The sequence below is a fragment of the Leptosomus discolor genome, chromosome 22 (genome assembly GCF_034619465.1).
Source record: "Leptosomus discolor isolate bLepDis1 chromosome 22, bLepDis1.hap2, whole genome shotgun sequence".
NCBI classification, from domain to species: Eukaryota; Metazoa; Chordata; class Aves; order Leptosomiformes; family Leptosomidae; genus Leptosomus; species Leptosomus discolor.
Window position 1 is genome coordinate 2,810,807 of NC_141412.1, and position 142,703 is coordinate 2,953,509.

The 142,703-nt window shown below is 50.1% G+C and overlaps 1 protein-coding gene across 3 annotated transcripts; it reads right to left on the reverse strand.

The window, feature by feature from the left end:
* Positions 1-9,104: 9,104 nt before the first annotated feature.
* Positions 9,105-110,591, reverse strand: NECTIN1 (nectin cell adhesion molecule 1). 3 transcript variants are annotated; one of them, XM_086476909.1, is made up of 10 exons: positions 110,510-110,591; positions 63,623-63,973; positions 62,615-62,917; positions 62,062-62,179; positions 57,757-57,908; positions 24,650-24,797; positions 23,103-23,190; positions 22,503-22,613; positions 14,889-14,933; positions 9,105-9,323 (listed from the first exon to the last, which is right to left on the reverse strand). In XM_086476909.1, the coding sequence occupies exons 1-10, from the start codon at positions 110,589-110,591 to the stop codon at positions 9,105-9,107; spliced, it is 1,617 nt and encodes a 538-aa protein (XP_086333035.1). The 3 variants fall into 3 exon arrangements, with proteins under 3 accessions (XP_086333035.1, XP_086333037.1, XP_086333038.1); XM_086476911.1 differs by lacking the exon at positions 14,889-14,933; XM_086476912.1 differs by lacking the exons at positions 9,105-9,323; positions 14,889-14,933; positions 22,503-22,613; positions 23,103-23,190; positions 24,650-24,797 and adding an exon at positions 47,213-47,754.
* Positions 110,592-142,703: the final 32,112 nt, after the last annotated feature.

Genomic DNA, 142,703 nt, shown 5'->3' on the forward strand with positions numbered 1-142,703 from the left:
CAGACCAAACTTGGCTTTTATTGTTATGCCCACAAAATCTGCAAGCACAAGTAGAGCTGAAATCATTTAACATCTACTGAAAAAATACATGTTCTTGCATGTGTAAGAAGATGCTTTGACCTTAATTAGAGCAAACCCAAGCACCAGAATTTGACTAGCCAGGCAAAATTCCAAGGAAAGCCAGTCCATCCCATGAAGTTGATTACCAAAACCCACTTTCCTTCTGCTGGGGCAGGGGGCGAAGCCTAGAGAGTTCTCAGGGTTCATTAGAGAAATGGGGATCATTATTTTCCCTCTTCAGCTCGTAGAATCGCCTCCTGAAAGGACCTTTTTGGCAGCTAGAAATGAACTTAACAAGGACACTGACCGATTGAAGAGCCTTTGTGGATTCTATAAACAGTATTGATTTTCACATTCACAAAGAAATGAATTAGATGCCCATTGTATATGAACTGAGTTGTTGCTTCTTGTACACAGTGTGTCTCACTACTCGTGTGGATGGAAGTAGGTCTGCAAAATGCGGGGTGCCCTCAAGGGGAATAAAGTTTGAGGAGGGAGGGAGTGCAGCTGTGGGATTAAAAATGTTGTCTCCAGTTTAGTCCTCTGCTATTGTCAGCAAGTGCCTTAGGGAAGGCCATTTCTCAACTAATCAGGCTGCTGTATAAAACCATAGGGAAACAGATTGAAACTCCATGATCACCATGGTGTTGATGTGCATGGTTACTAACCTCAGACCTCCTAGCTACAGGGGACCAGAAGAGGGAGAAAATGGTGGATACAAAGTGAATTGTGTGAAACCAGACTCCCCTCTGCTCCACAGGACTTTTCACTTGCACAAGTCCAACTGCATATTTATTCTCATGCTTGACAAATGACAAAATAGACATGTAGGCATCGAGCATCGCTATCATCTCTGTGCCAGTCACAATGGTCTTTCCCTTCCAGAGCTTCAAAACTACTGTTCAGGGCAGTCACCCACCTCTGGGAGACAGAGGGATGCAAAGGGACAGCTGCTGTGTCTCCTCCTGTGCTGGCCATATTTGACAAGGGCAGAACTGAGAGCCATGACGAATGACATGACCCTGTGCCATAAAACTCTGTCTCCTACTCTAATCTTCATCATCACCATCACGAAGAAGAGCTCAGACACTGAAGCTGGGGCTGGTTTAGTCTTCTGCAGGTCTGTAATGATTCTGAACCCTCTGTCTAACATCACTCAGCATGACTGCTTAATTACAGTAATTGGGGAGCGCAGTAGAAACCTGCACAGTGTGAAGGAAGCACTGCACTCAGGAAACGGATTCTTTGTCAGACGTGTCCATTAGGAGGTCAGCCCGCCTGTCACTTCCATCTCCTGTGACAGCCTGTGCTCTCCTGTCTGGGAGCTTGGGAGGCCTGCGTGAAACATGCTGGGCTGGACCCCGTGTCCTACGCAGGGGATGTGCAGCTTCTCTTCTTTGTTCCTTCCCTCCCCTTCAGAGGACTGCTTTTACACTCCAAGATCAGGCCCAGTGAAAGACCATTCCTGGCTACTCTGTAGAAGAAAAGGACAGTGTTTGTTAGTTGGAGAGGTGTCCGTGGGACAGAAGGTGACAGTGAGGGCTCCTCTCTTGCCGTCACCCCCATCAAGAGTGGAAGTGCTCATCATAGCTTTACCACTGAGTCACAGGGAGTCTAGGTGGGACTCTGCAGCTGGCTTAGCCCTCTGCCCAAAGAAAAGGCATATGGAGAACTGACACAGAGGAGAGAATGCTGGCATACCGTTATTCTCACGCCAAATGCATAAGCCAGGACGGCCTTTCCAGTGTATGGCGTGTTAAGGGAGTGGTTAGAGCTTGCCTTCCAAGTAGACTTCTGGAGAAGCATCTCACTACTGACTCCGTCCAGCCACCTAGCCAGGTTGCCTTAGGTCAGGCAGTGTAAATCCTCTGTCCTATGCTATGAGTCGCTTCCCAGGCTCACAGCAACTCTGTACCAGACTTGGAGCCAGATCTCTCGAGCACAAGTACAAACCTCTTCCCACACCACCAAGCATGTCCTTTTCAGTCCTGATCCACTCTGGCACGTAGCCTGCCTGGAAGTGTTCCCTTGGCTGCTTTCACTCTGCTAGTCACACCTGATCTTCCCTGAACTGGTAAAAAACGCATTTCACACTGGGCCTGAACCAGGGGTGTTGACCTTTCCAGTCCTCCTGTGGTTCAGAAACACCTTCCCTGCCTGGTGTGATACCCCTGTACGAGCACACGCGACTTTGTTTACACTTCAGTAGGCAATACTGAGCATGGCCAAGGGACGCGGATTAGAACCTGCCCCCAGCCAGGACAGAGATCATCGTGGCCCCACACCACTGCGCTGAGGAAGAACTCTGGCTCTGAGTTAATGAACCATAAATTCCAGCTTAATGAGTTTTATACTGAGGAGAATAATTAATGTAATTAGTACTGATATGAAAATGATGGTACTTGAGCCTGGATTACAAGCGGGAAGGGAGGATCTGGGGGTGGGAGGAAGCTTGGAGAAAGTTCATTCCATCTATGGTGCTGTTCACCCAGAGGAACAGGGCTGGATGCATTCTTGGCAGGCTTTAAAACCTCACCTCCCGTCCGCCATAAAGGGAAAGAAAATAGAGCATGACAGTATAGCAAAAAAGAGATCAGCCATCCCTGTTTGCAGCAGGGCCATGGAATCTTTAATGCAGCTCTTCCCTGTGCTGTCCTTTAATTTGCAGCTCCCCCACTCCACTCTGTAACTTGCGGGTATATGGTCCGCCCTCCACGGTGCCTATTTTTTGCTTCTATATGAAAAGCCCTTTATAAAGGTGACTAGCTCCAAGGATAAAACAACAGCTCTTTAGCTCTATAAGTATTCTGACACGTTTTATATATTTAGCACAGTCCAAGAGGCAGTAGTACCCATATTTTAGTTTTATACATATAGATTGATACATAAATTTTCTATGTACACATAAAGTGATCCAGCAGGAGGTACTCTGTTCTGAGTGAGACATTGATCAGTACATTCAGAACTAGAGAAAGAGACCTCAAAACTCATCTTAAGTGCTGACCCTGCTTGCACGTCTGATAGCAGTGGGGAAATTAAAAAAAGTAGGAATGGATGTGTTTCACAGCACCTCTGTTTTAGTGGGCGTCTTTTCCACCTTATCTGTGCAAAGTGACTCTGATACTAGCCTGGGTGTTTGTGTGCCTTTTCAACTCAGATCAGCAAAGTTCTAGCTAGGCGTTGGTGGGAGTCTCCATGCAAATGGCACTTGTGTTATAAACTGCCACGCAGGAGGTAAATCCAGATTATTTTCCTCTGTTCAGAAAGCATATACAGTCCTGGGGGAAGATGCCAGGTTCCAGAAATACAGGATGAACTTGTCTATCTCTGTGCAAAGCAAGGATAGCATTGCCAGCAGTCTGCTTTCACCGTCCTGCGCTAGTGCTTGGATCTGCATGCTGTCCTGGGCCACATTGTCCCTGAGGATAAGTTGTGGCTCTCCTTGAACCGTTCTGAGAAACAACCAAGAGAAACAGTGGAGTTCTCAGTAAAAAGTGCCATGGTCATGACATCTTATCTCATGCAATCCAATAAATGCCTACCCAGTAATGACCAGTTTGTGCCGCTAACGCAGGCTGTATTCAGTCCACTGGCTGCAAGACAGAGACCCTTTTACGCTCCCTTCATGACCCCCCACCCAGCCCTCTTCCATTTGCTAGCCCAGATCTGTGGCTAAATTGTTCCAAAAGGTCTTTATCCAGATGCAGAGGCTCTATCCTTGTGCAGTACAGCTTTTTTATTAAAAAATATCCTGGGGATTTTTCATTCTCGGAGTTAGTGGCTTGTGCTAAAAATTCTCTAATGGGGTATTGATCAAATCTGTCTGATAGGGCACCTCGTAAGTGAGTGTGAGCTTCGTGTTCAGCTAGACTGGACTGACACCCTGTTCCTCCATGAGTGCTTGCGCGCTCGCACACGTACACGTGCACACCAATGTGTCTGTCTGTATATAGCTCCTCTGCGCCTTGTGAGATGGTGGCAGGCTCGCCGGGGCTGGCAGGCACCACGGCAAGAGTCTGCCGGTTCAGCAAGGCAAACCCTCGCCATCGAAGCAGGATTGCCGGGCTGGCATGTAACACCTTGCACAGCCTGTGCGGCCTCTTCAAGCGAGCAGTGGGTGGAAGGTGGAAAGGCAGGAGTCTGGCCGGGAAGCTCTGATCCTGCTGCCTCCCACGCTGCTGGGGCTGTGGAGGTGTGCAGCCAGGCTGGAGCTGTGCCACCAGTATAGTGGTCACCTGTCCCCAGGGCACTGCCCACGGTCATGCGGCCGCAGAGGGAATTCCCCCAGACAGGAACACTTTCCTCTGCTCACCCCCTGCCCTCTCACAGGCCACTTGCTTCACTCTTTTTTTACCCAGAGGACACCCTTTAAAGACAGGTTTTTATTCTGTTGCCTGTTTCTCGTATGAATCCAGCAATTGCTAATCCCAGATTAACCGGGGAGCGCTTCCCACCGGCTGGTGCAGGGCCCAGTTTTGCCCCTGACAGAGGTACATTTGATTGCCATGTCCTGCTGGTGAGGAAATATCCGGGGCACCAGTGCTTGCCAGCTCGCTGCAGCATGATTCATGGGTGCTAGCAGAGCGTGTAATTAAGCAGGAGCAGAGATGGAGTAGTCTCCTTCTGCCTGTGTTATGGATGAGGCGGAGGGGTCTCTGGGCTCCCCATCCCTCTCTGACCATTCCCTCGCAGCACGCCAGAGCACGGCAGGGGCTGTCAAGCAGTCCCTTGCAGCAAAAGCGGGCACAATGCATTTGTTGTCGTAGAACATTCAGTGTATACCTGCGTGTGGAACCAGAAGTGCTGCTTACCTGCAGAAGGCCATCAAGGCACTTGCAAGAGAAGTGGGCTAGAGAGGAGGGGGGCCCGGGGATGACTTCACCTGTACCTTCCCTAAACAGCGGCTGGCCCTGTTTGTGGCTCTGAATCTACTCCACCCACTTGCACAGGGAAGCTGGGAGGAGGCTTCCCCAAAAGGTAACAGGTAAAATGACCTGTTAGACTGAAAGAGGCATCTTTCACAGAGCACTTGGGCATCATAATTACATCTGTATTGTCCTGAGGGCAGAGCTATAGTAGTAATGTGTACCAGGCATTGCCTTGCAGGTCACCTGAACACTGCTTACCTTTAAGTCCCATGTCCCCACCAGTGCTGCAGACAGTGAAGGATGCAACACAAAAGTCGGGTTAATCTAGTCCTGAGGACAGCCTTTGTGAACAGGCAGAACTGAGCCAGTAGCTCCTGGGGCAGGAGTGTGTGTGCACGTGTGTCCATTTTGGGGTGTGAGCATGCAAGGGATGATGGATGTAGTGAACAACTCAGGAGAAAGTCAGCACTGGGAGAAAGAAAGAGACCGAGCACTTCACACAAGTTTCACAGCTATGAGAGAAGTTGTTATAACTCTTCAGTTCACTTTTATTTAAGTTCCGTGATCAGTCTTTTCCATCTGCAAGAGCTCTTGTGTCAGTGCCACCAACATATGCAACAGAAATTACAACGTTTCACCCCAGTAACAGGAAGAATGGCTTCATGTCTCACACCTGTAAGACACAGAAATGAAACACCAGTTCCTCCCATATACTACTAGCCCCTGGATGCATGATCACACTCCACGAGTTTCCATGATCACTCTCCACCAGTTTCCTGTTCAACTTGTTCAGCAATCTAGCCCCAACGATGTTACTTGTCTCTGTTCCCAGAGAAGGGATCTTTTAAAATCATTTTGCACCATATAGGAGGGGAACATCTCTCATTAGCATTACTTCATCAGAATTTCTGCGCCTGCAAGGTCACCACAGTCATGGGTAGCCTTATCATGGAGCAAAGCTAGTCCTAAGCCTGTGGCAAACAGGTGCAGCAAAGTTTGGAAGTAGCCATTAGGCAAACATTGTGCAACTGTACGGAAAGGGAGGGAAGAATAAGGGCCCTGAATCAGAACCATTTCTAAATGCAGCTTTGTAAAACTGAAACAGTGGACTTGAACCTCACTCCCTCTCTCTTCACGGCTTTTCTTCAGGGATTTTCACCCTTTTCCTGTGGTACAAAGTAATTTGGTCGCCTGTGGAGACTCTCTTTTGCCATTTTTTTGAGACCAATGTAGTTCTTAAGGAGGACAGAGAATGTTAAGCGGCAAAGAGAACCAAGACATACCTAAGCTTAATGTATGTGCTGGCATAAGTCAAACTACTGCTTTGAATTTAGGCTTTTCTTGCCTTTTCCCTTTCTAAGGAGGATTGAAATCCTTTTGCTTTGCTGAAAAGCACAGTAAAACCCTTTGTGGCAGTCTTCTGGGGGCAGCTCAAATGCAAAGCTGTACAAGGCAACTAGTTTCTCTGTAATGCTGCAGTCTGTGTTTCTGCCTTCCCCTTCCTCATCAAAGCATCATCCCTCCAGCCACGGACAGCAGAGAAAACCACTATCAACATGTTCTCTGCCTCCTCTGGCAAACCACCATTTTGTCTAGCTTGTTTCCTTGTGTATCTGAAGACCTGACCGTATTCCACTTCTCATTTAAATTCTTAGATCTGTCTGAAACTGCATCAGGTGAAGGCTCCCAATCAAATCTACTTTAATTGCCACTGTGCAGGCAGCATCCTGCTTTACAGGCATGTAAATAAGGAAGTGCGTAATGGATTTTTGCTTGCTCTTTGTCCATGGTCAGTGGTGCTAGTTTGATTCCAGGATGTCGGAGACCCCTGGGTTTTCCAGCACCTGATCACCTTTCCAAACAGAGTGACCAAAGGCAGTTTCAGCAGACTCCAAAGCGTGGTTCCCTTGCTGGGGTGAATGTTCAGAGCACACCCAATTTTCCAGCTCTGTGGTAACCTTAAGGTACCCCAAGGTATGTTGAGAAGAAAACAAGAGAGAGAAATACATTATGTGAATCAAGACACATAGCACTTAAGTCCATTGGTGTAAGGAAATGACTGGCTGAATTCTCTGGAGACTGGCAGAGGAAATGTGAATCCAAATGACTCCAAAAAGGGTTCCATCAGTTCCCACCACAGATGAAATCTTGTCCTTGTGACCACTACCACGCTGTCTCCACAAAGCACAAAGTGGCAACGTGCAGCAGGGAAGCAGGGGAACAGGGGTGGGAAGAGTCGTTTCTCCAAGAGTGTGTAGTAAGCCATGTAAGGGCCCGGGGGGAATCCATGTGTGTGTCGTCATCCTCACACAGTGCTATATTGCCTAACTAACTGAAGTATTAGCTTCTCTCTTATATACACATCTATTTATTAGCCTGCAGGGAATCCACGAGGTAGTGTGAACGCAGATGTGCTTCTCTGTGGAGGAAGAGGGACAAGCAGGGTGAGTCTTGAGGCTACTCTAGGTGATGGGAACACAGAAAGTGCATCGAACAAGTATAGCTGTTTAGATTCAGATATACAAAAATAAAGTGGTGCCTCAGTCCGTGGGGCATGGCAGGAGCTGGGCTGGTAGCATCCAACATGGTATTTATACCTCCTCTTACGGGAGGCTTTCATCTTGATGGTAGTTTCACTTCTCATTTGTACAAGTCACACTGACATGTTGTTTGGTATCTGGGCAGGAGGATAATGGTGTGGTCCCCATCTCTCCCTCCCACATGCACTTTGCTCAAACATCCTCATGGTTTCCAGAGTGATGTTAACTGTGCAATGTCTGCAGAATGCCAAATACCCAACCCGAGACAAAGGAACGTAAATGCCCATTCGCCAAGAAAGCATATCCCCTTGTTCAGAACTGTCCCAGCCGTCTTGTCTTCTATGCCATACCTGGGTGAAACAGATGAAAGTTATCCTTGAAACCAAGCTCTTACACAGGATGTTCATTCCTTTTTCTTCTTTTCCTCTTCTTTGCTTTTATATACGTTGAAGTGTATATCTATATTTATTTTTCCTCTAATACGAGTGAACACAAATGTGGTGTGGAGATAAATTCCCTTCTTTAAAATACTTTGTGGTCACAGGAATGTATACGTTTGGATTTACACACCCACACACATTCCAGTATAAAAAAAATTGTAGTCCCAAAACTAAGATGCTTTTAAAAAAGTTAAAAGGCCAGATTCCTCTGTTGGCTTTTATCCTTCATTAAGAGCAAGAAGATTACCTGAAATCATTATTTATTGTTTATATTCTGCCTGAGTTCATTTTAAAATTCCAATCAACAGATGCAAAGAAGAGAGGGGGGAAAAGCTAGTGGGAGGTCACGTTACTCTTTGAAAAGGAAAATTAGCGAGAATTTTTTCCTTTCTAATTTTTTTTCCCCTTTGGGTTTCAGGTTATAAGACAGTTATTTAAAGGAAGATTTCTCCAACTGTGTTGGCTTCAAAATATGTCCTCATGCCAACTGGATTTAAAAGAGTCAATCCAAGAGATTGGGATTGGGAGCAGGAGGGGAAAAAAGACAGAAACAAAATCCCTAAACCAAGCCCTTTTCTCTATTCTTGGGTTGGTTTTGAGCATCTTTCATTATAAGCATCTTATAATTTGGTTCAGCAATCGTGGCTGTTTAGCTCTTTACAACAGGGATTTCCTATCCCCACTGCCAAGGGGGAAACAAATTTCTCCAAAGGAGGAAAAAATAACACGCTACAGCCCCAGATTTGAGCACTGGCTGTGCTGTGAAACTTCACACAAGCTGGAACAAGGGCTGTGAAGAATCCACACCCGGCTACTCTGGTGCAAGCAGTGCAGAGATTGACACAAGGGAACCTACAGACATTTAATCAGGTTGGGCACATCCCATCCAACACAGGGCAGCTGTCACCCACATACACATGCACACATATAGCCAGCTTGATACGGGAAGGCCAGGATGAGAAAAGAAAGATGCAATTACTGAATGTGACATGGGCAAAGGCAGAGTGTTCCCTTGAGCATTAGCAAGCCAGGCAGATACTTAACCTAAACATGTCAATTACAATTGCACCCAAATTTAAAAATCAATAAATAAAATAAGCAATGGCAAAGGGGGGATCTAAAAGGCCTTGGTTGTTGAGCGTGAGGGTCGGGAGAAGTGAAAAACATTAGCTTCTTCATTTTGCTGTGCTGACACTTTAAACATACTGTTCCTTAGGACAGATGTAAGGAGCCCGGGAACCGGGAGGTGGGCAGCAGAAGGAGATGTCAGAATGATGAGGATAAAGATCTTGTGGGAGATCTGACAAGGGGGTATAGACATGAGGGATCTTCTCCAGATATCGATCTTCATGTGAGTAACAGCGGGTCAGGTAATCACTCGCATTCGATATCTCTGAGTGACACTTTCCAAAGTTCTGTAAGTAGAGACAAAAGTCAATGGGTGAAAACTCTGGGATCATTGGCCATAAAACATACAACTCTTCAGTGCCTTGCTGAGATACGCATATAACAAGTAGGCTGGAAAATTAAATAGTTCAGCTTACTGCTTCAGGAAAATAGAAACCCAGGTGATAAATCCTTACATTTCAAGATTTTTGTCTCATTTCCCCAACTATCCATATTGCTGATGAATATGTACAGATTTTGTGTGGTTTTGCCCCTTGTCTGTAAATGCTCTGCCTCTCTGGATAAAGTAAGCAGTCGGCCAAGAAAGGCAAGTTTATTTTCAATCTTTCTGACTCTTCCACACCTGAGTTTTGCAAAAGCAGTGCTTGTATGCATCATTAATCTAACCCAGGCTCATACTCATTTATTTAAAGGGCACATGTGTCCGACCAGGGACCTTGGAGGCAAAATAGGTTATTTTGTTTAATGTTTACCTAGTGGATAGGAGTGCATGTGCTAAGCTTCACTTGTGTGAGCAGTTCCACTGAAAGCCTTGGGGCCAGTTTTGTAAGTCAAATCAACTACAGAGAATATAAAGCACTCGCAAGATTGGGACTGCTCTGTGGTCCCACGATCTTCTCTCTGATGGAGTGTGTTCTTATGGATGCTTTGCAAAATCTGATTCATCCTCTTTAAGTGGCAAATGAAATGAAACCCCCTCAGAGTCCAAAGCGCTTTGATTTCTACTGAGATAATTTTGCAGAGGTGTGGCAAGCAGTACTGCAGGAACACTGCTTGTTCGAGCACAGAAATCGTAGAGACCCTCTTTCTCCCGCCAAGCTCCATGCAAACAGCAGCAACAGGAAGACAGACACCCCATGCTCTCCTGGTGTGCTTGTGGGGGGCATGCCTGTGTAAGCTGAGAGGGGTGCAGAGCTTTCCCGCAGCCCAGGACTCTGGCTCCCCAGAGGGTGGCAGCAGATGGGAAGGATTCCTGCCTGCTCACAGACCCCTTCCTGAGGTTTGAAGCCCTGCAGGATGACCCAAGCGGGAGGGACACCTAGCGAGGACAGTGCTTTTGGTCTTTAAAATCAACCCACATTAATGGCTTGCTCCAAGGGCTAATCTCCTCTCGGAAAGAGAGGAAATGCCCTGGCAATCAACCCTTCATGCCTGTGGTTTGAACTGGGACTGGTTGAAGCGAGTAACTTGCCCTTGAGTCTTTCCTTGTTCTCTTTAAAAATACCAGAAACAGTCGGTTTAGTGGAAAGGACAACAATTTGACCCTCAGGAGAAAACGCCTGAAGGAACAGAACAATCTACTCTGCTCCTCTGCTGCCAGTTCCTGGATGAATATTTCACCAGGACACTTTAAAAAATCATACAGAAAACAAAGCATCAACAATAATTTATTGATGGTTCAGACTGCTAGAAGAGACAACAAGCAAGTTGGAGGGCTGCACAGGCTTAAGGCAATTTCAGGAACAGCTTTGCTAGGAGCAATGAAGGCTGCTAGAGGGTGGAAACTTTGTCTGAACACCAGGAAAACAGCAGCAATGCTAAGGTCAATCTGATTTTCATTTCCCTTTCCTTGGAAAAACTGTATATCCCACCACTTAGGCTTTTAAAAGTCAGTGAACTTGACCTGGCCAGATAGCAAAGAATAATAGGCTTTAGGCTCCTTCTATTTGGAATTGCTGCGTTGGTATCTGAAATGGGCCATTCCCACAGCTACCTCATGAGGGTTTTGTCCACTTCTGGCTTTTAATTGCAAAGTGAAAAGGTGGAGAGGTGCTGTGCAGCATTATAGCTGTTTAACTGAAGGAACCCAAGCCAAGGGACACGAGGAAGCTTCACTAACTCTACCTTAAGCCCTACAATTTCTTCCTAGTTGCTTTAGGCAGCCCTGACTCGCAGCCCTCCCATTCCCAGGTGGGAGCTAGATTTACACAGACAATTTAGGCCTCTACAGAATTCAAGGCTCAGGTTTACACCGTACCACACACAACCCTATGGCTAGACAACTGGGCAGGCTGCAGCAACGCACACTTCAAGCCTGGAGACAGTTATCTGTAGCATCAACAGGGATCCGTACCGTAAGGGAGGCAGAGCGGAAAGAACAGCTGTTTGCTATTCCTCTGATTGCACCAGCTGATAAGAAGGGATACAGAAGGGCTAACAGTTAGGGAGAGTCTTAGTCAGCACGGAGTGTGCAAGGGTGTCCTTTTGGTGTATAATCTACCCCCGAAAACCTCACATACAGCAGAACTCCTTTCCATAACTATACGGGGAAAAAAAGTGTTAGCTGTGCTCTCCTGCTCTAGAGAGGTAAGTCATTAGCTGACAGCTCAACTTTCTGGATAAAGCTAACCTGAAAGGGAAGTTGTCTCAATGACTGAAGCTTAGTAAGACATGGCAGGCAAGGGGGTCTCTTAGCAAGGCTGGCAATCTGTTATCAATGAAGTGGGAGGGTAGGTTTATATGGTTTTTTGGAGCATGCAACCAAAAAGCATAGGAGTACATACTAATGTGCACTCAAAAGGTCTAATAGACAGAAAGGTCTAATAGGAGAGGTATTCACACCTAATGTAAGTAGGCGTCTTGTGTAAATTGAGCTGGAAGTTGGCAACTGAAAGAAGCAAAGGGGTCATGAGATACTGTTTTCTGGGCTGCCTATTGACAATTGACTGGGTCGGCAAAGCATATTTCTTTCTGTTTTATCTATCAGTTAATGTTGGCATGAAACAATCATCCGTGAAGCAGAGCTAGAGAAAATTAGTGCAATTTTGTCAGCACTTCTATCTGGCCTGGTGATTATAAACAAGTTCTTCTCTTCGTTCTGGCCAGAGTTTTGTGCTCACTCTTCACAGGTGGGAGTGGGGCCAGAGCAGGACAGCTGCAGAATGGCAGCATCGGGGTCAAAGGAAGAGACTTCCCTGTCTCCTTTCACCTTTCTTCAGCATGTGAAGCCAGGAGTCGCGTTGCTCGGGCTTTGTTCCCTAGTCTCATTTCTTAGGTAGTGAAAGGGAAGAGAACATAATCAGCCTGATGTTTTTTAACATATTCAGCAGCCGGTGCCCTTTGACTTCCTTCCCCAGTCCCACTGTGACTTTTCCCAAATCTAATTTATCTTTAAGAAAGTTTGAAATTAAATTAGGGATAATGAACTAATTAAATTGAACTGGCACACAATTCTGCCACCTTCCCCCACCTGACTTCTCCCACTTGCCTTTGTTTCCAGCATGACTCCATACAATTCTTCATTATCTGGGTTACATCCTCCCCTCTCAGTTTTATTTTCAAGAGCTTGATTAAAGGGGATGTCAGCAATCTATCGGTTTCAGACAGCCTGGCAGATTACCTTTAAACAGTCTTTATTTGATTGAATTAGAGAGCTTTCATTTCTGTCATGACTTACTCTCAACCCTTCTCCATCCCCTATACCCTTGTCTCCAGCTTTTCTTCTATTTGCGGATCATCTCTTTGGTAAAACTAGGTGTGCTGTGCACAGCCTTCCCTTCAATCTGACCATATCCTATATTTCTAGTCATCCTGAAGTAATGAATTCCTACTGGTCTAAAGGTGAAAAATTCTGTCTTAGGGTCCTAAGGATTTCTCTGCTGTAGTCACTGGAAAATCTGAAGACTATCACATGTGAAAGTTGGACAGATATCGCTACAGATGACTGTGGTTTCTGCTATTGCTCAAAAGCCCCAGAGCCAATTAATAACCTCTTATGCAGTTTAAACTTGTCTTTAGTCTTGCAGCGTGGCTCACAAACAGAAGTAGGCTGGTTTTCTCTGTTTGGCCAAACTCAAGGCAAGTACAGTGCACATTCATGCACTTGTTGGGTGTGTTAGCCTGTTCCCTGGCTGGGAACAGTCCCTGCTGTTCAAACCTTGGGCTGCCACTACCCTGACCCTCTCCATCAATTAGTTTTGAATTTTGGGATGCAGCACAGGCTGATGGACAGAAAGAAGCAATTTTGTTGAGTGACAGCAACAGAAGACTGTTGTCACACTGTTGTCCAGTCAGTGGAGAGGATGTAGGTGTTGAAAGATAAAAAATATAACGGGAATAAAAAATAAGAAGCATTTCATCATGGTGTTGGGAGCCTCATGTCCTTTCCTCCTTATTTCTAAACTCCCTACTCAGTGTTTTCAAGCTGCTTTTCATCTTCCAAGGATAGCCACAAATTTAGGTATCTCCCAGCATGCTCCTGCTATCTGTTTGATACCTTATCTATGAGGGTGCTGCTGGAATAATCACTGTCCTGAGTAAAGAAAAAAATTAACATTGTGGGGATGATCAGGAACCAGTGGCCCTGAGCTTGCTCTTAGGAGTGGTGGTCTTTTGTGCGGACAAAACTGAGGGCAAGTGGGACAGAGGGGCTCACCCCTGGGTTCAGAAAAAGAAAAGGCTGAGCATGAGGAAGGCTGAAATTCCTGAAATATAGGGCAAGGACCTGTGATAAGGGATGCACCTACAGACACATACAAATATTATTTATGCAGAAAACTTGCTCATAAAGTTGCATTCTTCTTACAGCATGCTTTTAACTCTTTCAGTTGCTGTCTATAGTACGTACCTGTTCTGTGTTCCTATAGTATCTTAGACCATCAATAATCTTAAACATTTCCCTCCTTCCTGTTTCTCTCTCAAGCCCTTCTCTCCACCCTTTTGGAGTACGGCAGGGCTGACTCACAAATGGGAAACTAATAAGGAGCCTCCTTAGTTCTTGGCTTTATTTCTCCTGAAAATTGGTAATGTGGCTATTGACTTGGAGGGTTATTCAGGCAACCTTGGTGTTGATAAGAAGGAAATGTTGCAACTGGGAACTGAGCCAAGGCTCAGTTTGATGGTTCTCAAACATCCCCAGCTCAGTCTGCACCAAATTGTAACTGGTGCAGGTTTAATAGTTTTCTAGGGACATTCAGAAAGCAGAGCTGGGAATCTGAATGCTGTTTGCCACTTTGCTGGGATCTTGATGCAAGGCTCATGGTTTTGGGCTGTTCTTGCTGTAGCAGGGACAAGAAATTCCCACACAGAACTGAGAGGAGGAGTGTGGGGAGGTGAAGGGGAGGAAATAATTTAAAAAGCATTTAAAAAATTGCCCTGATCTGTGGTGTGTCTTAGCAGGGAGATTTTGTGGCACTGAGATTACACCTTCAAAGCACCATATGACTGGCTTTATTTTTACTTCAGAGAAACTGGGAGGATTTCCAAATTTGGATTTGGAGGATTACTGTCCTTTTGCTGAAAATAAAATCCTCCACCCCAGGGAGGACAAGGCAAGACCTCCCAAGACGGATTAGGAAGCGCTTGCCTTATTTGTAACAGTGGGAGTGGTCCTCCAGTGCAGCCCAGGAAACTGTTGGGAATTAGAGATGAAGGCATAAGGGAGGGTGGTTGCTTTCAACCACATCTTCCTCTGAGCTGGCATTTTCATCCTCTCTGTGTGCAAGAGGCTGGCAGTGCTGCTGCCTGTTGGTGGCAGGTAGGTGCCTGGGAGCTGATCAGCACCTCTCTCCAGTGACAAACAGACCCCCACAACCAAATGGAGAAAAGAAAAACCAAACCGATCCAAAACTTACTGTCCACTCTCGCTCGTTACGTCTACGAAGACCTTGATCCTCATTCTGGGAGCAGGAGTGGGTGAGACACCGCAAGAGAGAGAGGTTACCGTTCTGGTCCAGGCCAGGCTTACTGCAGACACTTACCTAGGAAGGCTTTTGCTACAGCAAGGGAACTACAGGGCTGCTTTGAACACAGGAAAACCAGGGACCACAGGGATAAAGGCAAACTGAACTAACCCGTTGCACACTTTCCACCCAGGTGTTTCTGTTCCACCTTCACCCGCCTGTTAGCATGGATGTTCCTAGTGTGCAAGGAGGTACTAATCAACAGGACTGTCCAGTGGGACTTTTTAAAAATGCCAGTCTTCTCCTGCTTATCCTCCTGCATGGAGCTATTCCCTTCCTTCCCAAGGATCCAATTCTCTTGCCCTTTATCTACTTCTCCAAGCCACCCCCTTTATCTCCCTCCCCAAGCTACTGCTGCTCTGTGCCCCGCTCTGATCTACCCTGGGTGACCTGGGAGGGATTCAGTGAGCTGCAAAGCACTTCATCTCTCCCTTTATTTGCTTTCTTGCCCTGTTAAACCCACAGCCACTTCCTCCCATTTAAAATGCAGCAAAATAGAGGGGAAGGAGCAAGGCAGTAGCTGCAGTCACCGCAGCATGGGGAATACACAGAGCGAAGGAGAGTCATAGCCAAGGAGGGGGCTGCCGATAGCATTTCCTTGGCCAACAACTCCTGGCATCACTCAGCAAATCTCCCATGGGGTGGGAAAGGAGAGTTGCCTCCCTTTCAGTTAGGGACCCAGTGGCTTTAATACCTGAGAAAAGGGTATGGTCATAGGGTACGGGAGTGTAAGAAGAGCCAAAGACACGTCTTTCCACTGCAAACATCATTCCATTTCAGAGGGTCACTGGTAGCTAGGGATGGTCCAAAACAACCACTTGTAGGTTTAAATGCAAGCTGAGTCCTAAACAGTCCCCGCCACAGGACCTGAGCTTGAAGGAGCTTGGTGGCACTTAAACAAAGTGGTCAGAAAAACACGAGAACAGGGAAACAGTCAGGGCTGGTCTCTAATTTTGAGAAGGAGAGCACCAAAGAAAATAATTCTTCTCCCTCTCTCTCAAACATGCTGTCTGCACCAGCCTCGTGCAATGCAAGCTCTTTTATTTTTGTGTACATGGGCCCTCTCTGACTGTCTCTTATTCCCTGACTTTCAGATGCAGCAGCCTCTATGTGTTCCCATATTCTCTCACATACTCTCCCACCTTGTTCTTTCACACGTGCACATATGCTTCATCTTATCTATAGTTGCTTCCATGCACACAAACTCTTCCTTTCCCCAACCCACCCCCCTGCTTTCAGTCAGTCAGTCCCCTTTTCTTTCCCTCCTTCTTGTAGCTACTAGCTTGGAAAGGCCCTCAACATCTCCATGAGGTCTTCAGCTTCTGCACATCCTAGTATTTCTGCTCTGCTTCATGCTGCTGGGCCTTACAAGAACTCCTCAAACCAAATGCCACGCCAAGAGCTGTACCCTTCAAACCCACCTCATTTCTCCCTGGGTCTCCAGCCACACTGCAGAGGGGGCAGACCCCTGTTCCGAAACAAAGCCATTAACCTTTTCCCTCCTCCCACATGCCTCGCCTCACTGTAGAAAGCAAAGGAAAACACTGCAAAGAGCATGCACAGAAGGCAAGGCAAAGGCATTCCTATCAGCACCCCAGAAATAAGGGTAGCGAAGAGAGCAGCGACTGTGGGCAGCGTGCAGGAGGTGGAGGGAGGGGGGAGGAGGACAGACTGGATGCAGAGGGGCCACTCCACAGGAAGGGGAGGAGATGCAAGGGGGGAGCACTGACTTCAGAGGGGCGCAGTGAGGAAGGCAGAGTGTGATCGTGTACCTTGAGGCCAGAATCTGAGGGGAAAGGGCCTAGAGTGACATGCGCTAGCGTAAGTTGGGCTGGATGGTTGCATACTCGACTAGGTCTCCGCCAGCATGGATGGAGGTCCGAGGACTGGGTGACGAGGCCAGAGCGGAAGTGTCCAGCTCTGCATAGTGGACATCACAGTCCTTGTTGCCAGAGTTCTGGAGAGAAGAGAGCAGCAAGGCGGTGGGGACACAGGAGGGAGGAATTGGGGTTGAAGTGGGGAGGTGGGGGAGTGAGAACACAGGAACCGTGCAGAAGTGGGGAGCAAGTGAATGAGACAGGAGAGGGAGTGTGTGAAGGGTGGAGGGAGAAGGAAGAAAAGGGTGAGAGGGGAGAGGAAAAAAAACAGTTAAAAAGAGGGAGGTAGGGAGGTAACGAACAATCAGTCAGGTAAAATCCCAAATCAAAGCAAAGGTCCCAATGACACTGCTCCCCAAATCCACGACTGAGCTGAGCGACTTAACCCAGGTTGGCAGCACTCCCAGCAACTGCCCCACCTGCCCCTTTTACTGGGGCTGCTCCCAGCAGCATCTCGCTGCTCTGATCTTCCCATCAGCCCCTCTGGAATCAGCATTTTCCTTAGCTAGGGGTGGCTCACTGTATTCAAACCTTATCGGATGCCTCAGCTCTCAGGTTTAACGCAGGAATTTGGAGTTCAGCACAGCACACTGGAGGCAAATGCAGGGTTGGGGGCAGGAGTGAAAGTCATGGGGAAGGCTTGAATTTTGGGTGTCAGGAAGGAGATACCTGGAGGGAGTGGCTTCAGAGCCATAGCTCCAAGGGCAGGTTGGCAGCAGACACATTACTGTAGGGAAATTGCACTGCTCAGCCAATACTGTTGTTTTGCCCTAGCGTGGGGGCTGTAGAGTTCTGCTATGTTTTAGCACAAGGCTTGACTGCACAGTATGCTAATGCAGATTAACTATACAGCATGTTTTTGCCATTGTAATAATGTCTGATAGAAGGTAAAAGCGTCCTTCTTTGGCACGAGAATATGTATGGGTGTTCTCTTACTAAGGGGGCTTATCAGCAAGAACTGCATGAACAGAGTATTACCCAGTTCATCTGATCATTCCTACCCAGACATCTTTCATGCTTTGCAAATAATAATGGTCAGAGAACCCTGCAAGGCAGGATGGCCTGGAAACCTCAGTGCTCAGTGGGGAGAATGAGTCACCAGGAGGAGCCCTGGTGTCAGTAGCCAAGTTGGGGGGGCGGGGTACCATGGCTACTTGCCCTGTGGAGTTTCTTTAATACTCGCTTTTGGGCCTAGTTGCCAGCATTAGCCAAGCATCTGCTAAGCCTCTCTGAGAGGAGAGGGTTGTCTCCTCCAAATGAAATAGCTTTCCAGTTTCTCTATCCCCTTTCCAAAATGGCTGCATCACATGGCAATTATGCAAAAGGTGTTTAATTTGAAAATGTTTCTCTTCTCTTTGTTTGGAAGTGTCCTCAGCCATGTGCCAGCTGTGGCAGAGCCATTTTCAGAACTTTATAGCCCTGTAATGAGCTGGTTTAGTGCATGTTGCTGGAAGCAGTTACTCAGAGAGTGATTGCCTCTGACTGCTGCACTGATCTGTGGCAGGGTTTGGCTCCCTGATGGTACCCTTCAGCCACATGGATGAGGGGAAAGGGGAACACGGCTGCAGCAGCATTTCCAGTGTCTGGTTCCCCTGTGGTGCTCAGTGAGGCTGGATGCTGGAGGACCAGGAGGTTTGAGGTCACCCTCTGCCCTGCCCTTCGGCAGGTGACCAGATGTTGGTGTGAAAACTCTGTACATCTCTGCTCCGTGTCTGGATCCAACGTGAGTGTCTATGGACATTTAAGAAAATTAGTAATGCTAACTCCGGTCTTGAACCTAAACCTACGTCCTGCAGAACTCTTTCCCCCTGAACTTTTTGTCTCAGTACTTCAGTCCCAGAGAAGGGCAGACTGAGTCTTTACATCCTCATTCCTATCCTGTCTACTTTGCCTCACTCCTCTCCAAAATAGTGCTTCCTTCCCACTGGAGCTGTTATCTCCATGGAGTTCCCCTGCTTTCTGCCACTCTTGGGCTTGCTTCTGCTCCCTGCTGCTTGTTTGGAGCAAAATTTATTGCAATATCAATAATGTGACTTGTATACAAGGTCTAGCACTGCCACATGCAAGCGCTCTGTGTAAATCATCAGCATCGGCACCCTGGTAATTGCCCTGTAAACTGAAAGGAATTATTTTGATGTCTACAGCAATGAAACTTTCCCTTCTACCTCTGCAAATGGGTATTGCTGACATGTACACTAATCACGCTTCTGCTCCTACATGCACTCGTACCTCCACCTCTCTTGCTCCATTTCACGCACAAACACACAGCATCTACATGACACACAGGCACTGCCGTGTGCAGACAGAGCACACCTCTGCTTTTACCCACACGCGTTACTCTGCGCACTGACACGCGTGGCTACCAGCACTCTCACACGTGCATAGTCTTTGTAGGTGTTATCTGAACCACACACTCACCTTTCCATCCCATTCACTCCTGCTCAGATATCCTTACATAAACCAAAGCTTTTACCCAACAAGAGTTCAGAGACAAATGCTGAAGGCAACCCCATCACCTCTATGCCCACCTCTGAACCCTTAATTGTCCACTACACTGTCCTGGCATATTTCTGTGCTGTCAGCTTCATGTTATCTTTCCCACAGTTTGTAACACATAAATATACATATTCATTCATACCCTCTGACACAAGGCCCACCCCTGCTCGCTTCTGCAGGTATCCTGTCCCTGCAGACATGCCCCAGCCTCTCCCTTTCACCTGGTCCCCTGCCAGCACCCATCTGCACACATCCACACACACATACCTGCACACCCTCTTTGTGGATTCTTCCTCCACCTGCCTCTTTTATTTTCTCCTGGCACCTCTCCCATTTCCCCCTCCCTTACTTTTTGCAATCTCTAATCACTTTCTGACTCGCATTCTAGTGCTGTGAAATTGTCAACCCCAGGCAGTAGCTTTCATGCTGCCTTGTGATGAATCCAGTTTATCCCAAATTATGAGGTTTTGCACAATTCATTTAAAGCTGAATGCACCTGCCCCATTTTCCTGCAGAATCCATTCCTTCAACTCTCATCTTCTTCACTACCCTCCCAAGACAAATCTCCAGATGAAGTACAAGCAGAACAAGAATATCCTGCCTTTCTTTTGTGCCTTCCCCTCTAAAGGATACCTGAACCACATATACAGCAGAGCAGCTGCCTACATCTGTGTCTGAACACAGTGGGAGCGGGGCTGTATCAAAGTGAGGTTGGCAGAGGCCCAGTGAAGCTGAAGGGAATGCGCTTCCCTCATCCTCCAACTGACCTATCTCTCAGGCAAAGGACTGTGCAGGTCTAGCTTGCCTTGGTCGGTCCGTTAGCATGCTCTTGGAGAGTGGTTACTGGGCCTGAGCTGAGTGTGCTGGTTTTGGTAACCTCCACTATCCCTCCTGCTGTTCCTTGGAGGTTTCCATGCGAGTGCTATCCCAGGCAGGCGCTCCTCAGCATCCCCTCTGCAGGGAAGTGCATGTGTGCAACATGAACAGGAGGCCTCTGCAATGCTTTAGGGGTGAAAAAAGTGATGGCTGAGAGCGGTCCTGCAGGGAGGAGGGCAAGAGCTTCAAAAGCATGGCTGGGCAGTGCGATGCACACCTGGCCCTGGCTGTGGCAGCACATACTGCTTGTGTTATCTGGGAAGAATCCAGCAAAACCAGCACTCCTTGGCAGCAAAGTGACACCCTCCTTCCCCTTGCCAGTCACGAACTTGAATAGCCTGCTGCCTGCCCAAAGGATACAGCAATTTAGCAAGAAATGGGAGCAAGCCTCATCTCGTTTCTGGGGCAAAAAGCCAAAGCATGATGCATGTGCGTGATGGGAGAGCTTTTTACCGTTTCCAGGGACTGCCAGCCCAGCTGACCAGAGGACAGGTCCAATTCACAGCTGTGCAAGACTTGTGCCGAGAGCAGGCAGAGCTGTGGCAGCAATGGTTGAGTCACCCAGGCACTGCACCCCTACTGCAAAGGGAGTTTCCTAATGGGCCAAATGAAATGAGGTCTCCACAGTCAATCACGTCTTGGCTGAAACCACGGGTAAGGAGCAGTGAGTGCCAAGCATGGGACATACAAATGCATCTTCTCAGACCAGGATTGAGAGCAGCAAACTCTGTTCCCATGGTTACAGAGCAGCTACCCATCAGGCCCCATCTCACATCACTAACTCTGCCACTTAATTAACTGACTGCTCGTTATTTCCTGAAATGAGCTCCTCCATCCTCCTGCTTGCCTGAAATTCGGCTCCCAGATGCTCTCCACAGAGCAGCCCGTCTGGCTTTAGCATCCTGTGTTTCATTTAAAACTCACCTACCACTCAGCAAGGATCAGAAAGAGCTGGAGACAAGCCCCAGGATAGAGGGAGGGCTCCAAAGTGAAGTTTTTCTTTAGGGCATCAACCACATTCAGCTAGGATGAAGTAAGTAGGATCACATCAGCACAGCTCAGCATATGACTGTGTCTTTTTATTTCCAATGCCCTCGGCATCTGTCTGTGTAGACTTCTGCTAGCTAAAGGTCACTGGGCCCTGTCCTTCTATTATCTGCACAGGAATACACATTAAAGGGTCATACCAGGATGAACTGGAGGGAGGGTTATAATTAGTTATGTTCCTAAAATATTACTCTAGTGTGGGCTGATATTTATACTGCTTTCTCAAACAAATGGGTTCACGTTGCTGAGATCTAGAAGCACCAGGCTTGGTATGTAGCGGTCTGAACCACCCCTCATGGAGAAAGACTTTGAGAGAGACCTGCAGTGTTTACATGGGGATCCTGTGTCTCGCATGGAGGATGCAGGGGGAGCAGCCCCATGCCACAGGATGAGGAAGGGAAAGGATATTGTCCATGGCCTGGGAGAAGGAAAGTTTTCTGTTTTCTCATCAAGGGAGGACTCTAATCCTACCTGTTCTGTTTCCTATGCCTTTGCCCTTTGAATCTAACATTTCCTCCTTCAGCCTCAGTCCTTGAAAACCAGCCTTTCCTGAATGGCTGTTAACATCTCTCCCTGACCCTTAACCTCTTTGCTACCGCTGCCTCACATTAGCATCTCCCGATCTGATGCTGAACAAATCCACACACAAAAAAGGGGGTTTAAAGAACTTGTTGTCAATTGAGAGTCAAACACTGGCAAGCTCTACCCTGCAGATAATTGCTTTGTGAAGCTCTCACTGCAGCACCCACTGCTCTTCGAGAGCCGCTTCGTTCAGCTGCAAACTCGAACAGGGGCTCAGTTGCAGGAGGTGAAGAGCAACTGGGGTGGAATAGCTGGCTTGTAGGCTTAGCTGTCATATGTAGGTAAAGATGAGACTACCAGAGGTTGTGACAGACCTCTGATGAAGATTTGGAAGAAGCAGGGTGTTTTACTGACGAATGACCCATAAAGGCACAGCTCTAGGACCTATGGAAACCAAGGGCAAAAAAGGGGCAAGTGCTGAATTAGAATCAGTGGTATTTGAGACATGGGCTGAGATCAGAGTGTGGAGGTTGCCTTCCTCTGGGAGAGGATGCTCCTGGACTGTGAAGGGTGCTTGCTCACCCCCCACTGGATGATGAGGGTCTTTTATTTCATAGAGTGAGAGAGAGTCTGTGAAAGGCTGTAAGGATGAGGCCAGGCAGCACTGTTAGCACCCTGATCTCCTTACCAGTTTGTCAGTGTAGGGAGAGGGCTCGGTGGCTGCCATGTCGTAGTATGGAGTCTGCAAAGGGAGTTTCTGGGTTTCCTCCTCATGTTTCATATTGTCTAAGTGAACAACCTGTAATAGAGGAGAGAGAAGAGGGATGAGAAGAGCAAGTACAGCTTCTGTCACAGCTTGGGGCAACATCTGCCTCAGGTGACACCACCACGAGATACCACCGTGAGGGGCAGTGCATCTTGCTCCTACCATATTATTTGCCTCCTGTTCTTTCTTTCATTCCCACACCCCTCACTGCCACTCATGACATTCAAAATGGTGGGGATGCTCAAAAGTCCTCACACCTAAAAGCCCATCTGAACATCATTGCATTTAGAATTCAATCCCCACAAAAGGGAGTAAGCAGGATCCAAATTATAGCTTTCAATTAGTGACAATCTTTGGAAATTCTGGGCAGACAAGTCGTTACTTTCTGCACTTCAAACTTAGGCCGTGGACTACTTCGCTCTTGCAAACCCAGTTTTCCAAAATTTAGGCACTGCGGACACTGCTTAGAATCAGTTTTCCTTGCTGGAGAAAGGAACTTGCAGCTGGGCTGGGGAGGCATACCTGGATGTCTTCTGCAGTCAGGTGGCTTTTCATTTCCTGTTTCTTCTTTGGTGGAGGGGCAGGTTTGTGGGATGGAGGCAAGTCAATTCTGCAGATAAAGAAGTGGTTGCTGATTAGAGAGCAAGAGAAAGGGGTCTGCTTGCCTTGATTTGCTGTAACAAGCCAGATCCTGCGTGTGCCAAAGATTTGATTGTGTTTGTCACTGAACTGCCAATATAATCATATAGATTATTCTCAGTAACCCCCTCGTGCCCTCTTTCTTACCCCTATTAGAATTGTTAATAGAAATAAACTCCCTCCTAGCATTCTGTTCTAATTCCAAGCAAATCCCCATGTCGGATTGCAGATCCCGAGGGTGCAGCTGGGATGCCTTTCTCCCGGCACTGTTTTGGAATGGCTCCAAATCATTCCATGGGAGGTGGCTTATTTTATGGCTGTAGGGTACCAGAAGGTGTCTGGCAGTGGTCACTGCAAACCAACAAGGTAATGTCAGCCGCAATTCAGGAGCTTATCTGGAATGGTAGCCCCTGCCACAGGCTTCCCAGTAGGAGCTTGAATTTTCCTCATAGACGTGCTATGCCACGCAGGGACATTTATCCCTGACCCCCAGTCAGGGGATCAGTTTTTGCCCCAGAGCATAAGCATTGGCAGCCATCATAATCCCAGCCTAGAGACTGTCTCTGCACATTCTGTTCATATGCACAGATGTGTCTAATCCTTTTACAAAACTTATTAAAACTCTGATCCACTAATTAGCTGGCTGCCCCTCCCTTCCCCCTGTACAAACTTCATTGGATCTTCCGATAGAGAGGGGTGACTTTCCTTGGCAACCCAATGGATTCCAGCGTGGGAGCAGTGTATACGGGTGAGGGGGAGAGTAAAATGGGTCCCCAAGGCTTTGCCAAACATTGACTTTATGGCTCTAAAGAAAAGAAATGCTATTAACTTTTGGAGGCTTTGGAGCGGACTCTACAATAGAGGCAGCACCTCTGCAGACATTTCTGTTCTCAGCTAAAGCGGCTTTTCCCTGTGCCTGTATGGAGGCCATTGTGGGAGGTGGATTGTCTGAATGCATCTCTATCATAGGGCCGATGCTGTTGATGCAATTTCACCTTGTGGCGCTATTTTTTTGTTTGTGTGCCTTTCTGTCTCTCCTCCTGCTTTCCCCGGTTCTGTTCCCTCCCTCTCCCGCTATCCTCCAATGCCCTCTCTCAAATGGGATTAAATGGAGCACAAAATATGGCCAAGATGTAACAACAACGAGTGGGGGGTTGTGGAAGAGAAAAGCAACTTCCAGCCTTTGGGCTCTCCGTGCATCCCCCGTGAGGCGGGAAGGAAGCGGCGGGGTGCTCTTGTGAAAAGGCAGTGACAAGATAGAGCTTCCCAGGAGAGGCCATTTCTGGAGAGGGCTCTGGTTCTGTTCATGCTGCCAGGCTTTTCTTGTGTGCAGGTAGCAGAAGGGCCAGCGGTGCTCTCTCTCTGCTGTCCCATCCAATAGCACCTGTACCATCCGTGTGCTGAACTTCCGCGAGTGTGGGGCTACTTACAGGTCATTGTCCGTTTCAGTGCGGTTCTTTTGTTGCCGCCTGTAGACAATAATTACGGTGACAGCCACGCCAATGATGAGAGCTGCTGCGATCACTCCTCCCACGATCCCAATGATGCCTCCTGGGGCACCCTGAGGTAGTGGCTTATCTGCAACACACGGGGAAGCACAGGAGAGAGGGTTGGAGCATCAGACAACACAACTGGTAAGGTGCAAAGACCAGTAGAACCAGGGACTCCAGCAGTAAAGGTGCCCAACGCTTTGAAACTGTATTAAGTAGTCATGTGCGAGTAGCTTCATGGAGGGAGGCGGGTCATGCTGAAATGTAGTAGTCAGAGCTCAAGAGGAACAGAAATCTGTGGCTACAATTGCAGCCCACTGTGTCTCCAAGAGCTAAACACTTCCTTACTCTATTTTGCAATTTCCCCTTAAATCAGGTGGTTATTCCTGGATCTGTTTTTCTGCCATGTCTGTCCTCAAAGAAAGAAGGGTTTAGGGAATAAAGGTGCTTCCAAGCATCCACCCCATGTGGCGCAGAGGGACTCATGCAGACCTGCTACTTGATATTATTTAACTATCTTGAAAGCTTTGCCACAGTGTCTTCACTGAATTACTGGTGCTGTTGAAATGAAGGAGAGCTTTGCTATTAATGCAGACCTTAGAAGAGCTAAGGATCAATGCTCAGTTTATTGAGGTGGGGCGGAGCTATGTGCACCCCTAAACTTCACAAAAAACCATGTCCTGAGTGTAGTATTCAGGGGCAAGGGGGGGATATATCGTATCTTGCATTTCATCTTCTGTTTGCTCAGTGGCTGGAGAGCTCTGTGACCTGGGCCAACTCCTTGGTGACTAACGCAGACCCCATTCAAAGGAAACCTGTCCCATGGGCCTGATGGGAAGGCACTTTGAAACGTATGATAAAAGGATTTAATTTGCTCTACCTTCCAACCTAATTAAACTTGAAAACTAGCTAATTGGTACTTTGTACTTACAGTTCCAGCAGTGATGAAAGAAGGAGATAATTGGAATGGAGGAAGAAGGAGGAGGAGGAGGAGAAGGAAAAGAAATTCAGGGGAGGGGAGTGAGACAGGCATGAGGGAACAAGGTGCTTTGTAGACCTTGTCTGTCACACCTAATTTTTGTACTTTTCGTAATGCAGTGGCTACTGGCTGCTCTTAGAGACTAGATGCTGGACTATATGGACCTCATTCTGCAACAGTTTCAGCTTTCAGTATCATAGTGGCAGCCATTATCTCCACTAAACTACCTGTCCCCAAGACCTCAAAATTATACCCACTTTACATGCGTGCGTGGTTCCAAAACATCTGCGCACATTCCCAAACCACGTAGGACAACTTATACAGGGCTTTTCAGGGTGAAAATCTACCACTTACTCCTGCCTCCCAGCCATGGATTCAGCACTTGCTTAGCTCGAAGGCTGGGCTCCCTGAAATCCCACATACTAGGTGCAATTGCAGAACTGACTGTGCTGAATCGTTGCCAACAGCATATTCCCAGATCTCACCTCACAGCCAGCCTTCTTCACCTTTCAGATTTGCTGCTGTCATCCAGGAGTGAACTGAGGTGTATAAACATTTCCCAGGGAGATCCCCTCTCTGGTCAATAGCAACAAATTGCACAGCAGAGAACTGGCATGTTTGCTTATCAGTACAAAACACTTGAACTCCCAGCACCATGCTAAGACACTACTACCAATGAAGAATTTGCCCTGGGAATTGTCTTGACACCGATCCCCCATCCCTTTCCATGCAAACTTGGTTTTCTCTTGCCTTACAAGGATACCCCAGAGCCTCCATTTGCCAGCATCCCACACCCCGCTTTCCCCTGTTCCTTAATTAAGAGCTCAGAGCTGTGTGTCTTCGAGTGGCAGGATGCTGTAGTCATCAGAATGCGAGGCTCTCCTCCCCACTGTCCTTGGCAGTGGCAGTCACTTTTCTTTCTCTTCCCTTCTCCATAAGCTACATTATCTTGTAAATAATATTTCTGCCTTGAGACAGCTCACTTACAGCCATGCTCAGGCAGGCAGCTGACATGTTGCAATCCAAACCCCCGGACAGCATTTGAGATTGTGGCAGGGATGGCGACTGTAAAGAATCTTCCAGTCACTTTGGTTGGGGCATTTCTGTGATGAATTGGCCCCTAATGGCTCTCTGGATGGCAGGTAGCAAGCAGAGAATATCAGCCTCCTGTTACCACTGTAAATCAATTGGGGGGGGGGGGGGCAGGGCAGTGGAGAAGGGGGCAGAAGAAGAGGGAGAGAAAAGGAAATAAATAAAGCTAAAATGAATCTCCAGGAACTTGAACAGGGATGTGTAAGAGCAGAAAGGGGACAGGAAAATTTAAAGAGGGGAAAATGCAGCCATCAGTTTGCAGAAGAGAGAAGTAAATATAGGGCACTGGATAAAAACAGTCAGGGGATGAGGAGAGGTAAAGAATGGAGGAGCACAAGGAGAAATGCAGATGTTTTGGGGTGTCTATCAAAGTACTTCCTTCTTGCCAAGCTCTCAAGACTATGGTATGAACATCCCCATGTTGGTACCCGTCCCAGCTGCCTAAGATAGACTGTGTGGCAATGCAGTGCTTCCACAGAATGGCAAGTACCAAACAGTGACAAAATCCTATGACAACAAGCCCTGCCTCTATGTGTGCAGGTCTCTTTCCTGAGGACAAGCTGAGCTATCCTGCAAAAGTGTTGGTCATATCTTTGCAGAAGGCCAGCTAGGAAGCTGTGAAAGGCAACAGGGATAATTGCTGACAAAAAGAGGAAACGCCAGGAGACAAGGAAGATAAATGAGAGATGAAGGTCCCGAGAGAGCAAGAAGGTGCAGAGGAGAGGAGAAGAAAACAAGAAGAGGTAGAGAGAGAGACCTTCCTTTCTGCTGGCCTTTCCCTTCCTTTTTTTTTTTTTTTTTTTTTTTCATTTCTCTTCTTCTCTTTTTAAAGCCTTTTTTCATCTGCATCCCTGGCTGTTTATTTCCCCAGTCTCCCCTTCCTGGAGAAGAGCTGTGGCTAGTACAGTTTGGAGGGCTCACCTGCAACCCAGCCTATTTCCTTCCCTCTGAGTTCATTGCCTCTTTAACAGGTAAAGTCAGAGGCACCAACAGGGCTTTTCTGGAGGGCAGGGTGGCTGCAAGAAGGGGTGTTGTAAGTCAAACAGGAGGGCACCAGGAAAGCCTCCGGAGAAGATGATAAGAACTGGCAGATGAGGATTCTGTTACATCGACAGGGCTTTCGGGCAGCCCTGGGAAGATGTTTGCAAGGCTTGTGAATCAGGATCAGAATAAATTGGCAGGACAGCTCAGGGGCCTCCAGACTAGAGTGGGAAAAGGCTTTGCCAATTAAGAATGCAAAACCCCTTGCTCTGTGTCACGCTCGAATAATTTAAAACTCTCCAAAAAGTTTGTGTGAAGCAGTTGGCAGTGAAGCAGGTACCAGAGAACCCAAAGGGGCTGAACGAACAGCTCAGCCTTATCTGGATGTCTAAGGGCTGCTGGGAACTCCTCGTTCCTGCTGGAAATGGAATTAATTCACAGTATTGCAACTAAGGAGAAAAGAAGGACACCCCACCCCCAGTCTCTTTCAGAGCAGTTTTGTTCATTACTTTGTTCTCCCATGGCTCTTTTGGAGATGGAAGCAGACACAGGAAAGGAAGAAAAGCGGTTATCTATCCATAAAGCATCCGTCCCAGTCACCTGATGGGGTGTGTGTGTCTGGGTTTCCCGAAGTAACTGGTCACAGATGAAGATCTTTCTACCAACTAGATCAATTAAAACATTTTGTGAGGTGCTGGTGCTGTAATCCACTCGTCCCAATGCTCAGTTAGATCACATCCAGCAGTCCGATGCTGTCAGTTGTTCACATCTCCCAGACAAGTGAAGAATCTTCGCTGGACAAGAAGGTCCATCCCGAAGAGATGCATCGGGCACAACCACAGTGCACAACTGACGCCTAGTTTCACAGCACTGGCTATGAAAAAACCCTTATCCAAACAGCCGTAGGCTGATGGCTCTGTCTGTACGGACAGAGCCGTGGCTCAGATTTACTGCGAATAGCCATGGTAGCGTTTCAAAGCACAGACAAACGGACGGAGCTGTCCACACGCGCCGAGCCCACAGGGTGAAATAGTGCAGCTGCAGAGCGCAATAGTAAGTAATAATAGAGGAACAATGAAGGCTTTGGAGAACCAGCTTGCAGGAGAGCAAGAGAGATATTCCCAAAGGGAATTTGAAGTGAGGCAAGGACGGATAAACTGGAAAGCTTCCAGAGAAGGATATGCCAGAGCAGAGGAAATTACTCACTTGCTCTTGGTATGGGGGGAATGATGTGGAGGACTGTGCAAAAGGAAAGGAAAGAAGAGACGGTGTCTGTCACACTTTTGGAAGTAAGGTCACTTCCCTTAAAGCCGGGACATTTGCGTCATGAAGCAGCCTGGCTGTTCTTGGGATCAAGGCTTGAGGGTGGGACATGTTCCATCCCCACCAAGGGTCTGTGTCTGTCTGGGACTGAGTTTTTATTTAAACCTGGGATCAGCCAGATACTTCTGTACTTGCTGCAGTGTATGCACAGTGACAACCAGCCTGAGCAGGTGGGGAGGAGCAGATCTGTGGAATCGAGCCCTGCACGGATTGCACAGACAGCTGTGGGGTGGGACAAGTGCTGGCAGGCAGGAAGGCTTCATTTGGGTGAGAGGGCTGGGTCTCACACCTGTACTGTCTTCTTTCTATCCTGACTGTCCTGCCATGTATTCAGCTGCCTCAGGGAGAGCCTGAACCCCATCTAACTGCATCCCCCAGGTAAATCTGGAAGCTGTGTCAATCTCTGGGCCCAGTTTACTGCGTCTCTGAGAGAAGCTACTTTGCTCAATGAGACCTGTACACTCTTCTCCTGTCTTTGTCTCCTCCTAACTTCAACCTGATCCCTTGGTGCTTCGCAGAAAACAAGCGTAACAACAGACACCACCTCTAATAAGTCTTTTGCTCAAAGACCCGCTTGCATCTGTAACCAATTGCAAAGTAGGGTTGCCTTTCCATTTATCACCTCCCCGCACAAAACAAATCCCCATCTATTTCATGGCTGGCTAGCCGAGGCACTCAGAAATGTGCTGCCTTGTTCACAGACACATTGCAAATCAATGGGAAGGAATCGTGATTCTTCTCCTTTCTTTATGCTGGCAGCTTTGAAGCTCTTCTAGCTGCCAGCCTTGCTAGAGTTAATGTTACCTTGGTGCTCAATTGCATCCCTGTTCACAGGCATATACAGCCTGCGTGTCTAAAGTACAGTGCCAGCTGAAAGTAAGCCTGTCTGTGACCTGGATTGTCACCCTGATCCAGTGGAAGGAGTTAGCACTTGCTGGACTCTTTCCGCCTGCTGAACCTTTGAGCAAGACAATGAGATCAGATGATCCACATTTATAATACACCCCACCTGACACATTCCAGGGAGCCTGAGACACGGCAAGTTCACAGAGTTAAATTAAACTGAGTTGAAAAGCTTGGCAGAACAAATACATCTTCGGTTCGGTTTTAAAGACAAGAGCAGGATTGGCTAATTTGAGGCACGCTCCAATAGCATACACACCCCCAGGCACAAGCTGGTTCAGAGCCCCATGACGCCTTGTGTTTGTAAAGGGTTAATGAAATGCTGTTCCCAGGAGAGCCCGAGACTTGAGCTGGCAGAGCTGATGGGCTAAAGGGCAGAATAAACAGCAGGGATTGCAAGTCGCTGGAGATTTTAATGGGATCTTAAGTCTGAGGGAGGAGAGGTGGGGTAGGTTTCTCTGGGGGCAGTTCCCTTCACTATGTATGTTAAGTGAATCCCTTGCAGGGACAGCTAAGCATCCAGAGGATAAATGGGATTAAGAAGGGAAAGACTGCTTGGAAAGCTGAGCCAGTGGCACTGGACCATGAGTGTGTGAGGTTGAAGTGCCATCCTGCCTCCTCAGCAGCAGCATTTCCTTCATCCTTCAGAGCTGGGTCCAAAATCTTCATGCCCTTTCCTTTTGTCCTGGCCTGAAGTGGAGAGAAGGGGAACACAACGTCTCGGTCTCCTTGCTCCAGCTCAGATCCTTGCCTAACTGCAGGTGGAGGTGATGAGGCTGCAAGAAACACTTGTGAAAGCACTTTGCAGTGAGGAGAATCCATCCCTGTGCAAACACAAATCAGTGTTCCATGGTCAATTTGTGGTTTGCAGCACCACTTAACCCCTGCAGTATCCAGAACCAGCTCTGTTAGCAAGTGCTGTTCATCTGGTGACATACAGTGAAAGAAAGAGGGGGAGTTAGACCTTGGCATGGGGAAAAGGACCTATTTGGTTAGCGAAGGCGGCTGGCAGGGCTTCCTGAGCAGGAGGAGTGTTTGGGCCTCACTTAGCGACAAAAGCATAGCAAGAGCAACGCTGATCCAGCAGCCCAGAGGCTCCTCCAGCTCCCAGAGACTCCTCCAGCTACAGAAAGAGCTCAGGACCTCTCTTGCTAGTGAGAGAAGGTGCTTCTGGTTTTGTGTCACCTCAGGAGCTGGAAATGCAGACAGCCAAACAAAGGTTAAACACCAAAATGAAGGCAGAGCTGCTCTTCTGCCTCTATGCCCTGATATAAGTCAGAAGGAATTTTAAAAGCCGTCACAGCCTCGGGTGTTTGTTGATGTAACTCCCATTTACACAATTAGCCACCACACATGCGAGTGCCAAGCCATGGCTGCAATCCTGACACTGCCGCCGCACAGGGCTTCAGCCTCGTTCCCCTGGAAATCCCCCGCTGCGCAGGCTGGGTCCGCAGGGCCCCAGCGAGGCGGGGGGGAGCTCGCCTCCCACACAGGGCTGCTCTGCCTGCTGTCCACCTCCCTCCATCTGGTCCGAGCAAACGGGTGCTGGGAGGGTCTCGGTTACATCGTGTACTTTGAGTGGGGCCAAAAGCCGGTGCCGCCAAGGATGGTTAAACAAACAAACGCTCCTGACCACTGCCTGGGTTGTCCTTCCTGTCCTTCCCACAAGTGGGAATCCCTCACAACTGCCAAGCCCCTCTGTATGTGACCTGATATATCCCCTCCCTAATTCCTCTCTGCTGAGGACCAGACAACTGGCTATCTATCCCCTGGGTCCATTTGCAGCATGGGTAGCCCACTGTCGAGGTACTAATCACAACATCCCTTTAAGATCCCTGCCACTTTGGTTTCCCCTGTAATTTTTACTAGCCCAGCTGGCAGTTAAAGACTTTGTGAACCACTTGCCTGTCTCTGATGAGGTTTTGGGAGAGCTTGGCAGTGTGGTGTGCAGATCGAGCCCTCCCTGGGGTGCCTGCTTTGAAGAGCATGCCCAGCTGCAAGTGGACACATGGATGTGCTTGATATTCGTAGAGATTTCACGCACATTCCAGCAAAGGCAATTGCTTTGCCATTCACCAAGGGTGGAGGCATCTCAGCTCTCTCCGGTAATGACCAGCTTTCTCCCTTTCCTCTCCTGCAGGGGAAGCAGCAGAGTCATCCTTGGTTAAGTAGCATCTGGTTAAGTAGCTGCTGGCTGCAAAAGCATGTCTGGAATGCGGCTTTAACCCCTGGTGACCTTCCCTTGTAATGCTTCCCAGTGGCCACTAACACGGATGGGGTTTAGACAGCAGCAACAGGAGCAGTGTGTTAACCCCATGGGATCCAGCAGAGATGCAGAATGACTTCTGCGGAGTAGCTGTTGTAGTGGGAGCTCCACTGCAGGTAACTCTTACTGGGCTGGTTTTTCTTCCACTCCTGGAGCAAAGTGTAGCAGTTGTTAAACAGCACCTGGAAACATGGTTTGAGAGCTTAGGAAGGAAGCCTTTACTCTGTGTGACAGGACAGAGTTTAGCAAAGTCATTACTGTGCAATGGAAAGAGCTGGTTGTTCGGAGGGTGCAAAAGCAAGCAGTGGATTGCAGCAGTGTCCGCCCATAGAAACTGAGCCCCTCTGTGTGTGCACAGGCATGCCATGTCCCGGCGCTTTCCACTCGGCCAACAAATGTCTGCATTAACTCCAGATTCTGGGATATGCCTGTCTCTCTGTGCCACTCGGTGCCTCCGGCAAAGAGGGGACCCGCATGACCTTGTGGTTTCTAACCCACCTATCCAAACCCAGCACAAACCTCACCCTGCCCTTTCTCCGCCCCACTTGGCCAACTCCAGACACCCCAGCCTTCCTAGAACCAGGGGCTTCACACTCAGTGCAGCAGTGTGGTGAGTGCCCCAGCCTGTTTTGGGAGAGAAGATGGGCCCTGGAGAAGATGGGAAATGTTATCTGACATTTTCTTTGCCTCCCAGCCCTTAATTTTAGTTCTGCTTCATTTCCTTGCAGCTCAGCAGAGTAATGAACAATCAAATCCCTTTAGTAATTTATTTCTTCTGCTGTACAGTTTCGAGGAGGTGATGACACTTGAAATTACCTCTCCTGGAGGGATGAAGGGGCCAGATCCTGAACCCCATTACAGCAGAGTGTGTGTCTGTTCATCTTAACAGCCTGCTATAGCTGCCCAGAGCACAGCGTGGTCCCATGTTTAGCCAGAGATACAGCCTTGCTCCCTTGATGAGTCCATTAAGGTCATGCTATTACAAGCAGCCACCAGATGAATTCTGTCAGATAGAAGGTACAGGGACTGCAGCTCAGACTCTTATCATTTGCGTTAATAGAGTTAATTTGCTCAACAATCTTCAGCAGCACTCCTGGGAATGTCTCACTCTGCTTGGCCATGTGCCCTGGGCCATCTTTGTCTCCTGTTGCCGCCGGGGTGCTTACAGCACAGGCAGCTGTATCTCGGATGTCCCCAAAGGATGAGATCAGCTCCCTGTGTGCATCTACGCAGAGAGACTGGGAGTTAGGTGCAGACACAGGGTACGTGTGGCAGGGAGAGGAGGAACTGCTCTGCTTCTCTGTCATCTGGCCAAATGTGCATGAGCAGTTGTGCAAATGGAAAGGTGAATAGGGCTACAGTTCTCTTATCTCCCCTGGTAGCTGCAGCAGCAAGGAGGGCTGGAGGCTGCTCTGCCTCTTCAGACAGCCCCTTCCCTTCTCTCCTCTCCCACAGCTTCCCAAATGCCCTTGAGACCTGCTGCAGTCCGGACAAAAGAATGATTGCTTCAGCCTCCTGGAGCAGGGAGGGAGCTGCCAGCCGTTCTGGAGTGATGTGCAAGCATGGAGCTGTTGGACGCTCATGTGGCTCCGACTTGGATTCCAGTGCCACTGCCTCCCCTCCTGCTCCTCACAGGCATCTTCCTGACCGCCAGCACCGAGGGTGAGATCTGCTTCTCCCAAGCCAGGGCAGTCACTGCGCCTGCACTGACTCAGTGGAAGCAGCTGCAGCACGTCCCCGGCTGCCCCCATTCAATCCTTCTCCAGGAGGGGGACAATGATTCAGGAGGCAATTCAGACTTTGTGTTCCTGACCCTTTTCCTCATTTCTCTCTCCTGTTAACGGCAATGACTCTTAACACACCGTCCCTCCTCAAACATCTTGCAGGCTCTGCGGGACAGTCTCTGCCTTAGCGTGTCCACCAATATTTAGCCAGGTAACCTTATTCAGCTGGGGAGTTTTTAACTTGCTCACGGGGAGCTTCCTCCATCTCCAGTATAGATCTAATGGAAAATAATTTCCGCATGTTTTAGGATGATAAGACTAAGGAGCTTGCCGGACACCATCTCCTTGGATATTTCACTTACTATAAGCAAACAGATAAGTTGAAAGACTTAGATGAGGAGTTCCTTAACTCACTGCTGTTAGTTTTTACTATTTGTTAAAATAGTTAAATTCTAGAAGGTTAAATTCTATCAGACTGGAAGAGGACACAGAGAATGACTTGAATACTATAGGGTGATTTGCTGGCACCAAAGAAAAAGCTAACAGAGGTTCTGGTTAATAAAGAATTAAAAGGCAGGAGTACAATTGATGCCATCTGTATGGTTTGTGGGAAATGGGTCTTGTCAGTCAAACACAATGTCATTTTTTGCCTACTAAACCAGTCACCTCATCAAAGTAAGTGTAGAGATGGAATAGAAAATAGATGAAGAATGGCTAACTGACAGGTCTCAGAAGGAGTTGTCAAGAGGGAATCACTGTCAGTGGGCACATTTCTACAGAGTCCGCAAGGAGGGGTGGTAGGCCTGATACTATTCAATGCTTTCATAGGGCGTGCGGAAACAATGACCACCTCAGTGCTTTGGCAATCCCTGGATGAGACAGAAGTCAGTGGATTTGTAAAGAAGCCCCTTAATAGACTCAGGACATCGTAACTCAGCCATTGTGATATTCTGCATCCCTGCTGAAGCACCTGTACTTTTAAAAGGAAGAGGACCCAGAAGAGAAGAATGCAGAAGATGCCCGAGTATAGCTTTTCAGTAAGTCTGTTGAAACTGGACCTTAACAAGTGTTCCCTAACACCTCCCTGGTGAGAAAGAAACTGGTGCCAACCTGCAGCAGAGGAACAGGGGAACGAGCAACGGCTGGGAGTTAAACAGAGTCCCAGAGGCTGCCAGAGCTGATCGGTCACAAGGTCATGCTGTAACCCATGGACAAGCCTTCCCCATCTCTAAATCTCTTTCTCTCCACCCTAATCCCTTGCTGCGTGTCAGCCTTTTTGGCTCAGCAGTCAGCTGAATGCCGAGAGAGGGGAGGTGACTCCCTCTCTGACACGGGGAAGGTTGTGGGCCTTAAGGAAGGAGCATCCTAGGCAGGGGAAAGGGATCTCAGCGCCTCTGTGGAGGGTGCGGAGCTGCCTGTGCACATTCCTCTCTGCAGGAGTGGGCTCCACACATCCTTCTCTTCAGCTCCCCCTATTCTGTTGCTCAGGTAACACTTTCAAGGCAGGTCCTCCAAGCAAATTTTTAGGTCAGTTATAATTGGGAAACCTCGCATAGAGCTATAAAACATCAGTTAATATGCTGGAACTATCTAGTTAAATGCCAATTATAAAACCCCATAAGCTCCTCAACTCAAATATATTAATAACATAATTAAACATTTATTGCTTATGCAAATTAAAAGTTACGTTAATCGGACATCAACGAAACCCCAGGAAGTGACCATTTAAGTAACTAATTTCTATTTAATTATGATTCCTTCCTATTACAAAGCCCCCATGCCATTATTTCTGGACTGCTCTGCAGTGTTTACTCGAGACATTCAAACTCAGCATTCCCACTCCGGTATCCATTGATAATACCAGACAGCTGCAGCATTCTTGTCAACAGCCGTGGACCTCGCACAGCTGGCAGCAGCTGGAATGGGTGCCCCTCTTACTTGCTGCTCCTTCTCCTACCTCCTCCTTGGCTAAGCTACTAGCAAGGGCACAGCCAGAATTAAGTCTCCTCCAGACTCTGCAGATTCAGGGTGGGTAGAGGAAGGGGTATGCACTGGGCCAGGGGAAAGGCACGTGCTGGCAGTGGCAACAGCGAGTGTGTGTTTGTATGTGTCCCATGGGCAGAAGTGTGCTCCGATGAGCAAGATAAGGATTTAGATCTCTTGCATCCCCCCCTGAACTTTCTCCCTGGCTCCCTTCATACTTTTCCTGAAGTAATTTCACTTCTCTGTATCACCCCCCCCCCCCAGGGAAGGACACTTTTTTGCACAGCGGGGAAATTACAGACCTCAGGGGATGAGTGTTTGGTGATGTGCTCAGCTCCTTGGGTGGACGAAACTGTGTGCCAGCAGAAAGCTACTGTTCATTATTCTTGTAAAGTGGTAACTGAAAGGGCTGGGAGCTACAACAGGACCATGAGATGAGGCCAGGAGATGGGAAAGGAAGCGTTCTGTTCCTCGAGGGATGGAGACATTTCCCCTGGCGAGCAGAGCCTGTGCAGCCAGGGCCATACGGATGGACTCCCTCCCTCCAAGTGACAGGCAATCGGTTAAACCTGACAGGTGTGAAGCTGGCAATTTTCTTTTCAAAACTGCGAGATAAACAGGCTGGCAGGAGTTTGAGAGGAACAGAGAAAAGGGAGAAATGGAAACACTCAGGTACCCTCTTTCCATGAGGCTAGCTGTGGCTCACAGGCAGATGGATGGAGGGAAGCGTTCGCTTTGCAAAGCTCCAGATATACCAGGGACTCAGGTGTGAGTCTAGAAAAAGGCTTGGCAACCAGGCACTAATGAAAAAGAGAAACCCCTTCCTCTTGCAGCTCCTCAAAGGGTGCTCCCTTTGATGTCTTAAGATTTGATCCGTATTAATCTCCTGGGATTTAGCCAGCACTGAACTGCTCCTCCTGAGCTCACCAGCAAACCACAGGACAGTGTTTTCTGCAAAGAGGCAGAAAGAGCATTTATTGCCTCTTTGCACGCAAGCTATTTTCTTCCCCCAATTCCTCACAGTTCAGAGGAATTTCCTACAACGATCTGGGTTTGGTTCAGCAGTTGTGAAATCTACAGAGGAGGGAGCGTCCCTAATTCACCTTGCGCTGGGCTTAGTCAGGTGAGGCCACTACATTTACCTTAGCTGCTGAGGCTAAGGAAGCAACTCCAATGGCTGGTATCCATAAATTACCGCCTTTCAATTGTAGTTGTTTCAATAGTTTCAATAGTCAACTCAGCCCCTGGGGTTGATACAACATTTTTAACCTGCATTTTAATCATGTACACATTTATCTTGCTGTGCCCCTGCTTTGCCTGCGAGGCCATGCCTGACTCTCTGATTTCTGCTAGCTAGTATGTAAAATTGAAGAGTGCAACACACATCCAGGCTTTTTTTTTTTTTTACAGGCTGGTACTTGTTCTGCAAATTCTATATAAGAGAGAGCCTGCATCTAAACACGTCTGGGAAAAATGTGAAATGCCTTGTTTGGAAGAGGATTGAACCCCCTTGCCTTCTGCCAGGCACCACTGAGGGCATTGGAGGCTCAACAGCACTTCTTGGTGTCACAGGTCCCCTAGCTGCAATACATTTGCATAAAGCAATTTCCTCTAACAAATATGTTCATACAAATCAAACTCAAGATTGCAAATAATCTGAAATCATGAAAAAAACCTAATCAAACGTATTTGTTACCACAAGTAATTCACCCAGTACTGTTCTAAACCAGCAAGTTTCTCTCAGTTCAATTTTTCCAGCACTAGCTCTAGGAGACTTAATGGTATGTGTGACCTTAAGTGCTCCAATTTGAACTCGAGCATGGATTAGCTCATCTGACAATGAATTTTGGATTGAAGGTCATATATTTCTGGACTGATGCTCTGTGACCTGACCTGTCTCCAGCGCCCCTCAAGCTCCCACCCCCTCGTAGCCAGCCTGGTTTAACATCTCCCAATTACACTGCCTTTTTCACTTGTCTGTTGGAGCCCTTTGGCTCTTGCACTTCCATTTCTGAGTCTGCCAGGAATGTGGATTCCTGGGAGATCTATCTGGTTTTGGGTGTTGTGCAAGGCATTAATTCCAGCGTGGGAGGGACATCTTCCCAGGTGCCTGTGCCCAGGGATATCCGGCAGGTTGCCTGATAATTCCCCGATTACACTGGACTATGTATCACTCTCACTCACTACAAATCCTGCTTAGGCCACGTTCGTTCATATGGGTGGAAATAAGCACAAGTTAAAAAGTTGGATGTGCTTGTACCAACAGGGAACCTGACTCTTTATCTTCGTCATGGACATTTCAGCCCTGAACTCTGCATACATCTCCCAGTTCCAGGGAGGTAAATCTCACAGTGTTCGCTCTGGTCTAGACTGGCTCTCTGCTGCTGGACCATGCTCAGCAGTGGGCATACAGCCTAAGAGCAAACATGAGCCTCTCGTTCAACTCCTCCTGCCCTGATCCAGCTCCTCCCCTGACTCTGCCGGCACCTCTGCTGATTGTCAGGGCTCTGAAGTTACTTTTGGGGCCAGCAGTGCTCTCCTGCAGAGATGTGGCTTTGAGAAGAGATCCAAGCCACGCTGCCATTTTTCCATGGGCTACATGCATTGCTGGCATTCCCACCCCCAACGTGTTTCTGTTTTGTTCCAGAGAAACACAATACTTAGGGGCACTGCATGGGAGTCAGTTCCCGCTGTGTTCAGCTCTCTGCAACCTGAGCTGCTGAGAAGAGGCCCCATGCAATGGGTTTTATCCATCATCGCTTAACTGTAAGACATGGTCTGGGAAATCAGCTCAGCATTTCCCAGGGGCTCATCCCAGCAGGAGTGTGGGCAAAGATATCCCCTCCTATGCTTCTTTCCATCTTACACCCCCATCTCAGCTCCCCTGATGCTCCGTTTCTTTCTCCCCTTTCTCCCCACCCCCAAACTTGGCTGATGTGGCTAAGCCAGCTGCTGGGGATCCAGTTCTGTAGGATGCTGCCCCTCTGCATCGCTGTCATGGTTGCTGTTAGGGCTATTGACCTGAATGGCTGCAGCTGAAGCAAAGCTACACTTCCAACATCTGTCATTACTGAGAGTTGCTGGCAGATGAGGAGAAATGAGAGGAGTGAAACATTTGAACATAGAGATACAGCCTGGATAGCAGGCACAACTCCCTTGGCCATGTTGAAGCCTGATAACAAGAGTGCTCCTGGCTTTTCCTCCCTTTGCATCTGAAGAAAGCCTCCTCAAGGCTATCTTAACCCCTTCCAAAGTAAGGTGCCCAGCACACTCCTTTTTCAGCAGAATGACTGAGAACTGGCTCCATTAGTGGCATGGGGTTTGGAGGGAGCCTGTCTGCCAAGCAACACACAATGCATTGATCATCGAGCCTGGTATCAAAGAGCCTCTGGCTGCTCTGGCACATGCTCCACGCCTGCTTTGCTGCTGACAGGGAATGAATTGTCTGCACCAAACTTTCCAGCCTAATCCTGAACACTTCCCTCTCCATCCAACTCATCTCTTCACAATGGAGAGCAGTTCAAGTTCAGGTTTCGGTCAGAATCCCTCTCCCTCTCTCTCTGTGATGGGGAGTGCTAGGGTTTTGTTCAGATCTCCAGCAGATCATGCACGTGCTGAAGTTGGGTGCAAAAATCCCTTCCCAGGGAGTATTCCGCTCTCTAGGCCAGAGGCATGGCAAAGTCCCTGTTGATACCAGTACAAGGAAGAGCATGCACATTTTCTCTGATCTCTCGCTTGCTTTCTCTCTCCCTCCCTTGCAAAAGTCTGAGTCTTGCAAAGTTGACTGCCTTGATCTTTGGTAACAAGGCTTTCTTTGTAGCATATATTCACAGTCAGGAAGCTGGAGGAACGGGGAGAGGCAAATGGTTCTTCCCAATGCAGCGATCAGTAACAGAGATGCAGGGATGCAGTTTGGCTGATCTTGCCTCCCAATGGACCCTTAGCATCCCTATAGCATTCAGATGTTTATGATGCACAGTCGTCATGGCAGCCAAGCGTTGCACTGTAGGAACACCTTACTGTGTTGTATCAAAGTTTGGCCAAGCCCAGTATCCTGGCCCTGACCGCAGCTAATTACACGTGCCTAGAGAAAATGTAAGAAGAGAGCGAGTGTGTATTGACATTTTTCCAATAGCCTGTCCCATCTGCTGTAGCTAACAGCGACGAGAACTTCCTAAGCTAGAGAAAGTGTCATAATTTATAACAGCTTTTGATGGATTTTTCTTCCCTAGGTTTTTCTAGCCACTTTTTTAGCTCAGGTTAACTTTTGGCATCAGCAGCGTCCTTTGACAAGGAATTTCACTGTCACATCAATAAGGGGAAACACTCCCACCTTCTTTTGTCTATCTTGACTCTGCTGTCCAAGAATTTCACACAATACCACCTAGGTCAGTGGCAAAACCAGTCATTCCCTGTTCACCTTCTCCAGGCCACTCGCTTTTTTTGGGATCTCTTAACCCTTAGCCTTCAGCCTTCAAGTGCAAGCAACTCCCATTACAAAATACTACATATCATGGGAACAGACCTAGGTCTTTGGAAAGCAGATGCTATTTCTGCTACTGTGACTCCCCTTACAGCTACCAGTCACAGGCTGCAGAACGACGCAGGCACAGATGCATAAGAAAAAGGAGAATGTATCTTTTTTTTTAAAATTCTTTATTTATAAAAAAGTACATTTTTTTTCCACAGCTGAGCCACTATTCGTTTTTATACAAGTAAAAGGAAGGGTGATGCAACACCCCACCCACACAAATTATAACCATGAAAATGCCCCCCCGGACCCCAAACAAACAAATTACAAAGGATGGAAAACAAGAAACCAAACAAAAATCATAAAAGTCCATTACATTATTATTATTTTTATTTTTTATTTTTTACAAAAGCACTTACAACACAGATTACAAAAAAAAAACCCGTGGGGTTGGGGTTGTTTGTCTGTCTGTAGTCTTTATTCCACAATGATAATTACAGCAAGAGGAAGAAGAAAAAGAGAGATAGAATCACTGCAGTTAAGGAGTCATGTTTAAAAAAAAGAAAGGCAAAAGAAAAGAAAAACCAGATCCTCAACGAGAGTACCTCTACCAATACCAGTTTATGCTAGCAGAGGATCTGACTCCATATGCTTGTTACATTCACCCCCAGGTAAATTACATATGGAAAGTCACACTGGTCCAAACTACAAACTCATTCCCTCTCTAAGGCTTGGTTTTCCTCCCCTAGCTGGTGGACTGAATCCTCCTTCGCCCCGTTGCTGAAGGCAGCACTCCCCGCTCCGGCACCCCAGCCCTGGCTGTGCTCGGCCCCGGCCCCTCTGCCATGTCCAGCCCGTGGCCCTCCCCACCCAGTGCTGCAGACCAGCAGCCCCTGGCGAGAGGCCGACGAGTTTTAGGAGCGATGGTGAGGTGGCGGTTGGACCCAAGACCTTCGCACTCTCCCCTGCCCCAAGGCTCCCCCTTGTCACTCTCAAGGAGTTGCTCCAGTTGACAGCAAATCGCATCAAATACGAAGGGGAGGGAGAGAGGGGTGAAACTGCAAGCTCGGGAAGGGTAAAGTGCGATCGTAAGCCCCGCAGAACGGAACAGGCATCAGTGCACACGATGCTGGCAGCATCTCCTCTCCCCGCTGGGGCCCACTGCCCACAGCCCAGCAGAGCAAACAGACCTGAAAATGTCAGGGCTACAGCAGGAGCGGTTGTGAACGTGGGAGCCTTACGGTGAATTTTAACCTGCTGGCAAAAGGCTACAACGTGCCCCACTGCTTCTCCTCCCACAGCGTCTCCACAGTATGAAAGCTCGGAGCTTTGTGCAGCCTGCAGGCATGACGCGTTTGCCCAGCTCCTGCACTGAGCTGGGCAATGGGGTTTGCCCCTGCACTCTTTGAGCATAATGACCGGTGCCTAAAACTCCGAAAACCTCTGTGTGTGTGTGTGTGCGCGTGCCCATGCTTGTGTGCGCTTGTGTTTGGGAAAGAAAAACAGCAAAGGAGAGCAGCAGCCCCGTTCTAATTGCATTCCCTTCTCTAATTGCTTCAAGATCAATCTTTTGAATCTCTCCCTCTCTAACCCTCAGTGATTTCTGCTGAACAGTTGTTTCATTTCTTTTTTGACTCAGTTGTGTTTCTTTTTTGACTCAACATCAGGAAAATGGCTCCCTTTGTTCCTCACGTCTTTGCAATCAATTTGGTGCTACCATTTCCGTTTGTTTGATTTTTTTTTTACTAAAAAATCTTCAGTTTTAATTTTTTTTTCCCGTGGCTGAATGAAAATGATTTAACAACAGGGAAAAAAAAAATCTGGTAATTAAATAAGGGAAAATAACATCAGTAGGGTGAATTGCAATGAATAATCCTAGAGATAAGCCCCAGCAGGAAAACAGCTGGGGTGTCTTTGTACATAAACTACAGGCTCGTTTTGGGTTGTGACACAGATGTGTCTGCTTCAGTACGGCTCCTGAATGCACACAGGGAAGGAGCTGGGGGCTCAGCCCAAATTCACCTGCGTTTTCTTTGCTGAGGTGGTGGCGAGACCTAGAGCAGTGTACCACAGGGCTCAGATTGACTTCCCTCTCATCTTGCCTGTTCAGCTTTCCCATCTGTCCATCTTAATCTTGAGGTACCACACGTTTTGCCTCCAGTCACCATACAGGATCAGGGCTTGGGAAGGGAAAAGCACCACAATGATGTGTCTCTTCACTGGCAAGAACCCAGCAAAGGGATCTGGACAACAATCCCTTCAAATGGAGGTATAACAACCGGCCTGTGCCTCCGAGGCACTTTGCCAACACCCAGTCCCCAAGCAGTGCGATGGCGCTTCCCAGGCAGACAGCCAGCTCAGGTATAACTCATGTGACACACCAGTTCAGGTCCAGTGTAAAACGGGGCGTTTCCTGGAAAGCAGCCGCTTCCCTAGCACCTAGGCATAGAGGGGACCAACGCCGTGGCCACAGCTGGTGCTGGGAACAGAGAGAGGATGGAGATGTGCTCCACCCTGACCCGAGGGGTAGCCCGGGGGTCCCCAGCCCATCCTCCCTGCTGGCTGTGAAGCAGGGACAACACAACAAACAGCTTCCATCTCACAACTGGAAGCTTCCACTTGCTCTTTGCCGGGCCCCACAGGGATGTTTTACATCGCCTTAGCACCTCTGATGAAAGGGGGGCAGAGAAGCAAGGGATTTTTCACTTGAAGCAGCCTGAGGGTCCCTCGGAGAGGTGGCCCCGCTGGCCCAGCCTGCGAGCTCACTCATGTGCAGCTGTGTCACGACTTAACATCAGCAGCTTGACTCCAGCCTGCCAGAATCTGGCCCACTGTGAGAAATTGAGGCACAAAGGCACAAATGACACTGTCCCCCGAGGAAAGAACAGATTGCCCCTCTGCCTCCCCTAGCAGCCCGGGCACCATGAGGCCCCTGGGGCCAGCAGGCAGATTGTCCCTGCAGGGTGAGTACTGCACAGCCTCCAGCACCTGCTGGACCCCCCTGCAGAACCTCCCAGGAAGCAGGATGCTTCAATTTGGCATCTCTGCTGAGCTCACCCTCACATTCAGGTAGAGACAGGTATCACTTTCTTCCTGATGCTGGTGGAAGACCAGATCTAATTACCTTTAAGGGCCCCCTCAGAGTAATTTGACCCAGAGAAGGGAGTGATGCTATTACTGGAACAAAACGGCTCTCAGATGAAACATCAATCTGAATTTTTTTCCCCCAAACTTCTTTCTTCTACCTTGCTATGGATTAATGGCTAATCACTTGGCTAATTACCACCCCAAGAGTCTCTTGACCAATTAGCTGACCTTGCAAGAAGGAAATCGCTGCACAGAGGTGGCATTTCTCTATGGCTGTGGGGATAATTGCACCAACAGAGTAATGCTGAAAGGCCCAAGGACAAGAGGAATGCACTATTGAACCTTGAACTTGCAGGGTACCTCACTGCTGTGCCAGGCAGTACTGTCTAAGGATCTTCCACTCCAGGCTTGCCCAGGTTCTAGATGAAAAATAATCGTTTGACCCCTCTTCTGAACCACTCTGATGAACTAAGTGGCTGAGCTCTTTCCTAGACTTGCTCAGGTGCAGTATTAGGGAGGAAAAAGTGTGATGAAGCAGAAAGGGAACTGTATATAGGCTCTACCTTGGAAATAGCATATTGCTCTGCTATCTTCTTCTCTTTCTCCGAGTCCAACAGGTTTTTTGAGCCCCCATTCAGCTAACTATGTGGGCAATCAATAAGCCAAGGAGGCCACGTCTGAAAAAAATGACACCTCTAAGTGCAAGGCTAATAACTACCAAAGCATGTTTCTTAGGACTACTCGTTCATATTTCCTGCAAGCCATACCTTAACTCAGGAACAGTCCTACTGTCCCCTTCTCTCCCAGGCTCATCTGTTCCATTGCAAGGCTTTGGTCTTTAGGACACAACTTCACTGTGGGCTAGGGCCCTGCAGTGGTGTGGAGTCAGTGCAATGTGAATTTGCCAGATCAGACCAGCGGCCCCTGCCTGTGACTAATGCAGAACATAAAAAGAATTGCTGCTGGACCCTGCAGATTTTAGAAAAGGTTGTCTTCTTCCAAATCCACCTCCTCGCAGTACTTATCTGTGCTGGGGGAAATTTGCAGAGGAGGGTCTGTGCCACCAATTTCCACTCTGCACTTGGTCATGGACCACCCCGGAGTTTGGTGTTGGAGACATTGTCACAACCTTTTTTAGAGCCTAGTGGTGAAATTCAGATCTAAAGGATTATTCACTTGAGAGATGGAGTTTGTTGAGAATTATCTCTGAGTCACAAACTGTGCAGGCTCTGCAGCATACCCCGTGTTACATTAGAGTAAGCTGCAGCTAAGGTGCAGTGCTCAGACCTGCTGCTCTGTCCTGATCCAGACTACGGGGTTCACGCTTTGGGGAATTAAAGCCCCGTGTACGCTGTTATCCCAAGGCATTGGAGGGAAGTCATTCCCCCTGCAGGTTTACAACCACCCCTAATAATCAGACCCTACTAGTAATCACAGATATGGAAAAATGTTAAGAGATTTCATTTCCTTTATTGGGGGGTTGCTTGGTAGCAGGGTGCGCCAGGTGGCAGTGGATGGACACCAGAAGGTCTAGCCGTATTTTTTAAGGTTCAGCCCGAGAGATCCCGAGGGAATCTCTGTCTGCCCTGCTTCCACATAAGCAGCCTTCCTGTGGCATTTGGCTGTTCCGCCGGAAGCCAGGAAGCCTGGAGGGCTGGCAGGAACAGCAGAAAGATTACAGCCTAACAACTGGATTTCTCACTCCCCTACACCACTAATGCAGGAAGAGCAAGGTACAAACTCTGGATGGCTCAGGCTGAGCTGCACATTGTCTGGACCAAGCACCACATGCTAAAGGAAAGCATTGGAGGCTGCTTGGATCAGAGATCTGACCTTGACTCATCTGCGTGGGTCTGACTCTCCACCTTCCCTTTTGTAGTAGGATAACCACTGGATGCTACGGAACAAAACCCAGCAGGTAAGGCAGGAGAATTAGTCTTGCTATTTTTAGATGTTCATGATAATACAGCTCAGAAAACTGGGGATTTCTTTTCAAACAAAAGATTTATTTATACATCAAATTAAAAAAACAAAACAAAACAAAAAAAAACAACCCAAGAAGAAAAATAAGCCCCAACCCAGTGAATCTAATTTGGATATGGCCAGTGTCAGACAGAGGGCCCTGAAGTCTGGAATCCCATTTATCCACAGAGCAGAGATAGCAGCAATCCAAGCCTCCCCATCACAACGCAGTGGCTCAAGGGAAGGAGGATGAGATCAATACCCCAGGCTCACTCACTCCTGCCCTGTCTACCAAGCCTTTGCTTGGAAGAGGGATGTGGTATTGAAAAAGTGGCAATCAATGCAGACTAAGCAGTATATCTATGGGTTGAGGTTGTTGCTAGGAGAGTTAGAGAGAAGTGCCCCCATGCTCTGACCTAAAAAAAAAAAAGTGTAAACACATGACAATTAAGTCTTAGTGGTATAATGAAACTTCAGGGCCTGATCCTGCACTGAAGCCCTCAAAAGACGCTGGATGGTACCCTGGGACACCTGCCCTGCCAGGGTCTGCAGACCACAGCGGAGGGCAGTGAGTTTGTGGGAGAAGCGAAAGTGGTATTGGTTGGTCCCCTTCCCCAGGCAGTGGCAGCAAGGTGTGTGCATGACACGCTGTGCACACCCCGTTGCGCCAGAGTGAACGGCTCTGTGGCTGGTACTAGCAACAACAACAGCAACAAGAACAAAACAGCCAGCATTTCTCTGAGCCATCACAGGGGGAAAAAATGTCAGCAATAAATACTCCTTTTCTTTCTTTTAAAAGAACACTCAAAGACAGAAAATGAAAAGCCAGGAAATAATAAATTGTGGGAGGAAAATGGCAGCTCTGTTTCCCTGCCCTGCTATCAGCCCATGCACCTGGGGTTTGTTCTAGGGCTTTTTCTCCCCCCTTTCTTCCTCATTTTCCTTTTATTGAGTCATTAAAAACTGGGAGTGGATCTCCCCAGGCATGCAGTGTGCAATGGGAACGCTACCCAGACCCCACTGAAAAGAAAGTGATTAGGAAAAAATAAAATCAGTTCACCTGATAATGGCACCTATTTCCATTGCCATAAGCTCTCCTGGCCTCTGTCCTTCCGCGGACAGCCCACTTGACCCCCTCCCAAGGTTAAAAAAAAAACAAAGAAGACAACATACAAACAAATTCCAGTGTTTCAGGGGTGTGGAAGTGGGAGGAGGAACCTCTGGGAGGGAAGTGGGGCCGAAGGGCACTCTGAGACATGAAGACACAAACAGAGTGTAATATACAGGCTGGGCAACAGTCGTTGAAGCAAATAATAACACCTAAGCCACCGACCAATACAAACACCACAGAAGGGGACGAAAGTCGTCAAGAGAAATTAAAAAGCAAAACCAAAACCGAGAAAATAATTACCCAACCTCCCACCTCCCGTATGCCCCAAAAATGATCTGTAAGCAAAGCTGCCCTCCCCGCTCGCCCCAGCCCGCCTTCCTGCCAGTGCTGGAAGCGTCCAAAGTCTCTGCTGAGCGCCTGGGGCTGGCCGGGGCGTGCGTGCGTGTGCGGGGGATGAGCGTGCGTGCAGTGTGTGTGCAAGCGGCCGCGGCACGCTCGGCTCTGCTCGGCTCCGCTCGGCTCCGCTCGGCAGGGATGCAGGGGGAGTGGGAGGGCATCACTCGTGTGTGTGTACGTGTGTGTGTGTGTGTGTGTGTGTGTGTGTAGCGATGGGGTGCCGAGCTACACGTACCACTCCTTTTTGGAAATAAAAGATCCGTCGTTCTGTGAGACCATGTTCTCCGCTATGTCAAGCTGCTCGGGGTCGTACTGGAAGCCGAGTGTCCTTTCATCGTAAGGTTCGGGGTGCGCCTCCCCCTCATCTACTGTGAAGTAAGGCCGCTTAGCATCCTCCTCGTATTTGTTAGGGCCACCCAGCTTGCGCTCGCCTCCCACATCCTCATCCTCATCTTCGTAGGTGCTGCCGCCCAGGGGGCCCGGCTTCTTCTCGTCGTCCGAGTCATCGGGGTACTGGAGGTTTTGGGCCATGGGGGGGTGATGCTGCGGGATGCCAGCCTTGCTGTAGCCATTGCCGTACACATGCTTCTTTGTGCTGTAGTCACCCTTGAAGGTGTGACGTCGGCGCCGGAGTACCACAAAGAGCACCACGGCCACCACCAGGACCAGCGAGACTCCTCCCACTATGCCCCCAATCACCGGTGTGGGGATGTTCGGCTGCACCATGGATTTGCGATCATCGATTGGAGACGGGGTGTAGGGAAATTCTGGGTAGGAAAAGACAGATGGAAGGGGGAACAGTGTCAAACCATGCGGAAACGCGCCCTCCCTCCATGCTTTCATTGCCATTTTTGGGGGGTGAGGGGATGGGAAGATGAGGGTAAGGAACAGGGAAGGGAAAAACTAGGGAAAGGGGAAAAGGGTGCGTCCTCACAGGGGTCAGCGCACGGGAGCTCTGCCTTAGCAAGGGGAACGCAGCGTGCCGTGCCAAGCCTCATGCAGGAGCCCAGCAGGTTGGAAGCAGTGTTTCCCTCCCCACCCCACCTGGTTTCTCCAGATGTGCTCAGATCCCACAAGCCCAGTGCCTTGAGTCCAGACGCTTTCCATTTTACTGGGTGACATTTCAGGTCCAGTTTACCAGAGCATACTGACAGCCCCAGAGTGCACCTGCCAGGGAGCAAGACCCAAACCCCATCCAATGCTGGGCACGGAGCTGCCACAACTGCTCCCGTAGATGCCACGCTAGGCCCACCAGCTCTGCATCCCCCTCCTTGGCATCCCAGCCCGGCCTGACCCCAACCAGTCTAGGTCGGGCCAGAAGGCAGCAGCACCTTGTGATCTCCCCTCCCACCCACCCCGCAAGAGATGTGTGGCTGCACAGTGCGGCTCAGGGTCACGGCTGGCTCCTGAACCCGCTTGCTGACCCGGCTGTGCTCTGCAGCACAGCGACACAGACCTCCCACTGTTTCTTTTTCTTCTGCTGTTACTGTGGCCAGCATAGTGCCACTACTCATGCTAATCTTGTTCCTACACTTACCCTGACCTATTTAAAAAAAAGAAAACCTCAAAAGGGAAAAAGAAAAGAGATGAGAAAGAAGCTCTCATCTCTTTCATGCAGTTCAACACCTACACTTTGGCACAGATAAAGTTTGATCCAGGACTTAAATCAACCTTCCTAACACTCCCTGGGCACAGTTACAGCCCCTGGCCAAACTCAGCTTTCACACACTGCCTGTTGAGCACCTGTGTCCATGAGGCATTAAGCACTACATGTCTGTCTCGGTCCTCCACCTGCCTCTGAATTTAGACAGCAGGTGCCTGGTTAATGCCCCCTGGCAGCCTTGCCCTCGCACACCACGCTCAGACCCCTTGCACCACTCTTTCCACCCCCAAGGCCTGTCTGCCAGCCCTGCTCATAGCTGCAAGCCTTTATTGCTGCTCTGGGGCCTCCTGGCCCTCCTTTTTTAACCTGGCAGCCAAGGAGAGACGCAGACCAACTAGCAATCTCAGCATGCCCTTCCAGAAGAGCAGCCAGGATGGGGCGATGGGGAAGAAGGGGCTCAAAAGGCACCAAATTCAAAGGGATATGAGGCAGTGACTCCTTCCTGCCCCCTCTTTGTGTGCCTGTGGGACTGCCTGCTGCTGGCAGCCACATTTCTGCATTAGGGCAGGAAACCCTGAACAAGCAGGAGCTGGGCAGGGAGTGGGTTTCTCTGCAGCATAGCTTAGCCCAGTCGCTAAGAAAGAGGGGAGAAAAGAGCTTCTCCTGGGTAAAGGCAGTTTCTGAAACAGCTGCAGATTTTGGATAAGGGGAACTGAATTCAAGCAATTGCTGGCCTGATCCTTGTGGCATAAACGTTTGGCTTGTGCCTGAGAGCTGTTTCATTCCTGGCTTTCCTGAGACATCAGCCCAACCACAGCATTTTGGTTTCTGCAGTGCTGACTTGCCTTGAGCAAAGCCTCATGAGCCTGAAACCACACACAGAGCAGCACACTGGGCGGAACGGGCTGGGGGACAGGCAGATGGAGGGGCTCCCTGCTGCAGCCAGAATGAGGAGCAAGACACTGTGCAGGCAGGAGCCAGCATCTCTTTCCGAAGACAGCCTTCAGAGCAGGAGTGAGGGCCATGTATTTCAGCATAGGGAGCTGGGTTGGGTTCTGGAAAGCCAAAACCACATGTTGAATCAACAGCAGGCTTGTCATAGCCAGCTGGTTAATGCAAAACCTCTCTGCAGTGACAGCAAGAAATGTCACGTCCATCCCCTGATAATCCTGCCTGCTGAGGGCTCAGCTTCAACCACACGAGCATCCACACAGCTCTTTCTACCCCTGCCCATGCTACCTCTCCAGGCCTGCTTCTTGCCATCACAGCTTCTGCAACCCTGTGGTGCCCAATTCCCAAAACGGTGCACAAAGCAGGGGTCCACCTGGAGCTTAAGTGGGTGCAGGGAAAGGCCAGCAAGCTAGCTCAGACCCCCAGAGCTATACCTCTTATTTCCCCCTACCTACAGCTCTGATCTGAAATCTCTTCCTACCTCGCTTTTCACTACAACAAGGCTGACTTTGTGCATGGGTGCATGGGTCCCAATACTTCTCCCTGAAAAGACCCAGACATGGTGCGCATGCTGGGCGCAGCGTCCCTAAAGTCATACTGATCCCTTCTGCCTCCCAGCGCTGGAAAGCAGACGGATCTGAGAGGGGAAGTCTGTGCACAGTTTCAAAAGCAGCTTGGCCCACTTTTCTATTAAAAGCCTCATTAACAGCCCAGGTTGGACACACGAAGTGAAACGGAGAATGTTTTTCTACCTTTCTCATAGATGTATTTTTTTTTTCCCTGCCCTTTGTGCTGCCCACCCTGAGATAGCACTCGCCTACCTACACGCCACCCCCCGCCCCTGCCAATGCCGTGGACACGAAAACTAACACGCCGCTGTGTTGGATTTCACACGTTGTTCAGGGAAGGAACTATTTTCTGCTCAGATCCCATCCCCATCCTCCTTGCAGCGGCCCAGTTCCCGTGCCAGAGAAAACAAAACCAAACTGTGGGAAGAGAGGGAGAAGAAAGACGGGAAGATCGCAAGCCAGCAGCCGAAATCGTCCCCTCCCTACCCACATCGCTTCCTCCCCCCCTTCGTCCACCCACCGCACTCCCCCGGAGCCTGGAAAAGCGAGTGGCTCTGGGGACGCGGCGGGGGAACGCGGCTACGGCCCGGTGCGGGGGGACGGGCGGGAAGGACGCGTGAGGGACCCCGGCAGGAGGAGGAGGCCGGGCTGCTCCGGAGCAGGGGAGGGCCCAGGCCCGACCCGCCGCTGGATGGCGGTACAGACCGCCGCTGGCTCCGGAGCCGGGGTGGGCACCGCCGCAGCCCCTCTCCGTGGCCGCTGGGCTGCAGCGAGCAGCAAGCCCGGGCTGAGCCGGGAAGGGCTCGGCTGTCTGTGCCCGTGTCTGTGTGTGTGTCCCCGGCCTGGGCTCTGCCCTGGCTCACTTCTGCCTTGCGACAAGGTCCCCACCGCGGGGAGCGGGGAGCTGAGGCCCACGCTGCGGCGCGGCCCGGCCCGGCCCGGCCCCCCCCGGGGCTGCCTCCCCTCGCTCTCGGCCTCCTCCAGCCCTGCCCCAGGGCCAGGCCGTGGCGGGGATCCCGCACCCCGCAGCTGCCGGGCACAGCCCCCTGCCGCGGCGCTCCAGCCTTCCACGGCCAGGTTAACTAACGGGCTGGGGACGGGCCCGGTTCTCCGGGGGTGCCGCTCCGCACGCACCCACTGCTGTCAGCCCCGCAAAGGGGGATTTACCCACCCTCCGCACACCGAGTTTCGTGTCTGGGGTGCAAAAGAGAGCAGAACTGCAGCCTGGGGAGAGAGGGGCAAGTGTGGGAAAAGGATCCCCTTTTTGTGCTTGAGGGGTGCGTGAAATTTCTGGAAACTGGTGCGATGCCTGAGCGTGCTGGGGGCCCCATGTGAAAAATCCATTAGGAAGAGTCTGGAGAGAATTAAAGCCGTTGTGAAAAGCGGACTGGAGAAACAGGAGACAGCAGAATGGAGGCAGGGGGAACAAGCTAGGCTTTAATGCCAGTATAAAAAGCCTCCCCCCCCCAGCCCTCATAAAAAGAGGGAGCGCTGTATGAATAGGAATTACAGCAGCAACACTATCTGCCCGCTGCCCGGCTCTGCCAGCTGTTGCATTCAGCCCAGCTTCCTGTCCTTGTGCCAGGAGCTGGACCTCTGGGGCGGCAGCTGGGAGCGCAGGGAGACGGGCGGTCGCCCTGGGCTTCGCTCTGGCACCCAGCCGAGCCCACAGGTCCTCTTTGATCCCTCTGTGCGAGGCGAATGGCTCTGAGCATCTCCCTGCCCCAGCTCCTGCCTTCTCCCTGCAGCACCCAGGGATAGCAGCGCTGCCGCTGCAGAGACAAACCAGGCCTCCCCATCACGAGTGGCTTCAAAAAGACACATTTTTAAAATCACATCTTTTAATGGCTGGTTTCCAATAAAAATGAGACATATGCAAATCACCTTGCCTGTCCATCAATCCCTTATCTAATGCTTTTTGAACCTGCTGGCCAAATTCAGTGCTATCTGACAGAAGAAGAATGAGCCAAAATTACCCCTATCATAAAGCTCTTGGAAGGAGCTGGAGTGGGATCCCTGGCAGAGGTAGGAGCTAAACCTCATTAGACATCAGAGAACCCACACGGACGAGAGGCTGCTCCCAAGGGCAGGAAGGGCCCAGATCACAAAAAGCATATTTTTAGACACCAAGTAATTCTTCTATGACATGCAGATCCACAGGAAACCAGCTTTCAAAAGCCCTCTGCTCATCACACTGCTTAGATATTTTAAAAGATACTACTTCCTGTGGACATATTTTTTCTTGAAGTCACATTTCCATACTTTTCCCTTCAATCATAAGGGCCCAGGAAAAACCCAGCACCAGCCAAGTTTCTCACTGTAGCCATGGGCATTGAGAAAAATGTCAAACTCCATGAGAAATTACCTTCTGGGCATGTGTCAGCCAAGCTGCTCTTTGCATGAAGCTCCTCCAGAGAATGGCCCTGGATTTCCTTCTGGCTTGCAAAATCATGGGAAAGCAGGGGGGGCTTTGGCCAGCTCTAGCCAGGGCAAGCAGCAGCTCCAGGGAGGAGCAGGAACTTCAATTCCAATGGGTTCATGAGTTTCCCAGTTCCCAGATGGCCTCAGCAAATACAGTCGTGATCATGTGGGCGTTTTTAAGAGACAGATTGCTGATGGCAAACTTTCCCTGCCAGTACAGTCCACGCCAAATTACCCCAGGACTTTGACTCGCTGTGTTACAGACGTGTACATGGGTGAAGACAGGGAGATACCTCTGGACCTGCCTCAGCCTGGACAGGGCTGCAATTTGAGAAGCCCGTAGCACTACTGTCCTTTTTTCCTTCACAGCAGCCCCTGCACCTATGCATGCCCATCTCTGGCTTCAAGGGATCCTGCCTTTCCTCTCCCTACCAGGGACTGTCTGCTCGTGTGGAGCGGGGCGAGGGAGAGAGGAGGTGGAGGGGGTGGAAAAACCACTGGCAACTAATCCAGAAGTTTAGCAGCTGCCACTGGCATTTCAGAGTGTGACGGCTTTTAGGCCAGATGCCAAACGTGTCTTAGGTTTTAATCTCTCTGTCAGGTCACCTATCGCTTGTCAATCAAGCGCTGCTCCCATCGGGGCTGTTGGCACAGATGCCATCAGACAGGACGCATCAAACTCTCCTACCAGCCATCCGGAAGATTAGCATCAGATGGCCCTGATTGCTCCTCTTTAGCCCCCAGCCCTATGTCCTCCCACCTAAAGCAGCCCCAAGTGCTTGCTGGTGCAGCGTGGCACGACCCTGGCCAGCGGCGGGGCTTTGGGTGCACCTGCTCTGGGCTCGGGATTTAATGCTTCCCGGCAGGGGCTTTCCCTTGCCCTCTGAGCCTTAGCAGAGGCCTGCTGCTGCATGGCAGAGGGCTCCAGTGAGCCTCACGGGCTGTTTGCAGTGACCTTGCTGGGACGAGATCACTGCTAGTGTGTAAATAACTTCCTGCTGCAAGCCAAGCAAACAGGGGGGCTGTCAGCCCCTGCCAGCCCTTCCTCCCCGCCACAGCCTGTAGCAAGGCCAAGGCCAGGGCTGCAAAGCCACCTGCCCACGGGCTGGCACGGCCCTGGGCAGGGAACGGCACAGAGCCTCCCGTCCTAACAGCCCCTCCTTGGGGCATCTGCACATCCCATCCTCTCTCCTGGAAATCTGGGGGGTGCAGAGGCGGGAACGCACCGAGGAAGCAACCAGGGGAGCCTGCAATACCCTGGAGCAAAAGACCCCTTCAGGAAACAGGCCGGAGCCCTGCAGTGGAGAGGCTGATAGCAGTCACTGCCCCAGCACAGGCTGTGCTCTCCTGCTCCCCCAGCTCTAGCGCTGTGGTTCTTCGGTTTTGATGTTTGCCTGGTGCTTGAAGTGGGGAGAAGAGCTGTTTTACTAACATCTTTCTCCTTGTGCTTCCTCTGGCTGAAGCCAGTATGCAAATGCGTGAATGTCCCCCCGCATACGCACTCAAATGTGTAGGTACACACATGTACCAGGGCCAGGGTATGCACATGCACTGCTGCACAGAAGCCCATATAGCCAAGCACATGTTCATAAACACATCTATATTCACACATGCCAATGCACTGACGCTCCTGCGTCCTGCATGCCCACGTGACTGTGCAGCAGGGCTCCCCTGTGCAGGCATGCAGGTTTGGGAGGTCCGTTCACATGCCAGGGTGCCGACTGGGGTCACACGTATGTGTGTATGTGCAGGACCAGCTCTCTGTGCAGGACCAGCACACCCGTGTGCAGGCATGCAGGGACACGCATGCCGTCTATAACCACAGCCTTTTATTATGTCACCCAGCCGCCTGTAATAAATAGTTACATGTCACACTACATGGCTTGGCTGCGACTGACAAAGGTCCTGCAAGGCAGGAGAAGCTATTATAGGAACAGATTGCTGGAATAAAATATTAAATTTCCACTTATCAATCTCTTTAATGCACTATAACTCTAATAGAAGCATTCAGCCTTCTCCCTCTGAACAAATCGCCCTCCCCATGAGGGGGCTGAACTAGCCCTGCACTCCTCCTCTCTGGGGCCGGGGCTGAGAGGAAGGATGCTGGGTGGCAGAAGGGAGGAGGTCTGTACCCAGGGAGACAGGAAGGGGAAAAGCCGCTGCAGGGTTTTCTCTGCATCAGCCTTCCGTTTTTTTTTCTCCCAAGGCTGGCTGCTCACAAGATTGAACTCCATTTATTGCATGCAGCTCTTGAAAAAGGTTTTGTGGTCCACTGACAATCCCTAAATTGCCTGCGAGACCCAAACAAATGTACCTGTAATAGCTGAGCGAGGACGGCTGAGCCCTCCCCAGCACTGGCCTAATCGGTCCTTAGGGAGAGCTGGATAAACATATTCAGATCCCATGAATTATTAAAAGCATTTTTTTATGTGGTGGAGGCCTGGCCTAACGGGTTGGCCGCTAATCCCTCCTAGCGGGGCAGCTGTCAGTGTGCCCTTCCTTCCTTTTCTTCTACCCTCAACCCCACAACTCGGACCTTTGGGAATAAATTGAGATCACAGGCAGGCAGACATAAACCCAAAGTCATTCCCCAGAAATCCTGCCAGTCCCCTCTTCCCTTGCCGGCACTGCACTGATGGCGCATGATGCTCTACCAGTCCCGTGGAAAAAACCACCAAGAAGGGAGACATTTACCGAAGCTCAGAGAGGGAACCCACAGACCCTCGTCCCTAGAAGAACCCGTGCCTGTGCAGGTGAGTCAGTGCAGCCCGCCCGGGCTGCAATGCTCTTGTGGCGCTGAGACAGATTAAACGCTGGCGGGTGGCAGCAGGAAATATGAAGAGGGCTGTACCTGGTGTTTGGGAACATGTGTCCTGACAGCGACCGCAAGAGAGACAGGGTGGCTGGATAGATAGAATGACAGCAAGAAATGGACATACAGACTATGCAGAAATAGAAAACGAGACACAGTGATGCGAGCCTGTTCCTCTTTAGGTCTTCTGCAATACCTATCCCACCTCCTTCTCTGGGACTGAGGACTGAGCTTGGAGGCTTTTTCCCTCTGATCACTGTTTCAAATGTGACCCAAGGTGCTAGTTACTGCGCGGGATGGTTTTCTATTGCCGATAGGAAGGGAGTCTGCTCAGTCTGTACCAGGCAGTTGCCTGCACTGCCCCAGAAACACAGTGCCTTTGGTGGCAACTCCCATGGAACGGCCAGCTGAACGGATTTTGGCCTCGACCTTCCCTGTCTTCGGGCGGTTGGGCAGGGCGGGTGCTGCTCCACTCTGTCCTGAACAAAGAGCTTTGTTATTGTGGTGCCTTTCACTGGCAAATGAAAAATCCCCCAGAGAAAAGCATATACCAGGAACAACTCAGCAGGCAAGTATCCAGGACAGGAGGTGTGAATTAAAGGCCTGCTACAGTGATAATGATCATAAATAAATACTTGGTAATTAGCATCTAATTAGCACATCCCATCCATTGACCTCCAAGCACTTGGATAGAAGAAGATTAGCCCGGTTTACCCATGTTACAGAAGGGAACTGAGGTGGTGAGGGTGCCAAACACAGTGCTACTGCTAATTTCAGGAGGTCAGCTGTCTGGGCCTCGTCTTTGCGCTTGCTCAGCACTTACCACTGCAACTCAGCCTCTCTGAGAAGCCCATTTCGTCACTCTCAGGTTAGACAACTCTTCAAGGACCAGGGTGGCTCAGACAGGTGGCCGGCTATCAGAACAGCAAGCAGTCTGATTTGCCTCGACCTGGACAGCAGGAAGGGCTAACATCCCCAGAAACCCCCACGCCTTGGGAGCCCCCAGTGCCCCTCACTGCCCAACCAGCTCACAGGCCCCTGTGCTGCCTGTGGCATTTGCAGGACGCAGGCAGCTGGCTGCTCCCCAGCTCACCCGGCTGCAGCCAGTCTCGCTGCTCTCCCCAGAGAGAGCAGGTCTGGAGCTAGCCCACCACACAGCCCCTGCTGCGAGCCCAGCTGGAAAAGTGCCCGAGGGCCGTGGTTCGTGCTGCTGGCCACCCGGCAATGGCCTCATGCTGGGGTGTAGGGGGAGCACCCGAAGGAGACCAGCGGTGAGCTCCCACAGCACTGCTGGCCAGCTGGGGGGCCAGAGGGGCCTCAGCACGTCGCCCCAGCTGCCAGGCATGCTCCCGGGCAGGCAGCGCTGCTCCCTCAGATGGTCACTCCCTCCTCTGTCCCCCGGAGCTCATTGCAGCGTGGCAGTGCTCCAACACACTACTGCAAGAGGTACTTTCCTCTCATGAGGACCCACAACTGCTGGTCGCTGTCTGTCATTAACCCACTGACAAAACGAATCACTTCTTTTACCTCAAAGGAATGGGGTAAACTTCCCTTCCCTGCCCTCAAAGCACCAACAGCCACTTTCCTCCTTTGGTGATGTCCTGCAATATCACTTTGTCTCTCTGAAATCAGGCTATTGCCATATGTTATTTCTTCTCTTTAACCTATTTCTTGACATCACTTTTTCTCTCCCTGACACTACCTAAGCATATCCACATGTCTTTTTCTCACTCCTGTGGCTACAGTGATTTGCAAGTCGTCAAATTCCTTCTGTCTCATATGACATTACATAGCATCATTTCCCATTGTCTGCATTCTGTGATGTTATTCCTTTCTGGAGCCCAGACAAAGCTACTCAAGTGCTCACAGCCTCTCAGTAATCTGTGGCAGCCAGGTGAGCAAGTGCACAGAACAACATGGCGTTGGAAGGAGCAGAAATGAAAAATCATGAGAATTGCCTAACATCAGAAATGCCAAACATCACCCCGAACAAATAACTCATCCATCTCATGCTTTACTGCCTCAGTGGCAGTCTATATCCTCATCCTACTCCTTCTACCTTCTAACAAATACCTCCCTGACACGTCTTCGCTTTTAACACGTCCAATGATCTCTCCGAATCCAAAGCAGAAGACAAGGGGGAAACAAATCGAATGTAACTTGGTGTAAGAAAGGAAGAGACAAGAGGAAAGGAGAAAAAATCCAAGCCAAACCAGTGCAAAACCAGTGCAAAGCAAAGAACTTCACTGCACCCTTTGCATCATGAAACTCCCCACCCCTAGAAGGAGACACTGGTGATTAAGACAGACATTAAGGAGGTGTAACTGACTGGTAGTTCTCAGTCGCTCACACGCTCCTCTCCCCACCTCCTCCTCCTCTGCTGTCCTTCAGAGCACACCAAGTGTTTTCCTACCTGTGACATTGACTTCTACCAAGCCCGACCTTGTACCGATGGCGTTGGAGGCCTCACAGACATAGGTACCAGCCACGCTGTAGGACACAGGCCCTTTAAAGTAGATGGTGTTGTTCTGGATTTCCACGCTCCCTGGCAGAGTCCCGTTTGGCCTAGGGGAAACAAAGATCACGGATGAACCCAGAGATTATACTCAGTAGGGTCAAGCAGTACTGCAGAGGTGACACTGACATGCTGGTTCTGCGCTTGCCCTTAGGCAGGTCCAGAACCTGGTGGTGCTGGCTGGAAAATACCCATTAACGTAGTCAGCCTTGAAACCAAACCCTCAGAAAGCAGCATACAGGAAAGTGTCAGTAGAGTGTCTCCAGGGTAAATCCATTGCATGATGAGAAACAGGTTCTTTACATGGATTGTTTTTAATTTTCCCTCCTCTGTGATTACAAGGGAGACTGGACATATTTGGGTCACATACAACCCCTTGGATTTGGCTAACGGGATGTGGAGCACCTTCAGCCTATGTTCTCCCCTATCCAGAAAACAGACTCAGAGCCTTAAAGCGGTTCATTCTCCAGCACAATCTCCAAGTTGGTACAAGCTTAGGGTAAGATGGCCAGGTCACTCAGTTGTTTCAGGTGGCTCACCTCTAGCAGGCTCATCTTCAGAGTGCTCCTCCACCCCTGACTCTCAATTTGATGGAAAACAGGGATGGGACACCAACCTGACCCTGCTTTACTCCAGTTTCCTGCCCATGTAACTCTCCTGGGCAGCTGATCAGCCAGTGTTAATTGCAACTCACGCTCAAGTAAAGCGGTGCTGATTTAGATCCCTGCCATCTATGACCTGCCTATGTCAGAATAGTTAGATAAGTGTGAAACTGGAATAACGCAAAACTAAGTCTAGAGATACACGGAATAAATGAACAAAGGCAGATACAAAATTAAAACCCCTGTGTGTTAGGAAAAGACACACACAGCCTGGTTATTCTTAATTAATGAACCAAAGTAAAGTAATTACTTCTCATAGGCAATTAAAAATTACTCAGATAATTCTTTCCCCTCCTCCCAACAAAAATGTGCATATATTGTCAGCAATTTGTAAGAAACAAAAGGGAGCAATGGGGGTATAATTAGGTTTGTAAAGAAGTGCCTAAATGCACGTGCACGTATTTTGCGTGTCTACATATACACATGGGCACATATGTATAGCAAACACGTTAGTCTTTCCCAGCTACATCAAGCCAACGATCCCAAAGCTGATGGAAGAATAGAATAGCCTTACATTGGCCCTCTGCCTACAGGGTCCTGAATCTACAAAGGCAAGGGCACACCTAAAAGCTGTGGTGCTAAAGAAGGCTATTGCTTCCTCTAACAGCTCCCCAGACTGTTGCTCATCACGATCCAAATAAGAGGAGAGGAAAGCAAGGCTGGTTTTTACATTCCAGGCAGGAGCAAAGCATCAGCAGCAGTAATTGCTTCCTGACCTCCAAGAAAGGGAAGAGGCACATATGAGCACATGGATAAACCAAAGATGCTGGTGGCTACTTCTCTGGCTGCCCAGCCAAAGAAATGAGGAATCAGTTTGATATGACCAAAGTGCTGCTGTGGGGAGGAAGGGGATGGCCACGGATCTTACTGCTTACCTCCCTAGACACACACCTAGGTGGTTGGTTGCGGTACAGTTATTTAACACGCTTTCATCGCATCTGCTTGGGCTGCCTCTTCCTCACAGGGCCCCACTCACAGGCAGCCTTGGGTCAAGAATGGGAGAGCAGGAGTCTGAAAGAATCAGGGGACAACTGTGTGTCCCAGCTTTTTCTTCCTCCTCCCCCGCTTCTGCCTCTATTTCTCCCAGTCTCACTTGCTCCCTCTCTCTTTCTACTTTCCTCTTCTTCCGCCTCCGTTCTCCTTACCTTCAGCTGCACTCCATCTTTCCTTTCCACCCTCTCAGGTCAATAATCCTATACTCAGTCCTAACTGATGCACTAAGCATGCGAAAAGGGAGCGGCTGGGGAACTGGACTGAAGCGCTATCTGTCTCAGAAACCCATACTCTTTAATTCTGTGCTTTCTCTCTCTCCATTTTTCTCCCCACAGTTCCTTCTCAAAGCAAAGTATTGACACTCCCAGCCTCTTAGCTGTAAGTCAAGAAACCCTTGCAGGCTAAAGACAGACAAATGGACATACATACAGCTCACAGAGAATCCACAGGAAAACAACTCTTTCCAGTGTTTAAAAAAAAATAATCATCAATCACACAAGCACATAGGGACCAGCTCAATGCCTGGCTCAAAGATGTGCTGTTCTTCCCAAGAACTGTTTCTGCCAGAGCTGAATTTATTACCAGCACAGTGTGTAAACCAGGTGTGCATATGGCATGTTGTACTCAGACTCAGTCATGCAGCGCCATGCTCAGCCCTGACACCTGCATCCCCTGTTGTGTTTGAGCCTGGTTGGTAACTAACCCTCTTTCCTGCCCTGGGCCACAAAAACATCACCTGTCTGAGACATTTGGCACCTGGTTACCCCATGCTTCAGCTCTCAGCCTGCCTTCAGCATCACTATCGCAGCAGGAACAGACTGCCCCAACAGAGATCGGAGGCCACTTGTGCTGCTGGCTGTGTCTGTACACAGCGACAGAGCTCCTGCCACGGACAGCCTGATGCCCAGGAGCTCAGCAAGTGCTCAGCCTCCAGCCCCGCATGTGAGCAATAGCAGAACAAAGGGATGACAAGGCTTGCCCAAAAGCAGAAAGAAAACCTGCCTCCTGTCTCCAGCTCCATCTCACAAGGCTTGCTGCAGCTCAATTTGCCAGCCCTGCTACACAGAGATGGCCTCTCTTCTGCCTTGGGTGCCACAAGGGGCACCTTTGCCTCTAACACTTTACTGGCAATGTTGTGAGGAACCCAGAGAGCCCCCTTAGGGTTTAAGTTGAACTGGCAGAACCAACAGAGGGAGAGAGCTGGCGACGAGAACTAGAAAAAAGGCAAGAAAAACAATCCTCTTCAGACTTTCACTGTGAACAGTTTGATCTGGGAAGTGAAATGAGAGAGAATATGCCTAGCTCCTTGCAAAGCCATTTTGAGAGCCTCTTTGCTGATGACAAATGCCAGCTGAAAAGAAGAAAGGATCCATTTGATCTTTCTTTTTTAAAGCTACATGAGTGCTTATAGAAAAGGAAGAGAGGGAGAGAGAACCACATCAGGTTGCATCAATTCCTATCCGACTCCCCAGACACCCCTTGCTCACTTTTCAGTCTCTTTAGTGTGTTCAGCAAAAAGCTGAAACCCTGGAGGACGAGGAATTGCTTCTGTTTAATGTCAGTCGCGTGGGGATGAGTGCTCCAAAGGGGAGCTCCTGCTTACAGCTGGGGCTGATTCCAGCTGGGTTTTTTCACACACAGACAAATTTTGTGCTATTTGTGCCCCTTTAAGGAAGGGAAATCCTGGGTTCTTTTCCAGTTCTGCTACTGGAGCACTTAGTGGTGCTGGGCAAATTATTCACCTTGTCATATCTCAGCTGCTTCATGTCACCAGGGCAGAGCATTATTGCGGTGGAGTGGGAATAGGACGTTATCCTGGGTATCGAGGATGCACTGTGCTGGCAGCGAGCTCCACCTCAGCCCAGCGGAGAGGGGGTGTGTATGATCCTTACTCACTGCCCTGAGTCTGAACTGGAAGATGCTGGGGGAAGACTCAGCTGAAAGATGGGGGCAACCTCTGTCCATCGCAAGGTGAGGTGGCTGTGTGAGGCTCAACTAAAATGCTAGTCCCAGGTCTGTAAGCCGGGGCCAGAGGCCACGTGAAACTTCTGATAAAGTCCACCCACCCAACACAAGTCCCTTGCCCTAGTCGCTTCAAACACTGCATTGCCTGCCTCAAAAGCACAGGCCACCCTCTAGACAGGGCTGGCAGGGCAGCAAGCCTTGTTTTGGATCTGACAAGCTCAGATTCAGAGGATGGCCAGCACAGGAAGGGTGAGCCAGAAAGGCCAAGGCTGAAGACAGCAGCTTCCCTGGTTTGCAAATAAAGAAATTAGTTCCAGTCCATGTGCAATGAAGGCCTCCTGGCAGAGCTGTGCCAGCGAACCAGAATCAGCTCCGAGCATTCTGCAGGAGCACAGCTCCAGCAACTACAGGTATCCAACTCCCCCCTCACATGCACAGGTTTTACCTTGGGAGTGACACCACTGACAGTAACAGGACTGGGCCCTGCCTGACCAGAGGGCAACTGAGGTTTCAACAGAGACACCTTGGCCCTGTTTGATGATCATAAGTGCTGGCTGAGAGCCGAAGCACTGTAGGCACTTACAGCTTCCATTCATAGGTGTGAGCTGGGGGGTTGGCATCAGATTTGCATATCAGCTTCACGTCCTTCCGGTTGAGAAACCAGTTGCCATCAAAGCCCTCAATAGTGACTTCTGGCTCATCTGCAGGGGGACGAAGAAAATAGGAAAGCAGGATGGAAAAGGAGAGGAAAGAGTTATGGAAAAGGAAGGGGGAGAAAATGAAATAGGCAGAGATGAGGGGGCAGGGGTGGGAGTAGGAGAGAGATTGCAAGGTGGGAAAGGTGATGGGACACGAAATGTGAGAGAGGGTGAATGAAGGAGAGAGAGAGAAGGGGAGGAACCAAGGGACAGCAGAGACAGAAAGAGAAGGAAGGTGTGAAAAGGAGAAAGCATATGATTATTCCAAGGGATCACCCCAGTTTTCACTCTCCAGAAAAAGAGAGCAGCCCCCTACTTTATCCCCTCCACCAGACCAACATCTTCCTTTCAGAAAAATCCTCTTTTGCCAGACTTTATCACCCACCCCAGGGACCGACCATGGAGCTTTGCTCTCCAGCCCTGCCCACGCTCACTTACACTGCACGTTGAGGGTCATGCTGTCAGTGAAGCGGTCCAGCTGGTAATTGACCACGCACATGAGCTGCTGCCGGTGGGCCTCCCGGCTTGGCACCAGCCGGTACCGGCTGATCACTGTGATGGTGCCATTGCTATTCCGGATCTCCTGAAACTCTGCTTCCCCTTTGAGCTTGGTGTCCCAGGTGACAGTGCTGGGGGGCTTCCCATTAGAGGAGGTGCAGGTAGCTACCAAGATCTTTTCTGTCCTGCCAGACTTTGCAATAAGTGGCCGCTTGGTGCCCTCCATCCGATTTGTTGGTTTGGCTGCAAGGAAGTGCAAAAAGGAGGAGGAAAAGAAAAGAGTACAAAGAGATGGTTAGAAAAGCAACGCTACCCCCTCTACTGCAACCCAAGAGACATCTAGCACCACTGAGCCTGTGACAGACCTTGAGGTGAATTCAGAGCTGCTGCAAATTGCCAGCAGCCTACTCTAGAGGCAGAATGGTAGAGGTGCCCTAGATGCACAGATACACAATGGAAAGTCAATCCTTTCCTGCCATAGCTTTCCAGCCCTATATTAGAATGAGAAACTGAAATTGGAAAGCAAATGAATCACGTAGGCCTTCGGTGGGGTCTATTCACTCACAACCCCAAGCTCCATGGACAAGCTCTACTTGTGCTTGGGATGCCTCTGCTGTCTTTTGTCTCTGTTCACTTGACAGCCACCAGCTGTCACCACCAACTCACCACTCCCTTAGGGAACAGGTCACTGCTATTGCACGTGCATTGAGATATGAGCACCGAGGTCTGGAAAGAGGAAGAGGTGCTCCCATGATAGCTCAGTGAACCACCTACTCTGGGTCCCCTGCTCTTCACATGTTTACAATCAACTTGAAAGATAGTCGTAGGTAAAATTTATACCCAAGATTCATCTTTACCCTGAGCACCCAGGACATGAGTCTCAGGTTCCTCCAGATCTGTTTAACTGGAGGCAATGGTTCACACTGCAAAGCTTGTCCAGTATCTTACCCAGCACAGTGAGGTTCAGTTGACTTTCCCTGTTGCCAGTTGGGAAGGTAGCAAACTCACAGATGTAAACTCCCTCATCCTCCAGCTCTAGCCGAGAGAGCTGAATGGTGCCATCTTTGAAGGAAGGATTCCGGAAAGTCACCCGCTCTTTGTAGGGAGAGAGGATGGACACACCCATGGCAGGGTTGTAGATGGCCACATTCTGCTTGGAGCCGTTGGTGGCTTTCTGCCACGTGACCTGCGTGATCTTCACATTCGGGAGCGGATTGGTGAAGCTGCAGTGCAGGACCACATCTGTCCCGATAAACCCCGAGACTGTGTCATTGACTAAGACAGTCTGAGCTTGCAGCCCTGCAATAAAATGGAAAGACATGAACATATGTGTACTTCTCAGACAGAGAGAGAGAGAGAAAAAGAACGGTTACTTGGACATCAGGCCCATGAATGCCTTTATTTATTACATTTGCTTCTTCTTGGCGTGGCTGATACTAGAACAGTCTATGGCTACAGGCACTCAGTACCTTCTGCAACTACCTGCATCCACCTGCAGCTCCTGCAGCTTCATTTCTGTTCATAAACATCCTCCTTCCCACAATTGGTATTCACACTTCACTATGACCAGCCCTAATGCTCTGCAGCCAACTTAGGGCTCATGATCACCAAAAGGCACAAGGTTGGATCAATATACTTTGCTTCCCTCTGTCTTCAACTTTGGACGACACTAAACTAGTTATTCTAAATATACAAAGTATGTGTATCTGGAGGTATATGAAAGCACTGCTAACTATCAGCATAGCATATCCTAACATATGCTAACACACACTCAGACATCCATTTAATCCTACTGGAAATGCATCAGTAATTAAATGAGCTGCAAAGACTCAGCCCTGATTTCAAAGTAGCAATAGTTCCCATATAAGAACAGATTTACAGCAGTGCCTATACACCTTGCATGGTCTACCTGCATGACCTAGATTGTTTCTGTGGCCTTTTTTTAATCCCAGAAGTGGTTGCATTTAGGAACCTTCCATCTTGATTTTGTGGAGTAAAGATGAAAGGTGCTTGGGAAAAGTGGTGGCTGGACCTCATGACTGCTATTCTGTCTCAGTCGATTCCTCCGCTGACAGCTGCAGAAAAATGTCTCCCACTAGACTGACCCTGAAATTCATCTTTGGCTGCCACTGTGTCTTTTCCTAATCTGCACATTTGGCGATAATGCTCTGGTAATTATACAGCCAGTATTTACATGATAAATACAACAGAGAAGCAAGGTGGTAAGAACAAGAAAAGCGGGTTTTGCATATTGCTTCTGGCAGAATATGAAACTGGATGTATTCTGAGAGACTGAGAGTAGAGGAAAGAAATGGGTAACAAAAAAAGAAAGATGTACAAAGAGTGGGAACATGAAAGGGTAATGAAAGAGAGAGAGACTGGGGAAAGAAAAAAATGCATAGCAAGAGAAACAGGACAGCATCTTCTAACTAAGGGGACAGAGCATTTCTGAAATGTCACCCCTACCCTGCTCTTTCAGGGACAAATGGGCTCCCTGTGCAAGGCCAAAATGAACTCCTCAGTCTTAGCCCCCACAGACCCCTGGCAGATGTGCCCTGTGGACTCTACATGTGAACCTGAGCAAGAGCCTCCTTCCTGCAGTTTCACACACACACAAGGGCAGGCACACAAGAGGCTTCTCACCCACAAATGCCACCTTTACCATTCTCCTGGCACACTCCCATGTCGCCCCCTCACTCCATGCCTGCTGTACTCAACCTGATCTCAGTTCCTACATCTCATCTAAACCTCGCTTCTCCCCTTCTCCTTCCCTCCACGCCAACTCTGTGACCCTGAGGCCAAGCCTCAACAATCCAGCCCAGCCATGAGACGCCATCAGCTGACCACAGTCATCAGCAGTTAAGACCGAAACTCAGTCTCTAGAGCTTTGTGTGAACTTGCCCCCTTCCCTGAGTCAAGTGCTCGTTTGCCCCACACCCTAGCATTGCGGCTGGGTGCTGAGGAATGTTTTTCAGCCCTGCTTACAGCCACAGCAAAGCACTGGTGCCCTCATGTGCTTGTATGCATGAAGCCATCGAGTCCTTAGAGGCTGTCAGCAGAGCTGGCAGGGTTGCATGTTCCCCCTCCCAGCATAGCCAGGGCCATTTTTGCCACACGTGTACCTCTAGAAACCAGAGCGAAGGGATGTTCCTGCTCTGATCAAGTCACAGCCAGACCACCTTTCTCCATGCTAACTGGAGGCATTGGCCAACTGGAGAAGGATGTCCAGGCAGTAAGACACAGTGAAAGACTTTTCTGACACCTGTCTGGCCTGTGTGCTGTGGGACCCCTTGGCCTACAACAGCCTTCCTGATGAAATGAGGGCACCAGGTGCAGAGCAGGGCTGGGTTTAGATAATGCTGTGCTGGGATCTGAGGACAGAATGGGTGGATGGGGAGCGATGTCTCCAACATGCTTTGCAGCATATGCTGCTCCTTCTACCCCGGAGGTGAGAGAGCATCTTGCAGAATTGCCCACACCCGCGGAGGTAAGCAACAGCTTTGCCAAGCAGTCTGGCTCTGAACTCTTTAGAGCCTCGCAAAGCGTGTGGGAGCTTGTCAGAGAGCAAAAGCAATCACGTAGCAAAGGCCCTGGGAACAACCTGCAGCCCATCTCACGGCTGCCTGGCTGTAGGTGTGCTCAGCACTCCCTCTTTCTCCCAAGGCTGGAGGAGAGTGGATTAATCAGCACTGGTCCCCACCTCTTTCATGAAGGGCCCATGCCCCCGAGCAGAGCCTGCCCGGGGCTGGGGCGATGGCACCGCTGGCTCTGCTCCCACACAAGCTCCCTGACCCCCCACAGGCCTCAGCGGTTCCCTTTGAACCAGGCTTTCGACATCCCAGTAAAAGAGGCCCCATTCACGACAGCAGGAAGTCATGGCCCAGCGCCTCCTCACAGTGCCAGAAAAGCAAGAGATGAGCTGAACCCCAGAGAGAAGAGGGCAGAAAGCTGCTGGCTTCTCCTCGAAGTTGCCCTTGAAGGCAGCTGGGAAGACAGCCCCGTCTCTCCCTAGCAGGGCGTGCAGATGAGGATCATGGCATGCAGGAGGCTATGCCGGGCTGAAGGCCACCGCTGCTCAAGGATGGGCACCTAAGACATGCCCCTTAAACAAAGATGTTGCCACCAACCTGGCAGAGAATGTGGTATCTATCACAAGAGAGAGATCAATCCAATCCATTATTACTATGCGCTTTCTTTACACTATGATTCCCCTGCAAATTAATGAATGACCCTTTTAAAAATCAAGTGATTTTTCTTGACCTTGAGTGACAGTAACAATTCCCAGTGTTGCCCTCCCCCTTCTACCCTACTCCTGCCATGGGATCCATGCATCAGTGCAGGCTGTACTTGGACAGAAACTGAAGACAACACAGCTTTGGTGCTGACAAACCTAAGCCTGAACCAGACCCCAGAATGATTCTGCAGAACCCTCCTCTGCCCAGGTGTAGAGCGTCAGACTTTCGGCTAGGGAAAAAGCCAGTGCCAGTTGAGGACTGCTTGCCAACAACAAAATGCTGCCAAAGCTGGGATTCAGGCCCCTACATGTAGCAGCCTTAACAAAAACACATTCCAAACTTTCTAGAGGCTTCAGGGGAAAAGGGAAAAAAAAAAAAAAACAGCAGAAAAAAATAACAAAACAAAACAAACAAAAACAAATACCCCAAAAAACCCCAAACACTGTGCGGAAATCCTGTTTCCTTTCCAGGTGACTGAATAACTCATGGCTCTTTTGCAAGACACGGTAAACTATGTTCCGCTCCTCCAAGCCTCATCAGGGAAAAAACGCACCCATTGCTCTGCTCCGTGCCACGGCAGTAACACCCACACCTCAACAGCAATGATGAGGAAGGGGCTGGATCAGCTTCCCATGCTCCCTATCCTAAATCAGATGCCAGAGGGCAAACTAGATTCTGTCATGCTCTGGGGAGTGTTTGTTTGCAAGGTGACTGAGCTGGGATGGCGGGTCTTCCCTCACCCCGTTACACACTCAATAATTCATCAGGGCAAGTGCATAGATAATTGATGGCAATGAGCGTGCAAGGCTGGGAGAGGAGGAGAAAATAAAATCACTAATCAGCCTCTGGAGAGGCTTGAACATATTAAGCAGGATGTGTGCGTGCATGTGCAGTGCTGGGGTTCGCCTTGCTTTTTCTTTGCTGAATGATGTGTGTGGTCGGTACGGCAGAGAAAAGGCTTGGGATACATCCTGCCATTTGCAGTTCCTATGCCAGGTCTCCCAGTGCCCACCAATCCACTCTGTCACCTCCCAGAGGGCAGCCAGCACACAAGGAAGGATTTGCTGTATAGGCTGAAGCTTGCCGAGTTGTGTTTTACTTATTAGGTCTTTGGTGTTATTTTTTGTTAAGGACCAAAAGCAATAAAAAAGGCCCAGCTGAGTGCCAAAGGCATGTTGGTGCCAAGACCTCATTAGTGGAGACCTCTGAGATCCTACTCCTCCACCCTGGCCTCTGAAGTGGTTTGTGTTGATGCCTTTCCCCACGATCCCAAACCCAGATATTTAGTAGGTCATGCAAGGCCTTGGGGGCACTGTGCAGAACTCAGGGTGCCCTGCGGGGCAGGCAGTGGGCTGGGAAGGAAGGTCTGGACTCCCTGGGTGTGAGGGGCACTGGGGAGGGAGCAGACTAAGTGACAGCTGGTGGCTCTTGAACCTGAAAACCTTTTCTCCTAAAAGCCCAGGAGGTGCTGTTACATTGAGGCTCCCACACTTGTAAATCTGGTTCTTGCTCCCCCATACAGAAAGCTCTGGAAATGATCTTCAGGCACTAGTGAGCTCTGTCACAACACTGAGCCTCCAATCAATGCCTCTTTGTTAAGAACCATGTGAACTACACAGTGCTTTGCACAACCTTGCCTCTGCTGAGCCTCTCACCGATTTCTCTCCCTCCTGTTCCCTGATACTCATCTCACCCCAAGGGCATTGAAACAGCCCTTGGCAGAAGCGTGATGAGCCACCCTCTGGTGTGGCAATGTTGATGCAAATGGCAGAGGAATCAGTCTTAATAGCATTTGGATCACTTAGAACTAAACTGAAGGGTCACAGTAGGACCTTACAAAAGGACAAAACAATGTCAATGTACAAAAGACCCGACACAAAGCACATGATTTTGAGACAGCTCCTTGCACTACACCTTCACTATGGGCAGCGATGTCTGTACGTGGTCCCATATGCCTCACAGACGCTTCAAACAAACAGATCTCCAAGAACTTTCCATGACGGGAGCTCAAAACTTTCCAGCTGGTGCCATCGATCAATTTTTCTCCTGGTATTTCTGAATTAATCTCTCAAGTCTTCCCTATTTTTAAGTGCAAATCAAGGTCTGAAATGCAACCCTTGTAGGACAGAACACAACCAGCTTCCAACAGCCCAAAGGAATGCCACAGGTGTGTTAGGCAGGGTGGGAAATGGGAAAGGAGATCCTAAATCCCAGCAGGGGAATTTCAGGTGGCAAGAAGCAAAGGTTTGAGCTGGTCCTTGGCCAAGATGTTGGGGTTAATACCTTTTCTCTTGCCACAGAGACTTTGTATTGATTGCCAGGCATTCAAATCAGTACTCTACTGCTCTTCCAAAAGAGCACACTGCCTGCCTCACCCCGCTAAGTCAATGGCTTGCAGCCGACTGCAATGAAGGAGTGGTCTCCAGTGACTCACCAACAGGCAGTTCCTGCAGCAGCAGACTTTCACTGGAGGTCTCTCTCTAATGCACTGATTCAGTTCTTCCCCACTTAAGTGTGGAGCTTGAACACCAAAGGGATTAGAAGAGGAAGACTGAGTTTCCAACACAATGGGAGGGGGCCTTAGAAAGAAGATGAGAGAGTAAGAGATGTGGCAAGATTATAGCTCCAGGTGACATGGCTGAACATAAAAGTGAAAGGCCTGAGATAACATTGTGATTGGGTGGGGGCACACCAAGAGAAACTGCAAGCCCAAGCATCCCTTTGCCCAGCTAAGAGCTGGAAGCTTTATGGGAGCTGACGGGAAATGGCAGCACGTACAATGGCCCATCTGGCTCTCATCCAAATCCCTCTCAAAAAAGAAAGAATGGGCTTGGCTTTGGCTTGCAAATGGGAAACACAGGGCCTTTTACTCTAGGTCACTGGTTCATATCCAGAACTAGCACATAGTAGCACAGCAGAGTTGTTATTATCTGAGGACCAGTCAATGGCTTGTATTGAGTGAGGTCTCTAGCCAGTCCTTCATTGGCTGTCTGCTGGGACAGCACAGTGGAGATGCCTTTGCGATAAAGCAGGGTTGCCTTCTCCTGCCTATGCAATATTTCCTCTTTGGATAAATAGAGCACAAAGCAGCCTCAGGATCCACTTGAATGAAAGATCATTCCCAAAGGGCCTGATCCATTGATGCTCTGCTTGTTCTCTGTTAAGGTCTGGGAAGTCTATTCATTGAACCACCAGTGGGATTCACACAAAGGCCGTAAACAAGACCAAGGCCATGTTTGTCTTAGGTGTTCTTCACAGAAACAGATGAAAGAAAAGCAGACGCCAGGGTGAGACCAGCCACAGATCAAGCAGATAACAAAAAGCAGAGAGAAACACCAGACTAGATCACTAGTTCTTGCTGTCTGTGCTTCAGCTTTGCAAACAGCCTCAGTTGCAGCCAGCCTTCTAGTTCTGTAGGAAAAGGGCTGAAACCAGAAGAGTGGGAAGGGAACAACCATGCCTGCCTTTGCTCCTGGCTTTCGCTCTTTGCTGTACCTTTTCTGACTTTCACACAGCTGCTTTGCTTCATCCCCCAAGTGAAGGGGAGAGCAACATGCCCCATGGCAAAAGCAGGAAGGCTGGCAGAGCAGGGCTCCTGCTGAAAGAGCTGACACAGCACTGGGAAAGGCCTTCCTGCAATAAAAGTATGAAACCCCATGCTCAGCAACAAAGCACAAAGGCTCCTCAGTCACCACGGAGGAGCCAGCTCCTGTTGCCCGCCCCGCCCCACAAGCATGTCAGCTAATCCTTCAGCAAGAGCTGCCAGTTCCCACACACCTGAGCAGCAAACCAGACTGCCCCTTGCCCCTACCTGACGTGCACCACTGCTCAGTACTTGGCCCACTTTCCTGTCCACGCAGCCTGTCCCTCCAGGCCTTTTGGACTGGACTTTGTTCCAGCTCCTGTCTCACCTGTCCACTGCCTGAGTTCAGAAAACTCTCATCTCCTTTCCCCTGTGGCCTTGTGCAACTTATTACAGCTAATTGACATTTCCCGTCTGCCCCTGCTACCTGTCTCCATAAGCTGGGAGAGGATTGCCTCTCAATCTAGTCTACAATGTTTGTTTCTTTGACTTGCTCTCCCTCCATTTTAGCCTTACAAATTTTCCTACCCCTCTCCTGTCTCTCCAGCATCATCACCACACCCCAGACCACTCACTTGCCTCTTCTCATCCCTAGCCAGTAGCTCCTCTGGAGGGGCACCAGTGAGTACGTCCAGGATCATAATTCTGCACCAGGAAAAGCATGCAGATGGTCAAGCAAAGACAAGGGAAGATGAAGAATAAAAAATCAAAGACCCTTCTCTCCAGAGTCATCTCATTCCCTGCCAGCAAGGAAAAAGCCAGTGTTTTCTTCCTTACCAACTCTGATCTGTAAACAAGAGGGAAGACTGAGAAAGAGGACTACATTCAGAGCCAATGCTTATTTGATGGTTGGGTGGGGAAGCAAGGGCAGAAAAGAACAGTACAACTGGAAAACCAAGTGTGGAGGAGGGGAAAGAAGCTGAAGCATTGAGCAGGGGGAAGCTAATTAAGCTCAGACTGTCCTGAGACCTTATCTTGATGGGCTGAGTCTCCAAATGTACATGATTATTTTCTCTGCCCTGACTCTTTCTTGGACTTCCGTGTTGCCTTGGATGTTATTCAAGGAGCCCCAGTCCAGGGCTAAATATTCTCACTATTAGAGCTCTCCAGGTGCAAAGGAGGAGGGATTTAATGAAGAGCTGTGAAGAGGGGATCAAGATAGTAACCCATAGAGAGTCTCATTTCCGAAATGGAGGAACTTGAGACTGAAGAGATTCAATAAAAACAAAAATAAACTTGATGGCACGGAAAGAGAGAACATCAGATCCTTCCTTCCCTCTCTGGGCCGACGGCTCAGAGCTGAAGAAGGAAACTGGGGAGCTCTCAGGGCTCAGCCCGGTGATGACTCACTCGCCTCCACAATGGGAACGCGACAAAGCCGAAACTCTGCTGACTCAGCCATGACTTCAGCGCCAGGGTTAATAGCTGGCAGCCCTAATTTGACTGCCCCCACCAGCCTCGACACCCCCTGATTCTCTCTGTCCTCACTCAAATCAAGCCTCTTTTATCAGAGGGGTAGATGCCAGGTCACAGGAAATTACCGAAGGATACAAACTCTCTGGTCTTCTGTCCATGACCTGGTGAAAAATGCAGCCCTGCCAAACCATGCTGGTATTGGCCAGGCCTGCAATTTTTGTGAAGAAGACCAAAACTGCTACTTTCCTATCGTTTAAATACATGCTAACCAGTCACAGCTTTCTGACTGTGGTCTTGCTTTCCTCTTGTTTTTCCTCCCATTATCCTTTTAATATATAATGTATTGGTGACATTTCACCATCTCCTTAAGTTGGAGAGAAGTGTTTTCTACTATTGCAAGTGAGAATGCCATGCTCTGTTCTACCATAATTTGTTCAAAGATAGAAACAACAAATCTTTTTTGTGACTAGAAAAATGTGATATATGTTCTGGTGGCTCATGACCCGTCAGAGCTGACAACTACGAAAAATCTTCGCAAACAACATGAACGCAAACATGGCAGCCAACAGATGCAATGGACAGACACCCTTCACTGGCTGGCTGCCTGTGATTTCCCTTGTAATGTGTTTTATCTTGTCCTAGAGAGATTTCTGCAGAAAAGTGGAAGAGTCTCAGACCTCCCAACTTTGCCTGGGCTGTTTAAGGATTCCTGACCATGAACAACAGGCCATAAAGAACAGTGTGTACATACAAGCGAAAACTCAGTGCCCTGCCTGATTTCCAGCCTGCTGCCACTCAGCTTTCTTATCATCAAGTCCCTGTGCAAGGAACTAATTTCACAAATTTCACCTCTTCCTGGATTCATGATCTCCACAGTGCAGAGTGACAGACAGCAAGCTTCAGTCCTACCCGGGCCCCATCTGTAGGAATACGTCTGCATATTTATGGAAAGCTTTGCATCTTCAAAAGGCTGTTCAAACAGTAACTAATTAATCCTCCAACACCTTGAGTGGCAGGAAAGTATTATTACCCCTGCTTTCAGGGATGGGGAAATCAGAGGTGCTGAATGACAAAGAGATGTGCCCAAGGCCACCCAAGCAATCACAGGCAATCTCACTTCAATGGCTTGGTTTAGATGTGAGTATCTGCATATTATGGTAACAATTCTCACCTAAGGAAGCGGGTATGGAGGCATTTGTGGTAAGGCCTCACAGCCCCACCCACCACTCATGCAAATAGAAAAGGTTACCCTCATTTTTATGGCTGAGGAAACTGAGGCACAGGGAGATGAAGTGGAAAACCTATTGTATTGACAGAGCCTGGAAGCAAACCTGAACATTATCCATGTCAACAGCTAGACTAAACGTTCCAAAAATGTGGCTCAGGGTTTTCTCAACAACGAGCAAACTGGCTAAAATCAAATCTATGACATTTTGTGTTAAGAACACACCAGAAATGATGAGACATTGAGACTGACACTAAGTGTCCCATTCAACTTCTGAGCAAAGCCAGCTCTGCAATTCCAGTTCGCATTACCCTGAGGAGGTGACATGCACTCCAGGTTTGCCTCCTCTCTCTCCCTTGCCAGATCTTTGGCTGCTGTGATCCTCCTAGCCCGGCTTTGGATCTGGCATGGCCTGCTACAGCTCAGCAGCAATGCCACCTCAGCAAGAAGAGAGACCTGAACAGGGCAGATTTGGGTGCATGGGAGTCCCTTCGACTCCAGACCTCACAGCAGCTGGTGGGGTGGAGTGAAGGGCATCTGGCAGAGAGATTGACTCCATGCTGGATGGAGATGCAGCTCTCATATCTATTAAGGTCACAACCTCCATCCAGGCTGTCTCGGGAATGATTGCTGAGCTTCAAAACGGCTGCACAGGTGGGGGCTTAGAGGAGCCTGCTGAGCTTGTAAGACTCAGAACTGTAAACAAGTGACAAGACCACCCATTAAAGGCAGCCTGTGCTGGCCCCAATCATGAGCATCTGAAGAGGGGGAAGGAAGGCAGTGAGTGAGGGTCAGAGCCCAGTGGGGAGGCCTCCCACAGGGGGTCATGCTCTCTCCCTCGTCCTGCCTGGTACTCAGCTCTGGGATGCATAGGACAGCGGCTTTGCTTTTCTGGGGATGCTAAGGGAGACCAACATGGTTATATCCACTCTTACCTGCCCAGAAAGGGGAGGGCAGTCAGCAAGGGCTCACTGCACTGTAAAGACAGACAGCATTTAGCCCAGAGCAGAAGGCAAGTCAGTCTCCCAGCGTGTTACACTTTTTTCCCCAATCTGAGGATGTCTGAGCAGGAAGGCTGGGATACCAACAACTGTGACAGAAGCTGCGGGTAGCTACAAGGCCTGAATTCCTATGGCAGGCTTGAATCACATATTTGCTCTAAACCTAACTGTTCCCGAAGTCTAGATTCACGAGAGACAAGCCAGGACCAAAAAATAATCAGTTCCCCATAAAGATCTATTAACAATCGACAGGATGGAGTCAACAGCCGAGTCAACATCCCATTTCCAGCCTCATGCTGGAGAAACCAGGCCCAGAGACTGAGGGTTAAATAACTCAGTTGGCCTTAATTGACATATTTCATTGACTTTCATAGTTATTTCATTGACGTTTGTTGCAACTGCATCAGCACTAGGCTCTCTGTTTCCTTCTTATGCAGTAATAGGCCGTGTTCAAAAGGCTGGCTATGCGGCCAGGAACAGCAGGCTGCTCAGCGGGGCAGACATATTTTCCTCCGTGCCATTGGGGAAAGCACTAGTGAGTCATCCTGGTCTTCAAAGACCAGGAGGTCAACTGGTCTCTCAGGACTTCTGTGTGCTTCATCCTAGCTGAAACTGGGGACTGACGAAGTGGCCACAAAAATGGAATGCATGTGAAAAAAAAAAAACCCTAGAGCTAGTGGAAAACTTTCCAACGCGGCATGTTTTTCTGATGGAAAGTGCCATTTAGTCCAAGCCAAAACTATCCACTGGAACGTGCTGATTTTGACAAAACTCAATTAAAAAAATAAAATGCCTTTTGATAAGGTTGAAATGGTCTGTGCTAACTTTGGAACTGAATGTTTCCTTTTTTTGTGGTTTTCGTTTTTCTCACTTTAAAAATAGGGGTTTCTCATTTTAAGACTTATTAAATTTATTGTAGAACAACTTCTCCTTTTGGACTCTCATTTCTTTCAAATGATATATAGTAAAACACTGATGAGGAGTGCAACCAGAATGAAATGCTTTGGTCGTAATGCAATGGGCCATTTTGGATTAAGCCACGCCAAGGTTTTCTTTTGAAATGTTGTTTCCGTGGAAATTTTCAAATGCCAGTTTGTTTCAAAGCAGAAGGAAAACTCATCCTGAAATGCCCAGCATCCTGACTTGCAAACCCATTCTGTGTTTTAGTCATCTCCACAGCTGACCTTTCCAACAGCTCTCACACCCAAAGAGAAAGCACCTCCCGCCTGCCTGTGAATCTCCCCACCTTCATTTTCCATGGCCTGCGCTGAGCTCCAGTCCATCTGGATTAATTCCGTAAGTCTCATCCCACCCCATCCACGGGTTAGGAGCTCTCTGGGGCCTCGGGCCAACCATCACAGCCGTGTGATGCAGCCAGGGATGGGACTGCTCCAGCGCCTGTCCCTTTGGACTCCCTGTCTCTTCCTCCTTCCCAACAGACGGATTTTCTCCCACCCTCCACCTGCCTGGTGTGCCCACCTCCTCCTCAGTCTGCTGTTTGTGTCTTCCCACTTGCTAACAACTACATGGGAAGCTATTTAAGAGAACTCATGTTCTTTTCAGATTGGGGGGAAAAAAAGAAGGCGACATAACACAAACCAGACTATTACATTTTTTAGCAGACACGACAATATGGACACAGTTCCTGCAGAACATTGTGCATTTTTAAAGACAAACTTTACCCAAAAAATGTCAGCCAGCTCCCCTGGTGGGAGGAAAAATGAAGAAAAGAAAGGGTCCTTCAGGTTTCCAGCAGAACTTTTCTATTTTCTCCTTGGAACAACTGGGCAAGATCTCTCAGCACCTGGCTGCATAGTCAGGAGGCCGAGTGCTTGGCCCCTGCATGCAGCAGCTGCTCTTCAACACGCTGCGGAGCACCTCTTGCTCGCCAAGCGCGAGCTCCCACGCAGCAGTGCCCCAACGTCAGCCAGCAGCCCAGCTCCCCAACCTTCCTCGCGACAGCACCCCACTGCTTCACACAGCAGCAGGCCTCATCTGCCGCCTCCCCGGCGGGCTGGAGCGAGGATGGACACTCCCCAATACCACAGCACCACGCAGAAGTAGCCCTGTCCCCCATCAGGGAAGCACCGAAGGGTGGGAGAAATGGCTCTGGAGCCAAAACACCAGAGGCAGAACCAGGGAGACTTGTAGGTCAGATGTGATGAACTTTCTTGACCTGCCATGCCAGGTCCCAGAACAGCTGAGGACCATCACACAAGTGAGGGAGCAAGGGAAGGAGGAGCTGTGCAGAATGAATCCCTAGGAGACAAGAACACCTCCCTTGGGGTCCTGACGCTCCACAGAAGGATGACACAAGCCTGGCCAGGGCTCCGCTTGGTGCTTCACCACCTCTGGGCATGGCAGCTGGGCTTGAATTCCTCACAAGCTGCACAGCAGCTCAAGTGTCACTTTTTTGCCACCCCTGCTCTAGAGCAGCCATTGCTTGAGCCAACAGCTGTTAAGAAACATCTTTACTTGTTGCTTAGGTACCAAGGTGACAGATATAACACAGCTGGATGCTTGACTACCTAAGAAGATGGATGGAAGGATATAAATAGCTAATAGCAAGAGGAAAGAGGACAAAAAGTCCCATCTCCAATTTTGTAAAAAAAATGACCAGAATAGTAGCAGTGAAAGACTTCCAGAAATAACCATATGGGTACTAAATGAATGCAAAAAAAAAAAAAAAAAAAAAAAAAAGAGGAAAGAAAAAAATAAACCAAGGAAAAGAGATTAAAGGGAGCTTCTTAATTTGCTTGAATGGTAATTCTCCCATCATGGAAAAAGAGTTACTGTCACCTGGATGCCACAAACTGTTACTGCCAGTAAGGTACCCAGATACTTCAGCATGGGGAGTAACGGAGTAGGCAGTGGAAAAGAAAGATAAGTATGTAGATAAATGTCATTAACTCCTATTAGTATGGGGGTTAGAGAGTTCAAAGGGTCAATCTTCAGTAAAGGGTAGAGGTCTCAGGGACTGTGTCTGGCAACAGAGGCTTGTCTGTAGAAACTCTGAGAGGAGGCAAAGATGGGCAGAAAGAAACACTGTTTTTAAGGCATGTTGTCGCCTTGTGCAAACACAGAGCAGAGCAGGACATGTCCTCCCAGCACAGCACAGTGCCATGCAGAAATATATTAACTTGCTCATTAAAAGTAAGCTCAGGCACTGGAAAACGCTATAGTCATTTTGGTAAAGGGCTCTACCTGTGCTAAGCAGCCTGGTTGATCTAAGGAAGGGAAATACTGCTGCAAGACACAGACTGGTGCCTTGCCAGTATACCCACAAGCTGGATGAAATGAAAGAACCATTAATTAAACCAAAAGCTAAATTTCTTCCTAGTTCTGGAAAGGCACCAGACTTGAGAATCTCCTGTTTATTTCGCCGTCACAGCACCAAATCTATGACAGTCATTGGGAACAGGTCTTTGGACTTGACCTCTCAACAGCTTAATAGTGTGGCGACCCAATCAGTCCACAATGGAATTACCCATGCAAGAATGCAAAGATGATGGGTTCTGCATCTGAAGTCACCCTGTGCCCAGACCCAGCAAAACACATGGGCAGTGAGACGGAAGAAACAGGGCACAAGAGGGTAAGAATGATGTGCCCCAAAGGGAAATGAAGAGACTTCATTTAGGGGAGAGTCACACCTTCCCCAGGAGAGATCCCATCAGAAAGAAATAACACCCCTGAAACAGAAAATGACTGCCTCTTTGCAGGGCTGAAGGCAACCTGAAAGGACAGCCCAATCTTATTCCCAAGGCTATTTTCAACTCTGTGGGCTATACAAGCTCAACAAGCACTAAGAAAAGGATTAGGATTTTTTGCTGTGTATCTCCTCAAGCAAAGGACTCAGACATGGAAGCAACAGAAACCCCAAGAGGAAAAGGAAGTTTACAGTTGTCCTCAGAAAAGTGAATGTGGCGTCTTCTCTCAGAGCTTCCATATCCCTTAGGAAAGCGTAACAACTTATATGCAAGTCTGCACAGGACCCTTTGGGAGTCTGAACCTCAGGCCTGAGAACTCACTGGCATAGTGTGACTCTAAAGTAATTGCATTGTTTGCTCTGGGAATACTCCAGATACACATGGCATAACTGAGAAGTAGATCCCAAATTCTCCCATTGTAGGATCTACAAATCCTCCGCTCTTTCACATCCCTAGGATCTGTTTTTTCTCGTCTCTTATGCCCTCTTTCTTTCCATTGCCCTGATCCCAGAAAAACATATTTATCCGAGTTTCTGCCTTCGCTCACTCACTGTGTAATGAAATCCTTGTATCCTCCAAACATGCCTTGCAGTTAAGGGGTTCTCTGGAGCAGACAATGAGGTAAGGGTCTCTTGGGCATAAAGACAAGTTATCTGCAGGCAGCTGTTCGGGCTGCAGGGTTAAGCTGTTTTAATTACCTGGAAGCAGAGCACCAAGCAAAGAATGGTCAATGTGTAAAGCAAGCCCTGCTGTCCCAGTGGGGCTGGGATGTCTCAGGAACGCTGCCTGCTGATTTCCTGCTAGATTAAATTCTTCTGTGAGAGCTGGCCCACAGTTTTATGGCAATGGGGATAACTTCTTTCCTGCACCCTAGAGTCCGTTATTTTGTTTGCGGCAATGCCTGTGATCCCAGAGCAGTCCAACTGCCAATCTCCCATGTGGTTTACAACACACCCTGCAAAATCCCAGGAACCATGACTTCAGCAAGGTTTTAAGTTGTTGCTTTTCCATTCCTGTCATCGCAGAGAGGGATCCCACTTTCTCAGAGCCCTAGAGCTTCAGGAGATCTTCCAGGATGTCTCATCCCCAGAAACAGCCATTGCTGGGGCAGAGGCAGTGAACTTAGGGTTTAGCACAGTAACCCCAAAAAACTGATACACAGCTTGTTACTAGAGTGGGATTTTTTCTTTCCAAAATAAGGACAGATTAATCAGAAAACTAACAAAAAAAAACCCCAAACCAAAAAAAAAGAGCCGCATCCTGAACTTCCCAACCTGTCTTCTATTTGTTGTTTTCTTGAAGTTCAAAGGATTCTGATCACCTTTATGCCTCCTGGCTGCCTCTGCAGTCTCAGTTCAGGTTGGCACCCGCTGTGGAAGTTTTTGAACAGCTATTCTCATACACGCTGTCCTCAAGTAAACTGGTGCCAGGCCAAACATTAGGCTTAGCTTAGGACTAAATGGGAACATGGGACGGAGCTGTGCAAGGGGACTCGCTCTGTCATGATCCTATCTCGCCCACTCAGCAGGTTGCTTGCACCTCTGGGCTCTATTTGCCTATCCGAGTCCATCTGTCCCCAGCCTACCTAGCCCTACCCAACTCCCAATAGTTCCCCATGACTTCTGGTCCCCTTATATCCCTGCCATCTCCCTCACATGCCCACAGCATACCCATGTGAAAGAAAATGGTGTTTGGGTGTGTTTATATGTGGACACAGGGAAGGGAAGGAACAGATCTTTCCCAAGAGACTAAGATCGGAGTCAGTGCTGAACAACAGCTCTTCCCGATGCAGGGACGGCCATTTGCCTGCCAGCTGGGCCACCCTGGCCATGTGTGAAGTCACCTGAGGCGATGGCAGAGTTCCCCATGAGTAGCTCAAACAGCCCATACGTGGCATATTGCTTGGCAAGCTGTGCCTCCATCATAACTCCTGCACGTGCCTACCTCCCCTGTCTGCTCTTCCCCTGCCTCCTTCTCGAGCACTCTGCAGGGCAGTTCAAGCCCTGCTGATCCAGGTAATTCAGTGGTGTTCCCCAGGGTAAACCTGTCCCCTCCCATGGGGGGGGGGGGTTCTGCTGCATAGACCCCACATGGAGCTGCTCTGCTGAAGGGAACGTGCCTTCTTGGCTCCCTGCCTCCTTCCCTTCTCCCTCCATGTTTGCAGGTACTAGGAAAGCCACAGCTTGGTCCCATGGGTCTTGGGGTCTCTAGTATGCTCCTGCTTCCCTTGCCCTGCCATGTGGGAAGCCGCACCCTGACCTCTTCGAGCTCTGACTTGCTTTTCCAAATTTGACTGGTTATGGGTAGGACATGCTGGGGCCTGCCGCCTCCTCCCTGTCCCTTTGAACACAGACACGTAGGCAGCGGAGCACTCTGAATGCAGCTGCACACCGCAGGATCCAGCCCTCAGACTTTTGTGTGGAAAAACCACAAATCCATGAGTCACCTGGATTCAGCAGAGACAGGGCCTCCAAATGTATGTGTTCTCTTCCCTTTCTCGGTGGGACAGACGTGCTCCCAAGACACCATGCCTCCCTCCTCCCTCCCAAATAACTGGCATAAGCTCCTAGTGGGGGACAGACTTCTGCCTGCTAGGCTGTGCCGGGCTCTGGGAGCAGGATCTCGGACACAGACTTCAGGATACGTGAAGGGGAGGCCTTCGTGCAACCTAGTGCCCCTCATGTGAGACAGGGGAAGGAGAGAAAGGACAGGGATGTCTGGTACCACAGCAGATAACTAGAGCAGGCGGCTCCCTGCAGAGCAAGCCGCAAGTCATGGAGGCCTGGCGTGCTTCAGCCTCGACTCTGCAGCAAAGGAGCCTGCCTCGGCTGAAGGATTCTCCATGCTCAGCACCGACTCCCTCCCTTTCCCCCTTTCTCAGAGACTCCCTCTCCTCCTCATCTGCATTATCATCCCGTTCAGGCACTCTCCTCCTTCCACGAGCTCTGACGGTGCCTCTCCAAGGGTAAGGGATGAGGATGAATGGGGTGTGGGAAGGTTCCTGCCCAGCACTGCAGGTGCCATCTGACAAGCAGGGTACAGAGCAGGGTGTGTGCAGAAAGGACATTTTGGGGAAGAGGAAACACATGCTGTATTACATGCACGCACACCGCCTTTCAGGGCTTAGCAGGAATGTTTCTCAACTGGCGCAGCCCAGCTAGAAATCCCCCACAAAGGCCATTTTCTCAGCCAAAGAGACAATAGAGATCTAACATAAACAACCTACTATGGTTAGCACACGGGCAACTAGCCTGCCCCCACTGCTGCCTCTCTTCCCCCTCAGTGGAGCTGAGGCTAAAGCGACACAATGTGTAATTAGGTTAATGAGCTAAGCATGGATTTTAATTGGGATTCCCTGATTTACTGGTCTATCTCCTCCTTTTGTTTTACTGTTGGAGAAGGTTCCTAAAAGCTCTCCTTGCTAAAGGATCTGATATCAGAAAGGTCTTACGGATCTTTAATTGTATTTAATCATCAAGGTAATTAATGATCCTTGAGCAAAATGGAGATTGCATCTAGAGTAGTTCTAGTCTTGCCCTTCAGCATCTGTTGTGTCTGGGCAAAGGCATTTTGCAGACACGTAGGAAGGGGGTTGAAACTGAGAAAGACAAAAGGACAGTAGAGAGAGAAAAGGGATTGAAAGAGAAAGGATTGGGGGGGGGAAATGATGCACATTTAAAATGCAGAAGGAGCTGAATAGAAGAGAGGGAAGAGGGGAAAGGGAAACAATGCTATTCCTTCTCATCATATATGAGCACTGCCTTATGGCTGATTCATGTGATGGAGGGAAACCAGGTCAGCCACATGTTCAGGGTGCCCCATGATACTCCTTCGCCTTTCTTGCAAGCTATCCATCAAATGTCCAGCTATCTCTGAAACAGCTTAAAGTTCACAAAGCTCTCAGCGGCTACAGCAACAAGGCAAGGTGGAGGCTGGCTTCCACCACTGGAGCCTAGACCCCAAAGGCAGAGATCCAGCTGTGTGTGGGCCCTGGGAACTCAAGAGGACCTTCCTGGATTCACACATGGCCCTGCCTGAGCTACCAGAGTGGTATGCCACCAGGGTGGCATTCCCCAAGGGGACAGGAGACTACAAGCCATTTAATTCCAGAGCCTGGAGCATTAGCTCATGCGGGATGGCTGATCTTCCCTACGCCTCCAAACTGTAGAGCCTCAACAGGCACTCGGTACTCAGACTCCAGCAAGTTTACTCCCATAAGACAGAATCACCTGCTTCTGCTGTTCCCCTTTTTCCTCCTTTGCTTCCCTCTGGCACCATTTCACACACCTTTTCGCAGGAAGACATTTCCAAAGTTCAAAACTGAGAAGGAACTGGAGAGAGGGGGAGCAATGGGCAGCAAGTTGCAACATGTCCCCTCTCTCCCAGGCCACAACCATGCAACTCCCATCCCAGCTGAGGCCTGCAGCCAACCTCTCCATTTCTCCCAGAGCACAAACAAAGCCTGTCCAACGAGAAACTGGCCTGCCTGCTCCAACTTGCCCCAGCAATGTAGCTTTAGTTAGAAACGTCAGCGGGAAAGCAGAAGGGCCATGGAATCAGTCCCTGTCGCTTGGGACCTATCAGGCCATCATATACACAGGGATGTAGAAAGCAGGGAGAGGTGTGCATGTCGGGAGGGGTGGTCTGTTCTGGCTTGTTGAAAAATGTACTAATGACAAGGGATGGTTTAGTGCAGAAAAAACATTGACCTCCTCTCCTCCAGACTCAGCAAGGATGGGCAGGCTAAATGCAGCTGCTCTGGTGCAAGAATCGAGGACAGTTGCAAATATCGCATATGAACCAGGGGAAGGACCAGTGGAGCCTGGTAGTTGGGTGATATTCAGGACTGCATGAGTCCTCTGTAGAGGAAAAATCCAGCTGTCACAGCAGGATCCACTAAAAAGGTTTCCTCTCTCATTCCTATTCTGGTGGGCTCTCTGTGGCTGAGCACAAGCGAAAGGCCCTGGTGTGGTGCTAGAACGAGCCCGCTTTTACACTGTCATTGTAAATTAGCCCTAGCTTGGCTTCAGATGGGACTCAGATAAGCTCTGTGAGTTGTGACTTGCAGAGAGAAATTGTTGGGTTGGGCTTGCATTTCAAACTGGGCATAAACTGGGTTCACAGGCTTCCTCAAGCTTGGAGCAGCCTGAAGTCAAAGTTAAGGGGTTGGGGGCAGAGTTCCCCTCCAGATATTGAAAGCCCAGTTTTTCCTGGAAACCTTGGGCTCCATTACCATGACAAAAGGACTGTGCAGAGCCAGTCCTGACAGGGAATCTGCCCCTTCCCACTCTGGAACAAGCCTCCTCACCAGGCAGGTTGAAGCTTGCTTGGGCCGTCAGCTTGGCGGACCTCATTTCTAGTGGTTTTTTTTCTCCTTTATTGCCTACCTATCTGCCCCAGGGCTTGAGAAAAGGCTGCCTCCTTCTTTATAGCATTAACAAACGTGCCAACTTTCCTCACTTGGAGTATTTCATACACAGGCCCTTTTCTCCCACGCTGGCTCTCTACCTGCCTTCTCCGTCCCACATTCAGCTATGGCTACCGCGGCAGCTTGTCAGCTGTGCATGTTCAGGTGCCAGCAGGCGCAGGTGGGCAGGTAGTGCCTGTTCCCTCTGCTTTATCCCTCCAACCATAGAACAACTGAGCAAATAGGAACACTAGATGTGAGATATGGGCAGAGGCAGAGCGCCAGGAGCTGAATTGGAAGGGGTGTCACCCAGAAACATGGGACAAGGAACAACCCAGCACAAATGCACAGAGAACAGGAGGGCACAAAGTTACAGGATGGCTTGTGTCTGTCCACAGCGAGTGGCCTTGAAAAGCATGGCACTGGAGAGGGGAGAAAGGAGAGGGCTGGAAGATGGGGAAAGCAATCTGGCTACAGCGGCAGCACGACACTCAGGTCAGTCGTACTCCCCTCCCTGCAGGCAGAGCAGGGTCTCTGTCTTCCTGCCAAGGCTGATCGCTACAGACCCTGATCCTGGGAATGGCTAAGCTGATTGCAGCAGCAATGAAGATCTGGATCAGTCCTCTTCTCCCTCCCAACACATAAGATCAGGCTGCCTGACTGTGTCATTTATTCCCCTGTAAACAAAGCAGCCAAAAGAGAAACCCAGCCCATAAATGAGAAACCGTCCTAGAGACACAGCTCAGCACAGAGCAGCTGGGCAGAGCAGGAGGAAAGCAGGGGCAGTGCTTCCTGGCCTGACCTCATTTGTGCAGGAGCTGCCTTGGGCTGGAGCGCAGCGGGAGGCACGGCACCTTCAACTGTACCAACTGCCCTGGTGGCAATGCCCCCGGGGTGCCCGGTGGGCCTATCTTGCCCCACAGAACCCATGCCCTGGTGCAGACCACATGCGGAGAGGGCCTTCTCCGCAGGAGGCACCCCTCAAGTAAGCAAGGGGGTGATTTGGCAGATGCGGGGGAGCCAGCCAACACTGTTACGATCACAGGCATGTTACAGTCACGGACAGGCTTCCCCTGCCACTCTGGGCAGAATGCAAATAGCGCATTGTTCCCACTGGCCATGTCCAACTCATCCCCTGCACCCCCACAGACCAAGAGCTGCCCTCCCCAGGGGTGCTCCTCCTGCAGCTCCTAGGGTCCTGCTCCCACAGTCTGCTCTGCCCTCCTGCTTCCCAGCCTGGCGAAGGAGAGAAGAGTGAGGCTGGAAGTGGCTTCTGCCATAACAACTGTGCCTCAACCTCTTTCTAGGGTGCCCTCTCGTCCTCTCCCTCAAGGCAGGCCAACCGTGGGCCCCTTAGCCACAGCTCAGGAGGAGAGCATAGACAATATTTTAGCCCTTATGCTTCAGGACAGGAGCTGATCATGGCTTGCCACACCAGGAAGGAACTGCCCCTTCAAGGCATGTTACTTACCGTTGTTCATTCTTTCCTACTGCTATACCAACCACTTTCTCTTGGTTGAAAAGCAGGACCTATGTCCAAAGCCCGTATCTGCAGAAGTGGGGCTCAAATCCTGCTGCCTGCTAGCAACTGGGTTATTCTATACTCCATGGAGAGAACTCAAAAAGCTCCTACAGCTCACACTATCCTGTTGGGATGCAGACTGCTGTGCAGGGTGACTTAGTGAGCGACACCCACCACCAACCATAGCTGTGATCACACACAGGCATTTAAAATTGTCCCATTGTCACCAGGCCACTGCCTCCTGCAAACAGATGTCTGCAATGAAGGAGACGCTAGGTAATGTCAGCATCTGCAGAGCCGAGAGGTCCTGACGCAAAAGGAGGAGGTGCTGGACTCCTCTGTTTGCTCACTTCAACCTGCGTTGCAGCTCAGACTAAGCAGCAGAGCTCCAGCTCCCCTACAGCTGTTTCTGGGAGCCAGGGCTGGCCTTCCAGCAGCAGGGCCCTGAGCTTCAGTGCACGCTCAGCCAGGGCTGTACTGCACCAAGGAATGCCCGGGGCTCTCTTCGGAGCTGCTCAGCATAGCTGTAGTGCCAGGGCCTGCTGGCAGCATCCGTGCCTTCTCCTGGGGGATAGCATGTGGGGGAGGCAAGCTGTGCTGGAACTGCTTGCCTTGGGGTCCCTGCCAGCATGGTGATTTCCCTCTTGTGTGTCAAGGGCAGCCAGCAAAGAGCTGGCTGCGAAGCTCCCCCTCCGTCTCTCAGCCCTGCTTTCCCAGGAGGAAGGGGAAGCAAGAGTGACAGGCTCTGAAAACATGCACAAATGTGCACAAATGCACCTGACTTACACTTTCCTTCCTTTTCTCCCACCCTCCACACTGTCTTTTGCTCTGTCCTTCTGGCACCTCTGCACACAACACCACTGTCCTTCTTTGCCAGAAAGAGCCACCTGACAAATTTAGAGCCACAAAACTCAGCAATGGTGTACAGAGAGCTGGCTGTGTGGGAAAGGGAGAGCTGAGGAGGCTCACTTGACCCTGTCTCACTGCAGCCCCGCCTTGAAACATCTGCACTTAATAAACACAAATGCAAAGACATCCAGCGACTAGAAGCACCACGATAGTAGTTTCTAGCCACTACTCAGCCATGAGCCCACACCGTCCCTGTTTGCTACTGCCTGCCAAGGAAGGATCAGGCCCAAGGGTCCTTGCAGTATGCAGACGGCTTGTTTGAAAATTGATCTTGATCTGTTGCCTTTGTTTTTTACAAAGAGGTAGAAATAAAGCAGAAGATCTTGAGTGATGCGGAGAAGTCACTGACTGAATACACAACCTATGAAACCTTACCAAGACATTGCGAAACCTTTGAACCGTTGTTCAAATAGATTTTAAATAGAGTCCCAGGCCTTGATGTGATGAAGGTGATGAAGAATAAAATGGGCCAAGAATTTTTCATTGCACGTGTTGAGGACAAATGGCTTTTTCATTGATAATGCCAGGGGCTGAAGCCAGGGGATTCCTCAGCATGTTCTGGCATCCCGCGGGACTGCAGGATTCTGCCCATACTAGTGTTAAATAACACGTTAACAGGAGCAGAAGTGCAAGCAGGAGTGCAAGGCCTCCCAGCAGCTGAAAGTACCACATCAGCTGTTGCCAGACGCGCTCGGGAGACTTCAGCTTTCAGAGTCAACCTCTCCTTGAGATGAATGGAGAGTAACTCCTGCAGTGCGGACACCAGCTTGCAGCCAGGTCACTTGGCTTGGATTGTCCTCTGCAACACTACTGCTTCTGTCCCTGAGGAAGCACTGTGATGGGAATTGCCCCCAGTGAGCACAAGCAGCTGAAAGGGAGGTGATGGCTTATCTTCTGTCCAGTCATTCCTGCTCTGTCTTATCCTCAGCTCTCTGTGCACACCCAGCCTGAGTGCCAGCATGCCACCGTGCTGGGATGCCACTGTGCCCTGTCTGCCCAGGTTGTGTGTTTTGCTCATCATTCCCCTCGGGGGGCTCTCCTCAGCCTCACTGTCGAGGTAATACAACTCTTGGGAGAGAGTCACTGGCATGTGGGAACCCAGGCAAGAAGATGAATCTTGGAGGGACAGGAACTGTTCTGTCATATTAATCAATTAATAAATCTCTCATTTTATTCTTCAGATTTAATTTTCCACCCATGTTTTCTCTTCCTATCATACAAACACACTACTAAAAAAAGTTGGAAGGCACAAAGAGTGATTGAGAGAAGCAGGGAAGGGGAAAAGGAGGCTCAAGAAAGGGGCCATCTTCTACCCTGTGAAGCTGTTTAGCATCTTGAGAAAATAAAGTCAAGCTCCTAAAGTTGCAGTGGCAGAAAGGTGAGAGGAGTAGAAGCTCTGCCTGCAAAACAAGCAGCCCCCCTCGTGGAAAAACACAGCTCACGCCGCACAGTGCAGACATCTTCCTTCATGTTAGCTGGCTGGCTGCACTAACTGCGGAGTCAATGAAGAGAAATTTCTACCGCGTAATTCACCCAGTGTGCATAAGAAATCTACCTTGGGCTGGGTGAATCTTAGCCTGAATGTGCCTGTTTATTCCCTTGGACATGAAGGAGTCTGGTCCATGTTCCCATTTGATGTCAAAGCAGGGTCTTGCAGAAACATATCCCCAGTGAAATCAAACCTGTCTCACTGACGAGGACTGGAGAGAGGGGCTCTGCTCATTCAGTGACTTACCCATCAACTGCTCAAAACCCTTCCTCAGGACACCTTGGCCTATGTTTTCTAAAGGGGCAGCCTAGCTGGAGACCCCAGTTCAAGGGAGCCTGTTCACTTCATAAATGACTAATGAAGTGCTGGCCTCCTTAACAGGTCTTCACCTGGGCAGGCCAAATCACAAGCCACAAGGGGAACACCAGCTGAACCTATCTCCTCCTCCAGAGCCTCCTTGGCAGTACTAGTTCTTGCCCAAATTTCTAAGCAAAGCACTTGTCTTTTTTCTTCTCCCTTTGCAAATTACGCCTCTGAGAAAAATGACACTGCCTGTGGATCAGATTTCTGACTCATCACTTAAAGATGATGCATTTTGGCCCAATGCTCAATCCAGCTTTTGTAAAATGATGCTTGGCCTCTTCTCCCTCCCACCCCCTCCTGCCCTCCTGAAGAGCCAGTCTATGAGACACAGGCAGTGGTAACCCAGATGTATTTGTTGCAGGGGAGGAGGCACTGACAGTCTGATGCTGCAAGGACCTGTCAATGTTTCCCATCTCAGCGCAGAGAGGGGCTCAAGGGGAGCATACATTTAGTAGCAGTAGGAAGGGGAGGAAACTTCAGATCCTGCTGTGGGTCTTTTCCATTGGGAAGGCACACACTGCATTCTACATCCCCCGAATGACCCTGTATTTCCCCACCTTGCTTGCAATTTCTTGCTGACAAAAACACAGGCAGAAAGATGCGAGGCTTCTTGCCAAAAAACCCCACGTAGTCAGACCGGGAGTGAGAGCAGGGACATTTCAGGAATCCTATCTCTAACCAACCTCTCCTGCTCACAGCGTTCCTCTCCCGTGCACCCGAGACAGCAGGATGTTCACCTGCGCAGATGCAGGGCTAAGCCAAAGCGTTCTTCCCTCGTCGCTTTGGGGAAGCAGAAGGAAAAAAATAACCCCAAGGAGAGCCGCACCCGATGGCCGTGTTCTGGCCGCACGAGGTAAAAAAGCAACAACAGAAGGCAGCGGCCCTTCCCTGCCCCCTCCCCGCTCCCTGCAGATGTCCGCCGTCTAATCCGCCGGGGCAGCCAGGCTCCGAAGCCCCCCTCCCCGCTCCGGCCGGCAGTGTCAGGCCGCGGGAGGCGGCGGCAACCGGCGCCCCGGGAGCCGCACGGAGCGGGCGGGGGGGGGGGGGGGGGGGGGGGGGGGGGCGGAGCGGCTGCGGCAGCCAGGGCCGGGCCCGGCCGCGCATCGGCCGCGGGGGGCGCAGGGGGCGGGGGCGGGGGCGACGGGGCCGGGAGGCGGTTGTCTCACCGCTCCCGCCATGAGCAGGAACAAAGCGATGGGGCCAGGAATGCAGAGCGCCCAACTGCATTTCTATGCTAATGAGAGCGCCGAGTTAGATCCTGCCGCCCGTGGCAAATTGGAGTGAAAATCCAGGCTTGAAAGGATGCAACTTTTATGTCCGACGAGCGTCGCTGGGCTCCAACACCAATCCTTCTCCCTCGGTTTATTTTTAATTGACTCCTACTAAGCCAGAGTACATGTTCATCCGTTCCAAATGGAACAGCTGTTGAAACTGAAAATCAGCATCATAAAGTGCGGACGCATATATTTTGTGGTGTTCACTTCTTAGCACTCCATTCCCAAACCTCAGCAGCCTGCCCAGAACAAAGGATGCCTTGGCAGAGCATTAACCCCATCCTGCAACCCTTGCATCCCCTCGCCCTTGTGCAGAAAGGGCTGCGGGCTGGATCCGGCGCTGAGCGTCACCTGTACACCGACGAATGTGGCAGTGCAAAGTGAGACTGGAAAAGATCTGTCCCACGGGCAGCTCACAAAGGCAGCTACGCTTCAGTCAGCCCTGTGCTGCAGCCCCAGCTGGGAGCGTTTTGATCAACAGGGTCAGAACCAAGGTCTCTACCCTTTGCGTAACTGTCCGCTGACAGGCCGGCACACAAAACCCTGCACCCTCAGAAACAAGACCTGACAAGGCACTGGCCCCTGGAGGTGGGCTGCTGGACAATCGCTGGTTTTTAGCAGGCCTGATGGTCTGTCATTAGGCAACAGAGCTGACATGCTGGTGCTTGGTCCTTCTCGCAAATAAACCATGCCCTTCTACACAATGAAAACACCAGCTGGCTAAGCCTTGGCCATCCCACTGCTTAGTCTCAAGGGATAATAATCCAGAGACCTGGCACTGCAAAATATACTGGAGAACCCTATGGACTGCCAAATTCCTACAGCAATCCAAAGTCAACATGGAAATGCTGCAAATGGGAGCAACTGGGATCCAGCTCCGCACAGGGACAAGCTCCATCAAGCAGGGATTGAGCTCTCTGCTAACACAGTGCTGTGGTGTCTGTCTGGCTCCAAGTATGGGCAAGGTTCACTCATACCTCCCTGGAAAGAGACCGTGTACTTTGAGGTAAAGAGGGGGAGCAGCAAATTTCTAAGGCTGGTGTGCCAGCGTCTTTCCCAAATGAAAAGACAAAAGGGGCAATAAAAACTCCCCAAGAACCAGGAGAGGCAGGGTGATTCAGACCAGCTGGTAAGCAGTATCCTGCCTCTGGTCCTCCAGTAGGTTCAGGGCTTGGGACAAGGAGCATTCCTGGATGCTTCTCTCTAAATGTTACAGCTGCCACCTTCCGGTTTGTCAATGGCCCCCTCAAAAGCCTGTGCGCCTCTTTGCTCTCTGACCTTGGCCCGAAGGAGTCAGAAGAAAAGTGTAGCAATGCTCCAGATAGCCTGGCTGTGGAGTCCAACTGTAGATACCTGCTGCAAACGTTTCTGTAGGCAGCAAGAATTGCTAACGGGGGAATCAAAGCTCAACCTTTCTCCCTTAGGAGTTTGCGGCAGGGTTTCTACACTAAGAGTTGTAAAGGGCTTGGATCCCTAATACTAACAAAGCCAGAGGGAAGACCTCCTAAGAAAGTTAGATCCTGTTGCAGGAAGGATATCCCTCTCGCTTCCTACCTATATCCTGGGGAGCAGAATCCAAACATGTGAACAGACCTGGAGGAAAACCCCAAGAAGGAACAGGAGAAGGGGGAGTGGATACAGATAACACTTTGCTAGCATGTGTCAGCAGGACTTTTTCTATAAATAATATTTCACACCAGGAGCGTGCTGGGTGCCAGTCATTTCAGATGCTTTGGCATTCGTTAGGGTGGTTTGCTGGGAGCTGAGGTGTTTCAAAAACTTGTCACTGACCATTGTGCTACCATCTTAAAACAATTGATTAATTAAAAGCTGATCCTGAGCTTTTTTGAAAGTCTGGCCCTATCTGCCTAGCTCTAAAAACAGAAAAAGCAATTTTTGTGTTTCGCCAACCAAACAAATCCAGCTTCAGACCTCTGATTAAATATTAACTACTTTGCACAGACCACAAGCAAGATCCACAGCTATTTATTGCTCCAAAGGCAGCTGCAGCAAGAAAGAAAACAAAACAAACAAAACCAGCCAGGAATGAACGGTGTCATCCACATCAACAAGTTTCCCATGTGTGCTTGAGTCAGCTTGAAGCCAGGAGGCATTAAGAGCACGTTTCACTGGGCCCAGCGCTCAGGGACCCGGCGCTGTCGGTGCATGGCTCTCCTAGGCCCACATGCCTCCCAGCACCTACCGCTCCTCCCCACACCGCATGAGTGAACCGACTACAGGCCCAATCCACACGCTAATGACGTCAATGGTCTTCACGTCGGATCTCACTACAAAACGTCTGTGATGCTTGCAGAACTAATATCACTTTGGGAGGGTAAACTTGTGACTGCTTGGTTTATCCCACTTTCATCCCCTTTTCAAAGCCCAGTTTGGGACCAGCAGGGGCCCGATGATGACATTTAGAGACACAGAAGGAGGTGAGCATCTGCAAGAGGCACAGACCCCGTGGCGGGACTGCTGCTCTGAGCGGTGCTGGCAGCCGCAGAGGTCAATGAGGCTGCCGTTGCTGCAACGTTTGTCCCTGTGCAGTGACAGCTAGGGCACAAGTGCAGGACACTGGTGGGAACCAAGGTCAAAACAACGTCCCCATGCCAAAACTGCCCATTTCTTGCCGCCCTGATCACACCATGACAGAGATTTGTCTCTTTTGAAAAAATGATCACACATTTCTCTGGAAGGTACAGCCTTCGCCTTCCCTCCTCCTCCTCCCAGGCGGAAGGGCTGTAGCGTGGGCATGAGGGTTGTTTCCAAACTGTCTGGCGTGCACCAACCAGCAGAGTGATGGTGGGCAGTGAGTGTGCAGGTCTGCTCGCTACTGTACCCCCAGCAGCTGCCCAGCGCTGTCCCATGACATGAAGCGCTCGTGCACCTGCCTCTCCTTAGGGCTCCTCAGGTGCTTAGAGTTAAGCAAGCGCTGAAGGGCTGCAGGGAGCGGAGCTGCCCTCCTTGCTGTGCATCTGCTCAGGAAGGTACTTGCAGCCTTCAGTGACTTGAGGCCTCCCTAAAGCCAGGCTGAGGTGGGGCAGCCTGCAGCACTGGCTCTGCATTGTCCCATTAAGTGGCTAGGTAGTGTTAACACCCCTTGTATGCCCCATACATGTCTTTGAAGGCTTTTCCCTGGGGCTTCCTAGTATCCTTTGATGCCCTGGAGCAACAGGACAAAAGGTCATTGTTCCCCATCTTATTTCTAATTATTATTGTAAATAAAAATGCAGCTGTGCTCCTATTTGGGCTCTGAGCCAGCCCTGGTATCCCCCCTGCCACCCCCGCCTGATTTCACAGACATATGCTCAGGTTTCTGACGCACAGAGATCAAATAACCCATCACTCAGGGTAAGATATTATCCCTTATTACCAATTCAATGCAAACAGCTCTCCCCCAGATTAAAAGCCAATTAAAGAACCTTGCTTTTCAAGGGAAGAGGAAACTGAGAGGAGTTTTTTGTGGGGTTTTTGTTGGTAGCTGGCAAGGAGGCAATATCCCCCATAAGCGTTGTCGATGAGTTCTTTTCAAATCACATTGATTTTGCTCAGAACCGTTTGGGACTCACGTCTCCAGAGAAAAAGAGAAATACAGAGAGGACAACAACAAAATCTCAACAGCCAGTGTCCTAAAAAGGAAAAAGAAATAAATTTACTTGCTGGAGGATCAATGGTGTTTGCTTAAATCAGCAATTGGTGGTTTGGGTTTCAAAGCTTTCTCAGGGCAAGGGAGCCTTACTCTCAAGGTGAAGAGCAAGCTCATAAATCTGGGAGAAGCTTCAAGACCAGAATATGCTGATTCTCCACTGCAGGGAGCGCAGAGCCAACAGGAAAAGGGCATTTGCTCTGCAAACAAGAAGCAGGATGAGCGCTTGTAAATCGCTAGTCACAAGGGAACAGGTGACATTCAGTCCTGCTGCACTCAAGATCTGGGATACAAGGGGAAGAGAAAGGTGACTTTAAGCCAGCTCTGCACTCACAAGGGCCACACGAGCCCCTGGTTTCTCCTCTCAGCTCCCAGAACAGGTCAGTGAAGCCTCAGGTCTCATAACTCCGTTCCCCACAGCTCTCACTGGGAAACCAAGACTTATCTTCAAAGCAGCAGACTCAGCCCTGTCCCCAAATGACTCCTATTGCCTTACTGCCCTGGGAGCAGACGTGTCCAGAGACCTGTCCGGTGCAGGGGTAAAGCCAGCGATCAGAACATCTCCCAGCTGGGACTGCAGCCAGCACAGTGGGACTCCAACACAAAGGTATACAGTGATAACTCGCTTCATCGATCCTGTTTCCCTAGACTTAGTAGAAACAAACAAAAAGCCTCATCATCGAAAACCCCAGACTGCCTTTCCAGCAAGTATTGTGCCCAAAAGGAGCTGTGTATTTAGGCTTCCCCCAGCTTGCTACTGCTTTACTCACTGCCTGTTGACCCACTGCCTCTCTCGGGGCCCATGCTGCTCACAGCCCCATTACCATCGGTTTGCAATTGGCGTGCAGGAGCCACCCCGGGCTCGGCCTCGCAGCTCCTGTCTGCCCTGGCTCTGCAAAGCCCTCCTTCCAAGAGCAGCCTTCTAGTGTGTCTGCCGCAAGGTGAAGGAGTATTGAGTTCCTGACAGCACACCCATCCGCTTTGGTAAGTAGGTAGATGACCTCCTGAGGTCCTCTGCAACCTGAATTATCTTCTGTTTCTATCAGGATGCTAAAGTAGCACAAAAACATGTCTATCTTTCTGTCAAGCTGTCACTTTGCGTTCATTTCATTTTCATCTGTCACACATTAGCCCAGATCTTACTGTCTACAAGCAGATAGTTATTTATTGTTTCCTCTTTTGTTTTCTTTTTTAAAGCTATTTCCACTTGAAATATAATGACACACACGCAGACAGAGGCATACGTACACAAATAGCAGGGCACCACTTTCACCAGGCTTACTCTTCTCTTCCAGGCTTATTTAATGAGAAAGACTGGGAGTAACTTGGTCTGACAAGTGACTCTCTGCATTAAAACCAACAGCCAAACTGCCATGGCTTCCTCTTTGTTGCACACACGGGCAGGGCGAGGGGATCTGCCCAGCTTCCTTGCATGGCCTGGACTCAGCTGGTGCAGAGGCAGAGCAGGAGGCCAGGTCGTGCCTGTACACTGCCAGCAGCAGATCTCAGCCCGTTTGCCAGTCCACACTTGCCCACCAGTCAACGTGTTCCCGTGCAACCACAGGTTTTGCATCGCGAGAGGAGGGGCCTGACCACGGCCCAGCAAGCAGGAACCCAAAATCTTGCTCCCACTGTCTGGGCTGAGCATGAGCACAAACCACGCCCCCCCCACCAGCCGACATCCTGGTCATCCTTGTGCTCGGCACCACACAGGTGACTTCAGCCTGAGCCACCGCCGGACTGAGAGCCACCAGCCCAGACAGAAAGCGGGGAAGTGGTGGGGCACAGCCACAGCTTGCGGGGGGCTACAACAGTTTCTCCCCCGGGTCCGTCAGTGTGCTCCAGCGGCACACGTGCCAGCGATCGGTGCAAGGTGGCAACAGCACCAAGGCAGCGCACCGCGGCCTCACGGCCTGCCGCCATGCCGGGGGAGGCACAGCACCTCCCAGCACACACCTGCACGGCCACAGCCCATCTCGCTGCTGCCGCGTAACATGTGCAGGAGACTCAAACTGGAGGGAAAGGGACAGCCGGGAAGGGAAAGGTGGGCGAGCAGGTGGAGCCTGGGGACAGCACAGCCGTGCGTGCGGGGGCACGGGAGGAAGGAAGGAAGGGCCGCGGCCTGCGCCGGGAGGATCCCTCCCTCTCCCCTTCATTTCCGCCCAGGCAGAAAGAGGAAGACATTTCCCTGCCTGGATTTTTTTTTTTTTCCCAGCGTCCCCGGCCGCCGCTGGTGAAACCCCATCGCAAGCCACCCCGTCGCCATGGCAACGGGCCGACAGGAACAGATGGTCCCGGCGAGGCAAATCCCCACCCGAGGGGGAGCAGGCCGCAGGGCCGCGGGGCAGGGCAGGAGCGGGCCCCGGCCGCACGCCTTGGGGGACATGGAGGTCGCCTCCCTCCTCCTCATCCTCCAAGACATTCGTAGCAAGCCTATCTCGGGGCGGCCTCGCAGGATGCTCCCCTTCCAAGGGGCACGGACCCTCTGAGACCCACCATCCCGTGGCCTGGACTTCCCTGTCTACGGGAGGAGCCATGTTTGCTCAGGCATCTGGAGCACCTCCCTGCCCGCCTTCAGCAACCTCGCCCGCTAAGATGGGGGATTGCACAGCAGGCAGGCGCGGGGCCCAGGGCTCAGCTGGCACAGCCTTGCCAGGTTTCCCAGACAGATTCATCTGAGCAGACTGGGATGAGGAATTGGGTGGGTGAAGATAAAACTCAGCCACTAATCTCCCTGTGGATTAGCTGTCAAGCCTGTCCACGTGGGGCCGTGGTGTGGGGCTTTGGAGCAGACAAACAACATGTAAGGCCTCCTGGAGATATCCACGACTCCTCTGGTGTATTTGAGAGAAGCAGCCAGGCATGCCCCAGGCACCCAGGGAGAAGAGGGTGTTTCTCAGGGGCACAGACTCTCCTCATGGGATTTGCAGAGCGAGCTGCAAACTCAATAGAGCTTGCTGTGGTCAGCCCCATAACTGGTTGCATTTCGGGGAAAAGCAGCAAGTGTGAAACTACACTTCAAAGCCTACAAAGCTGTCTGGACCTGCAAGGGGAAAGACTCTCTATGGGGAAATAGAGGCTAAAGACGCCAAGGAACATTGTTGCAAGGAATCAAAAATAAAAGCAGTGGCTTTTCCTTTAGGAACCTTAGCTCCTAGCACAGCCTGTCTCAACTGCTCAGGCCCGTTTTCTCCTCAAGAACCCAAAGCAACATTCGCTCTCCAGAGTCAGTTTTGGAGCTGTTACCACCATTCACAACTTCCTCAGCTCCGGGTAAGTTCAGTCTCTGTGGATCATGTCTGACTTTTGCAGCCCTGTCTCCAGATGCACAGGAGCCAGGCAGCTGCTTTTCTTGCCTACCGAATCCCAGGGAGCTTTCTTCCCACGTGGGAAGCAGTGTTTTTCAGGGCTCAAGGGCCAGAAGAGGCTGGGGATGGAAAGCAGGCAGTCCCAGGGTGAGAGACGAGCATGTTGGGCGGCTGCATGGAGCGCTGCAACAAGGGAGGAGCTAAACCCCCTCCTGCCTAATAGTAATCGCTTCTCCCTGCACCAACCGTTCCTGCGCCAAGCTGCTCCCTTTCCCGTGGCCCTGGCACGCTCACAGAGATACTGGCCTCGGGGGCCCAGCCTGGCCCAACCGGCTCCCAGCCCACACCCGTGAGAAGAGCAAGAGCCCGTCCTGCCTTTCAGGTGTGGCCCTTTGCCTCCGGGCTCCCGCCTGGCAAGAGCACTGGTGCCAACTTGCAGGCGGCCGGCCACTTTTGCTGGTGAGAGAAGGGGAGCAGGAGCTGCTGGGCAGCAACACCCTGCCAGGGAGGTCTGTGCCAGGGCAGCGGCTTGTGGGAGGCTGCAAAGCCTCCTGCTGTGAACGAGGTTGTCCGCAGCACCCCTTTCTGTGCTTCCTCTCCTTCAGAGGGGGTTCCCAGATTTATTTTCTGCTGGCGTCTGGGTTCAGCCCTTTCTTCCCCAGCCCGACAAGCCCTGGAAACCCACATCTTTTCTCTGCAGAACAGGTTGGGTGCAGGAGCAGCCATGCCTGCTTCCCACGCGCCAGCACAGCCCAGTCTGGCCTACACCCTCCCCCTGCTCCAATAGCCCATCTTTTTTTTTCCCTCTGCTCTCTTTCCCAGATCAAGGCTGCCTCCCCTCCCTGTATTACAAACATTATTCAGCTGCTAGATAAGAAGCTCTCCAGCAGCTCTTTATTAATCCCACTGCAGGCAGAAAGAAGGCAGAGAGGAGAACTCAGTGTGGTCAGGACAGAGACTAATGTTCCACGAAACACCTTTGCAAAAGCGAGGCATGTCTTTTTCCCAGAAAGTCTCATGGGAAGCTTGGGTAATAATTAACAATTATCAAACTTTAAACCCTCCATCTCTCTCTTTTTCTGACTAGGATTTTGTAATAACTCATGCAGTCTGAAACACTCCCAGCCTGGTTTGCTGGGGCACACTGGGTCAGGAGAGGTAAGAAGGAGGATGCAGACAGACTCCAGGGCAGGCAGGAGGCCATTGCTGAGTCTGCTGCTTCCTTGCTTTTACACTGAGCTGCAGTGTCCCAGCTCTGAGCTTCCAGGGAGCTTGGATATGAACCTCTTTTCCCTCCTTCAGTGCATCTTGCAGCAAGTTTGGCCACAAAAAGAAATGGCTTGTTGTGGTACTCATCTTCCTAGGGAAGTTTTCCCCCAGCCTTGGAAAACCATAGACTCTTGCATATGGCTAAAATCGTAATCTACCCAGGAGATAGACTAGAAAGCTTTTATAGCATAAAAGCACTTGTTTAAATCCATCTCCTTTCTGAGGCAACTATAATCAGCACCATGTGATGGCTCACACGTGAAACAAGTTGGATGGCTCACAGGGCCTGGGTTTTTATTGCTACCTGCCCCCTCTTATGGAAGGACCACATATTTTTTTAAGTGCTTGTTCATGCAATAGGCAGGGTATTTCTGTGATCTGCATCCTACAGTGGGGCAACTCAGGTGTTATGAAACTTGCTCACAGCCACCCAGGAAATTAGTGGCAAAAGAAAACACATTGCAGATATCTGAAGACTTACATTACTGCCCCCAGCATGCAGCCGTCCTTCCTGCCTCAGCATTCACAGCAAATCCACCAAGAACAGGGCACAATGTGAACCCCTGTCACCTGTCCTGCCCACCGCATTGTCCAGCAAAGAGCCAGCCCACACCTCTCACCTACCAGCAACACCCCCCCAGATAGTGACTGGAAACCAGAAGTGACCCAAATGCAAAACCAATGGAGCGAGAAATCAAGAGGCCTTTGAACTAAACCAGGCAGGGAAGCCAATGGACCATGTTCACCCACTTCCATGATTTCAACCCATGCATCACACACTCAGAGCAGTAAGAAACTGGGTCCAGTGTCTGCACTGACAGAGTATTTGTACATCGATCTATGCAAAACAATTTCTTGTCTTCTAAAATCCCTGGGCAAGAAGCTCTCGGGCTCCTGGCTGCTATGAAAACTGAGAAAATAAAGGGGAGTCACCTTTCCCTATGCTTTGCAAATGGCGTCCTGCTTGTATAGAGTAACGTCGGCAAGAACAGTTGTGCAAGGTGCCTTGCAGACGTAGGGCAATATGAGCAGAAAAGAGAGAGACTACTACCAGCAGCTTTAGACAAGGAAAGGCACACAGAGGTGAAGTGAGCTAGCCAAGGATATTCCAGGGAGCTTGTGGCAAAGCCAAGAAATGATGCCAGCCCTTCTGAATTCAGCCTGCCTTTGCCATCACCTCCAGGCCATTCCTTCCCTCCAAGTAAAAGCTGATTCACACCTGGTAGAAGTCAGTATGAGGCAGCAGATATTCCCATTTCCAGTGAGGTACCGTAAGGTACTCCACAGGCATGGCAGCAATTGGGACGTCAAGAATACAAAAATATATATATATATATACCTAAAAATAATTATTTTAGCCTTTTATTTCCAAAGTGAGTTTAGGGCCAGTGAAAGGTCTCAGATCAATACCAGCAAAACTGCAAATTGGAGTCCTCCCCTTAGCCACAGAAAGGGTACAGCTGAGACAGCATCTGCACAAACAGCCTGCCCACACTCTCTGCCAGCATGCCTCAGCTCTGACCTTGAGGAGTTGCCTTGAAGTGCGAGAGGGAAACTCCCCCTTCATCCTTCCTCCCCCCTTCCCATGCAGCCCTGGGCTTTTGTTGCCCAGCAGGGAGATCACTGCTGGTTTATTTTACTTGGGTGCATTCTGTCTAGAGAAGAAACTGAGTCTTGACAAACTCAGTCTACATGCACACCAAGACAACCTGCTTCATCATGCAGGTAGAAAGAAGTCCTAAAGGGTTCAAGGGGATTTTGCAGCACAGATTTCAAGGCAAATCCAGCCCTAGAGAGAGCTTAAGCTACCAGGCTGGCTCTGGCATTTCAGATGGTGAGATGCAGTTGCCCGTTCATGTGCTCCATTACAAACAGGCCTTTCTTCTCCTCTCCTGCCCCACAGCTGTACATGTGCTCAGCCCCATGCCCCAGGGACCTTTGAAAACTGCATTATAGGTTCTCCCCATACAAAGTTTGGATCAATACAGCTGTCAGGCTTTGGCCACATTACCCCTGCTAATTGGAATTACAATAGGCAGACTGCAGCTTTCACTCCATCTCTCTGTTGCTTGTCATAATGTAATCAAAATCTCTCGCGCGCTCTCTTTATCATGGAGCGTGACGGGAGCAGAGGCGCTGGCAACCACGTGGCCTCCAGAGACTACAGATTCCTGTGCATCAGACTGGGGCTGGGAAGCTTTGCCACGGGGGTGGAAAAAGAGCCCCTCACTGCCAAAACTCTCTGGCCTGCCTTTGGCCAAGCAGGAGAGCCAGCCTCAAGCCCCCAGCTGGGCAGGGGCCTGGCTGGGCACAGCAGGGAGACACAGATGGGGACTGAGGGGTGCTGGCAGAGCAGGTGCTGCAGGAAGGAGGTGCAGAGTCAGGCTAAGACCAGAGACAGACACAGCTTGATTGTGGAGCTGGACACTGGCCAGCAGCAGAGCCCAGAGGCTCACCTGGCCAAGCTGAGGAAGGAGCCTCCCTCCTCAATGAAGCGGTGCCTGTGCTGACCAAGCGCAGGGGGCAGGGGGAAGGTGCCTCCTCCTCGCTGCCTCCTGACATCCCTCGCTCCTGCCTCCCCAGCAGCGCTCTGACACCCCCATGGCAGGGGGTTCCCACCAGCTGCCGGAGACAAAAGCGAGCAGGGGATCACAGGATGAGCAATGCGGCAGCTTGGCATCGGCATGGCACAAAGCACTGACCAGGACTCGAGTGGCTGGACAGGAACGAGCCAAAGCTTTGCGCTCGCATAGGAAGTTTAGCCCTAGTACAAGCAAAGCTGAGAGAGCATCTAAAGGCTTCAGCTAGGTCAGGATCCCTGCCACGCTAGGTGCTGCGCCGAAGTCCCTGCCCCAGCAAGCTCCCCACTACGCTGACTCACAAACCCCTGCCCACATCTTGCTCATCGCTCCCCGCCTATGTGCAGCAGCCCTGCCAGCGAGAGGCCGTGCATGTCTTGCTCACGCTGGCTCCAAAGGCTCGGCCAATTTACGGAGCCGGGGTGATACATAGCACGCAATAGATACAGCATCTGTGATTTGTTGATCATTATCAAACGGCAGTAATGCAGGGCTGAATTACCCAGACGAGGGAAGGATCGGCAGCCTGGACCTACTCAGTTCCCCAGAGACTGCCCGTAAACAAAACTTAAATAATTAGAGTGCTTGGGCGGAGATGCAGCCTCTAAGTATTCTTAGGCTCACGCAAATAAAGGAAATAAATTCTTGGAAGGTGCCAGGCTGGATGGGGCAGAGGGAGGCTCATTTTCCACATCACTTGAGAGCAGCCGTTATAAATCTCACTGAAAGATGCACCTCCCCAGGCTAGCGATATTTTTAAACTCCAGGAGAGAGGGGAGAGAAAAAACACGTTTTAGTATTTACACCACAGGCGAAAAGGGTATTTAAAAATCAGGGTACATTTTCAAAAGTCTGTTTCTGCCATGCCAAGAAAGAAAGAATTTTCTTTCCATAGCGTGATAGCTGGAAATCTTAGCCCCAGAGAATTCATTCCTACCACCATCATTCTGTTGTAAGCTGAGAAATCAAATGCCCAGAAGGACTGGGGGGAGTCATGGGATAAAGGTTCTTTCACTGGCGAATTGCTAGTTCAGTTCCCACCTGAATCAGCAGCAAATGCAAATCAGCTCCTCTGAATCCTGAGGGGCGACTTCTGCACTGTCCCTGCTTACTTGGTGTCTGGGATATTGTCCCATACGAGATGAGATGACATGGCTCTACGCAGAGGGATGACTGCTCTACCTCACGGGAACAGCAGTCTGGTTTGCTGGGCCAGGAGCCTGAGCACGTAACCGGACAGAGTGGGGATGGGACACCAGGGCACAGGGACCTGCTGGTGGATGTCAGCTGAAGGACGTGGCCCTGGAGCCAGAGCCAGGGCAGAGCCTCACGTGGTGCTTTGCCCGCTGGAGCAGTGTGTCCCAGGCGTTCTGTGGGGCAAGGCCACCCGAGCTTTGGGGCAGGGAAATCCATGCATCGGCTTGTGCAGGATCGCCAGGCCAGTTTTCCTTTCTGATGCTTTACTGTTCCCCCAGTTGGTTAGTGTTTCCTTCCTAGCACAGCTATAGTGGAGAGCGGGGTGGGCTCCGTTTTGGCAGTCATCTAGGAAATATCGTCAACGGCTGACTGATCACAGTTCAACTGATCAGAGGCTGAAGGACGCTGCATGGCAACAGTTTGCCACAGGAGGTGTAACAGTGTGAGAGTTCTCAGCCTTGCTCTCAGGGGGGTCCTAGAGGACCCACAGATAAACTGCCAGGGCACTGCCTTCCTCTGCAAGCACTGCAGCTTTCTTCCTGCCAAACTCAGTCCTGCTCCTAATTCCCTCCCAGGTCCTCAGGCACTGAGAACATTCCCCCTTTTATAAGCTGTGCTCTGTGCAAGCCTCTTTCCCTCCCAGCCCTTACCAGGACTGCAGTCATCTTCCCAAAAGGATCCTATTCAGCTTGTATCAAAGGGATATATGAGCACACCCATTAGGCATCAGAGCATCAAGCAAATCCCCAAACAAGCCGCCTCTAAAGATCAGAGCACACTGTAATCACTCCCTCTGGAAGGAGATCCCAATAAGCCCTCCCCCACTTTCTCTGCTGAACCCAAGCACATGAGATACGTTTGGCAAGCTCAGCCCCATCTCTAGTGAAATCTCTTCATAAAACTCGCACACAGAAAGCCCCTGGCCTCTCCCTGCTCCCCTGCAAGCCCTCCCCATTTCAGCGCACAGCAGATGTTCAGAGGCTGCCCCATCCCTTGTGCCCTGCAGTAAGGAGGGCATTGCTGCTGCCCTGAAGGTCTGGGTCTCGCATCCCTGCCTGCAGCTGGAGTGCACCACCTGGGCTGGGCAGCAAGAGGGGCTGCTGCAGATGTCACAAGCAATAGCAGCGGGTCCCCTCCCCTCGCCACCCTCCTCTCCCTGCTTCCCCCCCAGGAGACAGCAGAAAACTAACCTGAGCCTGGGGAGAGGGGAGCGCTGCCAGCAGGTGGACATGCCTGCTCAGGGGCAGACACCAGGACAGAAGGGGCACTCTGGTACATGCGTGCTGATTCACGTGTTGGTGCACACGAGTGTCTTTCATAACCATGGCCTCGAAGAGAAAAGCAAGAAGCCTTTTCTAAAGCCTTTCGTAAGCCACGTGCTTTACCAATATGACACAAGCAGCCCAGCACTGGGTTTTGAAGTCATGACGCTAGGTGTCCTGTAGATTTGGATCCTGGGCTGGTCTGAGACTGCCCTTCCTTCAGCACCTACCAACTACGTCTCAGCCTCTTGGTACGTAAAAATGAACTCATCCTTCCTGGGTAAAATATGCAGAGCTCCAGCATGTCCAGCTGTAGGGTGCAATGCACACAGACTAACAGCACCCAGCAGGACTGCCTATAGAGCCAAGAGGGGTCCTGTATCCCATGGAAACTGTGGCAGCTGATATAAATTACAGCATGGCAAGGATGCTGCTATGCAACACAACACTGATCCTTAATGACCATAAATGGGCACAGCCTTGGTTTTCCCCCATATCCAATCATCTACCCAGAAGATACCCCTTCCTGCAGCTCAGTCCCTAGCCACCGTGCAGGGGCAGCCGACAAGGGGAAGGTCACGAACAGGCCCAGTAACGAGCAGCTTGTGCAGTTGTCTCCACTGTACACCACCAAATCACTAGCTGCTGCCTTTTCTTTCAGCCCTTAAAACAACATCTCTTCTCAAATGACACAGGCCTGGGCTAAGTAAGGTGACATAGGCAAGATCAGCAAGGAAATACTGTGTGCTGCAACCTGTTAGGAACAGGAGTGATCCTTTTCTTGTGTGTACTTAAAGCCCCTGAACTGACTTTGATTATCCATCCTTAACACTTCTCCTAGTTTTGGCACCCCCAGGCTAGTAAGGCCGTCAGCACAACTATGTTCTGGTGGAAATGTGACTCTGGGCTTGCCTACAAGGGGTCTCAATGCTGATTACCTAGCCCAGGGAAAGTCAAGGAGTAAAGCCCATAAGATGCCTCTCCCTAAGAAAAAAGTAGCCCTAGCTTGGTGCAGCTTAATTCTCCAGTGAAACCAATGTAGTCCTGACTGCAGGCTTCATATGGATGTTTAACGTGCTGGCAGCAATGTGCACCCTTCTCCTGTGCACCCTGGCATTCACTTTACAGGGCATATAGCGCTCATCAGTCTCTGGCGCAGCGGCTGTAGCTCTCACACTTAGTTAGGAAAGCTGGGGCTGTAGCACACTGAGATACCAGGAAAGTCTCTTTATTTCTAATCCTGGACCAGTGGGAGCACGAGGAGATGTTTCAAGGCAGGGGGGACCTCCGTCACGGCCATGGGTTGCGGTGAGGGGTGAATTATGACTCCACAGCATGCTGATAACTCACCCGGCCCCAGACTCTGAGCTCGGCTAGCTCATTTACTTGGGCTGTTCAAGGACGGGGCAGGGTTCATTCCTCCCTTGCTGCTCTCCCCTGCCCTGAGTGCCACAGTACCTCGCACAGGCCAGCGTAACCACCTTGTATCAAGCTGTTCTACACAGAAACCTGCAGAAGACAGTGACTGAAACCCTGACCTTTCTCCTGAACTATCCAGCTCTCTGTGTGTGCCTCTGAGTAAACCCTGTTCATAATATTAAACTCTGCCCTAGGTCTATGACTTCTGCCCATCATGGACCATTTGTAACCCCTGGCTTTCCTAGGACACTCAGCACAACAGCCTCTAATTATAGACCTCTGTTTGAGCTCTTGAGTCCCACCAGCCTCTTCTACACGGTTGCATTAGACCCCTGAGTCCATAGACAGAACTCTGCCCCCAGACTGCCCCTTTGGTCTATGTTTCCTAGGGACAGTGAAAATGGTCAGTGAAAAGCTTCTCAAGCAGTATCCCCCTTCGTCCAGAGGATATCTTGCCAGGGGGTAAGAAGTGAAATCTGATTTTGCCAAGTGTGGGATCCTCGGTGCAAAAAGTAGACACCTGTAAGGCCAGCTGATAGTCAGTGTCCCCCCTGGATCCGCATGAAGTGGCTACAGACCTTCCACTGCAGCAGCCTGTTCTGATACCGTGCCTTTAGCCTCACACAGAGAACAAGGCTGGTTTTGCTCTCAGGTGGCCACACAGCACTCCGCTCCAGCCCCCTCATCTCCCGCACAGACAGGCCTTTGTGCTGGGAACGGCTCTCGCCTCTCACCAGAGCAGAAACGCTGGATGTTAGCCACTGGCTGCAAGCTGCATGGACCCTCTGTCACTCCTGGCCATGCCTCCGGATGCCTTGCTCTAGCACGGGGGGAGGAATGGATCTTCCACGGGAAAGGACAAATAGACTCAAAATCAGCCTGATTACGGGGTTTTCCCAGGTAGAGAGAGAACTGCTGCGAAGAGAGTTGGAGGCAAAGTCCTCTTGACTAACCAGGCTTGGGAGCACCTGCTGTCTCATAGCCAGGTGGTCCATCTGGTACCTGCCGCTGCTTCAAGGCAGTGATGTGATTTGCAGGTCCTTTTGTAGCATCCCTGCATGGTCGGGAGCAGATGGAGGCACTTCGCTATTTCATGCAGTTAGAAAGGCAAGTAGGCTGGGATGGGGAAAACTCCATCCCTGTGTTTTTCAGGAAGGAGAGTCACATGGATCTTGCCTCTCCTTAAGTTCTTCCCCCCGCCCACCTGTAGGTAGAACGAAGATGGAAGGCAGCGCTGTACACCAATGTCCAGCTGGACTGGCTCAGAGCCAGGGAGGGCAGGCCTGGAGCAGCGTGAGGGAGAGGGGCAGAGTTGGGTGGCTAGTGCTTAGAAAGTCCTTCCTCCTGCAGCGCCACACCAAATAATGTCAAAGAAGGATTATAAACCTCCTGCAGGGACAGCTTTATTGTGGGGGAATGGAGAAGAGATGGTTCATCAAGCTGGGTCAGTTCATCCTCTCCATCCCCAGCAGCCTACAGAGATGCCAAAGGGACAAGAGATTGCCCCTGGCCCCAGCCACTGCAGACCTGTGGCATGCAGGGCACAAGCAGTCTCCTGGGCTGCGAAAACAGCCAGGGACTGAACCTCTCTCTCCTCTTTCATGCCCAGTAGCTGCTGTTCATCTGCCTTGGGATTGCTGCAGAGCCGAGAGCTGCCGCAGCTTTTATGATGCCAGCCTGCGTGAACGGCTGCACCAGCCCCAGAGACGGGGAGAAACAGCGAATGGACAGCAAGGCGTCAAACTCCTCACACTTGTTCTGGTGTCCATGGAGGCAGGGACACACAGAAATGACAGCACGGGGCATATAGAATAACACAGTGCTGGGAAGGGTAGCCCTTGAGCCTGCAAATTTTGCTTCCCTTTTCTGTGTGTGACAGAGACAGGACTGTAAATGCAGGACTTTAAACCTAGCATGGTGGCACAGTGGAAGGACAGGGAGGCGCCTGTCTGGCTGCCATGGGCTCTCACTCGCAGACTGAGGGGAAACTGTCTTTCCTCCCATGGATAATACTTCTGCATTTGAGCAGCTTGGGCAGGAGTTTCTCTTCTGCTATGGAGCTGAGGGGTTGCCCTTGAAAACCCAGCTGGGAGAGTATATGCAAGTGTGCTGGGAGGGTATGTGCATGAATCTTAGCCTGGACTAAACCTTCACTGGGAGAAGTGAAGAAAACTGTAAGGCCAGGAGAACATCTGCAGCTCAACAGCAGCCAGGAGGAAAGCAAGGGGATGTACCATGAGAGGTTTCGTTCCTTAGTTAAACAAATTTTCACCTGAAACAATAATCTGGGTTAGGGAGCCCTCACTGCAGAGCTCTGAATTCTCTGTGCTGGGATGACTGTGCTCTGGTAATTAACACAATAGGTGTCTCAGATGCAAACTGGGTCCCAGCTCCAGTGGCTGGCGGCTCCAACTCACCCTGCATCAGAGCTGTACTGATTTAATCTGACGTATTTGAAAAAGCAAGAAAATCTCTAGGGGTTGTTCAGATTGGAGTACCTTTGTCCCTCTCTCATTTGTTTCTGCTTTTTGCACCGATATGCCTTGCCGGTCTGTGAAAAGGACTGAGCAAGAGCCACCATGACCTCAAGCAACGACGTTGCAAGATGCAAACCTTTTCTCAGAGGCCCTGAGGATTGTGGCCGTTCATCTGAGGATTTACCAACTCATCCCTGCAGCATACACAGGCAGCCTGACTTCTGCTCTTCCAAAAAATCTTTTTCCCCTGGTGCTGCCTCACCATCTCCCCCACATGCCTGTCTGCTGGCAGTGCTGTGTACCTCCCCAGGGCACTGGAGGTGGGAAAGAGCCTTCCCCTGGCTGGTAGTGGCCACTCACTGCTCTCCCCCAGCCTTATGATGGGCTGTCCCCGCTGTTCCCAGCCTTAGCAGCACTAGCACAGGGCAAGGGGTGCCAGTGAAAACACGGGCCTGGGAAGCAGGTCACGACAACCGGCTCTTCTGGTTCCCTTCGTGATTCAGCTGAGGTGTGAGCAGAGCCCAAAGGATCCTTGTAGTGCTTCCCTGTAAACTTGGCTTTGTGGCTGGTACAGCTGCAGCCCAGAGGAGGGGCGATGTGAGGAGAGATGTGCTAGGCTCCGCCAGCATCGGCATCTTGTCAGCCACCAGTTAACTGCGAGCATTTGCCTCGCGCTCGATGTGTTGCTGGATGTGGTAATGCCCCTGCTTCTGTACGTCTCTTTGCAAATGGATCCATGTGCACTGGGCTGGGAGCTCTTGCATGATTAACGCTGCCGGTTCAGAGAGCAAATAGCATTAACCACGATCGTCCCTCGGCTCTGGCCATGGGGCAGACACCCTCCTGCTCATGGGCTGAGCTGGCTCTCAATACAGCCTGTCACCTCACCCACGCTGACACATACATGAGCTCATCAATTCACGCCAGGTTAAAACTCGATGGGTCAGTTCCACTGCAACAAGCGAGGTTTAATGAGAAATATCAGCAAAGACACACTTTTGCTTCCTGAAATAGCCTGATGTTGTTGTTCCTGAGTTTTGGGAGGAGGCAGGTGGGGGAAAGAAAAAATAAGGCTGAACAAAACTCTGGCAACCTTTTGCCTTTTAGAAGCTGCTTTGGGATATTAAAGCAGCTCTGTAGAGTACAAGATGACCAGATCCTGCAGTGACACACTTTGACTATTCCCAGCAGTCCAGAGGGCTGTCGTACCTCCCCAAAAAAGGAACCCTCCCTCCAGCTGCAGCCAAGTTTGACCTAGGGCCTCCAGGTCACTATAGCTCAGTCAATACTGCTTTCAAGCGCCGTAATGGAAAAACCCTGTGTTAAAGCTTCAGACACCTCTCCAGCTCTCCCCTGCTGAGGATCTCAAAGCACTCTGCAAAGAAAGACTCACAGGCCCCTCTTGGAGCCCACGAGGTAGCCCAGTGATAGCAGACAGGAATTTGTCCCCAGACTGAGGGGAGCATTTGGAAATAGAGGCCCAGATCTGCTGATGCAGGACCAAGCACAAGACGAACGCCTCTGCTCTGCATGGTTGCATCTCAAGCTGTACCGAGTTTCATGGCGGGGATAAACAGACAGATTGCCAAGACTTGTAAAGCATAAACTTAGCACAAGTGTTCCTAACAGCTAAAGATCAGCCACCTAGGATCTCTGCTCCCCAACACCCCACGGCTTTTCAGTAAGCCCTATTCGTCTCAGTATCTTGCAGCCCTAATGCCGTAGCCTGAGTTGATACCTGGTTAATGGTTCCAAATGGACAGGCAGGGAGGTTTGCATGGAAGACTGCAGGAACCCTGAATTGAATCCGTTCTGGACGATTGAGCCGATCACATTAAAGACAATTTGTAAAGCAGATTTTTATAAGGGACTCCTTACAGCTTTTATAGCAGGGAACTTTTATTTCCTTATCAGAAAAAAAGCTAACATTGTCAGAAGGGGGAGGTAGTATACGTGGATGGGAACAAAATGAAATGGCATTGATCAGACGAGCGTGAAAGGTTTTCCAGAAAGCAGGTAGTGTCTCCTGCCTTCCTCTCACCCTTCTTGGGTGCTAGGTACCAAACCACATTTTCCAACAAAGTCCACAGCTACTAATTCACTTATAATAGAGGATCCTAAGTTCCCCTCCTCTCCCCTTCTCCTTGATAAGCAAGCTTGTCTGCATTCAAAGCTTACATATGGCTTGTTATATATATACCCTCAGCCGATTTTGGCACAATGCATTGCAAACTTGAGGAACTACCTGCCTCAGTACAGCATTCAGACCTGTGATTTAGTAAGGACTGTTAATCTGCGGTGGCTTTGGGCAGCACCTAGCACAGTATTGTCCTGGTCCTCCCCTGCAGCTCTGGGATGCGTCCACAGTACAAATAAGCGCACAAATGAACTAAACGAACGAACGAACGAATAAATACGTAATATGAGATCAGTCATTCCTGCAAATGTGGTGCATCCACCACTAAACTGGTCCAGCCGAGAGTCTCGCCCACACAGGCTGCAGGGTACTCGGTGATCATGGACAGGGGTCGGGAGGGATTATCTTCCCGGAGCATTGCAGAGCTGGCTGTACCCTTTGCTTGGCAAGGCACCACTAGATGCACCACTGGCTTATCCTGGCAGAGCTGTCAGCAGGACAGTGCAAGACAAACTACCAGGCTACTGCAGAGTGGCAGCAGACAAGATTGCCTGGCTGCTGGCAGCAAAGCCTCAAAACCAGCCAAAAATAGGATGTGGGGGGAAAAGGTCTCTCTTGGCAGGACAAGGTGAGATGCCAGGCTGCCCCAGGGTCACTGTCTATGTGTCTCCTTGGTGAAAGCAATTCCTAGAGGGACAGCATAAACCCCTTTTGGTTTACCCAGCACAGTCACCACAGCATTACTCCACCTCCAGTGCCTTTCCCAGGGGTTGTGGGGAGGGTTTTCTGCATCGGGCTGCCCGGTGGAGGGATGAGAAGCAGGGAAGACCAGGTGAAGAATGGCATGGAAAGTTCTGAGACTCCTTGTGAGGAGCCAGAGCTCAGCCAGAAGCACAGAGCAGTGCAGGGAGCCTGAGGCTGTCCCTTCCATCACCTCTTTTTGCAATGCACAGCAGACCCCTTTGTCCTGGGAGTACAGAGGTATACCCAGACCTATTTTCTCATCACTCTGTTAACTTTTTCCCTCTCACAGTCTCCCTGGTTTCTTGACCACCACCCCCTCCCATTGCACCTCTGTCCTCATCCATTTTAGCTGGACCATCCAGTCACTGTGCTCTGTTGATCTCCCATGCCCTGGATGTTATCAGCTCTCTCTTTGCTAGCACTGGGGAACCCTGGGCCCTGGCATTTGCTTGGATGGCTGGCCTTTTGGCCCAGACCTTGCTAAGCGCGGCCACATCTTAGAGTCACAGCCCAGCCAGCCTGGCTGCTCTTCTAGGATGCTGCCCAAGCCCAATGAGAGGAGGCAATGCCACCGTGCCTTCACTGCAACTTCTCTCCAGCTGCAGATCCCACTCCTTCTGCAGCCAGAGGCTGCCTCTCACCCCTTGCAGAAGGCTGGGTTACCAACCGGGGGGGTGGCACATGTGCCTGCTGCCACGCACTCCAGACCCAGCCACCAGGAGCCTAGCCTCAAAAAGGCAAACATCGGTTCTATTTGCATTTCCCAGTTCATTCACAAGCCCCGTAAACCCAGACTCCTGGTCCCCCTTCCATGTCTCCGACAGCCGACTCCGGAAAGCCCTCCAGGATAGCATTAACCCATTCTGCACTGGAGCAGAATTAACGAGTCCCCCCTCGGGGGCACTTGGCAAAGTGGGTCACTCCCCCGCTTTTAAGAGCTGTGCTAGAGCCCAGGGCAGGACCAAGCCCTGGGGTGGGGACACACGGTCTGTTCTGCAGCCGCCGGGCTAGGTCGAATGAGAAGTCGGGCCAAATCTTTGCCCATCTCCTCCTTCCCAGGGGTGGATCAGAACCAAAGGGATGGACCAGGTGCCATCAGACACCCAGCTGCAAAAGGAGTGAAAGGAAGGTCTGAGACCTGGGAGCAGTCCAGCCCCTCCGCAAAGGAGCCCGAGTGAAGTGTGTGCGTTGAGAAGACAGGGGATTTCGGGGATGCTGGACAGCCGAAACCTTCCATCTCTCCTTCCGAAACATCTGCGCTCATTAGCCAGCCTTGTGGCTCCCTTTCCCGGGAAGCCTGGCTGCTATGCCTCGCTAGACGTTGCTCGATCCAAAAAGCAAACAAACCGCCTCAGCTCCCAGGACTCCGGAGCCCACTGCCTGCAGCTGCTTCCAAAACAAACGATCGTGTTGTTCCTCTCCAAGCCAGAGATGAAATCGGCCCCGACTCTCTCCCACACTCACGCAGATGCTCCCACACCTGCTCCAGCGCCGGGCGCGCACCCCAAAAAGCCGATCCCATTCTTCCCCGCCGCTCCGCAGCTCTTCCCGCACCCCCTTCCCCCATCGGCACCCCGCAGCACCCCTCCGAGGCTGCCCCGATCCCCGCAGCGCCCCGGCAGAGCCCACCGCCTCCTGGGGGGACCGGCCGGCAGCGGCTCACCTGGTAGGAGCGCGGCCGCCAGGATGCAAACTCCGATAGTCCACCAAGATGCACGGCAACTTGTCTGCAGCCGTGAAGCCATGAGAGTTCCTTAGGAGAAATGGGCAGGGGTCGGTCTGGCAGCGTCGCTGGGCCCCCCACCCTCCCCGCCCCCAGTGATGTTTAGGTCTGCTTACAAAAAAAAAAAAAAAAAAAAAAAAAAAGTAGGTGCAGGGGGACAAAGAGGTGGTGCGCCCAGCGGGCAAGCCGGCGGGAGGACGGGCGGCCGGAGCAGAGCTTCGCACATCCGCCGGGGCCCTGGGGCTCGCCGGGGCGCGGGGCCCGTCTCCGCGGGCGCCGGGGCAGCGCGGGTGCCGTCCTTCGGGAGCGAGCACGTCCGCAGAGCCGGGCGAGTGAGAAGGGGATGGGGAAATTGTAAATTTTTTTAAATAAAAAAAAAAGGGAACAATGAAAGGAAAAAAAGAAAGAAAGGAGCGGGGAGCCAATAAAGAAAAGCGAGGGAGAGCCCTCCGCGGGCTGCTGCTGCCGCAGCTCGCAGCGCGGCGGTCCCGTGGCTCCGGCGGCGGGGCTCGGCAGCCCCCGCCCGCTGCCCGCCCTGCGCTTCCCGGGGCGCCGGGAGCCCGGCGGCGCTCAGGCGGCGGCGGCGGCGGCGGCGGCGGAGGAGGAGGAGGCGGGGGGGGGCCGGCTGCGGCGCTCCATGGCCGGGCGGGGGGCGCGGGGCCGGGCCGGCCGCGGGGCGGGGGGCGCGGGCTGCCCGGGCTGCGAGGCACGGCCGCCCGCTCGCGCTCGCACACGCACACGCACACGCACACACTCCCGGGCGGGGCGGCGGCGCTGCTCGCCCTCTCCCGCGTGATGTCAGCGCACGGCGGCGGAGGGAGGGCGCAGCGTTAACCCTTTGCCTGCCCCGCACAGCCCCCGCCGCCGCCGACGCGGGGGTCGCCGCTCCGCGGGGCTGCGGGCTCTGTCCGCCCGGGTTGGCGGCAGGGGGTGGGCTGGGGGTCGGGGGTGGTCCGGGAGGCCCAGCCTCGCCCCTCGCCGCTTCTCCCCTCCAGCTGGCTGCTGTTGGCAGCTGTCTTTTGTTCGGCGAGCGTCCGGCGTGCTTGCAGGGGGTAATCCCGCGGCCCGGGGCGGCTCTCCGTAGGTTCGCGAAGGTGCTCAGCACCTCCTCACCCGGGTTTTGCGGACTTGAGGCTTGTTTTCTGCCTTCCCTCACGGATGGCGGAACGCCTGGGTCGTGGCCGCTGGCAGTGACGGCAGCCTACCTATCTGGCTATCGGTTCGACATATAAAAATGCCTCACGTACACCGGGTGAGAAAGACATAGCTATCGCATGGAATCTAGATTTACACTCGTAAATGCTTTGGGTGTCGATCCTAAGTAATACACGGCGTTTTCATGGGGCCTACTGAAAGAAGGAGCTTGTTCTGGACACATTCTGTGTGTGCTGATAAGCCAGGGGATTCAGAACCAGCACAAGGGCTGATGCACTGGAGGAGGGAGGCATCGGTTTGCTGTGCTGTGTAACAGCCCTTATTGTGTGGACACAGACACAGCCTTTGTGGATCTTTTGCTAAGGAGGTGTTTAGCCTGTTAATGCCAGCTCCTGAGCTGCCCTGGCCTCCACAAGGATGCCGAACCCCAAACAAAGATGTGAACAATAATGACAACAACCAACAACAAAGTCATGTTGATTTCAAGCTCCATTAGAACAACACAGGAACAAATCAATGCCTGGCAAGCAGAAAAGGACAGAATCAGTGGGGAAGGATACCACACATAGTGGAAAAGGGAAGGGGGGGAGCAGCCAGCAGCTATAAAAAGATACCTCTAAGGACCCCTTCAGCAGTCTCCTCCTCCTTTTAATTCCTTTAGAAGTTAATTCCTGTTCGAGGGAAGGATGGGCAGCTCTGTAACAAAGCGGATTAGCCAGATACAAGGTTTGTTCCAAAACAACAGAAGTTATTACGTAGTAATGAGGTTTAGTTAATAGATTCACAGACTTTAAGGCCACTGGGATTCCTCTGGACATCCTGCTTGTGGAGCGGAGGCTGCTGAATTTGCCCCAATGATTTCCACCTCCTGCCTCTTCTGTAAAGCTGCGGGCCAGAGTTTAGGAGCGCAACCCCCTGTCTTTGTGGACAGGCCAAGCTATGGAGAGCTCCTGGCATCCTTGCAACAGTTGTTTCAGTGGTTGGTTTTCCTGTCCTTGGAGTGTTTATCTGGCTAGTTTCACCTTTAATCCATAAAATCTCATTCTTTCTTTTCCTGACTCCATTAAAGAAATAGCTCCAATGAGACATTACACCCCGAGCAGGTCTCTCTAAGTTGCGATCGGGTCCCCCACATTACACAATGTTCCAACTTACATTTCTCCCATCTCCCTTCTAATGTATTGCCACTGGCACATGAGCTAGCTTCTGCTGAGATGCGTGGGGCAGGCCAGACCTCAGCACTATTGTTTTAGGCTTTCTGCAAACCCAGGCAGAGACATCTTGGGTTGGTTACCCTCACTTCACACGTTCAGGGTTTCCTTCACAGGCCCAGCAGCTAGAGGTTTCCCCCTGTGAAGGGAAAGAGAATAGCCAAAGCTGTGATGATGCAGCACACCAGGCAGGTCTGTCCTCACCCTTGGCAACCTTTTGGGGCACTGCTTGGCCACGGGGAGCAGTGATGGTTCGCAAACACTGGAATTGCCCGAGTCATTCATGATGAGGGCTAAGGAGGGGACCATGCTTTTTGGGGGCTTGTGGATGATGCAGAACAGACATATCAAACACACGACATCCCATCCCCCCCCCCCCCCCCCCCCCCCCCCCCCGTTTGTTGCAAACTCAAATCTTAAATCAATTGCAGAAAGAAAAACTCAGTACTGATCGTAGCTTGATCTAAGCAAGGCAACGTTTCAGTGGTATGTCTTGGGTACGACTAAAATTTCCCTTCAAGAGTATGGGGAGACTTGATAAAGCCTTGGGCCTTGCCTTCCCAAAACACAGACCTAAAACATTTGAGACAAAAATGTAAATCCATTAGCAGCAGCAGCAGTAGACCATTAGCCCTGGTGCATCAGGCCTAACTTATTGAGCCAGAATGTATTATTTTCATGATCCTGCACAAAGCAAGACCCATCACATTTGGCACAGTTCTGGCTGTTAACTTCTAAGATTTATTACACGGTGCCATGGGGCCCCTGTTCTGCAGCTTTTTGTGAGTCCAAAATTTCCGTGAAGCCCAAGGGGACTTCTGCATGAGCAGGAAAGGCAGGAGCAGAATACGTTGGTTTGGCAGTTTTTGTTATTTCTAGGGGAGGAAGACCATAATGTGTAACATATTTAATTGCATCATATTTATTTTTCTGATTTGGGGAGGTGTCTCTGTGCATGTCCTCTGAGGGGCTGATGGGGCTGCCTTCTGCTTTGCTGTATCAGCTGGTTGAGCCGATTGTTTCTTTCCTTGTTTCTAACCCTCGCGGCAATAGGGTTCTAAAGTGCATCTCAACCAGAGACATGGAGGAGGAGGAGGAGCTCTAACTACTGCAATAATAGGCAGGGGTTTCAAAAGTTGCCCATCCTTTCCACTCCTAGTAGAGGGACACATGAACCACACTGAGACTCAGAAATCCCTGTCATCAATCTATAAACACGTCCCACTAGAAACAAAGAGAGAAAAAAAAAAAATAACCCACCTGGTGCTTTGGACTGGGCTGTGAGGAATCCCCCCCTTCCCTGGGGAAAATAGTTCCTAATACTGTACAGAAGTGATATTTACCCCCTCCTGATTTTTAGGGATCGTAGAAGTCTCATTGTAGATGGCAACTAGCCATCAGAACAGAGATCTGAAAGTTATACAAGCCCCTTCCTCTACACCCCTGTGAAATCTGTTTTAGGCACAGATACTAGAAATGGTGTAGTAACTTGGCCAACACTTACATAAGTTGTCAAGCTAATATAGTTCTTGAAAATTGCAATTAAAGCATGAAACAACATTTGGCTGGGAAAAGAAAAAAAAAAAAAAAAAAAAGGCTTGCTTATAGTCGAGTACTGTTTTGTCCGCCCGGCATTTTGGCTGTTCAGCCAGCACAAGAGTTTTCTGCTGATGCTGACATGTGAGGTAACGTCTCTGCAGCAACCTGCTGTAATAGGACATTTCACACGCACCTCCCCAAATCCTTCCCACTGGCTAACGTGGTTCAGCGTGGTCTTTTGACAACGTGCAGGAGGACACAGGACGGGTTTGGTAAGGGTTCTGCAATGACACAACTCCTTTGGATGGGGTCTTCCCTGGCAAGGTGATACACATCCTTCCCCGTGGCTGAACAGTTGCTGGGCTGGGGTTAAGGAAAAATGGCTCATCCCAATCTTTGTAAATGCACCTCCTGTCTGCTCTGAGGTGAGCACAGCACACGCTCAGGAACAATGGGGCTGGGCTGATGGATAGCCCTCGGGGGACCACTGCAGTTTCCACCATCAGGGCTGCTGCCTGCCAGGGAGGAGGAAGTGTTACCCAGGAATTCCCCCACACTGGTGAACTCTACTGATGTCTGGGGCTGCGCCTCCGCTCCCCTTCCCGAGCAGTGGCCGCTTTCCAGTGGCTCCCTGCACACACATGGTCTGGCAAGGCCCTGCAACTTGAAAGGCTCAGTGGGAATGGACATCTTATATTATTTTTTACTATTATTATTAACAGAGGGGATTGGAAGGAGGGAAGAAGGGGGCAGGAATTGCTCTTTAAAACATTCCTCAGTGGGTTTTTTCAGCTGCTTTTGTTTGATGAAAAGCCCACAGCAGAGGCCTGTCATTCTGAGCTGGGAGCGCATTTGACACTCCTGTCTCCGCTGTGTACCTGGTGTGTATTTGCTGCAGTGCTGATTACATTAGCTTCTGTGTTTATAAACATTTTGAATCAGTGCAGAAGGCTGTGCTGAACAGAATTTTAAAGCCAGCGTCAGTTTTATTTTTGCTTTTTCATCTGTAAACACACATAATGCGTCTGCAGCGCAGTCAACAATGAGGGATCAGAGGTGCAAAGGGCTTCCTGAGCTGATTCTCTGCTTGGCTTCACTTCTGAGCTCTCCTGATACAGCCTCCCACATGCTTACATGAACACACATACGTACGCACACATATACACTGTACAGACAGCAGACACTCCTTCAGATCTGAAAGCATCATCCTTTTAAAAGGCAATTCAGTGCTGATAGTCACTCCTGTCCTGCTGTTCTCTGGATAGGGTCAGCAGTTGGAGAAAAAATTAAATCTGAACTGGCGAGAAAATTGCCTCCCGTTTAATGGAAGCTGATGCCAGCTGTAAGCAGTCTGCAAACAGCAGTGGGGTTTTTCTGTCCCCCTCTGTTGAAGGGTTTGTAATAGCCTTGCTGCAATGCTATCCGAGTGCCTTAACCCTCTCAATCCCCACAGCACCCCCTTGCGAGGCAGGAAATAAACCATAATCCTCATTATACATGGAGAAAAGAAGCCCGGGGAGATTAGGAATCCCAGCCTTGCAGAGAGCAGTGTGAGTTCTGCTACAGGCTTTCAGTGGGAAGTGGCTGGAAGTGCAAGGCTGGCGGGCTGGGGAGGACCCACGTTTTGGAAATGCCCAACAACGGCTGTTCTGAGTGCCTTTCAGTCACCAACTGGGGGTGAATTTGGGCTGGAGTGCTCTTGCATGGGTAAGACTGCTGCAAGCAGCATCCCTGTCTAGCTCAAACCACTGCACCACACAGCTCTTCGGTCCACTCTTTTCTTCCTGGCTTTCCGCGCCAACGCACGCCCTCCATCCAACCAAGCAGCCACCAACAGTGAAGTTACTGCTGGGAGAAGTTTTTAATTTTTGGTCCTCTCTGTTTATAGGTTAGGGAAATGTCACCCAACTTGTTGGCTGCTCTTGGGGTGTCTCCTGGCTGACAGCTGCAGGAGCAGGGGTCACGGCAGGCAGTGTTGGAGCAGGCAGGGGTGAGGCTGATGCCACCCTTCCCAGGACGGGGACCACTGGAGCAGATGCGAGCCCGTCGCACGGCAGGAGCAGCATCTCTGGTGGTGGAGCAGACGGGCCCAACACCTTGCAAGGAAGAAGGCAGGCGAAACCGGCCGGTGCCTTCGTGCAATTCCCCCCTGGAGCCCGAGAGCCGGCCCCAGGCACCGCCGCACCAAGCACAACCGCCGAGCACCATCTAGTGTCAGCAGGGCCGGCTCCGGCTCCGCCGCCCCTGCCCCGGGGAGCAGCACAGCCCGGGCAGGAGGCACCGGCAGCTGGGGCCAGCCGCCCGCCCCGCCGAGGCGAAGGCAGGGCGGCAAACCGTGCCTAGAGCCGCTCCGGATCGAGCCCCGACGGAGCCACCCCCGCCCCGGCGCCGCAGCCCTTCCCCCGGCTCGGGGGGCGGGGGTGGGGGTGGGGGGGTGGGGGGTGCCGAGGAGCGCTGGCTGCCGGACGCCGTCTCTCTGCTCCGCCGTGGGGTCCGTGTGCTCCAGCGAGGAACAACTGCTTCGGCAAAGCTGCTTGGATGCTTGATAGAAGGAGCTACCGTCTCTCTTGGCGGAGCTGGCGTCTAAGAAGGAATGAAAAGGTCTGTCTTACAGGCACACAAATAGGCAGGCTTGCACTTGGGAGTGTGCGTGTGTGCACGCATGCATAGAGGGCCAGGGCTAGGCAGAGGATTATGCACAGCATTCACAGAGATACGATGGCACAGAGGAAGAAAATACAGAGGAGAAACGGAAAATGAAATCGGTAGAAATATTTCAAAGGGCATGTGTTCCCAGCATTGCTAATGAGGTCCGGCAAGGGGAATTCTCTCTCTTCTCTTCAAGACTTGTCTCTCAGCTCCAACATCTGAACTGATATGCTCTTGGGCACTGGCACAGCTCATTCAGAGCGCGCAGAAGCCTCAGCGGTTATTGTATTAGAAAATGGCATGCATTATTGAACAGCACTCTAGCCCTGCCTTCCTGAGCGCCTTGGCAGTGCCCAGGCATGGCAGGGAAGGCAGGACACAGAGTCCCAAACCAATACCCAGAACAGGCTTCTGACTGAGGGTTTTAGAAGCTGCTGTGCAGTCATCCATGAGGGAAAAGCCACAGAGGATTTCTTCTGAACTGGAAATTCACTGACACGCTCTGCTTTGGATTTGAATCAGGATCAGAACTTGCTGTAAATTTGCAAGTGGAAATAAGCCCTTTGCTTTTAGTAGTCGGACAAATAGGCTTCTTTTCTTGCATAAGCTCTTCTGGGACCTGATCTCTGGATCACAGGGCGAGAAGTCAAGAGGTTTGCAGGCCTGTCTCATTTGCAGGCTGTCAAGTCAATGGCACGAGAGTGTAAATTTGATGCTATGGTAGTAGAGCTGCTGCTGTGAATGGGGAGCAATGCCCCTGCAGCCACCACAGTGAATCTGGAGGGGCACGTTGCCATCAGCAGGGTAACTCCACTGTCACCCTGCTGGAATCCCTGGAGTTGGACCGGATCAGCTGCCCCTCGTCAAGGTGTACCCCTGGAGCAACTCCAATGCATTAACTTTAGCAAATCCAGCCCAGACGTGGGCATTTGTGGCATAAATCCGGAGTGAGTTGAGCACAATTGCTGCTGTGAACGTGGAGCAGCCCCACGTGCGGGGCAACACGGCCTCCCGCTCCCTGTCTGTGCTGGCGTGGCTGGACACAGAAGGCAGCCCAAGACTCGTTCTTGGCTGGCGCAGCTACGCAGGTGCGAGCTTTGTTAAAATCCTCATCCAGGTGGGGAAACGTTTCTGCTGCACAAGGAGCTTCCCCATTCAATCCTTGCCATTTGCTTCTGAGGCACATCCAGCAAAGACTGTCCTCTCTCTATTCCCTGCTTCCAGCCAGGCCGTTAATTTCCGGCTGTCACAAACGAGCTGTTTCTCTGTGAGCAGAGCCCTCTGCCCCCCTCCGCCAGGCGAAGCAGGCATCAGCCTTGTCAGCATCAGAATCGGCCACAGGAATCAACACATCCCGGTGATGCTGATTTATCGCCCTCTAGGTTGTCAGCATAAATACTTGATAAATACAGATATGAATAATACAGGCTGAGTTTACCTTGTCGGCATTAATGAATCTCCTGTTGGCGAGCAGGGGGAGACTATTGCCAGGCTGTGGATGAGGTGGAGATCTCTCGTGCACGCTCCTCCCCATCCCAGGGAAGGCAAGCGGTTTTACTCCAAACAGTGCTTTTGTGAACCTAGAGTAATCCCCCTTGCAGCCTGTTCTGTAAATGCCAACTGGGCCTGGCTGATGTCTATTCAAAGGAATTTTGCTGCAGTCTGAGGAGTTAGCGATGTGAATTTGGAGGGACTCCAAGGGAAATGTTTCTGTCAGCCTGGAGTAACTGCAGAGGGGCCAGTGAAATGACGTTACTGTTCTGTCCCAGAGGACAAACCTCTCCTTATGGGCCAGTTCCCTCCTCCTGTCTAATTGAGGGAACAATCATTCTCCTCCATCCATGAGCTTCTGCTTTTTTCTGCAGATGCTGGAGGGAGGAGGTCACCTTCGTTATGCTGAGCTCCTAGGAGACCATGAGACTTTTCCAAAGACACTGGATAGGGAGGCGTTGCCCATCTCCCTGGGAGAGCTGCTGGCCTGGCACCGAGGATGAGCATTTGTCCCCGTGGCAAGTCCACCCAGACTTTGACTCAACCAGCCAAGGAGCCAGGCTCTGTCTGCTCATTCCTACTAGCTGTTTGGTTGGGGTTTTTTTTGTGATGGAAAAAGATACTAGAAAAATTTGGTACATCTATATACTTTACAGCCTTCCCATGAGGAGAAAGGATTCACGCAGGCCTGAGACTTGGGAGAGCCAGGTTTATTTGCCCTGCCTCCTAGTGTCTGGGGATAATGTGATTGTACTTCAAAGTGCTGGGAGACCCTGCCATCCCGAGCACCCAATAAAAGTTGTAGACTGACTTAATGAGTCATGTCTTTCCAAGCGGGGAGAAAAATGTCACATTAAATTTTTGTTTGCAAATTTTTCAAATGTGTAGCTTGAGTTCTCAACATAAATGAGCTCACAGTGGAAACTGTCTGCAGGGCTGAATTATCCATGGCAGTGTTTTTGGTGGAGATTTGGTGATATTTCTAGATTCCAAACCCCCCTCTCATGGAGTGACAGCTAAGCCAGCATCTACATAGAGTTTCGTGATAGTAAAATTCAACGTGTCTTTTAGTGATCTGTGGCAAGAAGACAGAAATCTTTTAGCAGCAGAAGTAGACTCCTGAGTTCAGCCTGACATATTTTCCCATGTAATCTTCTGCGAGGTGTTCAAGGACAGATAGGGCTCAGTTGGGGTTTTTTTTTTTGTCCTGATATAAACAATTGGGATGAGAATTCACTTTGCAGCAGGGCTATCAATGCCTCTCTCTGATACATATTCTGCTAGTGTATCTGAACATCCAGATCTGCATCTGAGTCTTCATCATTCCATGCCTCAGTTTACCACCAAACAATGTGTCACAGCTAACAGGGAAGTTTGGAGGCCAAAAGCCCTTAGTGGCTGGAACACACTCAGCCAGAGCTTGGATAAATGAATAGGCGGTTTCCATCTGAAGCATTGTGGGAAATTGTACCTCTTTAGAGGTGACGTGTTGTGAGAGATAATAGCAGGGACAAGCTGTTAAGGGCTTTCTGTCCTTCTGTGGGCAGCAAAGGTTTCTTTTATCTTTTAAGATAACCTGAGAGGAGTAGGACTATGGCCTCAGTCCATTTGTCAAGTGATTTTTAAAAATGTATTCAAATATTTTTACGGAGTCTGTTAATGAAACTGTGGTGACCCTGGGCTCCTGAGGGAATCCATCTGCATCTAAGTGACGGAAAATGAACTCGTTAATGGCTGGGGCCTGCTCAGTCTATATAGGAAATCGATCTCTAGTGATGAAGGGCTGTATGGGAATGGGCTTGGCTAAGTGGGTTTTATCCTCAGGATGAGTAGGGATGACTGGGTGGGTGGGCAGTTCAGAGCAGTGACTGATGAAGAGGATCAGATGGTGACTGGGAAAATGCCTCATTTTTACTGCTAACTGCAGAGATTTAGAAGGGCTTGCCAAACTGAGGTATTTGTGCCTGAAGGACATGTGGAAAGCCTGTGTAAGATCTGATTGCCATCTCTCCTCTTCTCTGTACACCACCTAGCACCATGGGGGGTCTGCTTTCCCTTCCTTCCCGGTTTCCCTCTGGGAAGGAGAGATGTCTCTCCAAAACCACCCATCCCTGCTCCCATCAAACCTAATTTCCTCCTGTCACAAATGATTCAGCATGGGAAGGGAGACTAGAGCTCCTGGAAGCGCTCACACTATGGATAATAATAGAGGATAAAGGCTGGCACTACCAGAAAGCCATTGGAAAGCCATACACCAGGTGCCTGGGTCCTCTGGGAAGTGCTCTGGAGTACTTCGGAACATCTGTCCTACATCTAATAGGAGTTATTATGGGGGAGGGCTTGTCCCGATCTTGCCTTCGCTTGGGCTAGCAAACTCCCATGCACTCCATTTCCAGTGACTTTGGGACACTTGCCTCTCTGCCCTTTGCTAAGCCACTTCACCTCCAGCTCATTACTTTTCTCAGTGTCCTTTCTGCACTGCAACAGAGACACAGGTTCCGCCTCCTCCTGCTGAGCTTATGTGTTAGCAGGGCCTTTCAAGTCCAAGGATACTTGGAGTGGTAGAGTTACATCACTGAAGGAAAGATGTAAAGGGCAGAATATCATACCTGGTTGTTTGGCAATCTGCTGCAGGAAATGGGGATTCCCTGTGTGGCTGTGGAGACCCATTGCTCCTGCTTGAGAGGAAAGATACGAAGGTGGGGAGGAGGATGACAAATTGGAAGAGGAAAGAAGGGAGCAGGAAACATATTCTTCTGCATTTGGGGATGTTGTGTGTGCAGTTCTCCTGTGCACACCATCTGTACACTGGTAAAACCGTCTTGGGTCTTTTAAGAGCACTGATCTGCCCTTTCATCTCTCACGCAGGGCAAAACACGTACCGTAGAGCTGGCAACGGAGCCTCAGACAGAGTAAATTGGTCATGTTCTGCTGGTATCCACAGGGTGATGCTGATTTTCATTACAGAGGCGGATGGCCCATCGAGATCAGAACAGCAGGGCTGACTATGCTTTTATTCAGGGTCCCTTTACACCCCCCTCCTCTGCTTCAGGGGGATCGTCCTGATTTAAAGCAGCTGAACCTTCAGGGAGTGTTTGAAAAAAGGCAAGTTTGGAAATGTGATCAAAACCTTTATGGCTCTGAAGCAGCTTTGGACAGTTGCAAAATGCTTTGAGATCTGCAGCAGCCAGTTGCCAAAGATGAGCAGTTTTATTATGATGTGATTGGTGCTATGCCCTTCAATGATTCGCACATCCCGTGGGTCGATCCTCAGCTGATAAAAGCTGGGAGAACTGAACTGATTTATGTCTACCGAAGATCAGCTGCAGCAAGCCCACATTATACCATTTGATGAAGAGTCTGCTCTCCCTCTTCCCCTTGCCTTTAGTCACTAAAATCTGCTTCATTAACAAACTCTCCCTAATCACTACTCCTGAGCAGTGAAGCACTTTGCCCAGTGGGGCTCTGCATGAAGCTTCTGCCCAAGGATTGTTCCAGCGAGTATAATGCACAGTTTAATGACTTTGCTTCTCTGTAGCCAGTTGTTGGAGGATATGGAGCAGTGATTCTGCAAAGCTCGCTGTGCTGGGAGTCTCTCATGGGTGGCTGGATGTTAGCTGTGAATCTACTCACATCCTGAACAATGAAACCTTTTTCTTCTCTAAACAGGGGACAGTATTTTAGCTAAAGGCATTTTTGCAGAGTCAGAAAGTGAAGGGTAAGGGGACGGTGGAGGTGATACTTCAGGTTTTAGGCGTGTCATGGAAAGAGTTTAGGGGTCTTTAAGGATTTCATTTTTGTGCTAGGATTTGGATGGATATTTCTGCAAAAAAAAAAGCTTCCAGGAAACTGTAGTTTCCTGATGTGGAAGTGATTAGATTTTGGCTACACCATGAGGAAGGGCAAGATGGGTATCGAAAAGAGCAAGTTCAGGTCTGGAAGTATGGTCAGGATATGTGCTCAGCAGTGGCTGTCGATGCTCTCCACCCCGTGGGCTGTGTTTGCAGCCCCGCTTTGCTGGCATGGCTGACAGACCTCCACCCAGCCCCAGGATGCAACGTGAAGAGTATGACTTAAGCTGTTCTACCCCTATCCTGGCATGGAGCCATTTGTTTGAGACTTAAGAGTCTCCCCCACACAACCCTTTGCAGCAGCATTTTTGCCGTGAGGAGCCAGGCGCTCCGCTGAGGTACTGGGGGAGCAGCAAAGCTGTGAGGAGCAGCCCAGCCAGCATTATCCTGTGGGCGGCTTGTTTTTCATCCTTCCCACCCTCTCAGTGATGATGAGGCCTATTTTTCTCCCCTTCCATGTGCAGAAATAGCTTGCATTTGTCGTAAATCACCTCGGCTGCAGATGGTGAGTCACTGGTTGATCAAAGGCAAGACCCTTTTCTAGGTCTGAGCGGAAGACTAGATACTTCAATAAATCATTAGGAATCAGCAGAAAAGAGAGTTTCCCTTGGGTTTAATGAGAAAACCTCAGCAACCCCCTCCTTTGTCCTGCACGCCCGCGGGCTTGTGCAGTGTAAATTGCAAATTTTAGTGACATGAATGGGGATACCTGATTTAGGATCCCTGTTACAGCTATTCCTGGGCATTGGGCAGTGGTTTTCTGCCCTAACCAGCAAGTCTGGACAGCAGCAAGGGGAAAAGTGCTATAGCTGAGGAGGATAGATGTGAATGAACACATGTGCTAGGAGCAGGGAATAAGAAAGGACACAGAGTGTTGGCATGTGCCATTCACCAGCAGGCAACGAGAAACGCAGAGTCCAACGGGATCAGCATCAGCTGGGCATGAGCTTGACGTGAGCTAGCGTCGCGGTGACAGGAGCTGGGATGCAGGGTGAGATAAACCTCAGGCCCATGACATAACTGCATCGGGATCCAAGATACCACACTGTGGACCTGTTGCAAGGCGGGATGAGGTAGCGCTGAACAGGACTACTTGCTCAGATGAGACAGGGAACAGTAATATGGCAGTGGGGAGTGGAGGGGACCGAACCCAAGCCGTGCGTCTGCCAGTGTCGTGATGGCAGTGTCCTGCCCAGGAGAGAGTACTGGGTTATACGGGAGCAGAGGAAGGTGTGAGAGCTGTCAAGGGAAAAAGGAAAGACCTGGAATTGTTCCTGTACACCACACGCTCCTTTCCTCTCCGCACCCCTTGCATGTCTCAAGCCAGCCTCTCTGGGAAGGAAGGGATCAATGACTCTTGAGTCAGAGACTCCGCTGAAAGCTGAGCAGATGAAGGGTTTGCCATCTGTGAACAAGTTGTTCTGATTGAATTAGGGAACATTTAACATTTACAGATAATTAGAAACAGCCGCCCATTACAAAGGGAGCAAGCGGCAGCGGAGAGAAGGAAGCTTTTGAAAGGCGATTGGAAGCTTCTTGACACATCAGCCAGGGGAGCTTTTCAGACACAACTTCTGAGCATTTCCAAATCCTTTGTGCTCGTTACATCCCCAGATCTTGGGAGCCAAGTACCTATCTCTGTCTCTTCTGTCCTCTCCATTATTTTTTAACTGTCTTTTGCCTCTTTCTCCCAGCCAGTGCTCCAGCCCCCTTTCTGGGAGATTGTAACAGCGTGTCCTCTTTGGACCCATACTTGGCTGTGAGCAAAAGGGAACAAAATTTTCTTTTCTTCTCCATGTCTGTCACAATCTCCTTGGCTTGGAATTGGGCCGTGCAGCCATGGGGAGGGACAGCTCTGAATTCAGAGGCACCTATGCTATTCTGACCTCTACAGGATAGACCTGAATGTAAAGCTGGTCAATATTTTTTTCAAACTCACTTTATTACATAGAAAGATAAATACCCTTGGAATAGAAAAATATTTTTTTTAATTACAGAATTCAAAAAAGAAAGTAAAATCTGTAAAACGGTCTCTTTTCCACTCAAAAATAGCTTCCTGTAACAAATGCCTCTTTTTTTCCCTTGTGTTTCCTTAATATGTTTTTACATCAACAGTATTAAGAAAAGCATGTTTCTCATACTTTTCTTTTGAGAGAAGAAGAAGCTAGTGGAAATTTAAAATTCCCTGAAACACAAAAAGAGATGATTTCCTTCCCAAATTTCCTTTGAAAAATAACTGGCATTTCTCAAGCAGCTCGAGCAGTAATTGCGCTTACATCAGTGACCGTAATTGCATTGCATCTGCTGCAGACAGTTACCCAAGAGGTGAAACCATAAAGCTGCAGCTGCCCTTTCGCTGGAAGAAGCCTCAGCGATGGCTCTTGGACAGCAGCTCAACAACTTGACCTCTGCTCCCAGCACTGAGGGCAACTCCACGAGCAGAGGCAGCTGCAGTCACTGCCCCATCCCAGCCAGGACTGCTGCACCTTGCAGCTCCTACTACCAGGCTGACACAGCCTCGGCCATCCCTCTCCTCCCTGCCGAGTGTGGAGGGTCTGCTTGCCCACTGCCAGGCTCCCACACCCCCGCAGGCGGGAAAGAGAACCAGACTGGGAAATAGATGCATGTATTTGCATGAAGGTGGCTGTCCCCTCTTTCCAGAAAGGCTGCCACCTTCCCTCTCAGGGGTGTCCAGGCCTCACAGCAACAGGGACTAGGTGTATGGCAAATGACTAAGGAACCATTGAGGGTTCCTCTCACGGTGGTGCATGTTCTGCAGCAGCATTAACTGAGTGAGGCCAGATTCATCTCTTGCATTTATACGGAGGGATGTGGCTCGCAGCAGGACCAGAACAGGTCCCCCAGGCCTGGGCAGGCCAAGGCAAGAGGAAGGTGAGAAGTGCAGAATTAAAAGGAAACTGGAGAGGCAAGAGGGGGATGAGCTTGGGGATGTCTTCAGGAGATCATCTTGATGAGTTCAGGACAGGACACATTCATTTGGGAGTGGGATGACAAAAATGTGACGTAGCCTTTGCAAGGCATCCTCAGCTCTTCAAAGAACTTGAGCTGCATAAACGTTTTGTGTAGGATCGATTTTGTGTGACCAGTCCTGCTACAAGGAAGGGCTTATTCAATGGTTGCACAGCTGATTTTGCTCTTGGCTGGTACTGGAACAGCATCTTTTTGTTATCCGTGTTGCCATGGTAGGGGAGGCCTTTCTAAGCAGCCGTAATGGAGGTACCTACCTAGAGGTCATGTCCTGAGGGGAAACTTCTCAAAACTTTTCTAGAAACAGCTGCAGTGAGACTGGAGAATAGGTTATGGTACACAGAGACAATACTCATCTTCCCTATGTTTCTTAGAAGGAAATGGAAAATCAAGATTTTTCCACAGGTACAAAAATATCAGAAATCCTGACTGGGATAATGAAGTGAGAAACAGACACAGGTTTCTGCACAGCTTGCACCCCAGCCTTGTCTCCCTTGTTTACCAGGGCTACCCCTAACAGGCAATGTGTAGGACCCTGACAGACATCTAGTGGCATTTTTCTATAACTGCAAGCACATATGGGTAAGAAAGGGGTGCCTGGGGAAGTGGTGGGGCATGATGGTAAGGAGATGGTTCTGCTGTCCAAATAAAGAACAGACTTCAGTCACAGAGAAATATAAACCCCCATCCCTTGCACTGGCATCCATCTTATGGAAGGAGAAAGGGAGAGATCTGTGATCTAGCAGTGTTGTTTCCTGGAGAGTCAGATTGAACACAAAGGAATCGCTGCAGATGGCTCACCCTACACAACCCTGTCCCACTGCCACTAATATCTCTGCTGCTGTTGGTGGGGAAGGAGAGGGTATGGAGGGCAGCCCCCTGCCATCAGAGACAGTGCACGCTGGGGGAATCTGCACGTGCCCACATCTTGGCTAGGAGCATGAGAAAATGCCTCCAAGGGGGTGTCAGACACAGTTACAGTGAAACATGATATTTATAACAAAGTGTGGGGGAAGGTGTCACATCACATTACACTGATGCTCCGGCGCCAGAGACACAGGGACAATGCTGCAGAGTGGGACATGGTTAGGGCCAGCAGGCAGTAAGATGAGTTTGCTCTGCAAATACTGATTCTTTGCTGGATTCCTGGCAGCATGGCACACCGAAGTAGGGTTTTCCTGGAGGTAGCGGGGGAGGGCAAGCCTCTCATGGGTGCTGGCGTCAGCTGGTGGTGTCACTTGGCTCTTGCATTCCTGTGCCTGGCCCTGCTCTGCTTTCCAAGGGACAGTAGAGCTAAGGGGTATGGTGGTAAAATGGGGGAAATAAACCCCAGATATCTCCAATGTCCTTAAACACTGGTCCATTTTATTCTTTTCTGGATGGACTTGTCCCATGTGCTTTCACGTCAATGCGAGGACATTGGCCTAGGAGCTTAACCTTGCTGATAGACTTTCCTTTACCAAGCTAACATTAAATGCTGTAATCTTTTGAATAAAGAGTTCTGTAGAGAAATCTAGGCTGCAAGCATCTGGGATTGCACGACACCCTCCCTAAAGAACAAGCCTCTGAAAGTACAAGCTCTTTTGAGTTGCTGCAATGAGTGGGCCGAGACACAGAAAGCTGAAGCCAAGGGCCATGTCTCAGAGCTGCAGTTTCCCTGCGCAGCAGGAGGAGGCCTGGAACCCCCTGTGGAAATACCCTCATACGTTGTAACGAGCGCAGTGGGAGCTGCTACACATACACAAGCATATTTCTGTGCATTCAGCTCTTGCTCCTTCCCCCTGCCCTGGCAACGGTACAGTAAAACATGGATGCGATGTAGCACAGCAATTGCAGCCTTCACCGGCCTCTTGGGGCCAATCGCCTTGGAATAGCTTTTGTCAGCTGCCGTTTCTCCCCCACTGCAAACACGCGAGCATCTCTTGAGGGAGCAGCCAGCACATGGGCAGACAGAACCAGAGCCGCTACTCCCCCTCTCCAGTGAAGATACTTGGTGCGGTTCTGGTGGCAGGTGAACCCTCTCCCCATGGCAGTGAGTGGAGCTGTTTCCCCACATGTTTGGGCTCAGGGGACCGTGCAGGTGGGCTTTGCACACCCTTCAGTGGGCTGGGAGCCCTTCCTTCCCGCTCTGCTCTGCCCTGTAAGTCCTCTGTGACTCACTCAACAGAGGAGTCAGCCGCGCTGCCCTGCAGTCCTTCGTGGGCCAGTTCAGCCTCTGTCCACTCCACGCTAGCCCTGCTTTTCTCCTTCTTCTCCCTCCATGCAGACAGCCCTGCCATTTCCTTTTTGGGGATTCAGCTGCTCACTGCCTGCAGGGATTGATGTTCTTTCCCAGGGTGGTTTGAGGCCAGTTTGAGCATCGCAGCTCCATCCAGAAGGGGAGACATCACTACTGGCATGTCGGTGCCAGCTTTTATTCTCATGGGAGTGCTGCGCTGATTGCTCTCACTTGAGTGCAAGTGTGGGTACGGGTGACCTTGGCCCCTTTGCCTGCCCTTATGAGGCTGCTTCCAAGTGCCCGCAGCGCTGATGCTGCAGTCCCTGAGTGGAAATGGCAGCAGTGGTTGCAGACAGGGAGCCAGGCTCTTGCACAGCTGCCTGCAGGGGAGAGTTCCCTGGGAAAGGCACCGGCTCCTGCACCCTTTGCAAAGTGGGTTTGCAAAAAACTACTAATTTTCCTAGGGAAATGAACACTCTTGGCCTCAGCCCTAGACCAAGCCAGCCACGAACTCCGGCAGGCTCTGCTTGCCAGCTGCTGTGAATGGCAATAATCAGCAGGTGGATGTGAGATGCCCTCCTTAGGCTGTCGCTCAGGCCTGGGCTTGTTCACCTGAGGCATGAAAATCTCCACATGAGGAAAGAGCCAGGAGAAAGGAGGGCAAGAGCACAGGCTGGCGTGCAACCCCAGGAGGGCTTAACAGGTACGGTCCTTCGTCAGTGCTGATGGTGCTTCTTGGCTGGTTTTGGGAGGAAAAGGGCTAGCAGAGGTGCTGGAAGCATGCAGGTTGCTAAGTGAGAGCCATTAAGTAGGTTATAGACTGTACCTTTGTGGGATAGAGGTGTACTGGGTGGTATATGCAGTACTATATGCATCTATATGGTCTGTATAACACACACATCTGTTGTTTTCTTTCGTTTGCCCCTGTTGCATACCTACTGTGACTGATGCTTGAGTGTGACTGCATGGGAAATCCATTTGCACAGAGTACACCTTTTCTGTGCTACATTTGCAGTAGGATCAGAGAGGGGCACAATGGCCGTACGAGTAACAGAAGATGGCCGGGTCCCTGCACACCACCTCCATGCATGGGTGCTACACGTAAGCATTCTGCCTTGGACATATTTATGCCGATGTCTGAATGCAGACCTCCTGTCCACGTGGTGCGGTGGGCTGAGGAGCGATGGCATGTGTGTGGCCGTAAGGCATTGCGTCTCTCTGCATCCTGGTCGGCAGACGTGTTTATCTGCAGCTCTCTAATATGTCACGTGTGAGTCAGTGTTTGCACGAAAACCAAGCATTTGGTTAGGATGTCCCTGACTACGTGTGGGGGTTACCCTGCTGTATGTGCCCAACACGTGTTTGTTTTGTAAGGCACGTTCACTGTTGGCCCAGCCCTGCCTGAGGTCCCGCCGGCTGTGTGCCCACGGCAATGGCACAATGCCACAATGCAGCCAGCTCTCTAATGTGGCTACTGTTCCTCTCCTACACAGGCAGTTTAAAGGAGGTCGTCCTTGTGCCGCTAAAGCTGGTGACTACAGCAGCCTGGCATTTACCCAGGATTTATTTGGACATTCTAGAGCCAGCTGCACACATTTTTTTTTGTTTAGTTTTTGTCTGACTTCATGCCCTTTTGGTGATTGCTTATAACCCCAGTGCAGGGAAAGGATCCTCTGTGCTCGCAGGGGATGGAGAATCATGCAGCATCCACCAGATGCAGACAGACCAAAAAGGAAGCAAGCAAGCAAAAAAAAAAAAAAAAAAAAGCCTCATGCATTATCTGTCCGGGAAATGGCATGTTCTTTGTACAATTCCCTTCGACTTTTTAGGGAAAGATTTACTCTCTCCTTCCTCATGACAGCAGAGTTTGCAGTGCTGCTGTAAGTTTGGACCAGACCGAATTAACTGTGCATCCTCAGTGTCTGATTAGCTCTATTTGCTGTGTTTTTATTGACCTATGCAACAGAAAAACTAGGTCAAGCCAGGCTGATGAGGCTAGATCTGGCTCTGTAATACAAATCAGTACGAACGAGGCCATCTCTTCGCTGAGCCATCAAATCACGCTCTGGGGTGGGTCGCCTCCAAAGTGTCCAGGGGACATAATTAGGAACTTTCCCAAGCTGTCAATCAGAAGCGTGGTTTGGAGGTAGAAGGCGGGTAGATTTTCTTTAGAAGCTGCTCTCTGTTTCTGTGGTGAGGGGCATTTTATCAGCAAGTGGATGAAGCACAGGCACTGGGATGGCTGCAAATAGAAATAGTCCCTGCCTGCCGGTGACTCCTGTGCAAAGCCTCTCCACAGAGGAGGGTTGGAGGCAGGTAAAAGAAGCCTGCAGGGCTGAGAAGAGTTTTTTCTACAGAAGCAGAAAGGGGTGGACAGAAACCCAGCTTCCTTGCTAGCAGACCTTATTGATGGCTTTGGCCGTGCACAGCCAAGGGCAACACGGCCAGCCTCTAGCATGGAGAAGCTGTTGAGAGTGTCTGCTCCTGGCAGTTCTGAATCTCCTCTAACGTTGCCTCTCCTGGTTTGGTTGGATCAGAGCAGGAATCAGCCTGTGACCCAATCTGCTGCTGCTGCTGCTGAGTTAGTCACCCTGCTCCGGGGAGAAAGGAGGCAGCAAAGTCTGTGACAGGCTGATTTCAGATGCATTAAAAAAACCCTCCATCACCCTGGAAAAGCTCTTTGCAGGGAGACTTAGGTGTCTGGTGCTGGAAGTTTCCAGGACAGGAAGCAGGGAGCAGCCTCAGCTGGTCTCGTCTTCGGTCTGTGATGTGCTGGGAGTGAGATGTCACACAGCATTAGCTTCACTTTTGGTGGGGCGGAGGTGGCTGGCAGTCACGCTGTGACAGCTCAGGGGCTCACAAAGCCACCCTGCAAGGGGGGAGGGGGGCAAGGGAACACAACAGCAAAGCAGAGGGGGCCAAATCCCAAATAGGTTGTGCGGCTGTAGCAGGGGACTCAAAGGGAAAGGGGTGGAGGAGGCTGGAGCGCTGTATGCACAGAGGGCACGGCAGGCTCTCCCTGCTCATCATGATTACCCGCAGGGCTGTCAGCAAGCCGCTGTTGGATTGGCCTCTGCTTTGTGGAGCAGCAGCCTGTGCAGGAGGGAAGCTCAGGTCAGTGTCACGTTGGGCTGCCAAGAGCCACACATGTGATGGCCAGGCGGCAGGGTGGCGAGGGGGAAGCGTCCCTGAAGAAGGTCACCTGGATGTGAAAGCCAGTTTGAATCTGATTTTGAAGAAGCAAGTGGTTTGGGCAGAGCCGTGCAGGGTGAATTCAGACATGATAACAGTTCGGGGTGTTTTCAGTGCACAGGGGGAGGCAGAGGTCCCAGTGTCTTCCAGAGTCTTTGGGGATCTTGCATAGATGTTTGACCAAAAATGCTTCATTCTTCACCCCCAAGAATATCTGCAGTCCCTTCCCACTTAGTGGGACCTGAAGAGATTTTGTGTGTTGCAATATATGGGGCAGGAGCACCTTCAGTGGGAGTGTCAGAATGCTGCTGCAGGCAGGAACTCACCTGTTACGAGCAGGAACAATCCACCATCTTTTGTACAGCTACGCATCCAGCTCTGTACAGAGGATGTCAAACATGCAGTAGATGCTGTTCCTCTGGGGAAAATTTGGTCAATAAAACGAGAGGAATATCAGCTTTTACGGAGATTGACAGAACTGATGAGATCTGCCTGTTAAAAGCCTGCTGGAGACGCAAGGTATCCTCCACTGAACCCAAATGTCCATTCAGCTGAGTCAGCTTCCAAGGAGATGCTTCCATCTCCTTCTGCAAGGTGCTGCCTTTGCCGGGTGAAGCCAGCGGCTGATGGCAATGCAGGGTGCTGCCACTCTCGCAGGGTAAGAGCTGTCACGAGCACCTCTGCCTGTGCAGCTTCCAGACCTTGCCTCTCCTGGCTGAGCTCAGCGGCAACCTGGTGTGAGTGATGGCCCGGCTTCCCGGATGCATTTACATTCCCTTTGCATGCTGCTGTTGCCTTCCCTTCTTTATGGCTGTGATTTACTGACGTCACAGGCGCAGCATCACAGAATTGAATTTATGGGAGGCTGAATTTGTGATTGGAGAAATGAACCCTTCACCGTTTCATGCTGCTCCCCCCCCCCCTCCTTCTGTACACACATGCACACACACGCATGCACCTCGCTCTGCTCCACAGCTCTGCAGTACAGTGACAGAGGGGGAAGACAGGCCATGGAAGACCCTCGTTCATGGAGGATATCAGCTCCCCTGGCTGCAGACAGAAGTGAAGGCATCAGGGAAAGGGTTCAACAGGGGCCTGGGCAGCCAAAGTTCCCGGGCTCTGCCCATAGACATGCAAGCTGGCACCACAGCTGCTCTTGTAAGCTGGGCTCCTGGGTTTTGCATGCGTGTCTGAGAGGAGGAGTGGGTTGCAGCCTATGAGGCAGGGCTCCTGACTGCTGTGTTTCGTATGAACAGTCCTCTTAATGATGTTTTCCTACTTTGGGGTGATTTTCAAAGCATTCCCAGCAGGTATTTCTCAGCCTCACCATCTCCTGTCCCTCCCCTCCAAATTTTGCCCTCTCCTGAGCTGAACTTCTAGGTAAACTGCAAGATCAGTAAGCCAAACAAAGAAGGAAGGGGATCAGGAATGAGAGAGAGTTTACAGGTCATAAGCCAAACTCGTAATAGGACGCAGCTCCCTGCAGCTTGAAGCATGGCTTAGTTTGTGTCTGGGTGTGTTGGAATAACTCCGTTCTCGGGAGCTAATTTAGGACATCCTCTGCTCTCTGCCTGGGGAGGAAACGGCTTCTGTACAGAAGGCACTTGTCTGTGACAGATCTCTTGTAAACAGCTTGATAGCTTGATGTCAGACACGCTGAAGACATCTTTATCAGGTACTTTGCCAAAGCCCCTAGGGGGAAGCTGTAGGACAGACCGTGGTCAGCAGAGATTTTTCAGGCTGAGATTCAGAGTCAGGCTGCATGGAGCCCTCGCTAACCCAAAGGCTTGGGTAAACCACTAGCTATTAATAAAAAAGGAGGTCTGTGTTATACCATGCTGCATCACAGACCCAGCTGGCTCTCAGCAGAGGAGCTTTGCAGAGATATTCTAGGCAGACGTACTAAAGAAAAGATTATATCAAAAATGGAGCAGGTTAGAAGAGCAGGATGGATAGAGGATTTCCTGCTCTGGGGGAAGGTCAAAGCCTTTTTTTCTAAAATTAAAATCCTAGCGGTTTCCATCCATCATCAAAAGCCGGTTTTGTCTGGGCTTAATCAGAATGATTCAGGTAGGCCTTTTTATATTTTCCCCCCTACTTCTGTACATGTATTAACTACCTTTCCAATGAAATGTCCCTTCACACCAACAGTCCCCAAAATCTTGGTTTAAAAACTGTAAGAAAAACATTGCTATGTTTCTTTTTCTCTGGGATTGTTATTAAGCAAGGGGCATCAGTCTTACTTTTTCGTGAATGATTTTGGGTTTTGTTTTTTGGAGGAAGCTGAAAGCAGAACAATTTTAGTGGGCCTCAGTGTTTCTCTGGTGATGTGCTTGTTTCTTTCCAGGCTCTGAAGACTGACACCCCTGTGCCTGCTACCAGTCCATCCATTCATGCATCCACCTATCCATTCCCATCTCTCCCCGCATACCAGAGCACCCTCTGGCTATGCTGAAACACACTGAGCTGCAGAAATCGTGCTTGCAGTGGAGAAACTGCAGAAGCAGAAGGAGCCTTTGCAGCAAACAGTCTATTTATTGATATTTTATTATGCTGTTTAGCAGGACCCTGGTGCCTGTAATAAAGCATTAAGGAAGTGTAGCAGCACATTCCCATTGATTCCATTCAGTACTGCGATACTAGTGTGAGGGCCAGTGACAAAGAAAAGAAATAATTTTGTTCCCCTCCCCTGTGCTGAATTGCTGATGGCAAAATGCCCTGTAAGCCTGAAGATTAGTTAGTGTACTGTGACCCCCAACTGAATGATCACAAACCACACGCAAAAAGGGAAAGGCAAGCATTTTTTTTTGATCTATAGAACAACACAATGAGGGATCGGGAGAAATCCGTGATGACTCAGGAGAGCTCAGAACTATCAAGCCTGGTATTTCATGACTGAAGATGGAAATGATCTGGGCTGATCCTGAAGAGCAGCCAGCAGCCGTTCTATGATTCTATGGAAGGGGATGAGCTGAAAGTTTCTTTGGGCGACACAAGTATTTGCATTTTTGCCTGCTCTGGGTTTTCTAGTTGCAGGACAGGGCATCTGGTCCGGATTACAGCACAGGGAACAAACCAGCTCTCAGGTCTGTAGTCTCCCGGCAGATATGTTTCCCTCTGCCCTTCACGGTGACTCCACAGCCATGTATGACATCTGTAAAAAGGGAGAGATGCGAGCCCATAAGTGACAGACCACAGTCAAGGTACCACACGTAGCCCTAACAGGAGACATCCCCTACCTTCAAGAGTTTATACCATAAATACGAAACAGGTGAGAACAGTAGCAAAATGGTGAAACAGTCCCCCGGTGTGCCAGTGGCAGAATGTATGCAAACTCTGCCTGGTCACTAAACGACAAGCCAGAGACCCCAAACACTGCCCACCAGGGGAGCGAAGACTCCTTGCTTCTTCCTCCTTAGTATTTCCCAGGTGTTCAGTGGCGAGGCCACAGCCGGGCTGGGGCAGCCGCCTGCCACTCGCCCCACCGAGAGCCCCGTGCCCCAGAGCCTGCCCTGCGCCTCGGCAGGGTTTGTGCCGCAGAGCCCTGCAAAAAGAGCGGCTGTACCGTCGGTGCCAGGAACTGGGCACCTCTCCTCTGGGGTCTTTGCTGCTCCCCATGCTGCCAGGCCCCTGGGGACAGGGGGTTGTGCTCCTGCTTTCTCCTTTATTCCTCCAGACAGGTCTCAGCAGGGCCCACAAGTGCTGCTCCTGGGTGAATCACAGCCCCTGCGGACACGTTCTCCGTCTGCGCAGCCCTTGGCCCAGAGAGGGTGGCTCTGTGTCGGCTTGCTCCAGATTAACATGTACAAACATTGCATTAGCCAAATGGCCTTTCCAGAGGGAGGAGGTGCCTGGATGTTTGAGGAAGGATTTAGCTCTATTATCACCTGGACAGCTGGTGTTCCGGACCCATCGTGACTAAATATTTACAGTCAAGCAGAGCAGCTGGGGAATACAGCACATGGAGTGCCCTCTCCCCAGCCAGACCCCAGTGTACAATTTCAGCTGCACGCACACCGCTGTGTCTGCTGCTCAGTGAAGCCGTGCGGCTGCTCACCAGCAGAGGAATGACCCCTGATGTCTGCTTTCTAGCACTGCTCCTCTACCAAATTCCTACACGGGCTCTCCATCTTCTGACGCTCCTTTTTCAGCTCCCTGTGAAAATTAGGGTAATAATAACAGTAGTCCTTAGGATCGCTGGAAGGGGATGAATCATTAGCTCCAATAATGTTCCCAAAGGCCTAGACCTCTCATTTTTTGCGTCGTGGGGTTCACACCAGCATGAATGTGCTTCCTCCTGTCTTAGCAATCTCCGCACTCCCCCACTGTGACTGTGGGGACAATTAGTAGCTGTAATCTTCTGAGCCTTGTGTAAGGAGGGGAAGAGTCCGCTAATACCTGGCTGGGATTTCGTGTGGATTAATTAGCTACCATTTGCACAGCTCTTTGAAGCTTCAAACCTATTCAAGTGCTAAGTATTATTATTAAATAGTGATCCATTAGTTCTGATCATTGGCTATGGCCCCTCCGTAGCCTCTTTGGTGCCGTTTTCTACAGCATCATGGATTTGTCTTTGCTATTCCAAATACATTTATTAAGGAGATGCGGCAGCAAAAGAGTCCATCTGCAGTTTTGGTTTAAGTGTGGTTTTGGTAATTATACTTGTGATGGCTGGGTTATAACTGTGCTTGGCCGTAACAAGCATATTAAAACCTGTACTTTCCTGGTTCAGGGTCACTTGCTCCTGGGCAGCTGAGTACCAGGTGGGCTAAACACGAAATTTTCATAAGCAGGCTGTGTCCTGCACAGTGGCAATATAACTCCTTAAACCCGCCTTCTAGTTTGGCAACTGGAATTTTATCTGTCACCACAACTGGGAAAGAAATGTGTTAGCTCAGAGCTCGATGAAAGCTCTAATGCATCCAAACTTCCATTTGAGGTGTGTCCAGCTGGTTGCCATGTTTCTGCTGGGCTGCGGTAACTCGTGAAGCCACGGGGATTTGAGTCCTGCTCTGAATCCCTTTTTTGTGCCTGTAGAGCTATGGCTGCTGGTGGTGTGTGGCACCAGAGCACATCTGTGGGATGAGGACCTACTCATGCCGCAAAAACATTGCCTCTGTGCCTTCCATCCTACTCCTCCTGGGCTGTGTTGTAAGAGATACCCAGCCCAGCTGAGCTCCAAAGGGCAGGTTTGCTAGCAGTCATCCTCCAGATGGCATCCCTCCTGGGGCTGTTGGCTTGCCGCTTTCCAGCACTGTCACCTTCGTGTGGGCTGGGCTGGCCCGTCACCTTGCTGACCAGCTATGCCGGGCACCAGGGTCACGACCAGGGGACCGGCAGCTGTGTGGTGCTGCTGCTAGCCCGAGCGTCACCTCATAGGACCCTTCTTTCAAGGAGTGCTGTGACAAGTGGCACATGACGGCTGTTGGCCTCCCAGCGTGTGACCCCTGTGTGCCATGCAGTGCCCATGACTTGACAGATCCCTCGGGGAAGCGGGAGCCTCCCTTCTTCTCACACAGGTCTTGCACAATATTACTCTGCTGGAGTGAGCCATATCAGGGACATGTCTGGGAAGCTTCCTGTGAGCCAAGACCAGCTGTTTAAACCAGCTGAGGATTGTGTGCATCTGTGAGTTTACTCCTGGTACCTATCAACGGAAAGAGATTGGAGAGACAGGCACTGACATATATATGCAGGTGCATTTCTATCTGGAATTGAGGTTATATTCTTGTAAACATTGTATTTATTATTTAAAAAAAACCATACAGGCTGCCAAATTCATATTGCACAAAAAAGCCATAAACCTCCCACTAAAGAGCCAGAAAAATGCTATGAGGAGAACAAAGCAGGCATATATCACTCGTTTTGGCCAATCTTAAACCCAGTCACGGCATTACAAATAAAATACACAGTGTTCCTTTCACCACAAATGTATTCTCAATCAGGAAAACAAAATTTATAATCTGAGATCTGATACACTCTAAATCAAGATGTGACTTATGTTCAGGAGTCAAAAAGATAAAAAATCTGGGCAATTTCTAAATCATTCAGGTCTCCAAATGCTAGTTCTTCAACTGCCATTTAAGGGAGAAGCTTTGGGAATGAGCAAAGATTGTTAAGTGGGATAAGTAATTTGGAATGCTTCAAATTCTGAGACTGAACCTCAGCTTTCTTAAATTCCAGTATCACACCAGTGAAGGTAGTCAGTATTGCTCATTGCTTTTGAACTGTTTTAAGCTGTTCCCCACACATAAAATTTTATCTTTATGGGATAAAGCATTGCTCTGCTTGATGCAGGCTGAAAATTTCGAGGATGGGTGTAAGACAAGAATTTAATGCCTGAGGTCCTGACTTTTGGGATATCAGTCCTTTTGCCCTTTATTATTCCAGGTTAGTATATGGATTGGACTACAGTTTCCTACATGGAGCAGAGAAGAGGTTTCCTGACAAAATGACCATTTCCCAACAAAAAGAAGGTGTATCCTAAACATCAAAACTTAATCTGACAGTGATACCTTCTTTCTCACATGTGCAATCCACCTCATTTTTTTAATCTGCTGGTTTAAAACTGTGTTCTGCAAGTCTAGGCATTACTTGGACTACATTTAAAGGATTTATGAAAGTGATTAGGGAAAGAAAAGCCTACTATTACCAGGCTTAAATTTGCTACACTGGATCCACACTTCTACTGCTGGATGTGTCGGGGTCTGTGAACGGAAGATGGAAGCTATGTAGACACTAAAGTCACTATGGCAGTGACTGCTTCTCAGCAGAGGTCTTGATAGAATGTAGAATAACAGAGTCCTGTCTGGCCTGGGGAGTTTACGCCCTATCTTAATATATAACCAAGCGTCATGACAGAACCTGGACCTCTTTACCAGAACCTGCCAATGGTTCTGCAATCCAGAACTATTTTGTGCTTGGATGTATCTGATACTGTTTCAGAGCTATTCAGGTCTAGCTTAACTTGATCTTGATCCCTAAATTATATCATTTGGATCACTTCCAAACCTGTACACTAAAACATCTGTCTCCTGAGTTTGAAGAGAGCTGTTATCCAACTTTTGATCCACTTTCCTGCTAAGGCTCATGAGATGGGTTTTGGTGTGATCCTACTTTCAATTGATGCTGAAGAGGCCAGATCTACAAGCAAGAGAGTCGGTGTGTTTAAGTGATGACCGCTTCAAAATACATTCGTGTGTTGGTCTATGGTGAGTGTTGCGAACACTGTACTGATATTTTGATGGGGCTACCAGTGTGCTGGATCTAACTCGGAATGTGTCTGCTCTGTATAACATTGGGCTTTTTTTTTTGCCTAAATGGCAACCCAGGCCTTTGTGCGGGGCGCTGCACAGGCACCCGGAGGTGCCTCGGGGAACCTCAGAGAAGGAGGGAGGCAAGAGATGTGCAGAAAGGAGTGTTATTCCCCCTGTCGTACAGCTGGGGGCTCTGAGGCACAGCAGGATTAAGTGCTCTGCCCACAGTCCTGCTGTCCAGTGCGTTATCCTTTTTCACGCTGGGAGCCCTGCGGGGCCCTCTGGGTTTTCCCTGTCCCGGTCAGATAAGGGATCAGGTCTTCAGCAGGCATAAATCTGCACAGCACCAATGGGCAATGCTTGCTCGCACCCACTGTCTCTGTGGTCCTTTGGACTTTGTTTCCTAACATGGATCAGTGTTCATCTGTTAACATGTATGGGAACCTCTCCTTCACAGATTCATCTATGCTTCTGGTTGCAGGGTTGTTTATTAAACACACAGTTGGAAATGACGCTGCAGCTTCTCTCCTTAGTCTTGGAGACCCTGCCTGCACACATGTGGTTTCAATATAAACACAGAGTGCCGAGAAGCTCTTTTCTTATTTGAGGAGAAGGTGTAAACCTTTTCAGGGTAAACATACCTCCATCAGTAAGGGGGAATGACTTCACTTCTGGCTCACAATCATTGCTTCTGTGAGCTTTAATCATTCTGCTCTTTGTACTAAGCGAAGCCCTTATGATCAATCAGAACTTTGAAGTTTTGTTATAAAAATGTAAATGAAATGCATTTCTAAGTGAAGCTTTTCTTCTGCTTTGCGTGCCTCGCCATTCTTCCACACACACTCATAGAAAGCACAACGGCCCTGATAACAGCGTGATCGCTTCGCTGGGCCGTTTCAGCACTGAGGTGCACATTTGCCTCCTCCCACCCACTCTCTTCACTGCTTCCACTCTTCCACTTATAGAAAAAGAAAAGAAAAGAGGAGCAGAGCTGCCCCCCGTACGTTTCCAGACATTCTGATCTGATTGGGAGACAAAATGTTCTTCAGATTACAGCTCTAAAAATAAAGATGGGGCTTGTAGGGAAAATATTGTGCTGCCGGTTGCTTCTTTTTAAAAAGTTAAGCCTGACTCCTGAGGGAAGCAAGGTGTATGCAACCTGCTGTCTGTCTGCGTGCACGTCTGGTACGCTCCACTAATAACTTCTGCTGTCATTGGCCTCTTTCCTTTGACTCTCACAGAAAGAGAGGTGTCTCTAAGGTATGAAGTTCCCATGAGTTTCAGAAAATCCCGTCTGTCCAAGCGCGCTGGTTTTGTTCCAGTATCTGAGACTTAGCAAAATAAATCAGCAACTCAAACTAGTTCTTCATAAGCCTGGCCCTGGTGATGTGCAGCTATCAACCATCTGGCCACAGTCCTCAGAGAAGCACTTCCCAAGGGTTTTAGCCAGGATCTGATCGTAGAAAGCAACAGTGCTGGTGGATCTGTGATGGCTAGGTGGAAGGTGGAGAAGAACAGTCTAGTGCTTAATTTCAAGCTGTTTCATCAAATTTCACTTTCACTGCCACTCTTAGCAACTTGCTGGGAAGCAGAGCCAGCCAAGTCTGGCAGACATCTAGGAAAAAGACAGCTCTATCATGCCCTAAACACTTGTTCTGGGCATGTGGGTGAATTTTTTGTTTCCAGTATTTCTCTGCATACAGAGTTTTGCTGGTGATTTGGTGAAACCTCTCAATGTTCATAAGCCCCTGCTTCTCTAGACGTCACTGCAAACACCTCACTCGGGGCATCAGTGCGCTGCCATTCACCTCTGCGGAGCAAGGGAAAGCTCGCTGGGACACCTGCAAGGCTGTGGAAAGGTTGGTCTTGGGAGCAAGTGTCATGCATCTGGGATGTGCCCAGCTGGCATTGTATCCAAGTCTTCTTGGATACCGTTTCCTGAAGGCTTCGGAGAAACATATGGAAAGAAACATAATTTTAGAAGCAGGTGGGTAAAGATACCCTTCCTCTCTGCACTCACTGGATTTTTCTTATTTTTCTTTTTGTTTGTTTAAGCATCTGGCTGAGGGCTTTGCTCATATGCTCCATGGACTCCCTAGGCCATAGACATGCTGTGCTCAACTGGCAAACTGAGCTGAGGAAGCACACAGCCCTGTGGGAGTCCCCTGGGGACTTGGGGAGCAGGGGACAGATGGGAGGAAATGGTATTCAACGGTTGGAGGAATCCCTGCTGACAACTGCTGTTGTGGAGCGACACAAGCACACCCGTGCACAAGCCTGAAGAGCTGACCCCATCTATTTGCACCTGCAAGCCGCCCCAGTGCACGAGTGCTCACCTGCTCACGTACACCCTCACACAGTGGCAATGCGAGGCAGCCTTTCCTTTTTGTGATTCCCTTTCTGGCGGCCCTCTCTCAAGCTAAGCCAGAGTGCCTTCAACGAGCCAAGAGCGATTGCAGTTGTTGCGGGAACCCAGAGGCAAGGGGAAGAGCAATGCCAACTTCTTTTCTCCAGTTCTCCCTTGCTACAGCACTTTTCCGAGGAGCTACTGTGATTTTGAGCAGCCACTTGGCTCTGTGAATGGCTGGACCCCAGAGCAAGTTCCGTCCTTTTCGTAATGCACACGGCATCCCTCTCCTATCACCGAGAGCGGCAGGCTGCCTCACCTATCCACAAGGCAGTTAGGGAGACTAATTGCACACATTAAAGTGCTGACGGGGCAAACCTCTGTCCTTTCACTTGTAATTGGTATTGACGTGGTACTCCCTGGCCCTGGGGTGCTCCAGAGCCAAACAACGGTTACAGCGTTTCAATCTGGGAAGTTTGCTTGGTAAAGACTTTCTTGAATATGAGGGGGGGGGATAATACTTTTTACAGAAATGTATACAGATATTTGTTACGTATTCTATTTGTTCTTTACTACAGTCAAACTCGGTAGCATTTTTTTAGCCCAACTCCCTCCAATTCTCTTCATCTATCTGCCAGTCCTGTTCTTAATCAGTCTGCACTATTGGCTGATTTCAGCAGATCCACTGTGAAGTTCTGATGAGTTCTGCCAGCTGGGAGAATGAGACTGAAATTACTTCCCCAGCTAAAGGAAGAGCTGCAGTGTGAGCACAGCAGCAGTAATCGGCACTAAAGAATCCACATAGGCCAGGGACATGCTGATTGCTCAGCCCTGAGAAAACCTTCAGTCAGAACCTGCGACTCATTTGTTACAGGAAAACTATGTGGCACTGAGCCTCAGAAAACCACCGAAGCTTTGTTAGCTGCACAGCTCACCAGTACTTTTTTTGCCAACAGGATGTCTTAAACCTGGGGCCAGGTTTTTAAACCGTTACAGGTCCCAGCACCATCTTGAAAAATCCAGCAGTGCTTTTTATTCCTGAGCAAGGAGCTTTGGTATCTTCTGAGCATTTCCACAGGATTGGCAGGTCTGCAGCTATGCCAGGAGATGTTTTGCCATGTCCCACATCAGTTTAGATTTGTGCTGACTTTCCAGTGGCAGTCCATGGATTCCAGACAACCCACTGACTATTTCTGACTGTTTGGGGAAAACAAAATTGTCAACAGTAGACTTCAATTTGCTATACAAGGATTTGTAACTCCAGGAGAAAATTCTGAGGATTCAGAAAAAACGAAAAAAAAAGAAAAAAGAGAGAGAGAGAAAAAAAGAAAAATGATCTTCCAGGCTGATCTGTTTTGTTACGTAGGTCAGACATTAAGTTTTAGTGTGGGTTGTGATTTTGGTTTGGATCCAGTGTAGATCTGTTGATTCTAATGTCCACCTATAATAAACTCCAGGCTGGAGAGACAGTCTCTAGATGCTGGTTGGTAAACTGAACAAATTGATAGCCCAGCATCCTTTCTCTGAAACAGTATTTTACTGAGTATTAGATTTATTCCGTTTACTACTTTATAGATAAAACAGTCACTATGTTCTAAATTGGTGATGTACTTAGAATGGGGAATGGACTGGTTTAGTAGTTTCTGAATTTGATTGCTTAGAGGGCAGTTTACTTCTAGATTGAAGAGATTGTGCTCTAAATTATAAAGCTACTGCTTTTATGAATTGAGCAGGGTATGGATTAAGCAGGTAAGGGGGCTGTCTGTGTTGACTAGTGGCTTCACATCTTTCAGGATGAGTGGCTGGGGTCAATTCAAGTTCATTACACTGCAAGGAGTTTATGATTTCTTTGTTATGGAGGTTCAATACAAATTGATTTTAAAATAAACTTTTTTTGACCAATTTAATAAATTCACTATACTGTTCAGGCTTTGATGTTATTTTCCATGTCATCAGCATAAAGCATTTCCCTTGCTACTCCTATCACTCTGAATGTTGTTTAGACCTTGAGGCTCTTCTTTCCTACTCTCCAAAGCTTGATCAAAAGGTGGGCATGAACTGAAGCTCGTTTGAGTCTTGGGTCTAGATGCCAGTTTTGCAGATGTAGTTCAGGAATGCAGCCAGTACAATACAGTGTGGGTGCGACACTTTGTGCTCAAGCCAATATTTTACCAGGTATATTTGTTGGAATTAAGACATTTCAAGTCTTTTCAATGAGTATTAATAGACGGAAAATT

Excerpts from the sequence above, each read along its gene's own strand:
- NECTIN1 (XM_086476909.1), bottom strand. The coding sequence starts at position 110,591 with ATGGCTTCACGGCTGCAGACAAGTTGCCGTGCATCTTGGTGGACTATC. Across the intron at positions 62,918-63,622 it reads ACTGAACCTCACTGTGCTGG|CCAAACCAACAAATCGGATG; the intron begins GTAAGATACTGG and ends ACTTCCTTGCAG. Across the intron at positions 14,934-22,502 it reads CTCCCTACACTGACAAACTG|AATGAGGATCAAGGTCTTCG; the intron begins GTAAGGAGATCA and ends TCCTGCTCCCAG.